General features: G+C 37.9%; 2 protein-coding genes and 1 long non-coding RNA gene across 12 annotated transcripts; 1 reads left to right on the top strand and 2 right to left on the bottom strand.

The window, feature by feature from the left end:
• Positions 1–701: 701 nt before the first annotated feature.
• Positions 702–63,195, bottom strand: LOC121872688 (sphingomyelin phosphodiesterase 4-like). 2 transcript variants are annotated; one of them, XM_042375676.1, is made up of 16 exons: positions 63,026–63,195; positions 48,571–48,873; positions 47,880–47,982; positions 46,106–46,322; positions 42,758–42,941; positions 40,792–40,902; positions 35,809–35,862; positions 28,735–28,853; positions 21,577–21,729; positions 20,366–20,546; positions 18,722–18,973; positions 9,586–9,846; positions 7,366–7,534; positions 5,718–5,857; positions 5,226–5,408; positions 702–3,648 (listed from the first exon to the last, which is right to left on the bottom strand). In XM_042375676.1, the coding sequence occupies exons 1-16, from the start codon at positions 63,062–63,064 to the stop codon at positions 3,409–3,411; spliced, it is 2,709 nt and encodes a 902-aa protein (XP_042231610.1). In that variant the 5' UTR covers positions 63,065–63,195; the 3' UTR covers positions 702–3,408. The 2 variants fall into 2 exon arrangements, with proteins under 2 accessions (XP_042231610.1, XP_042231611.1); XM_042375677.1 differs by lacking the exon at positions 35,809–35,862 and having other exon boundaries at positions 63,026–63,192.
• A 14,879-nt stretch (positions 63,196–78,074) lies between these two features.
• On the bottom strand, positions 78,075–129,100 carry LOC121872686. Of its 9 annotated transcripts, none has more exons than XM_042375672.1 (12): positions 129,065–129,100; positions 126,001–126,059; positions 116,430–116,570; positions 115,932–116,042; positions 114,061–114,309; positions 110,977–111,167; positions 103,499–103,692; positions 94,218–94,393; positions 91,153–91,296; positions 81,313–81,454; positions 79,647–79,777; positions 78,075–78,856 (listed from the first exon to the last, which is right to left on the bottom strand). In XM_042375672.1, exons 3-12 carry the CDS (start codon positions 116,523–116,525, stop codon positions 78,452–78,454), a joined length of 1,839 nt encoding a protein of 612 aa, XP_042231606.1. In that variant the 5' UTR covers positions 116,526–116,570; positions 126,001–126,059; positions 129,065–129,100; the 3' UTR covers positions 78,075–78,451. The 9 variants fall into 9 exon arrangements, with proteins under 9 accessions (XP_042231606.1, XP_042231603.1, XP_042231601.1 ...); XM_042375669.1 differs by lacking the exon at positions 129,065–129,100 and adding an exon at positions 128,410–128,682; XM_042375667.1 differs by lacking the exon at positions 129,065–129,100 and adding an exon at positions 127,733–127,789.
• Positions 129,101–130,319: 1,219 nt separating this feature from the next.
• Positions 130,320–135,461, top strand: LOC121872687. Its single transcript, XR_006090142.1, has 3 exons — positions 130,320–130,345; positions 131,101–131,213; positions 135,349–135,461. It is a non-coding gene; the product is annotated as an uncharacterized LOC121872687 (long non-coding RNA).
• The last annotated feature ends 8,718 nt before the right edge of the window (positions 135,462–144,179 follow it).

Genomic DNA, 144,179 nt, shown 5'->3' with positions numbered 1-144,179 from the left:
GGTGGATTAACGGATCCTTAGCCACTGTTTATGGGTTAATGAATAAAAAAAAATTCACATAATAGTGGATTAAATGCTTATAATTTTCATATTTCTTTATTAATAAAGTTACAGTAAATGCATAAAAGCATACAGTAAGATCTCATATTTCGCGCGATTTCATTTCACGTTTTTTAATTTCGCGAGCACCACCTAATATAACCAAGTCTTATATGTGGCGTAAAATATCGTAAATTTCGCGACATCCAGCCAGCTGAATGCTGGCCACCATCTTGAATGACGTCACAGCCCTCATACCATTTACAGTCATTTCAGCTACAATACGTGTTTTGTCAACGCGCATTAGGAACGCTGTTTGTAAAATGCAAAATTTTGCATACGAATGTTGGCTATTGCGTGATTCCATCCTCAATATTTTGATTCTATCCTCAACGTTTTAAGCGTGGCGCGGAGTTATGCAATGTTTACAGTTCAATTGATTCGTGTCTTTTGTTTGTGAAGTGTTTTTTGAAAGGTACTCTGTAAATTTTTTGCTTTTTGTTTTTTGCAAATTTAGCTGTTACCCATAAATACTGTTTGAAAAGAATAAGTAAAAAGAATGTTTCACAGTGAGGACTAATAACGGTTTACACCAGCGCTCTCTGTTTACATCACGTGATCAGTTGAATCATGCGGTTTCTGTCAATTACTCCGTGATTTTCACTATTTTCTCCAATTTTGTTGTGTTAACGATGAATACGGAAAGACAAGGTAAAAAGAATGTTTCCAAGAAGCGTTCTGGTGATCGAATTGCCGGTGGTGAACGTAAAAGAGGTTTACAAGAAAGCAACTATCGTGTTGTCTGGCTGTTATTGTGTACTTTTATGGGTGGTGCTACCACCTGTCGATTCAAGATAATGGCCTCTACCTCTACTGGGGGTCCTGCTGGTGGGGGTGGGACAGACCCACCTAAGTGGCCAAATAAGAAAAAGGAGAAGCAGGACTATCATAAAGGAGTTAAGTTTGCCAAGTACTCGATGCAGGATAAGCAGCGTGTGATTAAATTATTTGAGGAAGGCCTAAAAACTAGTTTCTGGAAAGCACAATCAAGTCAATAAAGGCAGAATTTGTATCATTTGTAGGTTATAAATGGGAAAATCAGAGGTTGATGTAGAGTGGCCAGTCTATATTGCTATTTTTCCCATTAGTTTATGTATTTGCATTTGGCATAATTTTTCCAGTCTATATTACTCCTGAAATACAAGACCTTACTGTACAGTATTTCAAGGCACATACCTAGTTTAGTTATACATATCATGCAGCAATGTAAATGGGTAATAAGAAATGAGACCACACTTGAGGGAAGGGTCCAGAATATAAGACCAACCAACCAACTGAAATATTTGGGTGTTACCACAGAGACCATTATAAATCAACTGCCAATAATTTTAAGTAGCACTAAACATAGGCATGTAAATAAAATATGGTTCAGGAACTAGTACAGGGTATGTACACCCATATTCATTCTCAATGTCAAGCATATTAATGTTAATCTCCTTTGTTTATGAATTGAAAGTTTAAAATGCCTTTTTTACCAATAATAATAGCAATCTGTAGTACATACAAACTCTCCTGGTCTCACCTAAGAACACACACACACTTGATTTAAGCATTTTTGGAATAACGCGTTTGTTCAATTAATACCAGTTCCTAATTTACACGCAACTATTTTTTAAATAACGTGGTTTAAATTTGCTGCGTACTCGCTTTTAAATTTGCCGCATATTCGCCTGGCAGCGGAGTCGCGTGTGATGGCTGGTGAGGTGCTTGTTAGTATTACTGTAAAGTCAGTCATATCAATATCAAAAATTTTAATATTATTATTTATAATAATAATCATTATAATAATGTAATAATAGATTATTACTACTAATGATGATGAAGATAATGATGATAATGAAGTACACAGTACTGTACAACAACTGTGATGGATTCCAGCTGTTTAGTATTTACAGCAAACTTACCTCTTTCTCAATTTATTTCAGCACTAATTGTTTGTGTGTTTATCACGTATCTTTTAATGTTAAACACTGTTTTCCCCATCGAGCTTGTCTGAAAAACATCCATCTGCCTCCTCTGGTGAGCCTACTGCTAAAAAGGCAAGAAAAACAATTGCAATGGAAGACAAGTTAGATGTGATCACTTGCCCGTACCCTCGCCTCAGTAGCCTCCTTCCTCAACCTTCCCCCTACCCCACCTTTGTCAAGCAGAAGTCGTCCATCATCAATGTATAAGTGTTATTTAAGATATATTTACTAATGTTTTTCTTTATTAACTGTTTTTTCTTTATGAATGAGTAAGGTAAAAGAATATTTATTGTAAGTTACCCTGTACGGTAGTATATGATGGTTCCCCTAACCTGTACCATTTACTTGAATTCTTATGGGAAAAATAGGTTTAATTTATAATTTTTTTTTAATTAAGTGGTGATTTTCAAGAACCTAACCCCCACGTAAAATGAGAGGTGGGTGCATGGTACAGTACTTCCATAATAGCAAGAATTTGGGAAGAGCTGGATCTAAAAATGAGTGTGTTTGTTCTCCCTTGGTGTTTCTGGGTAAGAGCATGCAGCTCACAAATTGGTTCAAAAGCCTAGTGATGAAAATTGAAGTTGTTCATTGTCTTATAAACACCCTCTCAGTTTAAGTTCTGAAACATTTGCAGAAGTTTGTGCCACTTGAGTTTTTGTATTTTTCTTGTGTTGTTCAATAAATCTCTGTCCATTGTACTTATTCTAAGACAATTAATAAAATCCAAAAACTATCAATAACAGTACATTCATGGGAAAAGTGGAGCTAAGATTTGCAAAGCTCCAGATCACAACTACTGCATAGTATTATACATCATCACCACCACATAATCTGTAGAAAGTTTAATTCATGTTACTAAAGCCTGACCTTTCATTTAATTAACTTTCCACATTACTATAACCAAATGGGGTTACACAGTACTTTATTTGCACCTTCATGCTACATAGTACTGTACATAGAACATATAAACATTGTGGGTAAAACTGTAGTTAGTTAACTATTGATACCTAACCAACCCATTCTATCTCCTGGTTAGTCACATACCCTGAATTAATAGACTGAGGTCAGCCTTGGCAAATTTAATATAATAAAGGATTAAAGACACTAACAGCGGTGCACTGAGGGATGTTGATGGACTAATAAACAGTATTAAAAGAAAAAACCTCATCAATCACATTCTCTCTAAATAATACAGTAAATAAGTCAGTTTCTTTTAACTTGAGAAAACTTTACTTGTATCCATTATCACATCCAGCAAAACCATATGCTGTTCTTTGTACTACTTTGTAATTGAACTACATCTAAGTTTATGGGTATAAAGTGCAACTGGGAGATTTTATCATAACTGTGATACGGAAAGAGCTGGTGACACACTATGCTGGTCTTGTTCCAGCTGATCTTGCTGTTGCTCTTCATGATCCTCCTCCTCTTCACATATTCTTGGCCTAACAACAAATCGGTGACAGATGTATGCAGGCACAGCAATAATAATAAAAATTGATATTAACATCTTGATAAAGAAGCTCCACAAGCCTAAAATGTAAAACACAACAGCAAATGCCAGCTCATATCCAATGGCCTGTAAGAAAAAAGAAAATGGTTATGTTATTAAGTTTATTCTTTAGTCTTGTCAATTTATTTATGATTAACCACTGTCAAATTCCATTTTATCCTTTGAGTTGTTTCCCATCTTACAAACTTTTATTATTCACTCTCATAACATTGTATATCTACTTACTCTTGATGTTTGGTGGGTATATAAACCAAGAAATGTGTGTATGTACCCTGGGTCAGTATGTACCCCAAGTGGGGCTGTAAACTGCCAGGACTACACATTGGTGTACTGTATAATTATGAGCGGACCACCAGAATTACAACCTGTCTCGTCTCCACCTCATTTGTTACTATAAAATTTCCTCTTGCTTTGACACAAATCCACACAACATTTGTTAAAGATGCCACCTGTTCAAAATACATATTCCCCCTTCTCCCCTTTATTTATTTATTTACTGTATATATTTACTTTTGCAATTTATACCCTTGTTAATTCTTAACTACTAAAACATATTTAATTTTAAGCCTTAGCATACACAAGAGTATGGTACAGTATTAGCTTTATAAAAACATTACACAAGCAAGACTCTGGTCAAATGACCATCTTGCTTATCTTAATTGACCCAGCTGTTCTCCTACCTTGGCTCCCAATACCTACACATATGTATTATTTTGTTACTTTAGCACTTGTTTCCTAGGAAAAACTCTTTAATCTTACATAAACTCGTCTCAAAATGCATCACATATTACCAGTTTGTAGTGAGAAAGTAAAAATTTCATGGAAACCCATCCTTGTACCCTCCCCCATGCTAACAAGTAAAAGGTACAGTACAGCTAATGCCCTGAGCAAGTCACTTAAGAGAAGTCCAATTACAGTAAAACCCCGCTTTACGCGGTTTCACTTTACGCGTTTCCACATTTACGCGGTACCCTGCCGAACACAGAATACTCACTTTACGCGGTGCATGTGTTCTTTTACGCGGAGAGCGGCGCGGGCAGGGTGCGCACAAGGTTGCCCAGTCATCAAAACAATACCGAGTTCTACACCCCCCAAAGCTGGCCCAAGTCAGTGATAATGATAGTGAGGATATGTACTTATATGGACTTAGAGGGGTTTGACAAAGAGGCCCTGCAAGCCTCTGTGGTGGATAGTGATACGATTGATACAAGTGATAAAAGTGAGGGCCAATAATCTGCCCTCTGCCTCGGAACCAACCCCCCATTCTCTTAATTATTAATTGTGTGTGCATACCATCATATTTTTACTACAATGTAGGTATTGTGTCTGAAAAAGTGGAGTTTGGGGGTCGGCTCGGTCTCTATTTCAATTAATCCCATATGTTATGTTGTTCACTTTACGCGTTTCTCGCTTTACGCGGGCCGCCACGGTTTCAATTGACCGCGTAAAGTGAGGGTTCACTGTACTTTATTCAAAGTTTCCCTTATTTCAATTCTTAACAAAACCTTATCAAGGGAATATACATGTAACTGCATACTACAATACAAAATGCAAGCACCTAAAATATATGAAGTTATTCTGCACTGGTTACCTTAATTTACAAGAAAAAAGAAGGAAAAGTTATAGCTTCTAATATATCTTACATGCTTGCTAGCTTGAAATCTCAAACTTATTCTTGGAGGCAGATGCTTGGCAACACGGGTGTGAGGTGAACCAGAGCTGTTCTTATGGTACTCATATACTGTTTCAGGAGCTTTGAGGATCAGCTTGGCAAAATATCCAACTATGTCTTCTCTGGAGTAAAGTCCAATCATATCTGTACCATACTGTAATGAACAGTTGAAGTTTTAATACAAACTATAAATGCTTCAACAAAAATATTCTCTTCAAGATTACTGAATAGATCCTTTCTCAAACTGTAATATATGCCTACCTTAAAGCAATCATTTCATATTCAAGACTTAACTACTTACAACACCACTTAAAGTTTAAAAAATAATTTTTGCATTTCCTCTAACAGCCTCAATAAAAATTAAATTATGTAGGTCAGGTTTTCTTATCTTGCCTGAAGGGGAAGTACTACCAGTACATGCAACATCACTATTATGAATGAAAAAACATGCATACAAACTTACTTTGGAGTTGATAAGCATAGTTAGTGAATATAGCCAACGCACAAGAAAGGGGATTTCAAAGGTACAAATGGGTTTTAGGTCTGGGTCCCCATCATATTTCAAATCTCGTCTGCACAGTCCTGATTTCAACTGGTAACGACCTAAAATGAGATCAAGAAATATTTCAAGATGTGTGGGTTAGCAGCTTCATATACTGTAAATATAGCTGACTAAAGGAGGAGCAGAAGTAATGGTAGTATTTTATTTTACTTAACTGTGAGGTCTTAATTTCCACTTTTTCATTTTATTTTACTGAAGAAAAGCTGTACCAATCTCAAGGACTCCTTCATACCTAATTACCATTTTGATATTTCAAGATGCCCTTCTTTGAAGAAAGAGAGAAAAAATGTAATGTAAAGTATTATACAGAGTAACTAAAAAAATAATATAGAGTAACTAAATATTTTATACATTTCTTAAAAAAAAAAATATATATATATATATATATATATATATATATATATATATATATATATATATATATATATATATATATATATATATATATATATATATATATATATATATATATATATATATATATAAACACAATAGCTGGTTAAGAAATTAAGAAAAGGATTCATGAAAAAATACTGTAATGTAAGCTGCCAACAGCTGTGTGGGTACCAACTTCACCTAACCTAAAAACTTTAAGAGTAGGTAATAGGCAGCTACCAAACAGGGAGGTACTACCGCCTGGGACGATATTGGAAGCATACTGTGTTGTCTATGGTAGACCCTACTGCCACATGGCATCGCGAAAATTGTGACCAATTGCAGGGTCTCAATTGTTTCTCTTAATATTGACAACACAACATACATAGTGTATATTGTTTCTCACTTTTGATTTTTTTTCATTTTGTATTTCTTTATGGTTCTTTATTATTATTATTATTATTATTATTATTATTATTATTATTATTATTATTATTATTATTATTATTATTAAATTTTTGCCCCCTAGGCCCCGATGTGGGTCAGTGACCTGTGCCTGGGTGGGCTAATCCCCGTAAAAAAAAAAAAAAAAGTTAGGTATGTTAGGTTAGGACTTGTTAGTTCTTGGGTGCCATTAACCCATTCAGTTCTCTTCAAAACAACCTGTTCTCTTTAAAACCGTATGGCAACCTTTCTAATTTGCATCTACTCCTCCTATACAAAGTATGTACAGTAATTGTTCAGTTTTATCCTGTACACTTCCTACACCCCCTCCCTTCTTTCATCATCAAACTTACATTTGGCACTCATATGTCCATCTATCCTCCTAAAATAGTACCCCAAGCCTCAAATCTTACCATTTCCACTTCACCTACTTCACTCTCATTTACATCAATCAACAATAAATTAAGGTGGGAGGAAGATATTTCTGAAAGTTTATTTACCACAGCAGTATACAGTACACTCTTTCTAGTGAAAAAAATCAGGGTAATTATTCTTTGGAAATTTGTCAAAATTTATCAGAATTATATACCAGAACAAAACATAAAAGAAAGCACATGTTTGTTTTGTTTTTTCCAATACCACTCAGTTCTGTTCCTAACTTTAAAAACCACTGTCAGGCAGTTTCTCTCACAACCACCTCAATCTATACTATCTAAAGTTAACCACCTACCATAATTAGTAAGCATTGGGCCACTTGGGGTGTTGGCACACTGAGGAGATGTGGGATCATCTGATGATTTAACCTGGTGATGCTGGTATGACGTATCTGACTGACTAGTGCCATGATGACCTGGACCAATACCACATAAGGTCTGTCCATACTCAAGTGGCTGAAGAATCTGAAAAGAAACACAATTCTTGAATATACATTTCAAACATCATATGTGTGGCTGTTTATTTTTATACCATTTATGTCACCATATACATTTAATAGACAAGTGATAAAAATTAGGCCAAAAAATAAGATACAGTACGAAAGAGAATGACTGAAATTTAAGAATCCTTTAATATAAGATAATGTACATTAACCCTTAAATGACTGCCATTATCAGTAGACGTTAGCTATAGGGATGGCAGCCATTACCAATGGACGTTTCATGTTCCTTGCACTGTATTTTTGCATATATGGGGATGGAGTTACAAATTACAGTATACTGTATCTATTACAAGTTTATGGTTTTAATAATGATATACAGTAATGAACATTCAGGGTGCTGTTAATTACTTTAGTTACAATTGGGCAACTGCAATCTACCCAATATCTTGCTAAGTAAGTACAAAATAATGTAGAACAGATTGTTTAAGAACTTAAATTTTTTTATTATTCTTCATATATTTTTAAAACATCTGGCTACAAGCCTTATTGATATGCCTTGGACACAGTAGCACTTCCTGTCACCCTATTCCCTTAGATATAACACCACCCACATTCCTGCCCAAACAACTGAATATGCATAGTCTTTACCTCCAACAGAAGGCCAAGGTGAGTTCTCTTGAATATGTATTTAATCTTCACATTGAATACATCACACAGACCATCTAGTGATGGCACTCACCATTGCCTACTCTACAAACTTAACTATTTGTCCAACTCACTGACCTCAAAGTCACTACCACAGTTTCATCATCACTGACTCCCTATCCTTGCTATTTTCTCTCAACACCTACAACTCAAAGTGCCACAATTCTCTCTCTACCCACACAAAATGTGTGCCTTGCTGACAAGGGTGTCAGACTGTTAGAATCAAGTTTCTGTATATACCCCATCACATAGGCCTCCATGAACATGACACAATTAATGCCCCAGTTAAACTTGACATCTTACAGATACACTAATGAATATAACTTATGGCTTCCAAACAAAACCCTTAAAGATGTAATTAGAAAAGGACTTTCAGATGAAATTATATCAAGCAGACAAATGCAAAGAGGCATTAGTCAATCCATTGTCTACCATTTTGTGATGTATCAAGAGAATCATTTGCATGAAGCAAGTTACAAAGTAAGGAGATCACAAGATACTGTCGCTACTAGACTAAGGCCAGGATATAAACAACTCTGGTAGCATACCACTTATGCAGATATGAATAATTCAAAATGTAAAAAATATGGCCAGATAAATGACCACACACTTGAAAACTATACTCGAGACCGCAAAAAAAAAAATAAGACCCACTTAGGGACAGGTCCAACCACGCTGAGTGTGCATGCCACAGCCCTTTACTGCTGATGGTAAGGTAAGCGATACATTAAGACAGTAGCCACATATAGATCCTGGTGGACAAAGTCAACTGTGCAAAGGTCTCAATAGACTATGTACTGAAACTTTCAGTTATATTCAATAACACAATAACCTGACCACTGTGGTCTGACATAGATCTTTTGTGACTTCTGTTCTGCAAACCTTTTGTTCTACTACTCGCATGATGAGTATAGGATGCAATGAACTAACAGCTCACTAAGGTAAAATTCAAAATTAAATTTAGTACTGTAGCACTGCACATTTGTTTTTTCTCCAAAATTATAAATGTCTGATATCCCTAGTCTGACATCAATAAAAAAAATTTAATAATGAAGTCCAAAATTGCAAGAGTTTATTGTACAGTATAGATCATATCTCAAATACTTGATAATTACCAACACTCCCTTCCAACTTTAACACATATCACTCAAACAAATACCAATGCATATGATATACAGGAAAAAAAGTGTTTGCTATGACCACAGCAACCCAAAAAAAAAAAAAATTATAAAACCGGGTATTCATTCTGGTGAAAGAGAGTAAATTATCATGTTAACAATGGATCTTTAACTAACTAACAAACAAATAAACAAACTCTCTCTCTCTCATATAACAATAAAAAACTGTACTGTATAAGAAAAAACTTACATTGAAGATCCCTGACAACTGTCTCTGGGCTGTTTCCAAATGAATAACAGTCTTCCTGATGTCATCTGTAGAAGTCTCATCTTCTGTGGGGGATGCTGCATCAAAGATGCCTTTGATGAGACTCGTGAACCAGCCTTCTTTTGTTACCTTGCCATTTGTGCCATTACTAATGCTTACTGTGCCTGCTGCTAAATGTTGCTGATGCTGCTCTCTGACTACTGCCTCATATGCTCTTCGTATATGCTTTAGCAATGATTCCACCTGAGAATAAAGAAAATATTGTAATGTAATCAGCATCATAGCTAATTGTATTCGCTTGTTAATACCCATTTACTGTATAGTACTCTAATAATATATTCAGCATCAGAAAATATGGTCACCACACACTTCAGCATACGGGTACTCCTCATTAATGATACATGTTTTACTCACATCCGTTCACTGTCCCTCTGCCTACACTTACAGTAGTTTTACTTGGTTCATGAAATTACCCATTTAATTCTCAAATATTGTTTCAGAAAAGCTTCATTTTACCTGATTACTCCATTATTCATTCACCTGTAACTGAATCACATTTCACAAACACACATCAGTGAGCTGTTCCACATCTTTAGGCAATTTGCTTTTGAGGAGCAGCTTATTATTTTTTTAATTACCTAAAATTTTATGGAATTTACCTATCATCTTAATCCTCCTGCATATCATGATGCAAATAATGTAATTAAACTTTAAAAAATTCCCCAAAAAAAAAATAGTTTTCAAGATAGTTGGATCATATTTTCATATGTCATAGACGACTGCATGACCTTGCAAGGTAAGGTTCCAGATAGTACCAAAGCGTGGGTGTAGTTCCACTGTCCTTCAGTTTCCACCTGTCAGCCGTGCTGGTAAGTCACGTTTGTTCCTTTATTTCCTCTCCCACTCTCCCCACAATTAGTCATATAAAAATTCCAAAGATACCGTGTGTGATAGAATATAATCTTATTCTCAGTCTTATTTTTTGTTTTCGACTTATGTTAAAACCAAAACAACAATTAAACATAAGTAAAAATCGGTAAGTATGTTAAAGAACATCATGCATCGGGCACAGTTGTGTGCAGTTTGCATATGAGGTTGCTTGTTTATCATTAATTTATACTAATATTATCTTCAAACGTTTAATCCCTTTCGGGTAATTAATCCAGTCGTATGTAACCGATGCTAAACATATTTCTTTCTAAAGACGCTGATTTCATGCAACACAAACTGCTGTTTTAGTTCGCTGTGGGATTAAACAGAATCATCGGTTTACTGCTACCTGTATATAGTGTGTATGTGTGTGTGTGTGTGTGTGTGTGTGTAAAAAAAACCAGTTGTATAAATGAAACAGTATTATTTATTTTACTTAATTAAATTATATATTTTACATTCCCTGTGAGGCATTGGAAATAGAAATCTATATATAATGTCTTATTTATTCATCTATTTATTTGTTTAAATTATATTTCATGAAATGGATACTACACAATTTTTATGAAATGAAAGACTTTCCAATGCGATCCTGTGATGAAACAGTTTAAAACAAAGTTTTTTGCGGGCAAACATTCAATAACCGAAAGAAATTTCATTTGAAATACTGTATATAATAAGCTAAGTCTACTCAGATGACAATCTTAATGGCAGTTGAAAGGTCTACAGAGATGCAATACATATGCTACCCCATTAGCTACACCTTCAGTACGAGATTTCACTAATTACAGGGTGTAATGTAATAATTTTTTATAATTACAGTAGAACGTCGATTTAAAGCGAATCTTTCCTATTTTGCGTGAGTCAATCTGGTGCATCAAATTTAAAATTTTGGGCCTAATGTTTCTCTGGGCACGCTACACTGTCCTAAGAGCAAAACTGTGCTGTACATGTACTCAAATTAATGTACTAAATGATTACTAAAATATGTGTCTAGTGCCAACTACATTATATTTAAATTAATCACTATCTTATAAGAATTCCAGCAATGTAAATTATATTCTCCTCGGTCACTTCTGTGGCATTTTAGAAGCAAAAAACTTAAACTCAAGCTAAAGGACAGAAATAAACAAATAAATACTTCACTAGACCTTTGGTGCCAACTGTCAAATATGTCACTGTCACTTCCCTCCCTGCCGCCACCCCCCCCCTCCAATCTTCCCAGCCAGGGTTTGGTGTTTTAGGCTTAAAGTTTTTATCTTATATAATGTCACAGACTAAAGTTAGAATATAATTTGTATTGCTGGAATCCTTGCAAGACAGCGAATAATTTTAATAAAAACGTCATATATTTTGCACAAGAGATAAAAATTCTTGCTCTTTGTATGTCTAATGCGAGCTATAGCATGTTTATATTCAAATTAATTCCTATCATATACGAATTCCAGCAATGTTAATTATATTCTCCCAGGTCAGTTCAGTGACATTTTATAAGAGAAAAACTTAGTCACACATAAGGACATAAATAAATAAGCACTAGACCTTGGCATCTACTGTCAAACATATCCCTCCCTACCCCCATCTTCCCAGCCAGTAGACAGACCATTTTGCATCCCTTAATTTTAGCTGTGTTGATTTATGAGTGTTTGTTTTAACATACTGTAATACAGTACTACAAAAAACAATGTTTTGTTTATTCTAGGAGATGGGCTGAGGTGCATCTGGGTAGACTCAGTCTTTTTAGTATTTTGTGTTTCTCTCAAGTACCAAACTAAATTATTCCATTGAAACAACACTTCGATTTAGTGCGAATTCGGTTTCAAGCGACCTCTCTTGGAACGAATCTCGCGTTATATCGACATTCTACTGTAATAAAAAAGGCAAGGGACCCCGTTGAAATCGACTTTCTTCACGAGCAAGTGTGTTTGAGTGTTAGAGCATTATTGTAAATTATGAAATAATTGTGAGGTAACATTGTAACATAGTTTGGTATTTTGGCTAGGATTTCTTCCCATTTCTTATTAATAAATGAAAAGAGAAAATATATACAAATACCTGTACAATTATTACAATAAACGTTTTCTAAGAATACATAAATATATTGTGAAAGGCATGACATGGACTTATTAAATATGAGATTATGAATTTATGAGATTGAAATATGAAAGATCAATTTCCTTGTCACAAGTGCCTTGAAGAGCCGATCGGACAGCTGTGATCGGACCATTACAAACAGTATTGTAGGAATTGTCTCCATCTCCCTCGATGATTTTTTCAGTGGTAGATATGGTAATTATTTCACATGCAATATATTTATAATTTATGATACTGTACTCTTTCAGAATAATTAAAAGTATAATGTTATGATTTGTTTGATTTAAATCATCCTGAGTACATACAGCATAAGTGAGAATATTAGAAGAGGATTCTTTTCTTTACATTTATTATACAATTTGACATACAGGTACTCTTCGACTTACGACCACCCGGACATACGATTGCTCCAGTCGTACCAAAATTTTTTCAAATTACGTATTTTCGAGTCCCGACGTAAGTGATTGCGCTGTGTACTGACAAAATTTTCATTTGTAATTCCCTTTAAAATAGCTGGCAAGCTTAAAAGTGAAAGTTCTGTGGTGCTGAGAAGAAAAAGAGACCCATTTTAGATTTTCTACGTATTATTTTCGCATTTTCGACTTACGACCTGGATTTGGGTCCCTAATCCCATCGTGAGTCGGGGACTGCCTGTATATTCATGAAAATTATATTTATTTCAGTTAACATAGAAAAAATTATTACTATCGATGTGCATTCAGTCGGTAACGTTGATTACATAGGAAAATAATTTATGACACATTAATATTTAGTCCAGCCATCCTTCATTCTCGATTACTTGCTGCAGCCTGTTGGGAACGGAGGCGACGTGATTGTGTATCAGTTGTGGTTTCCACCTCAACACCTCCCACTCACGGTGTGTATGCTCCTGTAGCTGCACCCTGGTTCTCTCTTCAGCTGGCTTCCACACGTTCACAATATTGGCCCAAATGTTCTCTATAGGGTTCATGTCACAACCCTTACTTGGCCAGTCTAAAACTTGCAAATTTCTTTGTTCTGCAAACCACCGCATTACAACCCGTGCAGCATGGATAGGACACCTATAATGCATGAAAATTATGCTTTCGGGAAACGGCAAAGCATATGCACGCACCAAGGGAAGCATAACTTTTTCGAGTACAGGTAGTCCCCGACTTGCGACTACCTCAACTTACGTCCATCGGTACTTATGACCTGCTTTGACCTTACGACCGCAGCAGTCGTGACCAAAAATATTGTCAAATGACGGGCCCATTTTCTATATCAAAACGTTTCCGTCCCGGGCGAGAGAGTAGCGTGGCTTGGGTCACCGCGTGGTTACACTCACTCAGTACAGCGCTTAGTTGGTGTTTGGCTATCGTATTCTATACTGATCGCGCTGTGAACTTTCATTAGTATCGTATTTAATTGACTTTATAATGACTGGAAAGCGTACAAGTGAGAGTGCTGGTGGTGCTCCAAAGAAAAGGAGACAGGCAATTACTTTTGAGATGAAAATGAAGATAATAATGCAGCACGAGAATGGTAAAACAGTAGCAACAATCTCACGCGACGTAGATTTCTCGTACTCAACCATATCCACTATTCTGAAGGACAAGGAACGTATTCGTGATGTAGTGAAAAGAACAACATCTATAAAGGGAACTATAATTTCGAAGAAAAGACAAGGTCCTATTCACGATTCACGATATGGAAAAATTATTGGTGATATGGATAGAAGACCAGATACAGAAGTGTGTACCCTTAAGCCTTCTAACCATACAGGCTAAAGCAAGAAGCCTGTTCCAAAGCCTGAAGGAGCAGGCAGGAGATGAATGTGATCAAACCTTTACAGGAAGTCATAGGTGGTTTGATAGATTTAAAAAACGCTACAGTCTACACAATGTTAAGGTGAGTGGAGAGGCAGCTAGTGCCGATGTTGGTGCTGCCGAAGCTTTTAAGGAGGAGTTAGATGAAGTGATTGTGAAAGGGAATTATTTGCCTGAGCAAATATTCAATGTGGATGAGACTGGATTACTGTGGAAGCGCATGCCTGAGCGGACATACATCCACAAAGAGGCGGCAACAATGCCAGGATTCAAGGCATTCAAGGACAGAATTACACTTCTGTTGGGGGGGAATGTTGCTGGTTTCAAGCTAAAGCCCTTCATGATCTATCATTCAGAGAACCCCAGGGCTTTTAAACATGTCAGCAAGCACACACTGCCAGTGTTTTATCGCAGTAACAAGAAAGCCTGGATGATCTTAGCACTGTTTGAGGATTGGTTCATGACTTGTTTCATTCCACGAGCCAAGGAGTATGGTCTGCAACAACGGATTCCATTCAAGATTTTTGCTGATTTTGGATAATGCTCCGGGACACCCACCACACCTGGATGTCATGCACCCTGATTTTAAGGTAGTGTACATTCCACCTAACACTACCTCTGTCATCCAACCCATGGATCAAGGTGCTATTGCTGCCTTTAAAGCGTATTATTTACGTACGACCTTCGCTCATGCTGTTACTGCTACTGAAGGTGAGAAAATGCTCAGAGAGTTTTGGAAGGCATACAATGTTTTGTCATGTATAAAGAACATTAGTGTAGCACGGGATCAGGTTACAAAACAGTGAATGAATGGAATATGGAAGAAAGTCCTGAAAAGATATGTGAACAGTTTTAGAGGATTTAATGACACTGAAGTTATTTCGGATATTAGTAACAAGATGGTGGAGTCAGGTAAACAGCTTCAGTTAGAAATTGATAATGAAGATGTTGAACAGTTGGTTGAAAGTGTAGCAGAAGAGCTCAGTAACGAGGATCTTATTGAACTAGATGCATAGAAAATTGCAGAGGAAGAAGAGACAAAATGTAGAAGAAGAACCTGCACCCCCCACAAAGTTTTCAGTGAAACAAATGGCAGAGGCATTTGTTACAAATAATAAAGGAATGCAAATGTTTGATGGCATGGATCAAAATTATGAGCGTTATGCCAAAGTTGACAGAATGATCCAAGATGCACTTGCTTGCTACAGAGAAATTTATAATGAAAAGAAAAAACAAACTGTGCAGTCTAAATTGGACATCTATTTTAAGAAGTCCCCCAGTGCTGTCTCCTCACGCCCCACCAGTGCTGCCTCCTCACTCCCTCAAGATGTTCCAATACCTTCAACCAGCAAGTTTCCACAGTCCATAAACCTGTCTGAAGAAAGTGACATTGATGACCCACCCAGCCCTGTCTCCTCCTCTGCTTCTTCCAGTTAATGTGGTCTCCGTGTATTATTAGAAAATTATGGGGCCCCGTGTGCATTCAGCTGACTACATTAAAAGTAAGTGCTCAGTCACACTGTATCCATTCCTCATTATTTATTACTTTTACTGTACTGTATTTCATTGTAGAATTTTCATTTTTTTTTTTTATCTATGTCGGACTTACGACCTGGATTTGGGTCCCTAACCCCGTCGTAAGTCGGGGAGCACCTGTATTTCTAAATACTGTTCATCTGTGAATCTTCCTTCTATGTCAGTCAGCTCTCCAACTCCGTGCAAATATATCATCCCCAAACATTGCAAGTCACATGGTCACTCCTTGCTTCCTCAGCTTCCTCATAAATATGTTGTCTAGCATATCGGGTGTTGTTCCTCCTCCAGCAATGCAACCTTCCGTGAGAGGTAGATGAGTAAGTTTTTTCGTCAGTGAATATTACTCTTCCCCAAAAATCTCGGCCTTCTTCAGCATACCATCGAGCAAACTGTAACCTGCCCTCGCGATGTCGCTCATTTAACTTCTCCTTAGTGGCGGGAGTTCTATGGTGAATGCCTCCTTCGTGAAGTCTTCGCCTGATTGTTAGAGGGGAAATATTTAATTGGAGATCCTCTCTTATTGAAACTGAAATCATGAAGGGGTTGTTGGCCTCAGCAAAATTTTGGATGGCTTTAACTTGTGCAGGTGTTGTTCTGCGCATCATTCCACTCCTGTGGTGGTCCTTTAAACTTCCCTCCTCTTCCCATCGCTTAATCCAATACAGTTGACCGAGAAATGCCCAATTCTTGGACAATTTCAGGGGTGAAAACCCAGCCTCCTTCATGCCAATTATTCTTCCACGTTCAGTGATTTTATGTGTGTAGTATTTCATGTTGGCAGGGGTCTTCTACAAATGAGGGAGTGGAAAGGTAGTCAGCACTGATAACACCTCTGTCTCCCTCACCTTCCCGCTAATAACGTCAGCATTATATTTATATTTTATTAGGCATTTATAAAAATAATTCAATGAATAAATAAATATGATAAAAATTTATAATACATCATATACATTTAAATATAGAATATTTTATTTTTTAAGACACCAGACTAAAAGTGACGTAATCGACAAGTGTGTGTGTGGTGGGGGAATAGTCACTCAACAAAAGATATACCATTTGCTGTTTACAATATTCAGAGTCTTGGAATGACAATGATATTGCTAGATAAAGGCCTGTAAAAGTATTAGGCATATGCTACCGCACTAATTCACACCATCAGACGGATGGTTCGTAAGATAAATTACCATCACCTTCATTTAAACAATGTCATTATTAAACACACACACACATCCTTGACCACCGTAGGGTCAAGACCTATTCAGGCACTGCTCCTGCTGAGCAGCGGACCCCCTTGGCCATGTTCAGCCGCATTCTTGAAGTCCCTCTCCCCGACCTATCCTCACCACCGGGATATCAACATAATCAAAAGTGACAATTTTGTTCCGGAAAGAAGTGGGATCAGGGATAAACAGTGTTTAAGCCAGTGAATTCAGCACTAGACAGTACCAACCAAAGAGAGCCGTGACCCACCACTGAGATAAGCACCCCTGGAAACCATCCTCTGACCAGACGGCGTTAATCTGTCCACCCTGGGAACAGCAGAGGGCCGGCTATGCACCCGACTACGAGATAACACAACAACACCGAGCAGAGAGAGAGTGAGGTACTGTGACACCATCCCACACCACACAGTGTCCCCATGACCAAGAGGTCCTTCATTTCAACACCCGAGGATGAGTCACTGCACCACGTGAACACCACACCACCCGGTGTCCCCATGACCATGTGAGGTCCTTCATATCAACACTTAAGTACAAGTTACAGCACCACGTGAACACCACACCACCCAATGTCTGCATGACCACGTGAGGTCCTTCCTATCAACACCCGAGGACAAGTTACTACACCACGAGAACACCACACCACCTGGTGTCTCCATGACCAGCCCAGGCCCAGACCATCAACTGTAAACTATAATAATTTGTATGTTCAATTTATGTTCCTTCTTCTTTCAGTAATGAAAGCTTTTGTTAAACAACCCATGTACCCCATGTCTTTGTATGAAATAAGCCATTTTTGTCCATTGTATCTTTTTCAATAAACCGTAAAAAAAAATATTTGCGCTCGCGCACGCATTCACGCACACACACACACACATACAATGGGTAGCAGTGAAGCGAAGATTCTGTTTAATCCCACAGCGAACTAAAACAGCAGTTTGTGTGGCATGAAATCAGTGTCATTAGAAAGAAATATGTTTACCATCAGTTACATACGACTGGATTAATTACCCGAAAGGGATTAAACGTTTGAAGATAATAATAGTATAGATTAATGATAAACAAGCAGCCTCATATGCAACCTGCACACAGCTGTGCCCGATGCATAATGTTCTTTAACATACTTACCGATTTTTACTTATGTTTAATTATCTAAACATAAATTCATATAGGTTGGCCCATTGCGGTATCCATTTTAAAGTCAAATTAGCAGTATACAGGTATACCAGCAGAAAAGTATAATATAATATGAGACAACAAAGCCCAACCATTAATTAAGCAACGGGTAACTAAGCAACCAATCACCGATCACTTTTACATTAATTTATAATTTTTACTACGTACTATAATAAACAAACGGCCTTGTGTTGCCAGCTGTCTCCAGCAGTGTTTGAAGAATCTTGAACGAGACTGTGCATGTGAGATGAAGGATTAATATTACATTGAGTTTGGAAACATTATCTTTTAAGAATAATGCTCAGGTTTAGTCATATTTTGAGAAATTTTAAAGAACATGTACATTTTTCTTACCATAGTAATGTTGCCAGAGCTAAACATAGGATGATAAGTGTGACTAGGGCCTTCCATTTCAACAATGTGCCCTCGGGCAACAGATGCAAGAGAGCGTGCTGGGAACTGGTCATTGTGGATTCCAGCAAATCCTCCATGGTGCCGCAAGGAATGAGAGGTTCCACCAAGTAAAGATCGATGCATAAAGTGTGGATCCTCAAGGGCTTCTTCTATTTCACGGACGAAGTTACTTAGGTTGGTCTGAGAGAAAACCTGTTGAGATAAAGTATCATGGTGTAATTATATAACTACAGGTACAATGAGTCCTATCACTAAAACGGACACCCTAAATGTATTGGACAAACCAAGGAGTTGTCCAATAGTTCATCACTGCACGAATACTAACTAGAAAAACCGTAATACTGTACTGTACTGTACTGTACTGTATGTAATAAAGAAAAAAGATGTTAAAAATTATACAAAATGTGAGCAATATACAGGTAGTTCTGCTATAACGCGATAATTGTGTTCTTGTAAAATATCGTGTTATAGAAAATCGCGTAATAGAAATAACAGGGCTTATGGAGAAAATAGGGTTAGGTGCAGATTACTCGAAATCGAAAAAAATTTAGTAGTTAGCCTAACACAAAGGATAGCACAGTCTAAATAAATGTTACATTCATATCTAATAATGAAATCATACAGTAAATGTAACACTTTACCTTGAAAAAATATGAATATAACTTGATGAGGGAGAAGGGTGATTTTGAGGTTGATAACACCGAGCTTCTCTTCAAGTGTTATATCCTTTCTTTTACGATCATCACCGGGAATTCTATCACCAGAACGCTTCTTGTTGATATTCTTCTTTACTATATTCACAGTTAATACTGTACCACAAAATTGGAGAAATAGTAAGCAAAAATCGCGTTATAGCAAACAAGCGTTCGCGTTATACAAATATCGTTCCTAATTCATAAATCGCGTTAGAGCAAATTCGCGTTATCAAAACACGCGTTATAGCAGAACTCACTGTACAGTAAAACCATTATCACACTTGTTACATACACTTTTATCCTATGAGCAATATTTTATGTTGCTCGGTTACATGCACACACAATCCTACATACAGAATCACATCTTCTAAATGCAAATGCAAAATGTGAGAGGATGAATACTGGATTATGATTGGGATACAGCATCCAAAGGCATTCTTAGAATGTTCCTCTGGCTCTACCAATGATGCAATCAGTATTGTAGGGTCTCTGTGTTTATGCTCCAGGTAATAAACTAAGAACCAAAGCCTATAGTATTATGACTCATGAACTAAATCATTATCTAAACTTTTGGAGACTTACTGAATGAAATTACTTAGTTTGTGTGTGCAAACAATAGGGCTAAGTGACAGGTTTTACAAGTTAATTATACTGTACATAGGAAACACAGTCTAATAAAGAATAGTGTGCAAGAAGAGTTATACACAGTAGTATACTGTATTCTTCTGTTGTAATGGCACAAAAATCTAACCTAACTCAACCCAACCTAACTTAATCTTAACTTAAAAATTTAACATTTAAATTTTCATCTTATCATAAGATAACTGATCCTTACATAACATAACTCGGACAGTGTAAGCACATAAAATCTACATACAGCATTACTAACCTTCGTAACTCTGAAAAGAATCTGGGCATTCTTTGGAGCTGATAAATCCAAGCGAAACAAGCGGCACATGAGGTGGTAGAAAAGTAGAGTGTAGAATAAGAGATTCTCAGCAATAAACCCTTGCCACTTTCCTTCCACAGAACGTTGTGACTCATATTCTGTGGCACCTTGTGCTGGACTTCTATAAACAAAGTATCATTTAATAGGAACAAAAAGTATTACTGGTTTTCATCTGACACACGAAAATGTGTGTGGGATAGTGCAAGTTCAAAACAGCCAGAAGTAGAATTGTACATGGTAGATATAAATATTTTATCATAGGAGAAAATTTTTCAACTAAATCTGAAAGTGCTATGAAGTTTGTTAATATTTTTTTTGTTTCTCCCCCAAATTCACTAATACAAAAAGTGCTTCGCCCAAACCCTTTTTGATAAAATGGAATTTTATTTTACTTACATTGTAACCCACAACCCACATAGCTGTTAATTCTCTTCCTATATGTTCTGTGCATAGATATCATATATGAATAGAATATATATATATATATATATATATATATATATATATATATATATATATATATATATATATATATATATATATATATATATATATATATATATATATATATATATATATATATATATATATATATATATATATATATATATATATATAGGTCACATATATATATATATATATATATAATATGATATATATATATATAGGTCCAGGGTTCGATACTATATATGTATACATATATATATATATGTTATATATATATATATATATATATATATATATATATATATATATATATATATATATATATATATATATATATATATATATATATATATATATATATATATATATATATATATATATATATAAAATAAATGACGAATTGGTTGTAAGTCGAAAAGGCAAAAATAATACATAGAAATTCTAAATTAGGTGTCTCTTTTTCTTTTCAGCACCACGAGAACTCTCACTTTTACGCTTGCCAGCCATTTTAAAGGGAATTATAAACAAAAATATTATCAGTACACAGTGCGATCATTAACGTCAGGACTAAAAAATACATATATGAAAAATATTTTATACAACCATGGCCGTCGTATGTCCGGGTTGTCGTAAGTCGAGGAGAGACTGTATATATAAAATGTTCTCTTGCGTGCCATATCTTAAACAATGACACTTTAACTAACCTGTTGGTTGGAGAGTAATCTATGTACCTCCATGGCTGCACATATGACAGCCACGTCTCTAAAACCAGTCTGAAGGAGGAGTCTAAGGGCCAATGACTGAAGGTGTGACGAAGGAACTGGTACAGACTCTTCCGGTACATATTCCACAAATTCCTAAAATGAAGAACAATCCAAGATTAGGTGTATTGATGTTGATGTTATAATATGTAACTGTACTTTCACAACTAAGAGAGGTGTGTGTGTGTGTGTAATAATAATAATAATAATAATAATAATAATAATAATAATAATAATAATAATAATAATAATTAACGGTTTATTGAAAGAGCATAGCAGCCGGAAGGCTGAAAACATAGTTACATAATTGGGGAATGGGTTTCGATTTACAAATACAGTGACCCCTCGTTTAACGAACGCCTCGGTTAACGAAATTTCGGTTAACGAACTGCCTTCCATAAGAATCTTCAATTCGGTTAACGAACAAAAATTCGGTTTACGAATTTCTTACGAACCGACCTCAACATGTTTTCGCTTGCACTGGCCGGGCAACCAGCTTTAGTATCAGTCCGCCAATACATTAATCGGTTCTAGGGCTTAAATTCCTAACTATTTTAGTAAATATCAAGAAGTTTATACTATTCAATAATTTTAAAAGTTTAATATTCAATTTTTTAGTCATTTTAACAATTATTGAACATAATTGAAGGTAAAGTGACTAGTTTAAAGCGCAGCATCCAGCCTCTTAACACAGCAAACAGGCGTTAGTCTCTCTGTTTTCACTGGAGGTAACATCTTGCTTGAGACTCTCTTCAACTAAACGCTTTTTTCTGTGTTTCCAAGCAAATTATTGGTCATTTTGAAATATATTTTACATATTGACAATATATAATGCAGTGCAGTGTTGATTTAAAGAAAATAATCTTGAAATACACCAAGAGAACTAAAATTTTATGGGTGAAATGGTGCCATGGGGTGACATCTCTTCCACCCCAATGCCTTCTCTTCTTCCTTCTCCTCCACCCCCATTGTAATTCCCATCATCATCATCATCATCATCCAGGAGCCTTCTACATACACACCTCAAAGTAAGTGAACTTTTCTACCATTTTTGTTGAATTTTGGAAATTTTCGGTGAGCTGGAACCAATTTCCCAAAAACCCATTGAAACAAAGGTTTCGGTTAACGAACGACCTTCTGGAACGGATTGAGTTCGTTAACCGAGGGGTCACTGTAATATACAAGTAACATAAGTAATACAAATAAGATATATAATAACTAGGTGGGGAAAAGCTCAAACTACAGGGCATTTCAACATAGTGACAGTGAATACAGTAGGATTTATTGTGTGTGTGTGTGTGTGTGTGTGTGTGTGTGTGTGTGTGTGTGTGTGTGTGTGTGTGTGTGTGTGTGTGCATGCGTGAATGTGTATGCATGCTTGCGTGTGCACGCTTTCAGCTACCACCGTTGTCTAGCCCTTGTGATGAACAGGGAAGCAACTTGCATAAGTCTTCCCCTGCCAGTACACAGCCTCCTCACCACCAAGATTCCTGCTGTGCCTCCTCGTGGCAACACACGGTAACTGGATGCCCTATGGGCCCAGGCTAGACCAGCAGGGGATCTCGGAGTAGCAGTGGGCCCCAGAAGGACGGCGCATAGGCCCACTGGCATATGAATACATCCTGGCGCCTACCAATCACTGCCCCGCTGCCTTGCAGATTAACCTTGGTAAGTATAAGGTTACAGGAGTAAACCCCAAACGAAAAATCTGCGGTGGAGCCCCGCATCAGGCACACTTGCTTACAGGACCCCAACGGCGGTATAGGCAGCAGAGGTGACCAACAAGGGGACCCAACGACTACACCGGCAGAAGAAGGCAATGCATGACAGACAGGCTACTAAGGCAAAACCCAACAAACTGGGCTATCAACAGTCCATTGCAACTCTCCCTCTCCCCAGTCGTTACAACACTTGCACCAATGGATCAGGAAAAGGGAGAGCCAAGATGTAGGGTTGCTGTCTGTGCTCCTGCCTCACCACATAAATCAACTCACGCACAGCCATCATCCAGCTCATCATCATCATCATCAAACCCTAATACCCCAAAAGTCCTATGGTGATGGACGAGTGGTGACAGGGACAGCCATAGATGACTGCCGGGAGTCTCTAGTCACAACTCTGCACATGGGCGGCACAGATATGATAGTCGTTTATGCATTGGGATCTAGGCAGCAGTGCAATCCAGTCCTGCCTGTACGACTAGGCAGCCCTTTCTAGGAGCCACTCTGTTCACCCCAAATGGGGAGGGGGCTCGAAAAGGTGCCCTAAACATAGCCTACCAGGAAACAAGGGAAACGTGACGTTCAGTCCTAAAACCCTTGTTGTGAGGGATCGGGCAAGTGGACACCGGCCCACTCACCCACCCGCTGTACCCCCCCCCAAGCCCCTCGAGAACCCCCTCCCCACTGAGGGGGAACCAGCCACTGTCACTATCACCTGAGGAGTTTTCCCCCCTGCCGGCCAACTCGAGTACTACATGTCTACCCTCTGTGGTGGAAACCAGCAACCCTCAAAACCAAGTGACAGGCACACCTCCCACTCAATCTGGGAATCACCCTCAACAGTACCGGTCATCTTAATTCTGTTGGTTGTAACACTTGTGAGTACGTTACCCCTCCACTATTATAACTTTCTAAGATCTTCCTTTTTCACACCTCAGTGATCCTGAGTTTTTACTGTTCCTTAATCAGTATCAATGTTCCTACAATGATGATGCTAGTGCCATTCCCTTAGATGTGCTAGATCGTATGTGTTACACCCCCTTTACCCATAGTGTCGACACAATACTCCCTCATATCGATCCTGATGCCTTTCAACAAAACTCACTGGGTTACACCAACCCCAATTGTAACTATTACTTACCTGACTCTCCCGAGTTTAGTTCTAGTCTCCTACTACCTCATTCCATCTCCTTGATTAGCCATAACATCAGCAGTATTCCCCTTCATCTAGATACTTTTTTAGATCAGTGTATATCTTCTATTGCCCACAAGTTTGATGTACTTGGGTTCTGTGAGACCAAACTCACTAACGATATTGAACATTTGTATAACATTCCTAATTATAATATACACTGCGTCAACACGTCACGACACAGTGGTGGTGTCGCCCTATGTGTTGATATCAAGTATAACACTTCTGTGAGAGATGATTTAAAGGTTCAGGAGAAGTTCATGGAGAGTGTTTTCACTGAATTACGTAACGACACATGAAATATCCTAGTAGGAGTAATCTACAGAAGACCCCACACTAGTGTAAAAAATTTTCTTGAAAAATTTTTGGAGCTTATCTCAATCAAAAGATCAAAGAGGAAACCTTGCTACATTACAGGAGATTTCAACCTTGATCTATTAAAATCAGAAACCGACACCTCAGTGTTAGACCTTCTTGCTACCTGTCATTCTAAGCTCTTCCTCAACACTATAACCAAACCACTAGTTACTGCCACCTCTGCCTCTGTGATAGATTATATCTGGACTAACGACACTCCTAACAATCTTGCAAGTGGAATTATTTATAACAATATCTCAGATCACTTCCCAGTTTTTGCCATGTATAAAATAGCCACAAGACCTGAAAGGTCTAGTAGAGTCTCAGTACAATACAGAGACTACTGCACCGACAACATGCTACTTTTTTAAAACAACCTAATGAATGCTAAGTGGGTTCTTGTCTATGCCTCCGACAACCCAACGTGAACAGCTGCAACTTCTCTTGCATCTTCAATGCTTGCTTTGATAAATGCTTCCCCCTCAAGACTAAGTCAGTGAAAACTGTATCCATTTCCAAACCCTATATCAAAAGTGAAATTAAGATAATGATAAAAGAAAAACACAAACTCCAAAGGAAATTTGCAAAAAGACCCATAACTTTCGGTGATGCTTACCAAAGTATCAGAAATAAAGTACAGGGGGGTGTAAGTCAAGTAATTAGAAATGCCAGACGTAGCTATTATACAAATAAACTCAAGTCAGCATCAGGCGACAGTAAGAAAACCTGGAGTCATAAATTCTATTCAGAACAGGAACACTCAGCCGTCGGCCCCCCACTCAGCCTTTATGATAAATGATTCAGTTGCAAAGGAACCCTCCCTCATTGCCAACCATTTCAATGAATATTTTATAAATGTTGGCAAAAATCTTGCAGAGAGCATCCCTGATCACCATGAGGAATTTAAAGACTACCTGCAAAACAGAGAGCAAAATGAGCTGTTCTTATCTCCTGTCACAGCAGATGAATTACTGGCCACCATAAAATTGTCTTAAGATGCAGCAGCAGGCGAAGACAATATACCAATGAGCATCATTAAGAAAGTAGCCCACTTATTACTACCTGTTCTCATACACATTTGTAACTCCTCCTTCACTAGTGGTGTTTCCGGATAAACTGAAAATTGCTAAAGTTCACCCAGCATATAAAAAATCTGGGGACAAAGGTTTCTTCAAGAATTACCACCCCATATCAGTCCTCCCAGCCTTGAGTAAGATACTGGAGAAGCTAGCATGTAGTAGACTAAATTCCTCAAACGTGAACAAAATACAAAATTCCTCGGAGTTATTGTTGATGAGAAACTTAACTGGAGAAACTACATACAAGCCATTCACAGTCAAGTCAATAAACAGTGCGGCATCATGTATCACACTCGACAGCCACTCACTCTCACAGCAATGAAAGAAATCTATCATGATCTTGTTTACCAACACCTGATACACAGTCACAAACTATGGGGGGCCTCTGGCTCTTCAAAAACCCAATCCCTGGTTACTGCACAAGAGAGTTGTACGGACCATGACCTGCTTGAAAAAAAAAAAAAACAGATCACACAAACGAAAAATTTGCTATATTGAAATTTTTAAAATTCGAAGATATTAACACCTACTGCTGTGCCCTCTTTGTTTACAAATCTATCAATCACTTGCTTGACAATAATTATTTCCAGTTCCGGAATAATCAGAGATACAACTTAAGGCACCCAGAGCTACTAAGACCACCCCCCCCCACCCCCATGCGCTCCTCTCAGTCCCAGACCTCCATAAAATATCACGGTGTGAAAGTATGGAACAACTTACCCCCACCCATCCGAGCAAAGTCTACGCTCCCTTCCTTTAAATCATCTCTTAAAAAATATCTATTGCCTAAGTATTGATATAGCTTGTAATACCTACTATATATACCTGCTCTTATTGTACCATCAAAACCATTTTATCAGAAATTATCATGTAAATAGATAAGAAATTACCATTGCAATAAATATATTTGCCAACTAGACACAATCCTGCCAACTCTGTCCTCTTGTTCAACTTTAATACTGTACAACCCATGTTGTACTGCTTCCCCATTATATTTATGTTTATCAATTCCAGTGTAACTTATGCATAATACTGTACTTGTATATAAATGTAAAAAAAATATACATATATAAAAAATAGAAAAATTTTAAAAATAAAATAAAATATATAAATAAAATAAATAAATATTGAGATGTTCTTATTGCCACCATGCTATGTGAACTATTCCAGATGATACTAAATGTTACATAATACTTCCTTGAGATAAATGTACAGTATATATCAGGTGCCTACAGGAGAGCTCAGGTTCTCAACTGGCTCAGCCATGTTAATATTATTATTATTATCCACTCTGTATCTGTGTTTTTCTGGCTAAATAAACTGTTTCAATTCAATTCAAAGAACCAACCTGACTGGGCAACCGCACCCAGTAAGGTCATCCTTATGCAGTCGAAAACACAATTATAATCACAGACCAAAACAAAAACAAACTATACAACCTCTTACTGTCACTGCATAGAATGTCAGGACCCTTCTGGCAAAGGAGTTGGCTAAACATAACATCAACATAACAGCCATTAATGGGTCCCGGCACCCAGACGAGGGTCGACTCACAAAAGGGGGTCTGGCTATACCTTCTTCTGGAAGGGTAGGCCTGCTGCAGAGAGAAACCGCATTTATGGAGTTGGATTTGCCATCCACCAACGCATCCTACACAGACTAATTGAAATGCCTGTTGGGATCAAGTGCCACATGATACTCTGAGTCCCACTGAATCACTCACGCCATGCCTTCTTCATCAGTGCATACGCCCCAACACTGGATGCAGAGCATGACATCAAGGAGGCCTTTTACACCGATCTTGACAGAATGCTAACCTCTATTACCAGAGAAAATAAAGCTGTGCTCCTTGGTGACTTCAGTGCCAGAGTTGGTAGAGATGCTGACATTTGGCAGGGAATCATAGGGAGAACTGGACGAGGCATGTGTAACACCAAATGGCCTACTCCTCCTCAGCAAGTGTGCTGCACACAACCTCACTATCATTAATACCTTGTTTAGGCAGGCCGACAAGTTCAAGGGTTCGTGGCAACACCCACGATCCAAACACTGGCATCTCATTGACTACATCATTGTCAGTGAAAGAGGTCGCTGAGACGTCCTCATCAACCGAGCAAGGCATGGCTCAGACCCATGACACACTGATCATCGGCTCATCAGAGCTCTCACTTCATGTCGCCCTAAAACGGCGAAGGCAGTAAGCCTCCACAAGAGATTTTAACACTAAGCATCTGGAAGATCCAGCGGTAGCACATGATTTCAGAGAGCAGCTCGAACATGGGCTGATAAACAACCCCACAACAAACAACCCAAATCCCAGTGCCGAATGGGGTATTCTCTACAGAGTCTATACTGTCATGACAAAAACCTGCAGAGAGACCCTCAGCCAGGTCGAGAGAATACACCAGTATTGGTTTGATGAAAATGACCGGGAAATCAATGTACTCATCGATGATAAACATGCTGCTTTAATTGATTGGCAGAACAACTCTCAGTCTGGGGGGCATGAACGAGTATGAGCATATGGGATACATTTCTTGAAAGGTGGATGTGGAGACATTCAAGAATGTGAAATGAAGCTGACCTTAGAAAGGTATAGTATAAAGACAATGAAGAATGTGTATTATGGACAAATATGTTTCTTGCAAGATGGATGAGAAGATAGTTAGGAATATGAAACTAGAACTGTTAAAGGATAAAGATCAATACACTGTAGGCAATATGGAATGGGAACTACACTGGGAATACTTACTTGCGCAAGTCGTCAAGTGGTGACGGCTGTGCTGACTTTCCACTATTTGCAAAGAAATGAAGGTGCTTGATGAGCATCCTCACAACCCTCACATGATCACTTGATGGCACAAACACCTCCTGAGTGTTATCAATAAAGTTCATTAATGAGGGAGTGAAGCACTTACTAAATATGATAATTACTTTCATAAAATAGTCAGAAAAATTTAATAAAATGAAATTGACAACACACTTAAAATGTGTAAATAATAGTCAAATTGAATGTTTACTAAATAGAACCTGTTCAAAGGTTTCAGAAGACATTGATAAATCATTGTATCCAAGTAGCAATATGTAAGATAAGCAATTTTCCATGAAAAGGGTGTCATGATTGAGCCAATAATCCTATCCATAAACATTATTGCAAAGAAACTAACAGTAATTAATTTATATGATATTAAAGTTTTATAAATTTATCTATATAGTAAATCATATAATACAGTATTAGAAAACTTTAAGTTTTTTGTTAAGTGATGTTAATCATAAAAATAACAAGGGGTGGCAGCAGATAAAGCTGAGTACAGTACACAGAAACAGCATACTTTTGCAAGCAAGTAATTGCTCTGAATGATTAAGATTCTAATTAACAATGTTTAATGTTTATAATGGTTAGGACACTTATGATATTTTGCGCATCACTAAATAATTAAAATAAGACAAAACAAGTGAATTTCATAATACAACAGTACATAAAATAAAAAAATTCCTATTGTTAGTAGTGCAAATCTATCCTACAGCAAGTCAAAAGTCATTCTGAAGCCATTTTTTTTAAGAAAGTTTTGTGGATGCAATGAGCGACTTTTCATCTCATTCACTCAAACGAGAAAATCAGCTTCGAAAGTTTTTAAAGAAATGCTGTGAAAGAGAATAATAAAGTATTTGTTAATATGAAATCCTAATTTACTATTTACTTCTGTTACCAGGAAACTTTATGTATTGATCATTACCAAAAGAATATTCATTATGAGAAGTAATGAAGTAAATAATGATGGCTGCACTACTTTGATAAATGTCTTCCACACCTAAAAAATTACAAAATTTGTTGGTTGGTCTCAGATGCTGATGGAGGTACAGTATTAGCATTGAACTATAAAACGGTCAAAAGAACAAACATTCTCCAAATCTTCTTCCTTTTTCATAATCAAACATAACTTGTCTTTGCCATCTTTACATTACATAACTTGTCTTTGCCATCTTTACATTACAAGGTCATTTAGTGCCATGCTGTACACTCACACACAACACTATCCTACGCACAATCTTATATTAGCTCTTGATTCAGGTCACCCTGCAGTAAAGTGACTTTTTTAGGTATTAACCCAAATCCATGGGGGGAGTAAGTTTCCAAAGTCATGTGTTCCAGGCATGGTCATAAAATGGAATTCCAGAAGCAACCTTCAATTGTGGCCAGTCACCCTTCACTAGGTGGCTTATATTTCAAAAGCCAATAATAAACTGGAAGGTGGTGGTAATATATGATGCAGCAGCTAATGTGACAATGTATCCCTGGAGGAAAGTTAACCCTAATCTTTAAACATATTCTAGAAGGAAACAATGATAAGCATCTTATCAACTTCCTAATACCAAAATATCCTCTAGCACATTCCCTTCAGCCCATAAAAGCATAAATGTGAGAGCTGAGTAGGAATTGCACTTTTGTATGACAGGATTGATGGACAAGATGCAAGTCCCCAAGCTCATTAGCTTGGGCAATGCACTTTGGTAGAGTTTAATTTAATGGCTTTGACAATCAAACTACACATAAGCCTTGGAATGTAAAATTTTTGCATTAATTAAATGATGATCAAAACTATTGATTCATTATGAGACAAGATTGCACCACAATGACAAGACACCATGAATGATGTAAAACATCTTTCAACTTACAGGCTGAGACTTGAATACACTCTAGTCTAAATTTAGAGAATTGGGAATCAATTTAAAACTCCTCCACAAGAAAAAATAAATAAAATAAAAAATTGACCTAACTAACTTTTCTCCAAAAAATTTTCAACTAAAATCAAAGGACTTTTTCCAGATACCAAGTAGCCTGTAAGGTGGGTCTCAAAGATCTTAAAAATAAATCAGAAATAATCCATTACTACTGGTGAAGAGAGCTCAACTGTAAATGCTGCTTTCTATGTTCTAGAGAGAAGAGGGGAAAAAAAGAAAAAAGCTAATGAATTAACTCCAATAAATAAATCTAAATGCCAATAACTTTGAATCAGATTCCAGCTTCTTTAATTTACTAAAGCATATCTGGGCAAATGTATAATGCCTCTTTGTCAAATTCATTAGCTATTCTACATTTCCAAAACACAGCTATGAGAAATTCCACTTTGATATTTTTCATCCACTATGTTCCAAACTGGGTAACTCTTCCTCCTTATCATCTGTTGTGTTTTATGATTGCTTTTCTCATCTCCCCTTTTCCAAGATATAGTCCCTCTATCTGTCTTGACCCCTGGCAGACAGATGTAGTAGGGTGGGTCACAATGTTCTGGACATATTCTAAACCTTTCCGATATAAATGTATTTTTCAAGGGCCCAATTCCAATTTTCCATGCTTTGCATTTGCTGGGCTTCTTTGTGGAGGCAAAACTCCCTTTCTTCATCTTCTCATTTAAAAGCAAATAATAATGGTTAGACAAACTGTATACTGCTCCTGTTGGTACATCCCTATCAATCTATTTACACATATATCTTCTGGCTATGAATGTGTAGTATACAATATAATAGTTCCCTAACTTCCACATATTTTACCTTAACTGTGCCTGAATGAATATATTCTCGGAAATAAATAGTAGTTTTGCTGAAACGTGATGTATTTCAATGTAAAATAGGATAAAATACATGACGAAAACAAAAGGATTTACCTAACCTCCCTATGTTCAAGAGATGTTACTCGTTTTTTTAATAGTTTTCGGTTAAAATACTGTTATATTACAATGATATTCTATTCATACTGTGCTTGATATAATGCATTCACGGAAATGTAATATTTTTGCTGAAATGACGTACGCATTACAGTGGAAAGTGGGATAAAATCGTGACGAAAACAATGACTCGCTTTCTTTCGTTCAAAAGATGTTACCGTAATCCCTTTTCGAATGGTTATCAGTTAAAAAAAATTTTTATTACAATAATATTCCCTCCTAACTGACTTGAATAAATACTTGAATGGAAATATACAATATTTTTGTTGAAACTACCCGCGTTTCAGTGTAAAGTGTCGTAATACTAAATGGTAAACAATTTCCCTTCGGCACTCGGTGTTTCAGGCACGGCGAGCCTCAGTTTATAGGACGTAGAGTGTTTTTGCTGAAGGTTTTGTTGTTCCATTACCCTCAAAAACTTGGGTCGACCTATAAATGAGGAATATCATAAATTTACGATTTCTTGGTCAAAAAATCAGGGTCACCTATAAACGAGGGAGGATTATAGACGAGTATACAGTAGTACCCCGATTTACGGATTTACGCGGTCAATTGAACCCACAGGGTACCGCGGAAAGTGAAAACCGAGTAAAGTGAACAACAGAACATATGGGATTAATTCCAATAGAGACTGACCCAACCCCCAAACTCCACTTTTTTCCGACACAATGCCTATGTTATAGTAAAAATAACATCTAAATTTTATGATGGTATGCTCACACAATTAATATTTAAGAGAAATACAGTCGCCAAGTTAATGTCCATTCAAATAATGGACTCAAATATCCCCCCCCCCCTCTTCCCAGCTCACTAGCTCCTACCTCTCTGAGAAATGATTGGGTGAAAACACTAGATTTTAGCGTTTAGTAATAAATAATACCTCAGACTAAAGTTAGGATAATATAATTGACATTTCTGGATTCCTTGCAGGTCAGGGAATATTTTGAATGTAAACTTCATATATTTTGCACAAAAGATAAAATATTTGCTTTGTGTAAACCAAATTATTTCATTAGATCTAAAATTTGTATGTCTAATGCAAAAACCATGATGTTTATATTCAAAATGATCATCATATTGTAAGAATTCCAGCAATGTAAATTATATTCTGGCTGGGTAATATGTATGAATTTTATGAGCTAAAACATATATCTTCAGTAAATAAACAGAAATATTCTTCAAGGACACTATCTGTCAATCAAAATACAGTACTCCTCCCTAGCTGGGTCCGTCCCTCCCTCTCCCCCACCCCCCACCTTCCCTCCCTACCAGAGAAGCTTTGGGAGAAAATAGTATATTTACATTTTTAGTAATAAATAATAACTCAGACTAAAGTTAGGAAAATATAATTGACAATTCTGGATTCCTTGCAGGTCAGGGAATATTTTGAATGTAAACTTCATATATTCTGCACAAAGGATAAAATATTTGCTTTGTATAAACCAAATTATTATATTAGATCTAAAATTTGTATGTCTAATGCAAAATCCAACATAAGAGATTCAAATGATCATCATATTGTAAGAATTCTGTTAATGTAAATTATATTCTGGTCGTAGCAATTTGCAGGCGAATTTTATGAGCTAAAAAAAAAAAAAAATTATACTTCACAGCGTGAGGAGGCGAGTAGATGCACCATGGAAAGTGAAAGTCAAAGTCCGTTCTGGCAAGGTAAATGGTAAAATGAAAAAATCGCGAAAGTGAAACTAAAAGTGAAACCGTAAAGCGGGTTAATACTGTATACTATAATCGTAATTTATTAGGCGTACATTTATACACAAAACATTAATAAGAAAAAACTCAACCCCCATATAAGTTATTGTATAGTACTGTATTAAATTTCTGGTTTTTTGTTGACATAGTATGGTAGCAATCAGTCCGGTGCCTGCCTGTCTCCATGTTGGTGTATTGGCATAACCCACACAAAATTATGAGAAGGAAAGGAGCTGTATATTTAATATAGAACAACTTTTTGTACAATATCTATGTGTATTTTGATGTATTATGTATGATGCTTAATATATATTAAAGTAGTTTTGGAACAGTTCATGGGTATGGCCTTGGAACCAAAATCACTATTACTATTTAATCAATTAAACTAAGTAATTCACGATTTGATAATTCACGCTGTCTTCGGTACTAAACACTCCACCATCATGATTAACAGATAATTTTCTTTTTCATTTTTGTCTCATAATGTCACTGATGGCATTATTGCTGTGTTGTACTCCATCACTGTAGCCACATCCCCCTAGCTCTTAATACCAGGCCGAGTTATGAGCTGTGTTATGGCTATCTTTCAACTCATAACTTTGGGTATATATATGTAACTTTCTTCATTTTTTTTATTATTATTCAATTACATGCACACACACTTTTCATACACGTAAAAAAAGTAAAAGAAATAATTATCATAAGGTCAAAAACATTTCTTCGTGTGTGAGAGTTAGAAGACTGAGCTTGGGGGGAGATGATATGTCCTACCTCAGCTAGAACATTTTCTATGACCCAAGCAGTTAGTAGGTGGCTGATAACCCTAGTGTTAGAGTTTAAAATCACTTTTGTAAATTATCCTTATTCTACCAGGTAATATATGTACAGAACCCATGGATAGTGTCAATACAAATTAGCACCATAAGCTCCTTTCCTTTTCATTTGAGAGCTGTGAAACACGTATAATATAAGCAAAAAAGCTTTCAGTTTTTTTTTCAATAAATGATCACCTCAATAATTCCTTGCACCTAGATAAAGAAGGAAGTACAGTATTATATAATCTTAAATTATTGTATAAAGAGATGGTTACTTTAATTCTTTTGAGTCATGATACCGGGTATGTACAAGGTTTTTCCAGTAACAAATGTTTGGTAAATTTGAACTATCATTTTACACAAATACTTCATAATTTGGACAGAAAAGAAAGATGTACAAAATTCTGCTTTTTACAATCACATTTCAATTCAATCACTAATTCAATATATACATCTGATAACAGTGCAATTTAGTAAATTAAGATCTAAAGACAGAAACACAGTGAGCAGGCGGCAATGAGATGTGGCTATAGATAAAAGGGCAGTAAACATAACTTATAAAGCCATTTTGTTAATTCTTGGCCGATATTTCTAGAGGGTGCTCCTGAAAAGACACTGCACACATGCAGAGCAGTGTACTGCAAAGGAAGTTAAACAATTAAATATTTGAAACCAATTATAAATAAGCAAACCTATATACAGCTGGAAAATTAATTTGGATATGGCGTATTATACACTTCAATGAAAATTCAAAAAATAAAAACAGTAACGTTTTTCAACATAAAGGCCATCTTTCCATAATCTAAACCCTCTCATTTTTTATATTTAAAAAAAATCTAATTTTTTTTTGTCTTGTTAGAAAAATTAATTACTGAGAGCAAAATGCATGCTGTAGTCAATCTACTGGTTTGAACATTAAGGTGATCCTGACTCTTGTACTTCAAACATCCCACTTACAACCTTATATTTAAATACTAGTCTGGGTTTATTGCCCAATCTTGCATGCAGACTTGGCTAATATGTTCTTCCAAATTATTTGTGGCTTCTCGGATCTGTAAACATAACCCAGGACAGTTGCTTAACCAGCTCCTTCGGTGATAGCCAGCATCCTACCAGTACCCAAAGACTGAGTTGGTGACAACAGTCAAATTACATTGTAGACTAAATTAAAGCACATTTGAAGCAGGTTGCAAGTGTGTTTGGAACCATTCAGGGCTCAAGAATTAAATTTTAGAAATCTAAAATTTAAAACTTCTTCCACACAGCTGAACCACCAGTCAACCCTGACAACTCAGATAATTATATATTTAAATCCTTAGAATATTGGTGGCTCCTAAGCCAAAGTGACAACTGTACAGTAGATCTTGTGTTTCATCATGTTAATAATGTTAGTGTTGTTAAATGTGGCAAACATTCCAACTACACCTGATGCACTCTTATTTTTTCTTTGCGTGCATGTTCTGTTGTTCAATGAACACAGAAGATTCAAGCTTGTGATTGATGGTTAGCTTGAATGGTCTCTGAATGTGGAAGTAGTTTTGAATTTTAAGCTCACATTTCCAAGCTACAAACCTCAAATTGTCTCCAAATCATGTGATGCTTGCTTTGAATCAGGTCTGATTCAACCTGTGATGAGAGGTCAACTACTGTCAACAATTAACAATCTTCTCAGAGGTGCATGATACAGCACATCTATCATTTACTACCAAGCCACAACAAAATGAGGAGTTGCACACTCAAATTATCTTTTTTAGTATTCCACAGCAAAATACTATACCTATGCAACAAACTAAAACTACCAACTTTATTGTCCATTCCTCTCTTTCAACATGCTCAAAAACACAATTTACTATTTCACCCCTCCCATCACTTGCTGTTTATCATAACAGAGAAATCACTGTCAATTCTTGCTTCTTGATGAGTTACAGGTATTGTCTATAAAAATATTTTGATCATTCTCACATTTAAACTCGAGAGTTGGCTGGGGCAGCATTCCTATATTTGCAATTCCACTACCTATATTATCTGAACTTGCAAGCAATTATCTCTCTAGTAAGAGAAGTAATTTACAGCTATAACAGTGAACACATCAGGTTCCCTCCTACTAACAGTATTCAAGATCAATTAATCAGATTTCCATTTCTACAGCAGATATACAACACTCACTGATAATTTAAGAAGCTTGCCATCTACTTCTCAATAAACTCCTATTGCTTAATAGAAGTTGGTATGGTATAGACCTTTTTTCTTTTCTCTCCTAACCTCATAAAATTCTTTAAATACAAATATTTATGACAAAATAAATGCAGTATAAGACAAAGATATATTATCATAAACTTTACTGCAAAAATAATGTTTCTTATGTTTTTGTATTGAAAGCTTTTGTCAATCAAGTGACCCACTCCCCAATTTCACCATATGTAACTTATCATCTCTGTTCATTGTATATTTTCAGCCTGCTATGCGTTATGTTATCTTCCACACACACACACACACACACACACACACACACACACACACACACACACACACACACACACACACACACACACACACACACACACACACACACACACACACACACACACACACACACACACACACACACACACACACACACACACACACACACACACACACACACACACACACACACACACACACACACACACACACACACACACACACACACACACACACACACACACACACACACACACACACACACACACACACACACACACACACACACACACACACACACACACACACACACACACACACACACACACACACACACACACACACACACACACACACACACACACACACACACACACACACACACACACACACACACACACACACACACACACACACACACACACACACACACACACACACACACACACACACACACACACACACACACACACACACACACACACACACACACACACACACACACACACACACACACACACACACACACACACACACACACACACACACACACACACACACACACACACACACACACACACACACACACACACACACACACACACACACACACACACACACACACACACACACACACACACACACACACACACACACACACACACACACACACACACACACACACACACACACACACACACACACACACACACACACACACACACACACACACACACACACACACACACACACACACACACACACACACACACACACACACACACACACACACACACACACACACACACACACACACACACACACACACACACACACACACACACACACACACACACACACACACACACACACACACACACACACACACACACACACACACACACACACACACACACACACACACACACACACACACACACACACACACACACACACACACACACACACACACACACACACACACACACACACACACACACACACACACACACACACACACACACACACACACACACACACACACACACACACACACACACACACACACACACACACACACACACACACACACACACACACACACACACACACACACACACACACACACACACACCATCCTGACCACCAAAGGGTCAAGACGTACCTGGCGCTCCCGGAGCAGTTAGGTCAACTGTTGGTTGGCCCATACCAACCCCTCCCTGAACCCTCCTCCCACCGGAATATCAACAAGTTCTCGCCAGAAGTTACTATTTCATTTAGGAAAGGAATGGAACCAGTGTTAAACAGAGGTGAACAGTGGTGAACAGTGCTTAAGTCAGTGAGAACAACTCAACAGTAACAGTCGTATTAACCTTCACACAGTGAGGTCCCAGGTACCCAGTGATAACGGCCGGAGACCCAACAACCAGCGATGTGTGTTAACCGTCGATAGGAAGGCCTGGGACCACACTCACTCATCATAACACCATCTGTGAGGGAATTAATTACACCACGGCCCCTCATAACACCATCTGTGAGGGAATTACTACACACGGAGGTACACCATCTGTGAGGGAATTACTACACCACGGGCCCCTCATAACACCATCTGTGAGGGACGTCATTATACATCACGTGAGGCCCCCATAACACCATCTGTGAGGGAATTACACATGTGAGGCCCTCATAACACCATCTGAGGGAATACTACACCATAGGTCCCTCCTAACACCATTCAGAGGGAATTACTACACCATGTGAGGCCCTCATAACACCATTAATCAGCGAGGGAATTCATTACACCACGCCAGGTCCTCATAACAACATCTGAGGGAACTACTACACCACGGAGTTCCCTCCTAACACCATCTGGGAGAGAGTTATTTGACACTACGAGTTTGTTGTTCAACACTCTACATTAATCTGTATCATCACTGTATGTTCTTTTACCTTTCTAATGAAGTTTTGTTAAACCACCAATGTATGTGTAATAAGTCATTTATGTCCAATGTATTTTCAGCCTTCGGCTGCAGAACTTTTTTCAATAAACTGCTAATTACATATTATTATTATTATTACACACACACACACTCACACTCACACACACACACACATATATAAAAGTTTCCCTGAACTGGAATATCCTTTACAGGAAATCCCTAAACCAAATTAATGTGTCATCACAATTTTCCCAAGTTTCCAGTTACTCGTGAATATATTCAGTTTGTCACGTTGATAACATGGATTTCTTTTCTGGTAGGATAATTACCTGGAGCCAGAGAATGTTGTCTGGGGCTTGAGGTATGCTAATACTGACAACTTCTCTCCTCTCACAGTGACCCACCAGTCTTCTTTTCATTCTTTTACCTTACAAGCTTTGATGAAATGCGTCTACCCTCTTTTTTTCTTATGCTCCAAGCAAAACAACTAGGCTAGTACAGTGGTCCCTCGGTTAACGAATAATTCATTCCACAGAGTCATTCATTAACCGAAAATTTCGTTAACCGAATCCATTGTTTCAGTGGAATACAAATATTAGTAATTGGTTCCAGCTCACAGAAAAGTACATACAAAGTAAAGCCAAAAATGCATAAAGTCAGAAACACTCCTAAAATTCCCCTAAATCGCCCTTAAATCATTATATATATACGTACATATACAGTACACTCTTACTCTTAAATCACTACTGTAATGTGATACAGGTGATTAACTTTATCTCTTGTGTAAAATATATGATCGCGATATCCAAATTATTCAATTGCCCAATAAGGATTCCAGCAATGAAAATTATATTCTCCTAACTTTAGTCTGTGATATTATATAAGATAAAAACTTAAAGCTCACTGTAACCACCAAACCCTTGCTGGTAGGGAGGGAGGGAGGGAGGGAGGGGTGACAGTGACATGTTTGACAGTTAGCGCCAAAGGTCTAGTGAAGAATTTATATTTTTATTTATGTCCTTTAGATTGAGTTTTTGTTTTTTGCTTATAAAATTTCATAGAAGTGACCGGGGAGAATATAATTTACATTACTGGAATTCTTATAAGATAGTGATTAATTTGAATGTAAACATGCCATAGTTTGCACTAGACTAAAATTTTAGTATTCATTTTGCACAAATATTAAAGCACACAATTTTCTTGATATTTACTCCACTGGAAACGAATGTAAACATAGAACAGATTACTGAATTGGCAGACTAGCCCATCAGCTGATGCTCACAACAAAACATGATGTTCGTAAGGATTTCGTTAATCGAATTTTTGTTCGTTAACCGAATTGAAGATTCTTATGGAAGGTAATTCGTTAACTGAAATTTCGTTAACCGAGGCGTTCGTTAACCGAGGGACCACTGTACATCAAATATGGTTACATTTAATGTGCTAGCCTAATTTTTTGGAGAAAAAGAGAGGAGAAAAAGTTGGAGAAATTGAAGGAAAAGTTAGAAATAATGCATAAACTGGTAGTGTACAGTTGTAGAAATGTGTTCCTACACCCCTGTGGTAACCCATGTCTCCAAACGGCCAACCTACATGACCTACAGCAAACCTATCCACCAATAACGTCTATCATTACATGACCAACACACATTCATTCATAAATAGTGATGCTACAACTGCAATGTTGCCGTTTCAAGACATGAGTTACCACAGGGGGGTGTAGAAACACATTTCCGCAACTGTACCACTGATTGGTGTTGACATATATGATGTTCTTTAAACATTTAAACTATAATAGACCACCACAACATCTAATATAATGGGTAAAAACTTTGACTGTGCTGTATCTTCCACTCAACTGTCAATGTATCAAGGAAGTAAAATATAAATGTGTAAAAGAAAATCCAGTGTATGAGGTTAACAATACTGTACAGCACTATGTTTCATTATCTTCTTAATTGATATTTCAGCATTTTTCTTGAATTCCCTAAGCTTTTGGTTAATACTCTGACAGCTGCATAAATAGAATCCAGAAAATCACATGAGTAATGGGAAAATATCCAATTTAGGGAAACTTTTACCTGGTATAGGAATGGGATATTAAATGCTTCAAAACCATATAGTGCAAATGTGTACTGAGCTGACAGCTCACCTGACCACTGTGTGGTGAAGACTGAGTGGAGGAAAGAATACGTCCTGGTGACCGTGTTGGTGGGGTAAGACACTGGTTCACCCACATCTCCATCACCACTTGTAGTAGTACCTGAACCAATTCATAACTCTTTTAGACTCCATTCTTGATATTAATGTTCAAAAAATATTACTATCTTCACATGTATATGGTTAAATATTATAAAATATATTTAAAGTGATCCAGTAAACTTTCAGGGGCACAGATTTTCATAACATTTTTGTTACCTAAAACCAATTTCCACTGAAAAGACTAAAATAAAAGCTTTCTACGCTTATAAATGAGTAGTGACAACGTTAAATTTATACTATCCTGTATTAACCCCCCCCCCCACACAAACACAAGAGACCCATTCCCCAATTATGTAACTGTATATTTTCAGCCTTCCGGCTCTTTCGACAAACTGTTCATATAATTACTTATTATTATTATTTTTATTACACACACACACACACACACACACACACACACACACAGAACACTCCAAAATTAGAAAGCTCTTCTGTTTTATCTTGGGCCTATGACTTCAGATACACTCAAAATTAATTTTTGTTCTTTTTCAGAAATTCAGATCTGTAACTTGGGTTAAGAGCAGACCACAGCAGTGTGCATCATAGTCAAGGAAATGAGCAATGAAGTTGGTATTTTTGGCACTTGGCATGGAAGAGTTGTCACCATCAACTTTCCCATTTGGTGAATGGAAATGAGACCTGGATTCATCACTGGGACCCTGAGTCAAAGATGGAATCCATACAATGGAAGCACCCAAATTCTTCATCTCCCAAGGAGTTAACAACCCAACCTCCTGTCATTAAGATTAGGGCCTCGATTTCCTAGAATGCAATTTTCTAAAGATGCGAAGGGGCTTCTGATGATTGATTACTTGCCTCATAAAACAGTAATTACAAGTGACTATTACGCTGACCTAAATTGAAAATTGCATGATGTCAACAGAGAAAAATGGGAGGATGTTGACTTTTGATGTGCTATTGCTCCACAACAATGTGGCGATCCATAAATCCTGTGCCACAGAAGTCTATTCACTCCGCAGTTATGACCAAGTCAACGACTCTCCTTACAGCCTAGATCTGGCCCTAAGTGACTGTAGTCTGTTTAAATAAATTAAATCCCACTTCTGAGGGCACCACTTTCAGGATGATAGCTGAAGGTAGTTACTGAGGTGTGGACTATTAAGCATTCAGAAGACTTCTATAAGACTGGTATATGGCATTTGAAGGCTAAATGGAATAAGTGTATTAAAATTGGGGGAGACTACAGTAAAATATAAAATATGAGTTGTGGATCCGTTTTTTTAATAAATACTCAGGTTTCAAAACTTTTTGACTACCCCTAATAATATACAACAACCTCCAGGGTAATTTCAAGTGAAAGAATTTTAAGTCCTAAAATACCTGACAAGAAAAATCTGCCGTAAAAGTCTCTTTAACAGAGCCTTGGCAAAAGCATATGTACAGTTATATGCTGCCCAAGACATACAGGGAGCCACAATAACATGAGTAAAATGCAGAAACAAGACTATATTGAACTGCCCCTGCAAGATAAAAACCCAGAGCACTCAGATGGCAAGCAAAGTCACTACAGTATCAACTGTACTGTACCACAAATGCAGTAGTTAAAAGGAAAATGAATATATATTGTACTGCTACTGATGGCCCAGTAACTTAATCCAAATTCCATCCTAGAGTACAACAGATAAATTTCACCAATGAATCTCATTATTTAAATTCCATCCTACAGTGCAGTACATCAGGTAGGTTTACATTAATTTTCATAACCTTTGAGTTGATGCACAACACAGTCACCCAGGAACAAAACTATTATTATTAATTGTTAATTTTTTCTGATATGTCAGAAAAAACTTTAACAATTAATAATAAAACTACTTATCTACATTATATTTTCATACCTGACTAGTCCAGATATTTAGTTGGGGATGAGGATTATGGGTAGCATGTAGTGGAGATGATGCATGTGCTCCACTTCCTTCAATGCCAGGGTAGCCATGAGGGGCTGGGGAACGTAATGGACGAGCAGCAATGGGGGACACCAGTGTACTCAAGTACAGTGTGTGACTGCCAGCACCACTACCCCTGTAATATTAATTCAATACTATTTGGTACTGGAGAAATTTTAATCTAATTACATCAAATATATGTCAAATGCATTTTAAACTCGGAGAATATTATGCAATCTTCCATGGATACTCAAGTATCTGTAATTGTACACAGTATCACCAAATACCTAAGTGTCATAACTGTAACACAATAATCCCTCGCCAATTACAGGTATACCATCTGTGGTTTTGAGAATCTGTTTTATATATTGTACATTGTTTCAGCAATCAAGGCATCCAGTTCTATGTATCAATGGGTTTCCATGGCCACTGCAAGAGATTTCTAGACTAAAGCCCCATGACCATCCCTATGACTCTGCTCTCAACAAACTCACAATGACTTCACTTATTTTTTACCCTGAAATATGGCCACATAGCATAAATCTAGTGGTGTGGGTCGTGCTACTCCAAAGAGGATAGGGAAACCAATGTCAATGAAACAGAAAGTGGAACTGCTTGATTGACTTGCGCATGGTGAAGGTGTAGCATCTATTAGCAGGCATTTTTATGTTAATGAGTCAATTGAGAGAACTAATTAGAAAGTGAAGGTACCATTAGGACTACAATGGTGGTAAACACATCAAAGAACAAAAAAGTGAGTTATTTACCGCATGCTCTTTTCCAAGAAAAAGAGAGAAATTATCTTTCTATGGATTGAGGATATGATAAAGAAAAGTAACTACAGTACCGGGTACCAAAAATTAGGTGCATCCATAATTCTCTTATGGAGAAATCACTCAGTACAGCTGGTACTTGCAACGGTTGGATTGAAAACTTTTACAAAAGAACCCACATGCACAACATGAAAACCATGGGAGAGGCAACATCAGCAGACTGTGTGGTCATGCAGCCCAGTGTGTTAATAAGAGGAGTGTTGAGGTCAGACATGCAGTATCAAAGACAACTGCTCTATTATACGCATATGTATATATATTTTTTGGGAGTAGTTTTTCTGTTACTTGCACAGTGCATTCTACAATATTTTCCTAGAAAAAATAAGTTCAGCATATAACTTGTAATTAGTTTTAATCTTGAGATATACATCACTGTACAGGTCTTCAGGTATGTCTCTCTGAGGTCACTTCCCCTAATACCTGACTTCCCATTTGAGACCACCCTTTATGACAATAGGAAACTTCTAAAATGTAATCCCCATTTTTGGTGAAGGATTACTGTATATAGGAGGCTGGAAACAACTATCAAAGAATTGCAAGTTAATTCAACGTATAAATGAAGCAGTTGTTTCACATTTTAATTGTAAACTACAAACACAAGATAATATTGTGGGTATCCCTGCAAACAGGGTACAGTAACTTAAGAAAAAGACACAATACTTGAAGGAGGAGGAGCAAGAAGCACACACAAAATGAAAAGTAAAAGTCCAAAAATCCGGATGCCAGAAATCCGGACCACCCGAGAATCCGGACTTTTCGAAAACTCAAACTTTTTTTTTTAATTTAACTGGCTTTTGTGTGTATGTGCGCATGCATGAGCGCCACAGCTGCACAGCGACAACAAGCGACCACGCGGTCGCCACTTTAAAACAAGCAATCAAACTAAACTGTGACAACGTATGTAATTTTGAGTCCTACTCTTTCCATTTACAGAGTACTGTACAAGCCCATAATAATGGCTCCTAAAGTAGATAAACTTCGTTGTGTGAAGAGAAAGAAGAACACGTTGAAATTGAGTGACAAACTTGAAATAATTAAGAAACTAGAACGAGGTGTGAGCAATACTGTTCTAATAGAAACATACGACATTGGAAAGTCCATAATTTATCATATAAAAAGGGCAAAGAATAAAATTCTAGAATTCACAGCTTTTTCTTTAAAACTGCTCGTTTTGATAACTGAAGCATGCTATATTTGCTAATGAATAAACTATCAAAATGTACCTGTTCATCTCTTCTTTATTCCTCGTTAAATTTGAATTTTAAAAGTACTACCTGAGAATCTGGAAAATCCGAAAAGACCCAATCCCCAAGCAGTCCGGATTTTTGGACTTTACTGTATATCTAGTCCTCTGTTGTTTCTAAATTTATCATTGATTATTCAGTTCCTTGTAACACATAATTTATATTTTTTTTTACTAATCATGACACATTTTCCCAAATATTCCTAACTGCCTCCTTATATGGTACAAAGAGAACCTATCTAAGTAGGTGTATGAAGAAAATACCAGCAGAGGTGGTGTGGTGTGTGAAGAAAGGTTATTTGTTGTTCTAGTTGTGTTTTGTCTGTGCAAGTTTTCAACAGTCTTCTGACATACATTACGGTAACAAAATATACCTTCATTGGTGAAGGAGCATACAAACTCTGACAGTGGTCATCTAGCTAAGAGGAGGACAAGTCTGAAGTCAGTACAGTAATGAGAAGAAAAAAAATAAGACCTCTTTTATGAATGTGAATCTGCTTCAAGTAAAAGAAGCTTTTTGAAGTGAAAGTCAACTGTCCTTCATATTAAGAAGGATCAAAAGAAGATTTTCTACAAAACATATTATAAGCACATCTCTTCCCAATGATAAGAGAAGTATCAAGTCTGCCAATTTAGACAGGAAATAAAAATCTTTGACACTAATAATTTTTCTTCAATCAACACAATAACCATACTCTCTCTTATCTTCAACTTGAGCTACTAGTCAACAAAGTAAACAGTATGTTAAAAATATCTTTATTTTCTCTAAGTGACAAGCTTCCTAAACTATTACAGATTTTGGTAAATTTTTTACCTACTGACCATTCAACCTCATCATCTACCAGCCATACCAGTACCTCCAAAATTTTCATTTTGGAAATGGCCAATTACTCTTTACTTCCCCTTTGTTAAGTCAAATTTATTTCTTTTGTTTGCTTCGTGACATATGTTCACTGCAGAACTTAAAGGAACAGATATTTTTTCTCCTAATACAAGATGGCCAAAATCTTGCAAATACACTCTCTCCTTCTATTTTTTGGTCCTTCAAGGTGAATGGCTAAGGTTTTAAGAGAATATTCTTCTTATGGAGTGAACAATGTACCGAGGATACAGATACATAAGGGCTACAACACAAAACACCAAAATGGTGCATTTCTTGCAATAAAATTAACCATAACAGAACCAAGCTCAAATGCTAAACATGGCATGACATGTATACAGTACCTTGGAGAGACAGGAGACAATACACCCCTGGGGGTCACAGGTGGACTTGGTGGACCAGGTGGTATGGAGCTGTCACATGGGAGGAATGTGCTGAGGTAGTCTTCTAACAAGCTGGGGTAGAGGGCGTCACCAGCAGTTGACCATGAAAGTGACCATCTGTGATTGCTCCCACTCACAAGGAAGTGTGCAAAATGAAATATATAAAATTCAAATGCATCTAAAACATGTAATTAAGGAAAACAATTGATCTACTTCATGAATCAAGTGCCCATCTTTAGGACAGATCACTATATCAATGAATTCATAAAACTTAAAGGTAACTGTACAGTGTACTTCTCTGACATTCATAAATTTCTCAACTGATAATCAGGGCATATTTTCATGTCGGTTTTGAATTCTTCCTGCAGACATGTGTTTAGTTCCGTGACACTTACTGTACTCTTTTTACCTTATATTTGACCAATGGTTTTTGGAAAAAGGCCTGTAAGTGATATTGCTGGTAATGTGGCCAAGCAGTTACGAGAATGCAGCAGTATGGATGTAAATTTGCAAGTATTAACATGTGTAGACGCAAGTGAGTGTGAGTGATATTTTTTATAGCTTAGGTTTGGCTGTGTCAACCAACAGAACCCTTCTCAAGAATGCAGACAAGCTAAGTGCATCTGACTAAGCCACCACTCCATTAAGAATGACGATCACAGCAGATTCAAGGAGCATTTTACTAAACATATGGAAAGTCAGGATTGATGGCTGACAGTGGTCACTCCAACTGAAAGTACTGGTAAGTACAGTACATAATTTTCAATTATAAAATGTTTTTAGACAATTACCATGTATATAGAGTCACAGTGGTACCTCGATTAACGAACACAATTGATTCCACAGAGTCGGTTGTTAACCGAAAATTTTGTTAATTGAATCTATTATTTCAATGGGATATTGGGTAATTGGTTCCAACTATCAGAAAAAGTATACATACAAAGTACTGTATACCGGTAATAGAATTAACAAAACATTAAATATAAACTAAATACTGTACTGTACTATACAGTATACTGTACAATAATAAATAAAAAAGATAGAATAATATATTTTAACTTACTTTGAGGTGTGTATGTCGTATTCCCGGCAGCTTTGTTTACATATCAAACAGCTGATTGTAGAGGCAGTCGATGATGACATGCCATATTCTTTACAGAGTGCATTGGTTCTAATGCCTACCTCAGGTTTCAATATTTCTGCACTGTATATTATCAATATGTTAACTAAATTTCAGAATGACCAATAATTTTAATTTAAAAAATGCAAAAATATTAAAGAGCACAACTTTCTTGATATTTACTCCACTGGAAACGAATGTAAACATAGAAACAATTACTGTATTGGCGGACTAGCTGATCAGCTGATGCTCACAACAAAACGTGTTTCTCGTAAGGTTGTCGTTAATCGAGGTTTTGTTCATTAATGGAACTGAAAATTCTTATGGGAGCTAATTCGTTAACCGAAATTTCGTTTATTGAAGAACCACTGTATTAGTAATGCTACAATATTACCAATATATTACTTAGGCATACATAAAGCAGTGCTGTGGGGAAATTACCTCAGTAAAAAGGTGAATCATTTAGAAAAACAAATAAAAATAAAAGATAGATTAATTGACACTTAAAAAGGGTTTCATATGTGGCATGAAACAGTTTCTAGCAGATTGTGCAGTGTGATACGATAATTGCTCTCTTTAATTAGAACAGATTAATCTGATATGCAAAAAGGATACTCAGCAAAATGTTGGTTGGAGTTTTGCCAAGACCTGGGTTTTGAACTTTGTTGACATAGAAAAGCCCTGGAGTCCCATCTTCTATCTCAGCACGAGATTTGACCTGATGCGGAAAATTTGTATCAGTAAAGTAACTTGTTTTGCTACAGAGACAAGAATTAAGAATTAACAATAAGACTATTATACAGTAATTCTGATGAGAAAGATGTAAAAAAGTGCAGTATAATGAACAACAAAGTGATATATGCCTTACCAAACCTTCAAAGGTACTGTATGTTGAAAAAAAAATTAACTTTGGAAATTTGGAAAATTTTTATTTCTAGCCATAACTTAAGATTTTTTTTATGTAAATCAATTTAAATTACATTTTGATCAATTGCAATATATATATATATATATATATATATATATATATATATATATATATATATATATATATATATATATATATATATATATATATATATATATATATATATATATATATATATATATATATATATATATATATATATATATATATATATATATATATATATATGGGATATATATATATATATATATATATATATATATATATATATATATATATATATATATATATATATATATATATATATATATATATATATATATATATATATATATATATATATATATATATACAGTATTTATTTTTAAAAATACTTACTGGAAGCCATGCCACTGGAAATTCGAACATGAGGAATGGGTCATTAGCTAGACGATATGTCAGCGACAACAAAGGGCCAGAAGCACTGAGGAATACTCGCAGCTGTTCAAACTCCCTGCTGAGAGCAGAATGTGTTATTGTTCTTAATCCCCATCCTACTTGACCACCTAAACCAAAGATGCTTTCCACCACTGAACGTAGGATAAAACTTGCATCCTTGCTGGTTGATTCATTCAAAATCCGACCAACTTCTTCACATCGGACTTGTAAAATTGGCTGACTAATAGCATTTTGTAGACGAATCTGCAATAAAATTGAAAAAATAAATAAATAAAAATAAATTTGGTTCAATAGGGTTTTATTTTTTATTGAATTAAACTAATGGGAGAAATAGGGAAGCATCTGTTCCCGAAATATTCTTACATACACTGTACGTATTCCCAAACTTAAAAGTTTCCTTACAAGAAATAAAGGTTTGCTCATATGTGATTATCCAGCCCATCTATAACTCACACAGGAGCCCATAGCACTTTTATCATCATAAAAAATTAATAATTAAATAATAATAATAAAAAGCAAAGCCTTGACCATAATGGGTATGGCTATGGACTCTGTAAACAAATGGTAGTGCATTCGCTTAACTGAAATATCCAGGTTTAAAATTACAATTTGTGCCCAGTGACTCTGGGTAAAAAAAGTCAAGAATACAATCTATTAATCTGTATACTGTAATTATAATAAAATCCATTGAAGAGCACCTCACACTGTATATTGATTCATTGACTTTGGTGATATTTTGTGAGCAATGTTTATGAACCTACAGCAAAAGACAGCTATCAAACAGGGAGGTACTACCACCTGAGAAGATATTGGAAGCATGTGTTGTCTAATGGTAGACCCTGCTGCCATATGGCATCACAAAAATTGTGACCAAGTCCCAGGTTGGTGATCTGACTTTCTGCCTCATCTACTCAATTGCAGGTTTTCAATTGTTTCTCTTACTTTGACAACACAACATACATATATTGTGTCTCACTATTGATCTTTTTCATTTTTGTATTTCTTTATGGTTCTTTATTTTTTTTATTATTATTATTATTATTATTATTATTATTATTATTATTATTATTATTACAGTATTATTATTATCAGTTATTATTGTTATTATTATTTTATTTACAATTTTGTATTTTTTATAATAAATTTTATTTACTATGAACTAATTATTATTATTATTGTTATTACATTTTTGTCCCCCAGGCCCCGATGTGGGTCAGTGACCTGTGCCTGGGTGGGCTGGTCCCTGTGAAGAAGAAAGAAAGAAAAAAAAATCAAATCAAATATTAAAACTATTTGCTGTAAGTACAGTACAGTATTAAAGAAAACAAGATGGGCTGTCTCCCGAGACATGTTGAAATCATAATGTGTGGAAGGTGGAGCCAAAATGGAAAAGTTGACGGTCGGAATTTTTTCGTTAGATGGCAGGTAATGGGTAAAGAAAACACTTAAATTCACTATGGTAATGATATTTTAAAATAAATTAGGTAAAAAAAAAAAGAAAGGGTTAAAGTTGCTAAAAGTCACGTGACCGCGCAAAGCTCTGTGATTGGTTGTGACGTCACTGGTTGGTGCGAGCCGCCCAGCCAGCTGTGGTGTATGTGTCATTACCAGCAGAAATACAGGATTTGTGGCCATATACAATGTTGATATATACAGGCATAGCTTATTTTTAGATTAAAATAAATTACTGCTCAAGTATCATCATGTGTATTTACTTGCTGGGTGCCAAAATTATACAAAAGACCGATAACTCCAACATGGAAGTTTTCATCACTCTTCTCTATTTCATGTTTGGAAAATGTAAGTTTTCGTCACTAATGTCTATATTTAATGTTGTGGAAGGACTAGGGACGACCATGGCCAGGGAATGGGCTCGAGATGATCAGATGACAGATGTAATTTAACGTGCTTCATAGCTGGATGGCGAAGTTCTTGATAATACTCTACTAACATAATGACATCTACTTTTGGTAAATTTTTTTCATCTGCCTTTATGAACCCTGGAAGTAGTTGTCCAACCTTCTCGGCTGATCAGCTATGTAAATAAATATTATTAGATAATTAATTGTGCTTTATTGTGCAACACAGTAATACTATATTGAATACATAAATATTACTACGCACATTAGGGGGCAGGGAAAAAACACTTTTATTTGAGTTGCAGGCTGCACTTTTCAGGCATCGTTTGTATGGCTGTAACAAACACCTGTGCAAAATTTCATGCCATTTCATGCATACTTACCCTGCCGCATCGCGAACGACTTTGTCAACTTTTAGTGTATACCAAAAATTAGGTGTCATTTAATGTTTTCCAGGATAATGATAAATTTTACATGGGTGACATCGATTTAATTCACATGTTATTTTACAGGTACACCGTATAGAAAATCATTACAAGTTCATATTGAAATTCTTTTTTGTGCGGAACCTTGGCATCATTTTCCTAGACAATAATCTTTGCCTAATATATCCATCTCTCGATTCGTATCCCGTCACTTCAGTGCAAGCTTCAGTCATCACTTTTATGCCTCTCTCGACCGCCTGAGTGCTGTTTGGCCACTTGGGCACCACTAATGGTGTCTCAAGAATGTCATTAACCTGTAGATTTGACAGTTAATCATGGAATGATAGTTTTTTGCTTGCCACTTTAGCTTCGGAGTCACCACCTTTCTCATGTTGACTACAGGAGGCACATCCTCATTCCCATCTCCATCTTTACCCTCCTCATCAGTATAGTTTAACAAATTCTCGTCAACAGCAGCATCAGAATCTTCCTCCTCCTCTTCAGATCTGCCAGTGCATTCTTCCTTTTGCTGATTCTCCTCTCTAATTTTTCTTATCATTGAGACAGCTTTTTCTCTAACAGTCATGTCCTCATCTGCACACATACCAAGAAGAAGTTGATCTGTGTGGGCGAAGTATGCATTTCTCTGGACAGCCTTCTTCACTATCGTCTCCTCCTCACTATTCAGGTGTTTCATATATAGCAGGGACTGGAATACGTTCCTTGAGCCGTGTGTTACGTAAGGGTGTATCTTGATGTAAAACCACATTGGAGCACTGAACTTTATTATTGTAATGACAATTCTTTTCAACTCATGGCTGGGTCTTGATGTTGCTACATACAGCCTGAGGATTCTACTCCATAAGGTGTTCCACCTTGACACACAGGGAGGACCTGGCTCAATAGCAGCCAAGTCATCTTCAACAACACCTGTGATAACTCCTTTACAAATCCTATACAGGTATTTCTGATCCCAGGACAGATCTTTCTCCACTTCATCATTAAACACAGGGAAATCAGGGAAACTGACTGGCTGGAAGGCGACAACTGGAAGCTCAGACAAAGACTCCTTGATCTGCTTTCCAATGGGACCACGCCAATGCTCAGGACCACTTGGTTTACCATCATAGTGATAAAAAACTGCGCGGAAAGGCAGCTCATTTCCGTGAAGCTGACATATGAAATAATGGAGCGGGTGACCAAGTAACATTTCAAGATGATGAATGACTCCATTTTCTGATCCTACATTTACATTGGTTCCATCACAACCAACACACACAGAAACCTAAATGAATAGTTTTGGCAATCTCTGCTTTCCGTGTCCAGTCTTAGGAGTCACATGTGAGATATTCGTACCAATGATCTTTCACCATCATCCTCCCGGAACTCATTTCAGTCTTCTCATTCTTTATCATCACCACAGTGGCGGTCTTCTTACCATCAAAATAAGTGACGTCAAATTATCGACTAGCCATCTCAATTTTCTTGCCTCTTAAATGTCCCGGTATTTTTTGTCTAGCATCCGCAGCTTATGGTCCAATAGCCTGACTCTTGTCATCCTTTGTGATAATGCCTTAGTCAGTTAAGGTGGCAGTAGCAATGGCAGCTCCAGCATAATCACTAATCAGTATATCGGTCTGGTGACGCCAATTATGGGAGAAATGAAATGAGAAAAGGCTGATAATCCAATATAGACATAGCACCATACTCATCTGCAACAAGACAACTTAAATGAAATAAGAGATATGAAAAAAGTTGATAAACACTGAACAGAACATTGCACCGCCACAGCGGCCTGTTTGGCTAATTACTGTAGGTAAATTTAAAATTTTCAGTAGAAAATCACGGCAGACTAAACCTCGACATATCAGCTTCAAATTTGGCATGGAGTCTTAGATATGTATAAGGAACAATGCCTGAAGAGTGCAACTTGAGCAAAATTTCTGCCCCTAACGCACATTAACTAATTCAATGGATATTAGCTGCCCCTACTACAAATTTCATTGTATTAACTTTCCAAACAATATTGGTATTATTTTGATTTTGGTCATCTGAGAACCAAAAGATTCTAACTATGGTATTAAGTACTTTAAAGTTTAAACAATACGACAAATTATAAGACAAATTATCTCTATGTTATTTCTTTCACAAAACATTTTTCGATCGCATAAGAAAATACAGATCATAGGTTAGGTTAGGTTAGGTTAGGGTATGAGGAGTTATAAGGTTAGCTTAACATACATCAGTAAGGTCGAAATTGTTCATAACAATAAACCATCAGAAAAAAAAACATAGTCTGCATGTCTAAGAACAGGGATGACCCAAACTTAAAATTTACCCAATACAGTACTGTATAGCCTACCTCGAATCTAAGCATCCAAATACTTATGGTAGTTAAAGTTAAATTTTACCCATTAATTAATACAAATGATGATATATCCCAGTGGTTCATCAGTGAATCATCAAAACAATAACAGCACGATGTTGTCATGTTTAGCTAGCATCAGGCATTATCAAAACAAAGTCCAGACAATGTCATTCTTCAAAATTTACCGTGTCTCAAGTACTGAAATGCCTCTGTAAATGCACGAAAAAAAGTAAGTCTGCAGGTGAGAGTACATGACAGCTGAGCTGGTGTGAACATGGGAGTTTATATGTCCAAAAAGAACATAAGAATGGAGGATACCAGCGGGCCTGTTGGCCCACACTAATCAGTCCATTTACACCCAACCCTATTGCTCATATATCATTCAACCTATGTTTGAAGCTGCTCTTCGACAAATTTCTTCACTTTGAAATATGGCTTGGATAAACACCCATAAACTTAACTGAATGTGGCATTTGGGGTCTAAAAGGGCCACCTTTGTACTACCTCGACTGCAGCTGTGAGTTTGATAGAGGTGATCTGTTGGGAAGCTGGTTCATTGCAAATGTAGCCCTGTTTAAGAAATAAACATCTGGAAATATGCGGACAACTTTTATTACAGTATATACCGTGTCCTCTCCGAGCGTGGCAGAGTGCATTTCTTGTGCTTTTGAGCCATCGCTGTCTTTAATACATATATTGGTGCAGAGTTGCCCTGGTCCTGGTTTGACAACATTTGTGTGCAACTGACAGCTCACTGCCTGGTAGCTGTGGTACAATTGGTGATGGGTGGTGCACAAACTGAAATTGTAATCAACGTTGATGCATGGTACATACGGTACTAAAATAGCAAACCTGGACACCAATGAAAACAACTGTTTACTCTACAGCACTTCCGTGTACTAAAAAGTAAATTACAGTCAGTTCTGCTACTTGGTAACATGTTGTGTGCCGATGTTATAGAAATTGGCGCAATAGAAATAACAGGCTTATGGAGAAAATAGGGTTAGGTGCAGATTAGCAATCGAAAATTTAGTAGTTGCCTAACACAAAGGGTAGCAGTCTAAATAAATGTTACATTCATATCTAATAATGAAATCATACAGTAAATGTAACACTTTGCATGAATATAAATTGATGTATGGGGAGAGGGTGATTTTGAGGTTGATAACATGAGCTTCTCTTCAGTGTTATAGCCTTTTCTTCGATCATCACCGGAATGGATCACAGAACACTTCTTGGAGATATTCTTCTTTACCATATTCCAGTTAATACCACAAAATTGGAGAAATAGTAAGCAAAAATCGTGTTACAGCAAACAAGCGTTCGCGTTTTAAATATCGTTCCTCTGTTATAATCGCGTTAGAGTCAATTCGCGTTGTCAAAACACAGCGTTAAAGCAGAACTCACTGATACCGGTAAAAAATCTCAAAGGTCATTTGAATGAAAGTAGACCAAAAAAATTGATTCTCTCTGAAAAGAGAATAACAATAATGTTAACAACAATACAGGTGCTCCTCTACTTGACGAGTTACGTTCCTGAGGCTTGTTTGTAAGTCCAACTTTACTCATATAGATACCTACACATATTGTAAAAAAATGAAAATATTGTGGATATTTAGTACAGTTATACCCTTTAATACAGCCTTAAAACCTGGCTCCTCTTCTCCTTGGGTAAGTGTTTTATTCTATCTGAAACTTTTTTCAAAATAATCCAGTCTCATCATTAAACACCTGTTTGGCAGGTAACCCCTCAGTGATGATGTTTGTATCTCTGAAAGTTTGTGTAAAGTAGAAGAATACCTGTATAGCAATAATAATAATACAGTAACAACAACAATAAAAATTAAAATAATTATACTGTCATACTGTGTGTGTGTGTGTGTGTGTGTGTGTGTGTGTATAATAATAATAATAATAATAATAATAATAATAATAATAATAATAATGTGTGTATAATAATAATTATTACGGTTTATTAAGATAACATGGCAGCCCGAAGGCTGAAAATACACAATGAACAGAGGTGATAAGTTACATATGGTGGAAGCGGGAAGTGGGTCACTTGATTGACAAAAGCTTTTACAAAAAATAAAACAGAGTCAACATATAGATTAACTATAGATCTGGTAATGTTTGAACTGGACTTGTAAACATTCTTGTGACCTCATGTTGGCTCCCACTGTCTGGATGGCCGTTAGTCATACCTGGGTGTTAACCAGCTACATCCACTACAGCTGCAGATCCACCACAACAGCTGCAGATCCACCACGTGGTCCGGGTAGGTCCTTCAGCTCAAACAGGGTGTTGACGTTTCTTGTTCCTCATGTGATGTAGTTAGGAATTCTTTGCTTCTCATCCAGTGTTGGTGGTGGTGAGTGTACGGTGGACAGGGTGTCTGGTCCGATCAGGCCAACATTAACCGCTAAGCACTGATTGTCACTAACAGTTGTTTCTTTTCTTTTAGAGTTGAAATTGTCACTTTTGTATATCACTTGTGGGTTCATGGTCAATCTTTGCACTGTACTGTTGGTGGGAGGATGTTGATAAATCCAGATGGGGAGGAGGAAATGGGGAAAGGGAGTGCCCGACAAACCAGGCTGGCAGCTGTCTCCATGGTCAAGAGACCACGGGCAGCGTAACGTCCTCACTCTATGAAGGCTGGACTGTGTGTGAGTGTGCTGTCAGTATTACAGATATACAGGCGACCTGTGGTGTAATGGTCAGCATGTATGGCGAGCTTACCTGGTTCGATCCCAGGGTAGGGTGAAACTATGAAGTTTCTATCGCATTGCCTCTGTCTACCCAGCAGTAATTGTGACCTGGATGTTATCGATTGCGGATCGTATTCGGGGTAATGGTTAGCCAGTGCAGTTGGCGGTTGTTTGGTCTTCTCGGATTATTCCTTGACACTGGGTCATGCAGCTACGTTAAATTAATTGTGTGGTTTTCGTGTTGGCAACAGCTTCTACACCTTAAAAATTCACACCTACTTGGCCCTTGGCGCCATCTGTTACGAGGGCAACCATTATTACAGATATACTTGACTAAGCCTCCTTCTGACACCATTTCATTTATTACAACCACCTAACAAAGCATTCATTTGATGGAACAAAAATATAATTATTGACCATTAACCCCTCACTGTAATGATTTAGCGGCTATCAGAATATTTGAGTACAGTAAACCTCTTGCTATTCATACTTCTTCTTGTGTAAGCAGATGGTGGCTAGTTTATGAGCCTGCTGCAGTGCAACGAGTCACCCCCATGTGCCCGCAGCTTCTCCTCACCCTTGTTTGCACTCAACCATTGCCTGCAATGCAGCATCTCTTACGTTGTGCTGAAAACTTTAGTGTTTCTGTGTGAAATGGCCCCAAAAAGACTGCCTAGTGTCAGTGCTAGTGGAGTGAAACATTGAGAGACCTCAAAGCCAAGAGGAAACAACTACCAATCACTATGTTTTCAATACCGACCTGACCTAACTTGGAGAAGGACGTGCCTCTGTGTGCTCGTGTTTAGTGACCATAGAAAATGGCCGCCGTGGGGCGCTGTGTTGTGGGGGAAGAGAGACGGTATGTGGGGAGAGACGACCCCCCGGCCACTCAGTTGAGTGAGCTGTAGCAGTTACGGAGAGAGATGGACGTTTTGAAAGGGAGAATGAAACCCTCAGGACTGAACTCCTTCAGGTGGGTGTCCTACTCAACAGGACACCTACAAAGGAGGGTCAGGAGGAGCAGGAGTGGAGAGTGGTTGTCTCCAAGCGGACTAGGGTCAGACTCCGGAAAGCTGACCAGGGTGTGGAGTGCCGTAACCCCTACCAAGTGTTGGAGGAAGCTGGTGAGGAAGAGAAGAGGCAGGATGGTGTGGTGGCAGGAGAGGAAGGGGCAGTTGGTCAAACCCTGCCCAGTGGTAAGGTCGTGGTAGTTGGGGACAGCCAGGTGAGGTTCTTAGATAGGACTTTTTGTGAAAGAGAAAGGAAACGTAGGACTAGGGTGTGTTTTCCTGGGGCTGGGATAGGGCATGTAGTGGAGAGGATGGATAGGGTCTTGTCAGGGGAGGGTACCAAGCCAGTACTGTATCTTAGTATTGGAGGCAACAACATAGAAATGGTTAGGAGTGAGAAACTTTTCAGGAGGTATGGGGAGATGCGAGGGAAGGTTAGAGATAAGGGAGGGATCCCGATAGTATGTGGTGTCTTGCCTAGAAGAGGAGTTGGCGATGAATGGCTGTCCAGGGCAATTGCTATAAATTGCCAACTGGAGAAACATTGTGCAAGCAATGGTTAGGCATTCAGGAGGATTTAAATAAACTGCAGAAGTGGTCAGAAAAATGGCAAATGAAATTCAACACCAGCAAGTGCAGCATACTTAATATTGGAAGAACAAATATCCTGTACTGTCAATGTATACAGCCTTAACAACACGAACTAAAGAAGTCGACTTGTGAAAGAGACTTAGGGGTACTCGTAAGCCAGGACCTTCAGCCTAGAAAACAGTGCGTTAATGTTCAAAATAAGGCAAACAGAGTATACAGTGGTCACCTCGATTAACGAACGGTCGAATTAACGAAATTTTGGTTAACGAATTAGCTCCCATAAGGATTTTCAGTTCGATTAACGAACAAAACTTCGATTAACGACAGCCTTACGAGAAGCAAGTTTTGTTGTGCGCATCAGCTGATCAGCCAATCCACCAATACAGTAATCAGTTCTATGTTTACATTCATTTCCAGTGGAGTAAATATCAAGAAAGTTGTGCACTTTAATATTTTTTGCATTTTTTATATTAAAATTATTAGTCATTTTAAAATTTAATTAACATATTGATAATATATGCAGCACAGGGAACTAGTTTTTTGTGCGCCCATCAGCCGCTTGACTCAGCCACTAGGAGTCAGTGTGGCTTTGTTGACAGTGGAGTGAACATCTATTTTGTTGGTATCTTGAATATTTTTGCATTTTTACATCAAAATTATTGATCATTATGAAATTTAATTAACATATTGATAATATATAGTGCAGTGCAGTGTTGATTTAAATCAAATAAACTTGAATTACACCTAGTGAACTTTAATTTTATTGGTGAAATGACGGCATCAAGAATCGGTCCCCTGAAAGGTGATTTCTCCTCCATCCCCACTTCCTTTTCTTCTCCCTTCTCCTCCACCCCCGCTTCTAATTCCCATCATCATCACCAACCAGGAACCTTCTACATACACACCTCAAAGTAAGTATACTTTACTGCATTTTTTTTTTACTTTGTATGTACTTTTCTGTGAGCTGGAACCAATTACCCAATATCCCATTGAAACAATGGATTCGGTTAACGAACGACTCTGTGGAACGAATTGTGTTCATTAACTGAGGGACCACTGTAGTTTGCATTTTTCATTAATTATGTGGTTTGGGAGGAAAAGAGGGTAAAAAGCCACACAAAAGATATGAAAAGGTCACACTTAGGAACACATCTATTATTATTGCTCTATTTTCATGGTAATTAATGATCCACGATACGATGATTCACCTTACACCGCAATATTGGAGGACATATTACTGTCGTTATTCGAGGCTTTACTGCACTAACATTAATAAAGAACCATAAATACAAAAATAAAAAGATCAACAGTAAGAAATAATATACAGTATGTATGTTGTGTTGTCAAAGTAAGAGAAACAATTAAGACCCTGCAATTGTGTGTAAATGAGACAGAAAGTCAGATCAGCAACCTGGGACTTGGTCACAAATTTTGTGATGCCATATGGCAGCAGGGTCTACCATTAGACAATACATTATGCCTCCAATATCTTCCCAGGTAGTAGTACCTCCCTATTTGATAGCTGCCTACTACAATATACTGCACTGTACAAAGTAAGTCATTGAATGAAATATTCCCCAACATACTGTACACACAAGACTACTATGGTCCAATCTTAGGTGGCCGGGGAAAAAGTGAGAATGTGAATTTGACACATTGATTGGACAGGCAGCCCATAACCTCCAGGTAATCCTCAGCTTTGAATGTTATAGATTCTTTAACTTTATAGATAGCCTGTTACAATATAGTAACTGGTAGCAGTTATTGGTGCAAAAAAAAATAAAACAATTTACATTTTAAAATTATTCCTAACTTCTTAATTCCCAAGAAGAATACAGTATGATAACCTATCCTATATTCTATTAACAAGAGTAAATATTGTAATATTGTACTTAAGTGTGCAAAAAACATACAAAAGTCCCCAAACCTACTGTATTGTATATAATAATCTCTTCATTTCAAACAAAATACACTACTGTATGTAAGTTTTGTACAGTTCCTGGAGCCAAAGTGATTTGTTATTTACCAGTAATGGAGGAGTCAGATCTTGAATACCATGGAGGTTGAACAACATGATTAAATTAAGAATTATACAGCACAATATACTTCTTGAGCACAGCCACAGGGTGCTGCATGCAATATGTGTACAGAATGTGGCATCTTTCTTCCTTGTCCTCTGTTGTGTTGCCAGATATAGTGTATCTTTTATATATAAAATACAGTATACAGATACAGTATACATAAAGAAGTGCTTACCCTTCTTACACAATTCAAAACTATAAAATTAGATATAGTGTAACACTAAACTACACAAAAATAAATCTATCACCAGAGATTTAGTAAAATAAAAATGCTCATAGGAGAGCAACACTGAAAGAGGTACACAAGCCATCAAGTTCCAGCCTGTTTGTTCCCACCAGTTCCCAGCAGGACAATGGTTCCTGGAGGCTTGCCCAAACCCAGCTAGGTTTTACTAACTACTTTGTCTCTTTCTGATATAGGCATATCTTACATACCAGTATCTTTACTTGTTAAATAAAGAATATTAAATACAGGTACTGTACAGTACAGTATACTTGGAATTCAAAGTGAAAATCAAATTAATAGTTGGTGCAAGCAATTACATTTGATATACAGTACAATTCTCCTCCCGGCGCCATTTTTGTTGTTTACCTCGCTGAATCCCTCTTCAAGAGACATTTCCTATAAGTGATGGTCAACGCTTCCACGAATTCATCCTTGCCATTGTTGATGTATATCAACCTCAATATTAAGTAAGTTGTTCAACACATTAATTAACATGATAATGCATTGAACCTAATAGAACCTGACCTAACATTCCCAACCTATAGATATGTTAGGTCAGGTTCTATTAAGTGCTATGCATTGTCATTTCCATTTTTGTGTTTAATATCATGATATTAGAGTGTAGAAAAAATTTAAACCAATTCGGACAATTCCTTCTGGTGGTAGCTGTTATCTACACTTTTACCCAAAAACACCGGAAATGCACACTGCTCAACAAAAAATCCATGGTTGTCCACTTGTAAAAATTTACCAATTGTCAATACAACTTACTGATATCAGAACTTAAAAGCCTAAAATTAGCTATATGACTAAAACAATAGCAATACCAAGGTTAAGTACATTTATTTGGTTGATTAGGTCAGGTTCTATATTAGATTCGAGTAAATGTTGCCTCTTTTAAAATACTAACTATAGAGATAAGAACGTATGTGGAAAATGAACGAAATCGAACAACTCTTTCTGATGGTAGTGCTGTTCTCAGATATTACCGAAAATATAAGGAAAACCATGAACAATGACAATAATATTTGGTTAATATATAGAATTAACCCACCAGGGCTGCATAGCACCGATGTGGCTGTATCATCTCACGTCCAGAAATGCCTAAAATTTCACCATATCATAGTAAGTTCTTTGTGTTTAATATACTGGGGAAGATAGGTAAGGTTAGGTAGGTTTGTTTGGCGAACGCTAGCCCCACAAGGGGTCACAGCTCAAGATTGAAGAAGCCGCAGGTCCAAAAAACTGTGGCTATTATTGCGTTTACACACCGTTCATTCCTACCACTAATCTATTATCACATTCGAATAGGACGTCTAATTATAAGAAAATTTTCATCTATTACATTACCGGCAGACATGTATAATAACGGAGATAGCATATCCAAAATTTTCTCTATTTTCTTCCATTAATCTTCCTCCATTATCGCCTGCCTCATCTCCAACACTGCGTGTCTCCTTCATAAATCATCACGCGCATGCGTTCCCGTACACGTCACGCAGCCAATCAAAAGCGTTTTTGCTTTTGGAACCAATTAAAATGATTTTGGGTTTAATTCGCAATATATTTGGCCCAATCAAATTTGAGTTTTATTTTGGGTCTCTCATATTTTGAAATTCAAGTTCAGTTCCGACCATGGAAGTCTGCGATGGGTGTCACTTAAAGTATATGGAGCTGATTGCAAGTTTTTGGAAAAAAAACGTAGAAACTATAGCATTTTCTCGATCGCATGGTGTTCTTCCGACCTCAGTAAAGTGTACCAAGAGCAAGACTGAATGTAAATATCACAAAGACCAACATATGTGGCGTTGGGTAAGAATCCCAGAATGCAACGACGAACAAGAACCAGGCCAATAAGGTAAGAAATATGTGATTCCATCATATGGTGAGAGTCAGTTAGGGTAGGTTAGGTTTGGTTTTTGTTTTTCTAGTGTTTTTGGTGTATTTTGCCATGATTTTTTTCGGAAAACGTCCAACGAAAAAAATTAGAAAAAAAAAAAACGCTAATTTCCGCCAGAAATGAAGGTCATATTCGGTCTAAACACACACAAATACACTAGAAAAATATATTTTTGACTTTCGAACAGAGAACGGTGTGACAATGCAAATTTACCAAACTGTGAGGGCAAACCTTTTCGGAGTGAGAGTTGTGAACTTTTGGAACAATCAACCAGAAAGTGTTGTGACGGCACCGAGTGTGAGCTCTTTCAAGACCAGACTTGACCAACACTGAAGCAGGTTCAGGTACATTCAGGAGCCGGTGCATGCCCAGTACTTGCCAACAGTGACCGATCGCCCAAGCGGCTAACGAGCCAATCAGTGGTGAAGAAGGTAATAATAATATTGAAAATCCGGCGTTTTTATAATTGTTCTCAATAAATTTTGCTCGCGGATTAGTTCTATATAATTACCTAATATTTATCATATTTAGTTATTTATTTCTTGATAAAGATGTTATCATCACAACCCCTGGAACCGACCACCTCACAGTAATGACTTACCGGGTAGCTTTATAAGGGAGCCACGAATTACCCAAAAGTACCCAAAAGTATAGCAAATAAGGTAAAATCTTAACAAATATCCGTCATACATACACAAAACATGTTTAACAATATTTTTAGTGTAATTTAGTAAAAATAATTTGTAAGCTGAAATAATAATCCGAAAAACTTTCAGTATTGGCTAACGCTAAATTCCAAAGAGTTGGTGAACAAGGGAGATAACTCAGATCCATCGTGATGCACTTCACTAACCTAACGAAAAGTAAATCCTACAGCTATGTTAAATACCCCAACGTAACAGAAACATCGGTAATTATATCTCCATTTTGGATAGATGACTCTTTGGACTTTAGTGTTTTTCGCGGTTTATTATAACATTACTTTGACTACATTTCAATGAAAACATTATTAATCAGGTTTTAATGATGTAAAACATATATTCGTTAAGATTTTACCCTGATTTAATATACTTTTGGGTAATTGGTTGGACCGGCTTTATAATACTGTCCATAACCAGCCTACTGCCATTAGTGGTAAACATATACATTAACCTGTATCAAACCATTCATATCTAATGATTGCAAACTATGTAGTGTTATGTATTATAAAGAATAAAAACTCACACTTAATGAGAGCGGTGTTGCTGCCATGTTTGTGTACATTTGAAGTGAAGCAATAAACAACTGATACCCGTCAGCCGCACCAGCAGGAGGCGGCCACACCAAGGTTACTCCAACAGTTCACAACTCTCATTCCAAATAGTTTTTGAAGAATTTGAATTGTGATAAAATAATTCAAGTTGAACAAGTTCATGGAGTGGGCAGTATTTACCCAATGGCCACAAGTGGCTCGTTAGCCGCTTGGACGGTATGCCCAAGCGGCTAACGAGCCGATCAATGACGAAGAGGATAAAAGTAAAAAGTATAAGGTTCCTCCCAGGACTTTTTTTTATCTTTTTTCTCGTTATCACTGGGGATAGATTGGAGACAAATCTCAAAAAAGGTCATTTTTAATCGGGGAACATCGAAAATTATTGCATACAGTATAATGTATTGTGAATTTATGACTTTCTGGTGTCATAAAATAACAGGTGGAAAAGTTTGCAAACAAAAACATAATGTACTGTGGGGTACGGTAGTTTGGTTCACACTCAGGATGGGATGGAGAAAGGAAACTCACAATGTGCTCTCTGTATACATGTTGTATTGGATGTACAATGCAGCTTGGTGCTGGGAAGGCAGCATGGTTACAAGCGTGATGTAGAGAGAGCTGGTTGGTGAGGGTGCTCAGAGGAGGACCAGCTTGTGGGTCGCCATGCTCGCCGGCGGGAGCGAGGACCGCCAGGCAGGCGGAGGAGGAGGAGGTGTTGCTGGCTGGTTGATGTAGGTAGAAAGAGAGAGATCACCACGAGGTCAGGTCTTAAATAGAGGGGGGTAGGCGTGGCTTAGTAGTTGACCCCCGTTCCGTGGGCAGCGCTGGTTGACCTAGACCACGAGGCACACACTGTGGAATTCGTGGGGTCGGCTACGCAGCGACAAACAGCGTTTGTAGGGGAGAAATCCACTACAATACTCCTTCCTTCCCTCCAGGCGGTGTAGGAGACTTGTTGTCTGCAGGGTTGCATAGCACATGTGAGACAGAACGGGCGGTGCATGCCACATGTGAGACAACGGCGATGGCGTGGCTGAGCCGGTCGCTAGAGACAACTGTCTAGATACACAATATCTGTGGGAGTAGAGAGGGAGAAAAAGGGTGTGTGGAGGCGATGAATGTTGTGCTTCCCTCACGGCAGGTACAGAGTCGTCAGATGTGTCTGCTGGGGTATGTGGGCTCGCACTCAGGAGCAGGGGCCGCGTCAGGAGAAGCGGCAGGGGGTACTGCTAGGCCGGGGCGGCGTCTCAGGCAGGGCGGGCGGTGCATGTGCTTCCCTCACGGCAGGTACAGAGTCGTCAGATGCACCTGCTGGGGTGTGAGGGCCTGGGTCAGGAGCAGGGGCTGTGTCAGCAAACGTGGATGAGGGCTCGTGACAGCAGCTGGGTCCACGACAGCAGCAGGGTGCAGGACATTAGCAGGGAGTACCTGAGGGAGAAAAGAGGGGTGTGTGGGTCCGCACTCAGGAGCAGGGGCCGCGTCAGGAGAAGCGGCACGGGGTACTGCTGGGCCGGGGCGGCGTCTGAGGCAGGATGGGTGTGTTGGGGTCGGTAGGACGTGGTGCTTGGGGCAGGAAGAGGAGCTGGTGTCTGCTTAGAGAAGCAGTGCTGCTCTAGGGTGTCTAACCTGCGGTGTAGAGACAGTAGCTGTAGAGCCGATGAGAGCTGCTTCTGGGTGGATAAGCCAGTCTTCCATGTTGCTTGAAGACTGGGAGAGTGATCTGTTTCTCCTCCATCCTGTGTGAGTGCGAATCTCCGGGGGTCACCATTTGTGGGTTTTTTTTGGATGTTTGGTTCACACTCAGGATGGGATGGAGAAAGGAAACTCACAATGTGCTCTCTGTATACATGTTATATTGGATGTACAATGCAGCTTGGTGCTGGGAAGTGGCAGCGTGGTTACAAGCGTGATGTAGAGAGAGCTGGTTGGTGAGAATGCTCAGAGGAGGACAGCTTGTGGGTCGCCATGCTCGCCGGCGGGAGCGAGGACCGCCAGGCAGGCGGAGGAGCAGGAGGTGTTGCTGGCTGGTTGGTGTAGGTAGAAAGAGAGAGATCACCACGAGGTCAGGTCTTAAATAGCGGGGGTAGGCGTGGCTTAGTAGTTGACCCCCGCTCCATGGGCGGCGCTGGTTGACCTAGACCACGAGGCATACACTGTGGAATTCGTGGGGTCGGCTACGCAGCGACAAACAGCATTTGTAGGGGAGAAATCCACTACAGTACAAATGATATATGCTAACATATTAGCATTGTATATACAAATAATTTCAGTTTGTACCATTATTCAGCATGCAACACGCTTAATTTTGTTTAATGAAAATAGATGTATTTCTCTAACTAATATAAATAAAATACTATTAACAGTTACTAAATATTGTTTTTGTGAAATCCTTAACCGACCGCCCAAGTGGCTAAAAGCAGATCAATGGCGAAGATGATAAAGAATGAAGTATAAAAAATTAACATATACTGTACTACATTTATGATCCATGCCTTAGGAATGTAAATCATGCTGATTTGTTAAATTAAAAAAAAATGGTTACAATTGGTACCCACATTATACTAAACATACATAAACTGTTAGGAACATCAGTTAGTGGCGTGTAGTGGATTCCCCAGCCTGGCGCCGCCCACGGAGCGGGGGTCAACTATCTACCCACGCCTACCGGTACTCCCGCCTTATAAGGCCTGACACCGCTGTGACCAGCCTCTTTTCTACACAATGCCACCAGCAAGCAACACCTCCTCCGCGCCAGCCTGGCAGCTGCCGCTCCCGCCAGCGACCTTGGCGTCCCTCAAGCCGCGTGTCCCTCCTCTGGGCACCCTCACCACCCAGCTCTCTCTACTCAAAGCTTATTACCATGCTACCTACCCAGCAACAAGCTGCATTGTACATCCAATACAATATGTACAGTGAGCACATTGTGAGTTTCCTTTCTCCATCCCATCCTGAGTGTGAACCAATATCTCATAACCCCACAGGCGTATGTTCATGGAAAGGGGGGGGGGGGCAGGCAAGTCTTATGAGTCTCAAAATAAGGCTATGTAAAAGGATACCCTTTTATTTTTCATTCACACTTTTTAGCAAGCATATTTTATTTACATAACGGTAAAATAAGCAGATAATACATTAGGTGTACTGTAGTGTACTGTACCTGTATGTGGCCAGTTGTCAAGTTTTTCTATGTTTGTCTATTTTCTCTTTGTTAGGCTCACAAACATACGTACATGTAGGAGATCTTGTGGGGTACAAGATATTAGTTCACACTCAGGATGGGTTGGAGAAAGGAAACTCACAATGTGCTCTCTGTATATATATTGTATTGGATGTACAATGCAGCTTGGTGCTAGGGAGTGGCAGCGTGAGTCCAAGCGTGATGTAGAGAGAGCTGGTTGGTGAGGGTGCTCAGAGGAGGTGTTGCTTGCTGCGGCTGTAGCTAGAAGAAGGGCATGTCACGGCCAGGTGAGGTCTTATATAGCGGGGGTAGGCGTGGCTTGATTGTAGACCTCCGCTTTGTTCGGGGGCACTGGTTACCTGACCTTACCCACGAGGTGTACGCTGGGGAATTCGCGGGGGTTGGCTAGTCAGCGACACGGCGTTTGTAGGGAAGGAATCCATTACAATCTCGCCCTAAGGATGGAGGTAAGAAGTGAAACTCACAATAGTGTTCTCCGTATATATATATATATATATATATATATATATATATATATATATATATATATATATATATATATATATATATATATATATATATATATATATATATATATATATATATATATATATATATTGTATGTACAGTGCAGTGCTAGGGAGTTGCTGTGTGGTGAGGAACTTGCCAAGAGGTTGTAGTGGATACTCTCCCCTACAACTGACAAGCCTAGCCGCATCCCATAGCAACGGAGTTCAGTCAAAGCCTAGTCGCCTAGAGCTGCGCCAAGTTTCTCTGACAAGTCTAGACAGGGGGGGGGGGTGGTCGACGGTCACATCCGGGTTTACTTCCGGTAGCTGAGTATATAAGCTCTCAGTCTCGCCATCGAAATTCATTCTACCCTACGTTCCTCCTCTGAGCAAGCTCCTCGCTGTCCAGCTCTCATTCTACTCCATGTTCCTGAACCGGCAAGACCTCTCAGCAAACTCCTCTTCCAAGCAGCAATTTCCCAGCATCAAACTGCACAGTACATTCAATATATTTAAATACAGAAAATGCATTGTGAGTTTCCTTTCTCCAACCCATCCTGAGTGTGAGACTACATCACGAAACCCCACAAGGTCTTGTTGTTTGAGGAGCTTGTTGAGAGGTCTTGTTGGTTCGGGGATTGATAAACGCCACAACCTCCGTCACTTCAGGCATATCACCGACCTCATCCGTGGTCTCAGCCACCCAAGTTTACGGGCCTCCCAGCGTCTCCTCACGTAACGTGTCGTTTCGCCCGGCATCAAGACTGACACTCGGAAATGGGCTGCCCAATGTTTGGCCTACCAGTCCTCTCTGATACACCGGCACACATGGGCTCCCTTAGAAACCTTTCCTGTGCTCAAAGGAAACTAACAGGTAGTGCAACTCGACATTGTGGGACCTCTTCCTTCATCTTGCAGGAACACCCACACCTTCACCTGCAACTCGACATTGTGGGACCTCTTCCTTCATCTTGCAGGAACACCCACACTTTCACCTGCATTGACCGTTACACCAGGCAGATAGAAGCCATTCCCATGTCTGATGCTACAGCAGAGTCAGCAGTCCGGCTTTCCTGCTTGGTTGGGTCTCCCGTTTCGGTCCTCCCACGACTGTCATCACCGACCAAGGAGTCCAGTTTGAGTCACAACTCTGGCATAGTCTCCTGCAGTTCCTCGGCACCATACTACTGCTTACCACCCTCAGTCCAACGGCAGGGTAAAGCGGTTTCATCGTCAGCTGAAGGACACCATGAAGGCACAGCACTACCCCTTCAGCTGGACGGATGCTCTACCCTTAGTGCTCCTTGGCATCCGCGCATCTCACAAAAAAGACATAGACTGCAGCCCAGCGGATCTCACCCTAGGTGAACCCCTTCGCCTACCTGGGGACTTCTCACTTACTCCTGACTTTGACCACTTCATTCCTGCTGTCCATCACGGCCTACTGCAAACACTATGACAGGGAGTTTCTGCATTCAAGGCAACTGGCCCACGCCAGCCTTCCCATCGCCCTGAACACATCCCTTCTGCACCTCCTTCACCAGTCTGCCCACCATTGCCACTTGCAGCACCACCTCATCCACAACATTTCTGGGTGCCCTCTTTTCATCCTCAGGTACCTGCTGCTCTTGGTCCTGCACCTGGCTCTGTGGACCCAGCCATCCCACCCAGCGCCCCCGAGTTCTTTGAACATGCCGCCAGAGAAGCACCACATTCCCCCAGCAAATCACGCCTGTGCCCCCTTCACCAGTCTGCCCACCATTGCCGCCTGCAGCACCAACTCGTCCACAACATTCCCGGGCGCCCTCTTTTCTTCCTCAGGTACCGTCTGCTCCTGACCCTGCACCTGATGAAGATCCTACATCCAGCCCTGTGGACCCAGACATCTCACTCAGCACCCCTGAGGACTTTGCACCTGTCGCGAGAGAAGCACCACCTCCTGCCGCTCAACCTTCTCATATCTACAACCCTCCTTCTCCCGATGCTTCTCCCACAGATTATGTGCCATTTGACGGATTTGTCACTCGTAGCGGCCGAGTGGTTCACGCCCCTGCTCGCCTTGCCTGCCGCGCCCGGAGGGGAGAGGGATTATTGTAGTGACTTATGCTCCCTACAACCGCTCAGCTGTCCTTGCCTCAGCCAATCAGCATCGCCGCTCACTTCGCACCTTGTTTCTTGATCCGGCAGAATCAAATAAATACCCCCCCTGCCTCACCGGGAAAGACAGACTACACCACGCTCTCAACCCGACAAGACCTCCTCACAAGAAGCTCCTCCACAGCAACTCTTCTACTACGCAGCAACTCCCTAGCATCTTACTGCATTGTACATACAATATACGTAGAGAAAACGCTATTGTGAGTTTCCTTCCTCACCTCCATCCTGAGTGCGAGATCTCCTTTATGTACGTATGTATGTGAGCCTAACAAAGAGAAAATTGACACACACAAAGAGAACTTAGAAGATAGGCCACATAAGCTAAGTTACAGTGTACAGGCAATTGTATTCATAGAAGTCAAAGGCTCCTCTGCAAAATATATATATACATGTTAAAAGAAAACACGTTTTTCTCTTCTAGGATTGTTGCAAAATTAAGTACTTGTCAATGGAGCTAATAGATAGATAGATAGATAGATAAACAGACAGATAGATAGATAGATAGATAGATAGAGAGAGAGAGAGAGAGAGAGAGAGTACTACTTGTGAAGAGAGAACAATACAAGCTTACTTGTGGAGAGAGTACAAAGTATCCTTTTCCATTTCTTTTATCCTCTTTGCCACTGATCGGCTCGTTAGCTGCTTGGGCGGTTGGTCATTTCACTGATACGCACTGTTGGCAGATACTCGGCATGCACTGACTTCTGAATATATCGGAACTTGCACCAGTGTTAGTCAAGTCTGGCCTTGAATGAGCTCACACTCAGTGGTCACAACATTCTCTGGTAGGTTTTTCCAAGAGTTCACAACTCTCACTCCGAAAAAATTGCCTTCACAGTTTTCTGGACTTGTGGCTTCTTCACCCTTGAGCTGTGATCCCTTGTGGGGTGAGCGTCTGCCCCACGAGGGGTCACTTTTGGACAATTTCAATCAACTGATAGTTTCTTGCATATCTAAGGGACACGACAGGATGATAGTAAAGTACAGTATTCCAAACTTTTGGAACAATCTGCCGGAGAGCGTTGTGACAGCACCGAGTGTGAGCTCATTCAACACCAGACTTGACCAACACTGGCGTAGGTACAGATACATTCTGGAACCAGTACAGCACTTGCCAACAGTACGTAAATGAGACATGACTGACCACCCAAACAGCTAAGAGGATAATGTAAAGTTAAGTAAAGTACTACTGTACTGTACAATATACTGGTATCAATGGTTCCCAAGCTAGGGCTAAATTATCCCATTGGGGTATTTTATACTTTTTTGGTGGGGTAATTGGGTACAGTACAGTACAATACTCTGTAAAAAATATAGGAAGTATGGAAGGTATTGTACAGTACTTCTAATTTAAGTACCACTTACATAAGTGTCTGGATATTTACATAAACTTTCTCCCAATTTTCACTCCTTGGTCCATGCCCGATTGGCCAACAGATTAAACCACCCCTGCTTTAATTATATATAAAACAGACAATCACACTCAGGGTAAGAATTAAAAATACAATAAAACTGTCAAAAATTTAATAGAAATAACAATATTGTAAAAGATTTAAAACAATTAAGAATTACCAATAACCACATATAAAAATATTAAAAATATCACAGCAACTTTATTTATTCAAATGCATAGTTTAAACTTTAAGAAAAATTATAAGATATATATACCGGTACTTTCACCATTAATTTTGTTAACACCAATAAAAAAAATCATACCAAAAGTTTCCTACAAGGCATATACAAATACACAATGCATAGATATGGTTTCATATATAATTTTAGATTATAATTTATATTCAGCACTCGATAACAATTACTGTACAATAAAGTACACTACATACCTGTACTGTATTTTCATATACAGTACATTGTATACAGTATGAGTTTATTTTTTACAATTTGCAATAAATACTGTACCTAATTCAGAATAAGCCCCTAAAATATCAAATTCCTATATCTTACAAAGGACTGGATGTTTTATCTTGAACCCCAAGAAACTGCTACAATAAATCCTTACAATCCTTACTGGAAAATGGCATATGTTAGTCCCTTCTTCAAAAAGGGTGATTAAGGTACAGCACTACTGCACTAGCATTACAACCCATCGAGTTTGACCAACATAATATGTAAAGAACTAGACGGCATTGTACATTATGCCATGATGGAACATCTACAACTGAACAACTTCATAAAGGAATTCAAGCACAGATTTATGCTTGGATACTCCTGCTTAAGCAATTACTGTACTGAAGGTTCTGGATGTGTGGAAATAGATTTTGAAGTGTGGTGGCAATACCTGTATTAACAATATGTGTACAGACCTTGACTTTGCCAAGACATTTGATAGCATACCTAATGAAAGGCTGAAAATTAATTGTGAGGGTATTGAATTTGGGGGGATGTCTTGGTATAGATTGGTGATTTTCTTCATGATTGCAAGAAGAGTGGTGATTAATGGCATAAAATTGTCTTATGCACCTGTGAGTCATGACACTTTGGGTGACACAGGGCAGTGTGTTAAGACTGTTGTTGTTCATTTGCTTTATAAATGATTTGGCAGATGCTATTCATTTCTCCTTACAAATGTTTGTGGATGATGCTAAGTTCTTCAGGGATATGAAGAACCAAATGGACTGCAAAGCCTTACAGGAAAATCTCTATCAGCTACAGGAGTGATCAAAGGAATAATTGTTAAAATTCAAGGTTATGAAATGAAAGAGGATGCACTTTGGTCATAAGAGTCGTAAGGAGGCATATCACAGAGTCAAACTTTAGCATCACACCAACCTTAATATTTAAGATGGATTTCAGTGACCCTATTAATGACAATTATCGCTGTTATTTTGGGCTGTAAGCAAGAAAGACAATGTTTGTGGACCCATCCAAGGCAATGTTTTGATTTTGTGCTAGTACTACAGGTACTGTACTAACAAAATGTAAACATCACTGTCAAATCAAGACTAGCACTGTATACATTATTATGCTTGACATTGTTTCAGTACTATGTCGATAAAATTTAGATACCAAAAATTTGTTGAACGTCCCGGTGATCCAATACTATGTCGTTTTGCGTCGTCACAGACTACTTTCTATGGCATATCACCCTCTCTTGTCTGGTTGCACTTCACTCTCTCGGCTCGGCACGCTACCCTCACTCGCGGAACATTACAGCGTTCCCAAGAGACGCCAAGCTAGTCTTTGTTACGACTTCACATCATTCGTGTGTGTGCTTAAGTGCTTTTGCCCTAAAACTATACTCTAACCATTCAAAATAGCTTCCAAGCACCCATCAAGTGCTACTGATGCTAGTGTAGTGAAGAGGCAACGTAAGACCATTACCCTTGCTACGAAAATCGATGTATTAACCCGATTTGAAAAAGAGGAATGTTCTGTGGACATAGCCGCTGTGCTTGGTCTAACCCCCACAACGGTGCGTACTATCCGAACCAACGCTGACAAGATTAAGGTTAGTGCTGGAAGTGGTTCTTCTCTGAGCGCTACTAAGACTCGTACTAGAAGCACTGTGATAGAGAAGGTGGAAAAGATGTTGGCTATGTGGATGGAGGACCAGAATCAACATAATGCGCATGTGAGTCTTATGGTTATCCAGCATAAGGCCAGATACTTGTTTGGCGACATAAAGGAAGAAGAGGGTGAAGGATCGAAGGAAGAGACCTTTACGGACAGCTGAGGATGGTTTCAACAATTTAAGCGTCGGTATTAACTTCCACAGCATTAAGATGACTGGTGAAGCTGCTAGTTCAGATACGGTTGCTACCGAGACATTCCTGCCAGAATTCAAACGGATTATCCAGGAAAGAGGCTACTCATCGAAGCAAGTCTTCCAGGTGGATGAGACTGGTCTCTTTTGGAAGAGGATGCCTGAGAGGACCTATATCTCCTAGGAGGAGAAAAGAAGGCCAGACTTTAAAGCGACAAAAGACTGTTTGACACTGCTGCGTGGCTTAAACGCTGCCGGTGACTTCAAGCTGAAGCCTATGCTGATTTCTCGCGCTGCCAACCCACGGGCCCTGAAAGGTTACTCAAAGGATCACCTTCCATGATCTACAAGGTACATAAGAAGGCATGGATGACCAGCGCCATATTTAGCCAGTGGTTAAATGTGTACGCCGTCCCTGCAATGAAGGAATACTGTTCCAACGAGAACCTGGACTTCAAAATTCTTCTGATCATTGACAATGCTCCAGCTCATCCTCCCAATCTTGACGACTTGCATGACAGTGTAAAAGTTGTATTCCTGCCTCCCAACACGACAGCACTGATGCAGCCTATGAACCAAGGGGTCATTGCCGCATTCAAGGCATATTATTTATGCCGTACCATGGCCCAGCTGCTCAAGGCTACAGACAGAGATAATAAACCTACGATCCGAGAATATTGGCGTGGCTTCAACATTCTTCATGCAATTGACAACATTGGCAAGGCATGGGAAGAGGTTTAAGAAAGTTGCCTGAATGGTGTGTGGCATAAATTGAGGCCCGAGTGTGTCAACAGTTTTACGGGATTCACAGACTTAGTCCCAGCTGTGAATAGGGATATCCTCAGCTTGGACAGACAGGCAGGCTTTGATGAGCTGGAATCAGAGGATATTGAGGACATCCTGGCATCCCATACAGAAGAGCTTACCAATGAAGATTTGCAACTGTTAACGGAACACAGTACCCTTGCAGACGACGACAATGAAGTAGAACCTCAACGAACGCTAACTTCCAAGAGGATGGCAGAATCATTCAACATGTTCCAGCAAGCAATGCAGATCCTTATAGATGACGACCAAACATAGAACATAGCTCAAAGGATCAACGCAGCATTGATGACAGTCTTGGTTGTTACACTGAGATGTATAAGGAGAAGCAGAAGAGTCGTACCAAGCAGTCAACACTGGATTCATTTTTTCGTTGCGGGACGGCAGAAGCAGCAGCAGCAGCATCTTCACAACAGCTGGCAGCCGAGGAGGAGCAAACAGCGGTGGAGGAGCAAACATCAACGGAGGAGCAAGCAACAGCGGAGGAACCTCAGTCAGAGCAGGAGGAGGAAGAGGCAGCCGCAGAGTCTCAGTGACTTACCACCCTCCTCCTCCGCTCCCGCTATACTCCTCCCCTCCTGCCATCCATCTCCTCCGCTTCAATACCCACCACACGCTCGCTCTACCACCTCCGCCCATCGGTGAGTACCAATACAAACTTAGAAGTTGGATATGGATGCATTATTTTATATAGAAATGACGATGATTTTCTATATATGTAATGTATTTCATGGGGCAAAGGGAGGCTCAGGAACGTAACTCCAGTACTTTATCTATTTCTTATGGGGATAATTAATCCGCTTAACTTTGTTTCGTATGATGTCGCGTTTTCAGGAACGTAACCCTGACTTTAAGCGAGGACTTACTGTAGATAGATAGATATAGACACACACACACACACTGTACAGTGGTCCCTCGATTAACAAACACAATTGGTTCCACAGAGTAGTTCGTTAACCGAAAATTTCGTTAACTGAATCTATTATTTCAATGGGATATTGGGTAATTGGTTCCAACTCACAGAAAAAGTACATACAAAGATACTGTATACCGGTAATAGAACTAACAAAACATTAAATACAGTACTGTACTGTACAGTATACAGTATAATAATAAATAAAAAACAATAGAATACTACATTTTAACTTACTTTGAGGTGTGTATGCCGTATTCCCGGCAGCTTTGTTTACATATCAAACAGCTGATTGTAGAGGCAGTCGATGATGACATGCCATATTCTTTACAGAGTGCATTGGTTCTAATGCCTCCTTCATGTTTCATAATAATTTCTGCACTGTATATTATCAATATGTGAACTAAATTTCAGAATGACCAATAATTTTAATGTAAAAATGCAAAAATATTCAAGAGACCAACAAACTGAATGTTCACTCCACTGTAAACAATGTTAAACTGGGAAGCGTTGTTGGGTGATTCAATCAGCTGATGCACACACAAAAACTGTTCCCTGTACTGTACATATTGTCAGTATGTTAACTAAATTAGAATGACCAATAATTTTAATATAAAAAATGCAAAAATATTCAAGAGCTAAACTTTCTTGATATTTACTCCACTGGAAACATAGAACCAATTACTGTATTGGCGGACTAGCCGATCAGCTGATGTGCACAACAAAGCGTGTTTCTCGTAAGGTTGTCGTTAATCGAAGTTTTGTTCGTTAATGGAACTGAAAATCCTTATGGGAGCTAACTCGTTAAGCTAAATTTCGTTAATTGGACCTTTCGTTAATCGAGGGACCACTGTATTTGGCCGCTTTCTGTGGTGGATATGACAGAGTGGAGACCTTATAGTAAATCTGAAAACATTCTTTAACATAATGTAAACTTGCACACTAAAACAATATACTCTATATAAATGTTCCATGTAATTGTTCATTAATGACTGATATTAAGGCACTCAGTTCATGCATTGCCAGAAATTGCAATCCTACACAAAATCTTTACTAAAAGTGTCCAAGTATGGTAAAAAGGCATAGAAGTCCTACAAATATTGAAGAACAATATTACATTATATAATTTCCAGCTAACAATTTAGTAGAGTTACTCATTAATGCACATCACGATAAAGATTTTAGGATAACATGACACCTTCTTTTACGTCCAGTAATATATATTGACGTATGCTCGATATGTGATTAGGTAAACCAAGCTGAGTGGTAGTGTTTTTGGTCTTTCAGCCCCAGTTCCTATTTTTTAAATGAAATTAGTTATGTTAATGCATCTCACGTTAGCAAGAACTTTTGTGGTCCATCATACTGTATGTGTTTACGAGCAACTCTACCGTAGTTAAGTTATACACCATTCAAAAAACAATATGTATACAGGTACTATACGGTAATTAGTAAGTGGTATATCAATGGGCTTTAGTTAAACATACAAGGAAATATTATAACACAAGAAGTAGAGCTAAAAAAAATCTTTTAATTTTGGGGGGTCAAAATCATGGTACAGCCATACTTAAGTGACCTAATGAAACTTTCCAGAACTCCACAAGAGTACATCTGAACACAAAACAGACTGCCTTAATATGTAAGTTAACCATTAAGAACAATGGAAAATACAAAATTACAAAAACAAAATGCCATGGAATTTGAAAAGCGGCCTTCAATTTATATGGTGAAAACTATCTACCAGGTAGGTAAACATCACATATAATAAATTTGAGCAAGTTGAACTTGAATTCTTTTGAGAAAAAATAAGTTGTATGCTCGAATCAAAAAAACTTGCTACTATTCCCTAAAATCAAAATTTTCACAAAAATAAACCTTGAAATGTTTCATATAATATATGAATGCTGTCAAACACTACACACTGCTTTATAGTACAGATTACACACAATTATGCAGGTGCTGTGATTAAGTAGATACTGTAGCTACAGTGCTTGCCTCCTGTCCTCAAGGTTGCCAAGTTGCTTTTATGTTAACTCCAGCCAACTCAGCTGTGAATGGGTACCTGACTTAAACTGGGAAGGGGACTGCTAGTCACACTGTTTCTTGTAAAGAGGCTTAATATTTAGCATAGAGTATTTGCAGAGCCCCTAATGGGCCACCAGGCCTATTGGTCCCACCTTTAGTACCTAATAAAAATATTGTATACTGTACTGGACTCAGCTGCTTTGTTGTTGCATACTCATGCAAAATGGGTGCTCACTCTAGCTAAGTAAATTAAATTAGCTAAAATGTGCACATTTTGTTGTTGGTACAGGGGTGGATCCAGGTATATAAAAAGGGGGGGGTGTAAGAAGTTGTGGGTCGGGGGAACAAAGACTGCACAGTGAGACCACTCAACAGAAAATTGTTTGAAATATGACCAATATCATGAGCAATTTGAGGTCATTTTGAAACCATGTGCACTTTTCATTAAGAGATATCCTGGGTATTTTCATTTCAGTCATGTAATGAATTTTAAGATTTAAAGTTTTTGAATTAGTAGTTTAGACCAGGGGTTCCCAAGCTTTTTCTAGCACGACCCTATCCAGTGTTGTCAACTATCCAGTGCGACCCCAAATCATTTCACTGGCAGACCCAAAGGACCCCAGCGACCCCATGACCTCTTTGCGACCCTACCTAATGAGCCTTCTGAACCTATTTGGGGTCGCGACCCCAGGTTTGGGAACCCCTGGTTTAGACAATTCTAAGACACTTTTCTTCTATAGCATTTCCGTCAGAAATTTTTATTTTTCAAGCATTTTAGCCAATAAAATTACCAAGAATATTACTTGTTCAAAGTGGCAGGCTTTGAAGTATAGGGAAAATGTGGGGTAAAGTAAAAAAAAAAAACACCAAACAAACCTTTGAAAACCTTACCTAATGTTTCCTCACGTGTAAAAATGTTAAGAATCACTTTTTAGTTTTTGGATCCCTCCGCATCTGAACACCGAAAACAACACCAACACATACACACTAAAAACCAAAAACACCATCACCTACTAAACTCCAAAAACATGAATAAGGTAAACTTTCTAGTTTTAAGATTTTTAAAGGTTAGAAAATGTTAGGTAAGGTTTTGAAAAGCTAGTTCAGTGTTTTTTTTTTTTATTTTACCCCTTTACCTCTACTTCAAAGCCTTGCCCACTTTAAACAAGGTACTGTATATTGTTGGTAATTTTATTGATTAAAAAAAAAATCTGAAGGAAATGCTAAAGAAGAAAATTGTCTTATAAACTACTGATTCCAAAACTTAAAATCAGCAACATGACAGAAACGATAATTTTACCATACTATAAAAAAACTGCCCGAGTACAATACTGCATTAATGAAAAGGTATTGGAGGTTTCTGATGAAAATGGGGAGGAGGGGGGGGGTCTGAACCCCCCTGGATCTGCCCCTGTGGTGTAGGAAGTAGGTTGTTGAGAATGTTTACCCTGGTTTGAAGTCACTGTCTCAGCAGATGAGGTTAACAGCACACACAAATACAGTAGTCACCATGGGAAGTCAGGATATATTGCACTGCCAATGCACTTCACATCGATGGTATATCTAAAAATACAGTACAATATATATATATACATATATATATATATATATATATATATATATATATATATATATATATATATATATATATATATATATATATATATATATATATATATATATATATATATATATATATATATATATATATACACACTCTGTCATGTCATAGAGTGGGTAAATTCACATGGGATATTCTTCTTTCCTGGTGTGGTGTACTCAAAATCTACTTCCCCCTATAGTAACCATCCTATTAAGTGTCCTGTACCAACAAATTCATTTAATTTTCTTGCATTTATGCTTAATGATGTAACATTCCCAGAAACCATGCTGTTTATCATTCATGTACAAAATTTAACTTAATAGATGAAAAAAGCATAGCCATTTTTCAAGTAAGTTCATGTGATTCTACATGACTGAAAAAAAGTACAATAACACTAACTACAATGATTCTCCTAAGCCTGATACTGTACCTTCAGTCAACTGCTTCACTATTGGACATACACTATGCATTTATGGCAACCCAAAGAGATCCAGTAACAAGTTGAGTTTGCAATTCATTAACCTAATATTTTCTTGAGGAAGCTGAAGCAACCAGTCTTGTGGCAGCTGTGAATAACCAAGCACAGCACCTAAGACACCACCTACAATACTTCCATGCACACTCACGCCATCACCCCCTCTCATTATAATATCACTGAGCTCTTCTTTGAAGCTGTAATTTTCCTTTTCCAAGACACTTATCAATAAACTTATAGAGGTCAATACATCACATCCTCGAAGACATTTTTTGTCCTTTATTAGAAATGCTGAGAGAAATTTATTCTTTTCTTTAGTGTCAGAGAACAACTCTCCCACTTTCTCCTTCAGTTCAATGAAGAGGTTGGTAAATGATGTAGCAGCATCAGCAACTTTGCCCTTAAAAATAAAGAATAATTAGTGTTACCACAAGAGGTACTGAATTATGATGACACATAAACAAACGTTATGTTAGGCTGTAATTCATGTCATGTTTATTGGGTGTGCCTGCCCGTATACAGTTATTTAGTGTTGAGATGGAGGCAGATGAGAGACCCAGAGTAGGTTGAAGTGTTGGGTTGTGCAAGGTGAGCTTGTTTGCGTATAATACGCCTGACACAGCGAGTTTGAAGTTGCCAACTTGATCACGTGGTGCCCAGCAGGGCACCGCCAGCCTCACTGTAGCTCTCCCCATCACACCACCAACACCTAACCTGTTTCTCCTGAAGACTTTCAACACGTAAGTTTAACTTGTATTTATTGTGTACACAGGTAGACTGTGTCCATTGCATCGTTTATCATTGTGACGACATGAAAATATGGCAAATTAAGTACTCATTGTAAGTGTTAAGATTAGACTAATTACATAGCTATGATTGTTATGTAAATATATATTGGATTAGACATTTATGTGATTTCCTATGTATGATTTATTTGAAATACTAAAATAAATTGTATTCAACAGGTTTGACCAAATTATAAAGTTCGAGTTTAACTTGACAAGTCTGATTATCCTTTAACCACCAGACTGGCAGTTACAATTAGTTTCAAAGTTTGTTCACAATAAAAGCAAATTATGATGATGACACTTCAACAAGAAAAACTCTTTTGGGTTATACATATCTCCTTTTCTCGTGTTAATTTATCAAAATTACCATCGAAGGTGAACATTTTGTTTATAATCTCTTACCTGAAGTATTGTGGCCATCAAGAGAGCTAAGAAAATGCAGGTTGCTTTTGCCATGGGGTCAGCATGAGTGGCTTTGCAAATTCTCTCTGCATTCATTTCAACTTCATGATCCACATAGAAGTTTGGTACCCCTGAAAAAAAAATTGAGTTGATTAAAACTCTCGGGAGCCAGCAGAAGACCAGATATCGTATCGCGGAGAAGATTTTTTCCCGAGCGCTATTCGTAGCCAAGATATTGTCAAATATTTATTCAAATGATGCCTTCCTATGTAAAAAAGGCTGGGAAATTATATGAAACCCCCCAAAAATACAAATAAATAAAATTATAAATAATGTAAAATCCATTTTAGTGAGTATAGGTGAAAAGTGAGAGTTTACTGTTCATTCCTCTTCATGCTGTACCCACATCATTGCATCAGTCAGTATAAAATGCACATGGCAAGAAAGAATAAATCATGAGGAAGATGATGGTGTAATTACAAAAATATAATGTAAAAAGTGACGGTGTTACAGAATAAAAAGGAAAAATAAGTGGTGGTTAGGCGTGCAGTCGCCGAAATGTTTATACACATTTTCTTCCTTGCTAGTTTTTTGTTGAAATCTTTCAAAAGTATTTTTTTTTAATGGCGGATTATTATTGTACACATGCTAAGGAAGAGAAAGACGAGTTAGAAGTTTCTGTGACAAAAATTTTAGTTTTGGCAATAATATTTCCACTTACCAATCAGACAAGGTAGGCCTTAGCACATGCACATCAATGGAGATGCCATTATGAATACGTATCAAATAAGCACTATACTGTATAGTTATTAAAATTCACCATACCCATATGCATGCCTCTACTGCACTACATTTCACTATCACTCATTAGTTTTCCAAACTAGGCCTACATATTACAACATGCCTTTGTGTAGTACTGTATATGCAACTGTATTGTGAGTAGCCATTTCACCAAAATCTCATAAATTCACAAATATTTCACATTTCATTATAAATACAGTATTTCAATACACATCACTTTACCAATTCATAAGAAAAAATATTGAGGATGTAATTGATAAATTACAGAGGGTCTTAATCTACCATTGTATGAAAATACTGAGAGAAGAAATCACTTAATTTTGGAAAAATCATAAAAATCATGAAAAAATTTAGGTAAAATTTTTTCTAAAAATAAGCCAAAGGTAGGCAGTATGAGAAGAAGGAAGTTTGTTACTCCATTTCACGATTAAGGGGGTTGAGGTCAGAGAAGTGGTTCTATGATTTGTTCCAGCACTGATTTGAGGTTAAAACTTACTTCATAAACTTGGATTGTCTGAACAGGTGGCTGTTTATGCAGCAATTGCACTGATTGGACAGGATAATGTCCCTTTCACCAGATGCTGATGGCCCCTGGATAAGGCAAGCTCTACCAAGAGGTTTTGTTTTGAAATTTTACAAGTCACTTTTCATATGACTTACAAGCCATTGGGCAATGAAATGGGAAAATTATTTATAAAAAAAAAAAAAAGTGAACAAAATTATTGCAAACTACATACTGCATATGACCAAAGGAAATTCTTCTGAAGGACGAAGGATAATTCACCTCTCCAAGGAACACTTCCAGGGACACAACTACCAATTGCTCTACTACCTTCATATTCAAAACATAACTAAAACAACAAACCTAAAACAAGAGCAGATGGAAGACATGAGTTATCACTGGGATTGAAAGTACATATCCCTCTTGATATTTCGTCTTTTGTCTGTTTGTAGATAGCTTGTGCAGCAGCATGAGGGTTAGCAGAGTAGCCTTCCACAGTTATCACCTGAAGCATGTTGCAAGAATAAGGTTTGTTTCAGATTTATGATATACAGTATAGTACAAGTCAATTGTTCATTTATTCATAAAACAATGTCCTAGAATTTTCATCACAGCAACATATAATAAAAATATTTTTATTTTTTATTTTTTTACGGGCATTAGTCCACCCGGGCCTAGGTCACCGACCCACATCAGGGCCGAGGGGGCAAAAATATGATAATGATAATGATAATGATAATGATAATGATAATAATGATAATAATAATAATAATAATAATAATAATAATAATAATAATAATAATAATAATAATAATAATAATTACGATAAATTAATAAAAAATAAAAATAAATTAATAATAATAATAAAAATAACCAAAAATAAATAAGAAAATGAAAAAAATAAATAAAGAGTGAGAAACAATATACAGTATCATGATCAGTATGTATGTTGTGATGTCAAAGTAAGAGAAATAATTGAGACCCTGCAATTGTGTGTAAATGAGGCAGAAAGTCAGATCAGCGACCTGGGACTTAGTCACAAATTTTGTGATGCCATCGTAATAAGTCATCTCCAGAACTTAATTAATACATATCCAACAAGATGCTTCTTGTAATACTGTATTAGTAAAATGATAAAAATTTCTAGTGTGATGAAGCCTTTCAATATTGTGTCAGGATTGTGGAGTTAATCAGGAAGAGCTAGCTACTACTAAATAATAAAGGTAAGGTTTTCATGATAGATGTATGTCACAACATGTTTGGATGGATAAAACACTTAAGTCAAATTTAGTTATTTTACACTTTTGTACACTACTCTAGGAAACTTTAAATTGACAAATACTGCAAAGCATATAATAAGATGAAAAGGTCTGTCACCATGACAGCTCTGCCAGGAAGAAATTACCATATTTTACTGCATATAAGACATACGGGCAAATAAGATGCACCTCCCATTTCAGCTTGGAATATTTAGGAAAAAAAAAAAATTTGTAATTTCTTCCACTGTAGTCATAGTTTTCTTAAAATAATATATACCAGTCAATGTGAGGAATAAAAAAAAAATACAGCATTGTACCGCCATTTGGCTGTTGGACGACGAAATACAGTCATGCGCCGGTTAACGTCCAACCGAACAACATCCGATCGCATATACGTCCATGCCCCCCCGCCACCCCCCCAAAAAAAAATTCCCTGACGCCTGCTGGACCACCACTCCACGACCCCCTAACGTAGACACGATAATCCTCCCCATACTGGCCAGATATTATATGTTAAAGGAATATCCTTCCTTCCTTAGGCATTTGCCTCCAGGTGTAATGTTAACCTACATCTACTAAGGATAAAATCTTTCACCTACAAATTGACAATAACACATTTGCTGTAATCAGACATATCTAGTTGCCTCAACAATTGCAACCCCAGTTGCAATTGGGGTTGCAATTTCAAATTCTGTGTCATTACTAAGAAATAACGAAGTCTCTGGTGCTCTGCACTCTAAGATTAAGAGAAAACGGACGACTCAGGCATCCTGAAGCGAGAGAAAACGGACTCCTATGACGGGGCACTCAAATAAACATACACATAGCTACATGTTTTGTGGACTACCCACTGTACAGTATCCTTTACATCACTTTGTAATAAACCTAGTCATGCCTATGTGTGTTTCTGATAATTACTATAACATTATATCTTTAGTGGGTCTGAATGAGAGCAGTTGTACAAACACAAGCACTCACACTGACAGACTTGACACGTTTTACCAACCATAAAGACAGTTGAAGCTTTAAACATCACTCACAGTGGATCTTGAATATTCCAACTGTAATCAGACATATCTAAGTTGCCCCAACAATTGCAACCCCAGTTGCAATATCAAATTCTGTGTCATTACTAAGGAATAACGAAGTCTCTGGTGCACTGCACTCTAAGATTAAGATAAAACGAACGACTCCGGCGTCCTGAAGTGAAAGAAAACGGACTCCTATGACGGGGCACTCAAATAAAGAGAGACATAGCTACATGTTTTGTGGACTACAGTATTAAGCGTACCCTTTTCATCAATTTGTAATAAACCTAGCCATGCCTATGTGTGTTTATGATATTTACCATAACATTATATATATATTTAATGGGTCTAAATGGTCGTAAAATGGGAAACTTGGGGTTGGGTGCCTGGAACCAATAAATCCCATAGGTTTCTGTAATTTCGGACAACATCCATTTCGGTTAACATCACGTTTCCAAGAACATATCTAGGACGTTAACCGGCGCATGACTGTATGTCGATCATTTCACTACACACGGGAGACAGATCAGAAGAGCCGAGATACCTCACTCCCCGTTAAACGTGAATAGTTAACACACAAAGAAAGTTTATTCCCCTTTTATGCTTTAGACCTTATGATAATAACTACCTGTATTATTATTATTATCTTTTTTTTTGCACATTGTGTGTGTAAAAAAAAGAGAAGTATATCAGCCCAAAAGTACATGTTGTAAAATAACCATAACAAAGCTCACAGCTTGGCCTGGAGTAGTAGGGAGAGGGCGAGGGGGATGATGCTATGGTGATGAGTCTTGTGTTACTATTAAAAATACTGTACAAAACTAATATAAAATAATGAAAAACAAGCCAAAAAAACAAAAACATGTAAGGAATATTACCACAGTTGTAAAATACTGACCGACATGGTTTGTCAAAAGGCTGAAGCAAACTCTGCTAACTCTTTAGCAACAGCCCCCCCGACACTACGCTCCCTCCATCTCAGCCTGTTACTTTTTTTTTGCACAATATGTATGAAGGATTGTGTGTGCATGTAAATGAGCATAAAAAAAAAGTTACATACAGTACAGTATATCTACCTAAAATTACAAGTTGAAAAATTACCACAACAGAACTCCCCCCTCAACCAGCTAACTCTGGCTGGAACAGAAAGAAATTTTCATTCCCTTTTTGTGTTTGATCTTATAATAATTATTTACTTTACTTGTTGTACAATATGTATGTAGGGTTCTGTGTGTACTTAACCGAGTAAAAAAATAATGAAGAAAATTACCTATACCTACCTACCCAAAATTATGAGTTGAAAAATAACCGTAACACCTCACAGCCCAGCCTTGTAGCCTGGTGGCTAAATGTTGCAGGTATGACATTAATAGAGAGTAAAGCTTGTAAGAATTCAGAAAAGGTTACTACAGGTTGTACCTCTCTAGTCCGGCATTCTGTGGTCCGGAAACTCCCGTGGTCCGGAACGATTTTAGTTTGTCCAATAGGTAGATAGGCAGCTTTTTTTTTTTTTTTTTTTACTTATCTGAATTATTATTATTATTACAGGAGTATTAAATTTTTGCCCCTCAGGCCCCAATGTGGGTCAGTGACCTATGCCCGGGTGGGCTAATCCCCTTAAAAAAAAAAAAAAAAAACAAAGCCGCGGGAAATTAAGGTTTGTTTACATCCGGCAGTTCGGCTGCTCTCTCTCTCTCTCTCTCTGCTTGTCTATACAGAGTACAACATTTAACCCTTCAATATATATGAGCAGTAAATAAGTGTTGCTTTCATATTCTTATGTAGAGTAATGACGATATATTTTCACATGTGCGCACTTACATACGAGCAGTCTCACTTTTTTTTTTACCATTAATGGTTAGCTACTTATATTGTTCCATTTATTAACATTAAATAACATTACAGGTACTTCAAGCAACCATATTCATTTTTTTACATTAATTTTACTACAGCTAAACTCAGGGTCTTATTTTCTTCAGTTTTATATGTAGAACCAATCAGTCACTGGTTTCGTAAGCTTTAACATAAACAATGCCGGCAGCCGTCTCGTCTCCTCTAATATTCCACGTATTATTAATAAATTGTATTGTTAATTTTGCACACACATACATTAATTCAATAAAAACAAATTCAGAAACATTAATTAAAATATATATGAACAGTAAATAAGTGTTGCTTTCATATTCTTATGTAAAGTAATGACGATATGTTTTCACGTGTGCACATGTGCACTTACATATGCGATCTCTCTTTTTTTCTTTACCATTATCGTTAGCTACTTCTATTGTTCCATTTATTAACATTAAATAACATTACTTAAAACAATCATATTAATTTTACTACAGCTACAACCAAGGTCTTATTTTCTTCAGTTTTATATGTAGAACCAGTCAGTCACTGGTTTTGTAATCAACGAAAACAATGCTGTGTCATTTCGTCGTGTGTTTTAATATTCTACGTATTATTAATGAATTGTATTGCTCATTTTGCACACATAAACATTAATTCAATAAAAAAGACATTCAGTAATAAACAATAATGAATCTTTTGTACATAAGAGAAATGACCCTGTTTACACTATTATGCACGTCGTCTGCACGTTGGCGGGCCGTTCAAACCCGTCAAAATTCAAGTTTCCGCCGTCAAAATTTTTATTTATTTATTTATTTTTGTGTGTTCCAATAAAATACATTAAGAATTAAAAACTCGCGGAATTTGAGAAGCTACTATACGACATTTAACCCTTCAATATGTCTTCAAAGAGACCATGACGCAGAGAAAGTGGTGCTAGTGCTTCCAGGCATAAGCACAAGTCACTATCTATCCAGGAAAAGGGTGAATTTCCATGGTCCGGCAATTTCCATGGTCCGGCACCGGTCAGGTCCCGAGGTTGCCGGACTAGAGAGGTACAACCTGTACTTAGTTCTGAAGAGTTGGGTGCCTGCAGTACAGATGCGAATCATCTCGGGTTATCCTTCGTAGTTATAAATTCCGCTTTTATATTTACAGCAATATTTACAATAATAATAATAAATAATAAATAAATGATATTCAAACAATATGACCAAAGACAGCTGACAAAGCCATGAATGGCTTGTTTCCAATAGTCCTTTTGCCAGCAGCATCTGGAATTCTTAGGGCCAGGCGGTCATCCATCCAAGTACTAACCAAACCCAATATTGCTTAACTTCACTGATTGGACAAGTAGGCAATAACATACAGTAAGTCCTCGCATAATGTCGTCCCGCTTAACGTTGTTTCGGTACTATGTCACTGAACTTTAGAGACCCAAAATTCGTTTAACGTCCCGGTGATCTGATACTACGTCGCTTTGCATCGTCACGGACTACTTTCTACGGCGCATCGCCCGCTCTTGTCTGGCCGGGCTACGTTCTCTCGGCTCGGCACACTGCCCTCATTCGTGGAACATCACAGCATCCCCAAGCAACGCCAAGCCAGTCTCTGTTACGATTTCACATCATTCGTGTGTACTTAAGTGCTTTTGCTCAAAAACTATACCCTAACCATTCGAAATGGCTTCCAAGCGCCCATCAAGTGCTACTGATGCTAGTGTAGTGAAGAGGCAACGTAAGACCATTACCCTTGCTACGAAAATCGATGTATTAACCCGATTTGAAAAAGAGGAATGTTCTGTGGACATAGCCGCTGTGCTTGGTCTAACCCCCACAACGGTGCGTACTATCCGAACGAACGCTGACAAGATAAAGGTTAGTGCTGGAAGTGGTTCTTCTCCGAGTGCTTCTAAGACGACTCATACTAGAAGCACTGTGATAGAGAAGGTGGAAAACATGTTGGCTATGTGGATGGAGGACCAGAATCAATGCAATGCGCCTGTGAGTCTTATGGTTATCCAGCATAAGGCCAGATCCTTGTTTGGCGACATAAAGGAAGAAGAGGGTGAAGGATCGAAGGAAGAGACCTTTACGACCAGCCGAGGATGGTTTCAACGATTTAAGCGTCGGTATAACTTCCACAATATTAAGATGACTGGTGAAGCTGCCAGTTCAGATATGGTTGCTGCCGAGACATTCCCGCCAACAACAGAGGAGGAGCAAACATCAACGGAGGAGAAGGAGCAGGCAGCAGCGGAGGAACCCCAGTCAGAGCAGGAGGAGGAGGAGGCAGCCACAGAGTCTCAGTTACTCACCACCCTCCTCCCCTCCCACCCTCCTCCGTTCCCACCCTCCTCCCCTCCCACCCTCCTCCGTTCCCACCCTCCTCCTCCGCTCCCGCCATCCTCCTCCTTCACTCCACTATCCACCACACACTCGCTCTACTCCCTCCGCCCATCGGTGAGTACCAATACAAACTTAGTACTGTAGTTCTATATTCTATAGAAATGGCACTTATTTTCTGTATATGTAACTTTTTTCATGTGGCAAAGGGAGGCTGGGGAACGTAACTCCTGTATTCTATCTATTTCTTGTGGGGAAAATTGATCCACTTAACACTGTTTTGCATAACGTCGTGTTTTCAGGAATGTAACCCTGACGTTAAGCGATGATGCCCTGTATTTTTAATTCTTGAATTAGCTTAAGTAGAATTTAGCCTACTGGAGACCACAACTTCACATAGAGGACACGGGCTTTTTTTTTTTTTTGCACTATTTTTCAGGCAATAAGTGAGCCTTATATGCCATAAAATACGGTACCTAAGCCAAAATCTTGCAGTCCTCAAGTTTTCCATTTGATCTTTCAACATACAGTATAGTCTCGATTTACGCGGATTTGGTTTACGCGTTTGGTCATTTACGCGGCACCTTGCCAGACCGACAATTTTTATTTACACGGTTCATTCCATCATTTACGCGGGAAGCGGCGCGGGCAGGGTGCGCACAAGGTCGCCCAGTCAACAAAACTTTACCGAGTTCTTCACCCGCCACCCACCACAGCCAGCCCAAGTCAGTGAGCAAGAGAGCAAGTGATGGTAGTGCTGGTTCAAATGCTTAACGAAAGTGTATAAGCTTAGCCGAGAAACTAGATGTGTTAAAACGATATGAAAAAAGTGAGAGGTCTGTGGATATTATATGGAGCAAGCAATGAACATATTTTCTGAAGTAGATCCATTAACAGAACGAAGCATTAAAATTAGCAGGGACGTGAAAAACGCATATGACCTCAACATAAAGATGTATTGTCATGATCGTAATGACAGCTAACCTGTTAAACTAATGATCCATATTACACTTACACGTCCACAAAACCTTCTGAGTCTCCCAGTGGAAATGTCCTCCGTGCTCTCTGTTTCTTTGATGGCATCATCGAGTTATCGTGTGTTTGTTGACCGAAGTTGTAAACTCTTTCTGCTACCGAGACCCTGTAAACCTTTTTTTTCACCTATGAATATCAGAGACTCTGAAAATCATAGTGAAATTGTGGAGGTTAACTAAGGAATTAATTGATATTCTGAAGGGAACCTTTTGAATCTGCTCCTCAGGTGTTGTAGCAAGGCGCTGCATGTTGGGACCTGTTGCCATCCAACCTTTTCTGATCAATTGAATTCTTGCTTTTGATAGCTTAGTCAGAGCATTGTTTGTGAAGATAATAGTAGGGAATGAAACTGAGACAATGAACCAGTCAGGCAGTCAGTAGCACTGCAGTTAAGGCGTCAGTTTCTTGTTATTACTAGTATTATGGATCGTTTTGTGACGAGGAGGAGTCTGTGGCCGGCAGCAGTGATTCTGCCGCTGCCGACCAGCACATGGACACGGAAGTTGAAGTGGCTGAGGCTGTTGACAGCCAGTCCACTGAGACTGAGGCCAGTGGCAGTGAGTAATTTTTTTTGTAATTTTGAAATAAAATGTTGATAATATTAACGTTTTTGTATCAATTATATTTTGTTTCACTTGTAAAACCCAAAATTTTTTATTTTAGTATTTGTCTGTTTATTTATTTATTTTAAAGTTGCGTGTTGCGGCTGCGGTTTTGCTTGCGACGAAACTTTTTGAAAAAGGTTGCGGTTGCGGCGCAAATACTAAAAAGACTGAGAGTCTACCCAGATGCACTTCAGCCCTTCTCCTAGAATAAACAAAACATTGTTTTTTGTAGTATTATGTTAAAACAAACACTCATAAATCAACACAGCTAAATTTAAGGGATAGGAAATGGTCTGTTTACTGGCTGGGAAGATGGGGGAAGGGAGGGAGGTGAGGTGATATGTTTGACAGTTGATGCCAAGGTCTAGTGCTTATTTATTTATCTGTCCTTAAGAGTGACTAAGTTTTTCTCTTATAAACTGTCACTGAACTGACCTGGGAGAATATTATTAACATTGCTGGAATTCTTATAAGATAATGATTGATTTGAATATAAACATGCTATAGCTCGCATTAGACATACAAAGAGCAAATTTTTTTTATCTCTTGGTCAAAATATATGACGTTTATATTCAAATTATTCGTGTCTTGCAAGGATATTCTCCTAACTTTAGTCTGTGACATTATATAAGATAAAAACTTTAAGCCTAAAACACCAAACCCTGGCTGGGAAGATAGGGGGGAGGGAGGGAAGTGGCAGTGACATATTTGACAGTTGGCACCAAAGGTCTAGTGAAGTATTTATTTGTTTATTTCTGTCCTTTAGCTTGAGTTTAAGTTTTTTGCTTATAAAATGTTACAGAAGTGACCGAGGAGAATATAAAATACATTGCTGGAATTCTTATAAGATAGTGATTAATTTGAATACAATCATGCTATAGTTTGCACTCGACAAAAATTTTAGTAATCATTTAGCACATTATTTTGAGTACATGTACAGTACAGCTTTGCCCTTAGGACAGTGTAGCATGCCCAGAGAAACACTAGGCGCAAAATTTTAAATATGATGCGCTAGATTGACTCGCGCAAAATTGAAACATTGTCCTTAATTGTGGGTGTCGCTTTAAATCAATCTTAGATCGATTCGTGTTAAAGCAACGTTCTACTGCAACAATAATAAATAATAATTAATAAAAATTAATAAAAAATTATAATAAATATTACATAAAAATATATTATAATATAATAATAACAATAATAGTACTGTAGTACTAAATAAATACACACACACAAAAAAAGATCAATAGTGAGAAACGATATATGTATGTTGTGTTGTCAATGGTAAGAAAACAATTGAACCCTGCAATTGTGTGTAAATGAGGCAGAAAGTCAGGTCAGCAACCTGGGACTTGGTCACAATTTTTGTGATGCCATATGGCAGTAGGGTCTACCATTAGACAACACATTATGCTTCCAATATCTTCCCAGGCAGTAGTACCTCCCTGTTTGACAGCTACCTACTACCTATATAGTTTGCATTTTTCATTAATTGTATTGTTTTGGGGGAAAAGGGGGTAAAAACCCACACAAAAGTTATGGAAAGGTCACACCAGGGAACGAATCTCATTATTATTGCATTATTTTAATAGTATTTAATGATTCACGATGCAATGATTCACCTTACACTGTAATATTGGAGGACACATTACCGTTGTTAATCGAGGCTTTACTGTATTCATAACAAAGGAATGTAACAAGCTACCAACCATCAATGATAATAACTGCTACAAGGAGCTGTACAAACAACAAAAGGAGAAAGTTGTACATCAGTCTCTGGACCAATTTTTTAAACATCCAACCCTAAATTATGAGGTAAGTACCGTATATATTATATTAAAATATTTATTTTAACTTAAAAAAATATAATCTAGGTATTTAATTAATATCATGGTGAGAAACTTTTTACCAGAAACTTCCCCAGGAATGAATCTTTATTTACATCATTAGGCCTATGGTCTACTTGTGTTCACTATATAGTTCAGTATGTTGTTTTATGTAATGTCACACTTTTCAGTAATTCATGCCTGGTGTATAGCCGGGTGTACCTGTATGCCTATTCACAAAAATTTGAGTAACAAACCTTTTTCATAAAAGGAGAGAGAAGGTAGCCAGGTGAAGGATCGAGGTCAGCATAGCCATGGACTCTCCACTGATCCAGCTGAGAGGCCAGCTCGAGCTCGTCCACAACTCCACCCCAGCGCATCAATGAATCTAGTGTTAATATCTGCCAAATAGAAAATGTAAATGCCTTTGAATAAATAATAAACAAGCTACTTGAAAGTAACTTTTCTTTTTGGTACTTTTACTCGAGTAACATTTCAATCAATCATCGTTACTCTTGATTCGTTACTTTTTTGGGGGGGCCTTTCATTAACCAGTTACTTTATTCTGAGCATTTCAGCAGTGAGTGGGTGATAATTCCACAGGCAATCAGAACTCAGTGAGCATGCTATATGTTTCCAACCAATCATCACTCACTAGTGAACACACACTGTGTTTCCTGCCAATCAAAGCAAAGCATCTCTTCCTGCCAAATACTGTATAATACCAATTTTACAGAATAGGTCGGGACCAAGCACATTATCTCAAATTGATTTTTCCTAAGAGTCAGTATAAATATAATAATTATGTATTGGTTATTAATTTGCATAATACTTTTTGAGTTTTACCTTTACAGTAATCTATTGGTTAGTAATATGGGTGTAAATTCTGCATAAAAAATTTCTATACAGTACAGTACCTGTATACAGTGAACCCTCACTTTACGCGGTCAATTGAACCCACGGAGGCCCACGTAAAGCGAAAAACGCGAAAAGTGAACTAAAGCGAGAAATGCGAAAAGTGAACAACATAACATAGGGGATTAATTGAAATAGAGACCAGGCCGACCCCCAAACTCCACTTTTTCCGACACAATACCTATGTTCTAGTAAAAATAACATCTTAATTTTATGATGGTACACGCACACAATTAATATTTAAGAGAAATAGAGAAATACATAGAGAAATACAGTCGCCAAGTTAATGTCCATTCAAATAATGGACTCGACTCCCTCCCCCTCTTCTCACACTCGCTGGCTCTTCCCTCTCTGAGAAATGTTTGGGGGAAAACACTAGATTTTAAGGAATAGTAATAAACAATACCTCAGACTAAAGTTAGGATAATATAATTGACATTGCTGGATTCCTTGTAAGACCAGGAATATTTTGAATATAAATGTCATATATTTTGCACAAAAGATAACATATTTACTCAGAGTAAACAAAATACTTACATTAGATCAAAAATTTGTATGTCGAATGCAAAATCTATGATGTTTATATTAAAAATGATCATCAAATTGTAAGAATTCCAGCAATGTAAATTATATTCTGGCCGAGTAATTTGCATGAATTTTATGAGCTAAAACAAATATCTTCAGTTAATAATAAAAAAAAAATATTCTTCACAACACTATCTGTCAATCAAAATACCCCACCTTGCCTCCCCCCCTCCTCACACTCACGCCAGCTAGGTCAGTCGGTCCCAGCCCTCCCCCCACCTTCCCTCCCTACCAGAGAACTGTTTGGGAGAAACCAAAATATTTACCTTTTTAGTAATAAATAATACCTCAGACTAAAGTTAGGATAATATAGTTCACATTGCTGGATTCCTTGCAAGACCAGGAATATTTTGAATATTCACGTCATATATTTTGCACAAAAGATAACATATTTGCTCTGAGTAAACAAAATACTTGCATTAGATCTAAAATTTGTATGTCTAATGCAAAATCTATGACGCTTATATTTAAATGATCATTAAATTGTAAGAATTCCAGCAATGTAAATTATATTCTGGCCGGGTAATTTGTATGAATTTTATGAGCTAAATAAAAAAATTATACTTCACCCGCGTATATGAGTAGATGCACCGTGTAAAGTGGGAATTCCGGTTCTGGCAGGGTACCGCGTAAATGTAGAAACGCGTAAAGCGAGGGTTCACTGTATGCCTTAAAATAAAATTATAACATTGTAATTACCATCTACAACTTGTATATTGACTTACAGTTTAACTTTGGAAGCTTAAATCATTCCCCCTAAAACCACGAACCGACCTCAACATGTTTTCGCTTACACTGGCCGGGCAACCAGCTTTAGTATCAGTCCGCCAATACATTAATCGGTTCTAGGGCTTAAATTCCTAACTATTTTAGTAAATATCAAGAAGTTTATACTATTCAATAATTTTAAAAGTTTAATATTCAATTTTTTAGTCATTTTAACAATTATTGAACATAATTGAAGGTATAGTGACTAGTTTAAAGCGCAGCATCCAGCCTCTTAACACAGCAAACAGGCGTTAGTGTCTCTGTTTTCACTGGAGGTAACATCTTGCTTGAGACTCTCTTCAACTAAACGCTTTTTTCTGTGTTTCCAAGCAAATTATTGGTCATTTTGAAATATATTTTACATATTGACAATATATAATGCAGTACAGTGTTGATTTAAAGAAAATAATCTTGAAATACACCAAGAGAACTAAAATTTTATGGGTGAAATGGTGCCATGGGGTGACTTCTCTTCCACCCCAATGCCTTCTCTTCTTCCTTCTCCTCCACCCCCATTGTAATTCCCATCATCATCATCATCATCATCCAGGAGCCTTCTACATACACACCTCAAAGTAAGTGAACTTTTCTACCATTTTTGTTGAATTTAGGAAATTTTCGGTGAGCTGGAACCAATTACCCAAAAACCCATTGAAACAATGGTTTCGGTTAACGAACTTTTCGGTTAACGAACGACCTTCTGGAACGGATTGAGTTCGTTAACCGAGGGGTTACTGTACAGTACTGCACAATATTTGAACCTTTAATTCCAGCTGAAATTCCTGGCAAATAACATTGGTGAACAGAATGATCCCACATTGTTGGTGGGCATCATTTTTAATCAGCTGTTTTAGTAGTCATATGAATTTAAATACAGATTGAATCACATGGCTGAATTTTTTTTTTTTAAATTACAATGGTGATGAAAGCATGATTAATTGCCTGCAGGAGTAATGTCCCACCCCTTGGTGGCCATTCCATACATGTGGCAATGTGGCAGTGTTAAACAATTAGAAATTGGATGAAAAAGGTAAAACTGTACTCACTTACTTACCATAATATCAGTGTTTGAAGACCAATCATGTGGAGGGAAATGGGTTCGAAGATAATCATAGATTCTAGTATCCAAGGAGAGATTTTCTGGGTCATAAAAGAAGATACACTCATCAACAGTAAGACCCTCAGTGTTCAGTGCCATAGCATCACCAATAGCCATTCCATACAGCAGTCCTAGAGTCAAAGGATGAGATTAATATACAGTACAGTACAAAATTAAATAAACTGTGTCTATACAGCATTAAATACAATATTGTGATATCCATCAAACAACTGTACTGTACTGTATATGCGCCGGTTAACGTCCAACCGAACAACGTCCGATCGCATATATGTCCGTGGCCCCCCCCCCTCCACCCCCCAAAAAATAAAAATCCGTGACACCTGCTGGACCACCACTCCACGACCCCCTGGCGGAGACACGATGATCCTCCCCATACTGGCCAGATATTATGTGTTAAAGGAATATGCTTCCTTCCTTAGGCTTTTTTTGCCTCCAGGTGTAATGTTAACCTACATCTATTGAGGATAAAATCTTTCACCTACAAATTGACAACACATTTGCTGTAATCAGACATATCTAGTTGCCTCAACAATTGCACCCCCAGTTGCAATTGGGGTTGCAATTTCAAATTCTGTAGCATTACTAAGAATAGTGTAGTCTCTAGTGCCCTCTAAGATTAAGAGAGAAAACGGAGGACTCAGGAGTCCTGATGTGAGAGAAAACGGACTCGTATGATGGGGGACCAAATAAAATAAGCATAGCTACATGTTTTGTGGACTACAGTATTGAGGTACCCTTTTCATCACTTTGTAATAAACTTAGCCATGCCTATGTGTGTTCATGATATTTACCATAACATTATATATATATATTTAGTGGAAATAAATGGTCGTAAAATGGGAAACTTGGGGTTGGGTCTTGGGTGCCTGGAACCAATTAGAATAAATCCCATAGGTTCTGTACTTTCATTATCAGCGGGGTCCCACTTAGGCGCGATAAGCAAGGGATGACTGTACTGTATATACTTGTGACACTGGCCAGTTGCTTGTGGTGTTATGGTACAGGGGTACCAAGATAACAGCACTAGGATCCCACTTCCTCTATCAAGGAATAAACAATTAAAATTTAAATTGAAAAAAAAAAAAAAAAAATTCAAATAATGGGACCTAGCGAACCTAAATGGACCTAGAGCGGGCACAGTCATGTATGCATCGCATATTCTTATAGATTGTGCGGCCAGGCGTACGTTACCTAGTGAGTTTAGTCAATATTGTACAGTAACAAGGGTCCTAAGTGCAAACCTGTATTGTACATGATACTAAATGATTCCGGTACTAAAATTGTTATGTCTATGGCAAATATAGCTTGTTTATACAGGTATTCAAATAAATTACTATCTTACAAGAATCCCTCCAATGTAAGTTATATTCACCCAGGTCGTTTGGGTGGCAAATTAAGAGAAGAGCTTAGTCACTCTTAAGTAATGATAAATAAACACGCAGGCAGGCCTTCAGCGCCAACTGTCAAATCTTATCTCAAATAAATAAACAAACAAATGCCAGACATTGTCACCTCACCCCCCCCCTTCTTCCCACCCTCCTTGTGTTCCCAGACAAAAGATTGGCGATTTCTTTATGTTTATTTTATATAATATCTCAGACTAAAGTTAGGATAATACAATTTGCATTGCTGAAATCCTTGCAAGACAGAGATTATTTTTGAATATAAGCGTCATATATTTTGCTCAAGATATAAAAAATGTAGTACATTAGTGTACAATACTGTAGTACATTTTATAAAAAGTTTTTCAACTGAATTTTTGGACAGATTTACATAAATTTCTTCATTTATTTTCATCCATTTACATGCACACACCATACTAAAAGAAACGTAAAAGAAATAAATGACCTTAGTGCAAAGCTGGAGTGCACATGTACTAATTTGATTACGGTACTAAAATTGTTATGTCTAGTGCGAATTACAACATGTTTATATTCAAATAAATCAGTATCTTACAAGAATCCCAGCAATGCTAATTATATTCTCCTAGGTCATATCACTACATTTTAAAATGAGAGAAGCTTAGTAGGACTGTTAAATAAACACACAGAGACCTTCAGCTCAAACTTATCACCTCAACCCTCCACGCCCCCCCAACCCCAACCCCTCGCTGGGTGGCTCCTGCCCCGCCAGTCCCTCCCAGCCAGGCTTAGGGTTGCATAGATCTTATATAATATCCTTTCAGACTAAAGTTTAGAGATTATAATCTGCATTGCTGAACTTGCAAGACATCCAATAATTCCATTGTAAAACGCTATGGTTGCCTGAAGAGATAAAAACTTTTGTACATTAGTGTACAGTATCATAGCACATTTTATAAAAAAAGTTTTTCTAAACTGTATTTTTGGGTAGATTTACATAGGATTTCTTCATTTATTTTCGTTCATCCATTTACATGCACACAATTCATAATAAAAAGAAACGTGTAATAGAAATAAATGACCTTAGTGCAAAGTTGAGTGCACATGTACTAATTCTGATTACGCACAAAAATTCGTTTTGTCTAGTGCAAAATTATAGCATGTTTATATTCAAATTAATCAGTATGCTACAAGAATCCCAGCAATGTTAATTATATTCACCCAGGTCATTTCACTGGCTTTTTATAAGAGGAGAAGCTTAAATACCAAGAACTGATACAAGAATTCTGGGCCAACTGTCAAATATACTGCCTCCTCCTCAGCCACTCCTGCACCCTCTCCCTCCCATCTGCTCGGCAAGTTGCTAACTTGTAAAACAGTGAATAATTTTAATATAAACGCTATGTATTTTAATAAGAGATAAAAAATTAATCACCTGTATCACATTACAGTAGTGATTTAAGAGCAAAGCGGTATATGTACGTATAGTATTCCACATACACGAAGTATGCTAAATACAAAGTTTATGTGATGGATCGGACAACGTCTATTTCGGGTTATTAACGTCCACGTTTCCAGAGAAGTATCTAGGACGTTAACCGGCGCATATTTACTATTTTTGCTGAAATGACGTACGTATTATAGTGGAAAATGGGATACAATCATGACGAAAACAATGACTTTCGCTTTCTTTCGTTGTTCAAAAGATTTTACTGTGATCGCTTTTCGAATGGTTTTCAGTTAAAAAACTGTTGTATTACAATAATATTCTATCCTATTCATTTGAATAAATACTACGATACCATATTTCTGAAGATTTTCATGAAAATCCATCAAAATAATTTTCCTTGTCATCATCTTCAGCACACACTTGCCAGTTTCAAGATTTTCCGTTTAAAATTTTAAGTTACTGAGTATTTCTTTTCCCAAATCGTTTTACAATATTGTAGGTAAAACAGTTTACTATTGTGCAAACCCCACAGAAAAAAAAATTAACAAATGGAGACACCAAAAATGTAAAAATAAAAAATGCTGTGTCTAACTTGCAACACTGTTGGTAGGGTCAGGTGGTTCTAACGGCATCCTGCCAGTACCCGGTAATCAAATTTATAACAGTGTCTAACCTCAATTACTGTAGTTTATCTGATGTAGGCAATATGAAGTAAAAAATACCAGTTAAAGTGAGAAATTGGAAGAGAATAAACAAGAAAGATGTTGTTGGGCTATTTTTGGTAGGGCTGAAGGAGACAGTACCAGCTGCTTGGTCTTTTTTGGCGGGAGAGTCATGCAAATATCCGTACTGGTATTTGTTTGGTGTCTTCTGTATTTTTAAAAATGAATACTTGTAAATTAAAAGTACCGTAACATTGTATTATATACAAACTTGTCATATTTCTGGAAAATAAGAAGCAAGAAAATAAGAATATACCGGTAAACACAATTTCAACGTACAGTCAACCCTCGTTAAAATGGACTAATAAGAAGGGAAGGGTGTCCGTTTTAGCCGATTGTCCGAATTAACCGATTTAGGGGTTAATATTGCATAATATTGCATTATACAGTCATGCGCCGGTTAACGTCCTAGATACGTGCTTGTGTTTGTACAACCGCTCTCATTCAGACCCACTAAAGATATAATGTTATGGTAATTATCAGAAACACACATAGGCATGACTAGGTTTATTACAAAGTGATGTAAAGGATACTGTACAGTGGGAAGTCCACAAAACATGTAGCTATGTGTATGTTTATTTGAGTGCCCCGTCATAGGAGTCCGTTTTCTCTCGCTTCAGGATGCCTGAGTCCTCCGTTTTCTCTTAATCTTAGAGTGCAGTGCACCAGAGACTTCGTTATTCCTTAGTAATGACACAGAATTTGAAATTGCAACCCCAATTACAACTGGGACAATCCCAGAACCAGAAATTTGATACGGACAGTCCCTCGCTTAGTTCAGATTTCGTCCGATTTATCCGAAATCCGGATTAAAGGGGTCCAAATTAACGAGGGTTGACTGTATGCTAAAATTAAAAGCTACTTTAGAAGGGCCGATGGAAAAACAAAGCCTCCACGACCAGGGCTCTGCCGTATCAGCTAGACGGTAAACGTGTTTTTTAATCTTTTCAGTTAAATAACTGTTACATCACAAGTGAATTAGGATAGAATATTATTGTAATACAACAGTTTTTTAACTGAAAACCATTCAAAAAGCAATTACGGTAACATCTTTTGAACGAAAGAAAGCGAAAGTCATTGTTTTCGTCACGATTTTATCCCACTTTCCACTGTAATACGTACGTCATTTCAGCAAAAATATTACATTTCCATATTCTCGGAAATAAATACCATAGTAGTTTTGCTGAAATGTGATGTATTTCAATGTAAATTAGGATAAACTACATGACGAAAACAAAAGACTTTACCTAACCTTCCGATGTTCAAGAGATGTTACTCGTTTTTTTAATAGTTTGCGATTAAAATACTGTTATATTAGTGATATTCTATTCATACTGTGCTTGATATAATATATTCACGAGGATCCATATATATTTTATTAGCCCAATAAAGCACGCGGACTTCTACATACAATCAACACCTCAACCCGCCAGGATTCGAACCCACGGCCCACAATCCTATGACTGTGACCGGTGAACGCTAACCGCTGCTTTATTGGGCTAATGAAATATATATGGATCCTCGTGTTTCGAAGCCGGATTTGGTAAAACGTTACTCTGACCACCTACGTGATACGGGTGGTCCCCATTAGAGGTTCACGGCGCCATAAGCTCGTTGAACAGGCTTTGTGTGAAATATAACAAAGTCTAGGACTGCTTTTAGTATCCTGGTGGTCCAGCGGTTAGCATTCCCCGGTCACAGTCATAGGATTGTGGGCCGTGGGTTCGAATCCTGGCGGGTTGAGGTGTTGATTATATATATATATATATATACAGTTGTACCCCACTTAACGCGGTCAATAGAACCCAGAGGGTCCCGTGTTAAGTGAAATCCGCGTTAAGTGAACAACAGAACATATGGGATTAATTCCAATAGAAACCGGCCCGACCCCCAAACTCCACTTTTTGAAGACACATAACTATGTTGTAGTAAAAATAACATCTTAATTTTATGATGGTACATGCACACAATTAATACTTAAGAGAAATAGAGAAATACAGTCGCCAAGTTAATGTCCATTCAAATAATGGACTCAACTCCCTCCCCCTCTCACACTACACTGCCGGCTCTTCCCTCTCTGAGAAATTTTTGGGGAAACCACTAAATTTTAATAAATAATACCTCAAACTAAAGTTAGGATAATACAATTGACATTGCTGGATTCCTTGTAAGACCAGGAATATTTTGAATATAAATGTCATATATTTTGCACAAAAGATAACATAGTTACTCAGAAAAAATTTGTTATCTAAAATTTGTATGTCTAATGCAAAATATATGATGTTTATATTCAAAATGATCACCAAATTATAAGAATTCCAGCAATGTAAATTATATTCTGGTCGGGAAATTTGTATGAATTTTATGAGCTAAAACAAATATCTTCAGTTAATAAAAAAAAAAATAATCTTCACGACACTATCTGTCAATCAAAGTACCCCACCTTGCCTCCCCCCTCTTCCAACGCGGGGTCAGTCCCAACCCTCCCCCCCACCCCCCACCAATCATCCCTTCAAGAGAAGAGTGGGTGAAAAATTTAGATTTTAACATTTTGTATTAAATAATACCTCAGATTAAAGTTAGGATAATATAATTGACATTGCTGGATTCCTTGTAAGACCAGGAATATTTTGAATATAAACGTCATATATTTTGCACAAAAGATAACATAGTTACTCAGAAAAATTTTTTTATCTAAAATTTGTATGTTTAATGCAAAATATATGATGTTTATATTCAAAATGATCATCAAATTATAAGAATTCCAGCAATGTAAATTATATTCACAACAATTGTGTATGAATTTTATGAGCTAAAACAGGCAGTCAGGCAGAGTTGGCGGGTGGGGCAAATCTAAAAAGCGTCTCGAGCGGACACTCACCGTGTATATGTGGAAAAAAAAAATCCGTGTTAAGTGAAAGTTCAGCTCTGGCGAGGCACCGCATATGAAAAGCGTTAAGTGAAACAGCGTTAGCGAAATAATACGCATGCGTATGTATGTATGTATGCATAAATATATATATATATATATATATATATATATATATATATATATATATATATATATATATATATATATATATATATATATATATATATATATATATATATATATATATATATATATATATATATATATATATATATATATATATATATATATATATATATATATATATATATATATATGTGTGTGTGTGTGTGTGTGTGTGTGCAAGTAAATCACTGTAGGTGAGCGTGATCTAGGTATATGCTGATAACCACACACACACACACACACACACACACAGAGTGGGGTATGCTATAACGAACGGATCCTACTACGAATATTCCTATAACGAACGGTTTTACCTATAAAATTGAGAATGCTATAACGAATGCAACTCCTACAACGAACGCGGATGAATACGGGACTATTTCGCCTGGCGCATGAATATTGTTGTACCACAACCCACAACAAGAGCGTCAGGCGCCATCTTTGTCTCATTGTGTAGCCAGTGCACCACTGTTATTGTTGAAATTTCGTCTTTTGATGTGGAAATAGCGTTACAGTGACCCCTCGTTTAACGAACACCTCAGTTAACGTAATTTCGATTAACGAACTGCCTTCCATAAGGATCTTCAATTCGGTTAACGAAAAAAAATTCGGTTAACGAAGTTCTTACGAACCGACCTCAACATGTTTTCACTTGCACTGACCGGGCAACCAGCTTTAGTATCAGTCCGCCAATACATTAATCGGTTCTAGGGCTTAAATTCCTTACTATTTTAGTAAAAATCAAGAAGTTTATACTATTCAATAATTTTAAAAGTTTAATATTCAATTTTTTAGTCATTTTAACAATTATTGAACATAATTGAAGGTAAAGTGACTAGTTTAATGCGCGGCATCCAGCCTCTTAACACAGCAAACAGGCGTTAGTCTCTCTCTGTTTTCACTGGAAGTAACATCTTGCTTGAGACTCTCTTCAACTAAATGCTTTTTTCTGTGTTTCCAAGCAAATTATTGGTCATTTTGAAATATATTTTACATATTGACAATATATAATGCAGTGCAGTGTTGATTTAAAGAAAATAATCTTGAATACACCAGAGAGCTAAAATTTTATGGGTGAAATGGCGCCATGGGGTGACTTCTCTTCCACCCCAATGCCTTCTCTTCTTCCTTCTCCTCCACCCCCATTCTAAATCCCATCATCATCATCATCATCCAGGAGCCTTCTACATACACACCTCAAAGTAAGTGAACTTTTCTACCATTTTTGTTGAATTTAGGAAATTTTCGGTGAGCTGGAACCAATTACCCAAAAACCCATTGAAACAATGGTTTAGATTAATGAACTTTTCGGTTAACGAACGACCTTCTGGAACGGATTGAGTTCGTTAACTGTATTTGTATAAATATTTTGTTATACAAGTGTACAATTGTGACAATGAATCGTCAAAAGTGAGTGAGAAAGCTAATAACCCTTGAAACTAAGAAAGAAATTATAAATAAACGTGAGAATGGAAGAAACATTGCGAAACTTAGTGATGAGTATGGGATGGCTAAATCGACTATATGTACGATTTTAAAGAATAAAGAGGAGTTGAAAACAGTGCAAGTGGCTAAGGGAAGCTCTAGACTTAGCAAAGCAAAGTGTAACCAATAATGCAGCGGGCCATACTGGAAAGTCCCATTTACACCCAACCCCTATTGCTCATATCTCCATCCAACCTATGTTTGAACCTGCTCTTTGTGGCACATTTCTTCACTTACAAAATGTTCATGACTTGACCATAAATAAACACCCTTAATACTTACCTGAACATGGCATTTGGGGTCTGAAGAGGCCATCCTTTCAACTACCTATGACTGCAGCCCAGCGGTGTTTGAAACTAGTGACGTCATTGCAAATGGCGGTTCTGTTTCTAGAGAAATAAACTTATCTCGACTATTATAGCAGGACTTTAAACTTTTATTACAAATTATATATACCATATCACTCTACGAACGTGGCAGAGTGTATTTCTTGTGTTTACCCAGAACCATCAACTCGTCCATTACCAATCAGCTCATTTCAAATTGCAAAACTGTACTGTTACTTAAGGACTCATCGACTGGTATGCAGGTATCATGATTCTTAGCACTAGGAGTAAAAGCGAGTCCCATAATTTAATTACCCCCCAAAAATCACAAAGTTTGTTTACAAAAGAATCTAATACTCCCACATCACTCAGTTGTGAACCAGAAGAGCAAAATATGCCCATATAAAACACCATCCAACTTAGTGTAACCGCCCAGTACTTTTACGTAAGTGTTTTAAAAACTGTGTGCCATTAGCTGTAACAAAGTTATAATTAAAAAAAAAATTCAGTAAAGTACAATAGCAGCACCTATCCTTCTCCACCTACTGTAGAGTACCGTACTTGGAAACCAGGTGTTGTCACTATGTCTGTAGCAGCAGGAACTGAGGTGGGCTGAGGCATGTACCTCATTGGTCTATTAAGACAACCATTAAATTAAGGGTTCAGAATTCTGCTTCAACTGGGTGAGGAACTGCTTGCAGCACAAACATTGTTCCTACAAATGAGGTAAAGTACTGTACTGTACACCAAAATGTAATTAATTTGTAATAAAAATGTCTCAAATACTGTATATATATGCCAGTACTTGATGTCCTATAACTGAATACAACTCACCAAGCAACATATTTTTGAGTTGGTCAGGCTTAAGGGTAGTTGCATTAACTGGTGGCATCAATGGACACTTGCGCTTATTTGTCCGAGATGTTCCCTGGGCCTGACGGTATTCCATGCTGGCAGATTCTGGGTTTGAGACGCTGGCCAGCACTTGTTGTCCTCTTACACGAACAAACACACTGGCTTTCACAGTACTAAAATAAAAATAAACTGAAACTACTGCTCCATGATTACTGTATAAGGGTTCTGTATTATTAAATGCAATGTTATCCAAAAGCATTGATCTCCCTATTGAATAAAGAAATCTTAAAACCAACACCAGGAGATAACATCAACTTAAAACAAAACAGTGTATTATATACTGTAATCACATGCCATGGACTTATAAAATGTGATAAATGTGAGGCTAACTGGTTCACAGTCATGAAATGCTGTACTGTACTGTTGAAACATAATGAACCTCTACTGAATAAAAAAAAAGTTCTATGTACTACCACTTGAGATTACATCACCAAAAATAATTCAGTTCTGTCCACAATAACACAGCATGTGTATCTCACAGATGAAAAATATAAACTGAGGTGTTATCAACACAATGTCTGTAAATGACTTAAACAAAACGAAAAATAATTTGTTATCAAGACTATCCCATGATACAGCTGTAATTGCACACCCAAACACAACACCGTACACGATGCACTCCTAAGAATAAAAGAAATAAAATTAAAAAGCAAAATAATTGAGGCACTGTTAATATTGCATTCAAAATGAAACAAAGAGCAAACAAAATACATAATATTGTAGAAAATATGTCCAAGCCCACAAAATATGCTGTATATGAGTGCAGCTTCCTAAAATTCAATCAAGTGCACACCAACAGGAACTGAGTTAGCTGTACGCTGAAACTGTGGGACAATGGATTGGTTGAAGGCAGCTGGCTGTGATACAGTGTTACCTTTTTTACTGATTTGCAACTTTCTTAATTTTTTACAGTTTTCTTTATTTTTCCATGATACACCTAAACACTGTTCAGTACATTTCTTGCTAGTGTTTGGTTAATAAATAAATCTTTTAAGCCTTGCTTGGTGAAATTCTTGGGCCTCCAGTCCCTAGACCCTTATTTTATATTAAACCATATAGTGTATATATTTTTATATCACTTCACAAACATTCTCATTCACTATGATGCAAATTAACCTGATGCTACTGTAGTTGGAATTAAAGTAAAGTAATTGTCCCACACTATACTGTATTAAATACCCACTTTTTTCAAACTTAGGAGCATAACTCCTCAATAATATTGTACAGTTGACCCTCGTTAATTCGGACCCCTCTAATCCGGATTTCGGATAATTCAGACGAAATTTGAAATAAGCGAGGGACTGTCCATATCAAATTTCTGGTTCTGGGATTGTCCAATAGATGGCGTGCGCGCGCCAGACCGCCAGTCATTGTTGACTTAGCGCCATATTCAAGTATCAGTGTTGTGTTGCCCCACAATTTTCGTTGATATTTCAGTGATTAGGCATCTTTCAGCCTTGTATTTTACATCATGTCTTCAAGGGGGAGTAATACGCTGAAGAGGAAGTATGTAACCCTTTCTGTGAACCAGAAACTGGAACTTATAAGGAAGTTAGAGGCTGGTGCTTCGGTGGCTGGAGTTTGTGACGAGTATGGTGTTAAAAAGCAAACAGTTTCGGACATATGCAAGGTTAAGGACAAACTCACTGCATTTTCTTTGAAATATAATGCAATATTATGCAATATTAAACCCTAAATCGGTTAATTCGGAAATCGGCTAAAATGGACACCCTTCCCCCCTATTAGTCCGAATTAACGAGGGTCGACTGTACTGTATATTCAATCAACCCTACAGTATATTTATTGAAGTGATAGCTAACATGCAGTGGAGGGCACGGTTCCGCTAATCCGCTAACTGCTAATTAGCGAAGCTAACTTCCTCGTTAGCGGATTAGCGTTTTCACTAACTTTGGAAACCATTAGCGGACCAAATAGCTTCCACTAAATTTAGTTCCGCTAACTTTAAGTCCGCTAACAAAATTTATACATGTTTATTCCTGTCTGTTGTAAGCGTGTGATGCCGCGACGAGTGTCTCCAACAGCCAGTCAGGCACGCTTGGCTGACTGCGTGTTAGTACGTGTAAACGTGACAAGACATGATTTGTCGACTCCGCGCTGCAGCAGCTGAGTGAATGGAATTTTTCGATTATAAAAGTTTAATACTTTTTTTTTACAGTAAATAAAGACTGTCAGTGTATGTTGAAAGAATCATAGAATGTAATTGTAACATAATGTATAATTTTATTTCTCATTTATTTGTTAATTTAATTAGGATTTTTTTGTGTCAATATATTTGGTTATGCTAAGTACTGCATAAGTTCATAACCAGGATGTCATCCAAGGTGTGAGCCAAACAAAATTTTCTAAAAACTTACTTTTCATTAAAGTTTAGAGTTTTCTGTTTATTTACATGACTAAGACCACCAATAAGTTATATAAAAATGCACTGGTATAATGTGTATGTGGTTGGTATTGCATATTTACATGAATAATGAATAAGGCCGATAGGTTGTATGAGAATGCAAATTAATTATTTGTGAAATTGTGTACAGTGTACACCTTGATAAGTTGATCATCATCTGATCTAGGCATGATGCTATTTGCTACCTATGCTATACAGTACTATAGTTTTTGGATTCGTTTAATACTTTCTGTCTTTTCGTACAGTAAATAAATATTATAAAGTGTATGTTGAAACTTGAATGTAAACTAATGTTTAATTTCATTTGTTCATTTAATTATTTGTGTACACCTTGATCATCATCTGATCTTGGCATGCTATACCTTTTTGGAAAGCTCTATGTCTAAGCTACAAGACAACATATGAAAATTTCAGCTCTCTAGGTCTGTTTTTAAGGGTTTTAGAGCAAAAAAACGAAGCTAAATTCATATAATAAAAGTTAGCGGTTAGCATTACCTAGCTTCCGCTAATTTTTTTAGCTGTTTAACATATCATAAAATACAATAGCACATATTTTATGTACAAAATATAGTTCCTTCCGCACTCAAACCATCCTCTGGGAAATGCGACTCAATTCAGCCAGGCAGCTACCCAGCTGACTCACAGACGCGTGTGTGTTTGTGTGTATGTCGTGATGTCATATCGAGAAGGAGGGAGGGAGTGTGGCTGGGTGAGGGGTGGTGAGTCGGTGATGCAGTTACAGCCCACTGCCTCCACACACACATTCACTCCACACATATACACCCATGCTCTTCATTTTTCTTATTTTATACAGTAGTTTTATAATATATTTTCTTAATTTCTAAGCCACATTAGAGTATTGTAATAAATTTTCCACGACTTTTATAGTTTCATTACATGTAACAATGGCAACATGCCATCTCATTCCCAGTTCCCCCCTTTCCCAGTGAGTCAAGTTATTGTTAAACTGAATGTTGACCTCAAACTAAATGAGAAACGGTGTAAAAATTTTTGTATAGCTACATTGAATCAACGCTAAACAAAGAATACCTGTACAGTAGAATGTCGATTTAAAGCGATTCAATTTAAGATTATTGATTTAAAGCGACACCCACACTTAAGGACAATGTTTTAATTTAAAGCGAATCTTTCCTATTTTGTGCGAGTCAATCTGGTGCATCATAATTAAAATTTTGCGCCTAATGTTACTCTGGGCACACTACACTGTCCTAAGGGCAAAGCTGTACTGTACATGTACTCAAAATAATGTACTAAACGATTACTAAAATCTTTGTCTAAATGCAAACTATAACATGATTATATTCAAATTACTCAATATCTTATAAGAATTCCAGCAATGTAAATTATATTCTCCCCGGTCACTTCTGTGACATTTTATAAGAAAAAACATGAACTCACTCTAAAGGACATAAATGAACAAATAAATACTTCACTAGACCTTCGGTGCCAACTGTCAAACATGTCACTTCCCTCTCCCCCTATCCCCCACCCCAATCTTCCTAGCCTGGGTTTGGGGTTTTTGGCTTAAAGTTTTTATCTTACATAATGTCACAGACTAAAGTTAGGAGAATAAAATTTGTATTGAGGGAATCCTTGCAAGACAGCGAATAATTTAAATATAAACGTCATATATTTTGCACAAGAGATAAAAATTTGTGCTCTTTGTAATAAAATTCTTAAATTAGAACTAAAATTTAAGTCACTCTTAAGGGCAGATAAATAAATAAGCACTAGACCTTGGTATCAACTGTCAAACATATCACCTCACCTCCCTCCCCCCCCCCCAATCTTCCCAGCCAGTAAACAGATCATTTTGCATCCCTTAATTTTAGCTGTGTTGATTTATGAGTGTTTGTTTTAACATAATACTACAAAAAACAATGTTTTGTTTATTCTAGGAGGTGGGCTGAGGTGCATCTGGGTAGACTCTTAGTCTTTTTAGTATTATGTGTTTCTCTCAAGTACCAAACTAAATTATTCCATTGAAACAACACTTCGATTTAGTGCGAATTCGGTTTAAAGCGACCTCTCTTGGAACCTATCTCGTGTTATAACGACGTTCTACTGGACATACCAAAGCTGTAACATTGCTATAAATACATACTCTTGAGTTTAAGGGAAAAGAATAGACATCAATAGATGTTCTTAATAGTAGACAAGGAGGAAGTACATATACAGTAGGGTATGCTGTAACGAACGGATTCTACTATGAATATTCCTATAACGAACGGTTTTACCCATAAAATTGATAATGCTATAACGAACGAAACTCCTACAACGAACGCGGATGAATACGGGACTATTTCGTCCTGCGCATGAATATCGTTGTACCGCGGCTCACAACAAGAGCGTCAGGCGCCATATTGGTTCATTGTGTAGTCAGTGCACCACTGAACTTGTTGAAATTTCGTCTTTTGATGTGGAAATTCGTGTCATTTTTATAACTATTTTGTTATACAAATGTACAATTGTAACAATGAATCGTCAAAAGCGAGTGAGAAAGCTAATAACCCTTGAAACTAAGAAAGAAATTATAAATAAACGTGAGAATGGAACAAGCATTGCGAAACTTAGTGATGGATATGGGATGGCTAAATCGACTATACTGTATGTACGATTTTGAAGAATAGAGAGGAGTTAAAAACTGTGCTAGTGGCTAAGGGAATCTCTAGATTTAGCAAAGCAAGGTGTAATGTGCTGAACAACACTAAGGTAAGATAAAGTACCGTATTTTTTACAATTTCCACAAATTTTTCAGTGTTAAGTGGTTGTATTTGGGGGCCTGGAACGGATTAATCCTATAACGAACGAGGTTCTAGAACCAATTAGATTCGTTATAGCATACCCCACTACAGCATGCCCTTAAAATTTGCGGGGGTTAGGTTCTCAAATGGCCGTGAATCGCCAAATCCGCAAATAACATTTGCTGACCAGGGGGGAGTGGGGGTACATTTTTTACTCGTGTGCAAAGAAATGTATATTCCCTTATGTGTTTGCCTTTAGGACAATAATTTCTTTTACTTACAGTATATTATATATTTGAGGCGTTGCATGGAGAAACTAGCACAAGCGCCACCCAGGCCACAATCATGTTTATGACTGCAAACGGTTCTTAAAACACCCTATTTTCATGAGGTGATGGATGAAGTACAAAAACGCCACTGATCATATGGTTAAATGTCCATAGACAAAAACCTAGCTCTGGTCCGTATCTCATGGAAGCGGCATTTTGACCATTTTATCATGGTGAATGTAGCACATCCGCCAAATTCTTTGTGTGAAACATACAGCCTTATGTCATAAGGCTGTAAGTGTGCTTGTGGGCTTGGAGTGGGGGTTTGGGGGTAAGAAGGGAGTTTTATGGTGGAAGCAGCCAATCAGCAAGCAGAACTGCATGCCGGGCAGGGCTGGTGGCGCACTTTTTTCAGTCCTTGTCTTGAGACTTGAGTGTGGAGGAAGTGCATCTCGTGCTAAGGGAGCGTGCTTTTCTTCATTAATATCGCTGTTTGCAGTTGTGTATTGTCACTACACAACAATGTCAAGTGACAGTGACTATGTTGATGATGTTGAGGCCCAGCCTGAACCCTCTACATCGATTGGAGGCTTCTTTCTCTTCAGTAATGTTTTATTCTCAGAAGCCACCTAGGGAGGCAGTGTCCCAGAGCCTGATGACAGTGAAGCCTCCCACAGTGGAAAAACAATTTAGGGTGTATTTTTATTATGATAATCATGATTGGAAAACAAAACATTTACCCGAGTTTTTATTACAAAAAAAAAAGGAAACATTATTTTTAGTTAGGTTGGGTTAAGTTAGGTGAGGTTAACAGTATCGTTGCAAAAAATTATTTGCATAATTTACAAACACTCAGCTTCATTTCAAAACAAACTGCAAGATTCTAACTAGAATATTTTCCGTGTTATCAACTTCTGAATGTTACAAACTTCGAACGCATTTCCTGACAAAAAATGAGAATGGTGCTTGTGCTAGTTTTTCCACGCAACGCCTCATATATACAATACAATACATATACAGTATACAATCAGAAGAAATGTATTATTGTGTAGACTTACATTTTTAATACATTTGTTTCTGATTATTTGTGAAAGGATTTTCCCATTATTATTTATTCGTATGTGTGTGTGTGTGTGTGTGTGTGTGTGTGTGTTTACACACACACACACATATATATACAATACAGGTAAAAGAAATTACTGCCTGTAGAACGAATGGCTCTCTTCTCTCATCTGTGAAAATGCCACCAACTTTAAAACTACTCTTAGGCGTTCTAGGGTACATGCAGGGTGTCATCCGCGAATAATCTTGGTTCGCGAATTAAAAATCCGTGAATTTTAAGGGATTGCTGTATTGCATATGTGTGTGTGTGTGTGTAGAGACACACACACACACAGACACACCAAAACACATACAAATAAATAATAATGGGAAAATCCTTTCACAAATAATCAGAAACAAATGTATTAAAAATATGAGAGTTTACCCTCAAGTCACCTTTGTGCTTTCTTATAACTTTAATAACAAAGCACGGAGTTGACTTGCGAGTAGACTCTCACATTCTTAATACATTTTGTTGTCTTGTTTCTGATTATTTGTGAGAGGACTTTCCCATTATTATTTATTTCTTTATTTCTATGTGTTTTGCATGTGTGACTACACAAACATACACATAAATACATAACAAACAATGTAAATAAAGTGCCTTGCATGTTCTTAATGATGTGGTGAGTATTGTTTACGTGTGTTGTAGGTAATAGTATTAGTGTAGGATTTTTTTTTTTTAGTGATATATGTGGGTGTTGGACTAACTGGGAACATATCCCAATGAACCCCATGTTATAATGATCCTGATTTACAAAATTTCAACCAGCAATGGGCTTTTCAGGAACGTATCCCATCATAACTAGGGGGATATCTGTACAGTACTGTATATGATACCTTGACTGCACAGCAGGTGGGTGTCTCTCTTTTAAAAAGTCCAGTGTAGTTTTGGATCCCATATCACAGATGGCCTGAGGTGGGTGTATGAGATCATTCCCTTGAGTGACCAAAATACACAGCTTTGGACACTCTACCAGACAGCCAGGAAGTGCTCGCAGCTGATTGTTGCTCACATTTAGTTTCTTCAACTGAAAATATGAAAATTAATACAATTGAGAAGCACAGTACAGTAGAACATATTGTTCTAAGGAAGTCATGAAATTTTGATGAACAGCAGGGTCAGAATTTCAAATAATCACCAAAACTATAATTGGTTACACTATTTGCAACATAACTGCAGTACAGTATGACAATGAAAATAACAAATTTATTAAGAAAATAAGTAAGCATATATACAGTAGTATGGTACTGTACTAGTAACAAAATGGCCTTATTTGAGCATATTTTTATTTTTACTAATGCATACTCTTTTTGTAAATTTGGGGTTTTTTCTCATAAATCAAAGTACAGTACTGTATGGGACAAACTGTTTTTCTTTTAACTTCGACTTTTTGTAAATCAACACCTCATAAACTGAGGTCTGCCTGTACTATACTGTACATACTGTAGCTATATAATTTAATGTATTTGGAGAAGGTACTACTGTAATGACCACGGTCGTACACGTAGGTTAACGTAAAATCAGACGATTCATATTACGCTCAATAGTCCACAAGACATGTAGCTATGCCTTCTTTATTGAGTCTCCCATCTGAGGCATCCGTTTTCTCATCGCTCCCAAGCTTAGGTGCCGTCCATTTTCTCTGACTTCCTGAAACCAACCTCTCTATAAAGTGAATCTGAATGTTAGAGAGAACACCATTGTTTTGAGTCAACTTAGAGATGTCTGATTACAGTTAAAGCATACAAGATCCTTTGTGAGTGATGTTGAAAGCTTTAACTGTCTTTATTATTAGTAACACTTGTTAAGTAAGTGAGTGTCGAGTTTGCCAGTACGAATGGCATCCCATGATATTGTCCCTGGGGATAGCCATGAATTTCCAATTGCTACTGAAGTTAGATTAATTTGTTGCCCAATGTAGTTTAGTTAGTGTCAGTTATCTATTTAAGAAAGCCATTAATCTCCTGAACTATTCTGTCAACCTGTATAATCTTCAAAATCTAACGTATCCCTGTGAATAGTTCCTTGTTCGCAGCCGTGCTGAGTTTGTAAAACTAATGTAAACAACGTGTGTGATTCCACTTTTTCCTGGCAAGCTCAATCTCTGATTAGATTATATGAATAGACGTAGGAAATTCGCCTGACCCGTGGCATTGAGTTTCATAGTTAAATGTACAGCAACTGAGTTGAATGTAATAATTTCTGTCGATGCGGGATTAGCCTTTCTGGCATGTGTTCCGCACAGGCCTGAGTTGCCAGTTAGCCATATATAAGCTCGTGCGCGAGGAGTAGTGTCACATCTCTGACGCTGCTCCATCATTATCTCAGGTATGTGTATGATTCTCCGCCTGCCATATTAAGTCAGTTTAACTTAGTGAATTTTGTGAATATCAGTGTTCATGTTGTAATAATGAAATTGTCATTTACCCAGTGAAAGAATAAATGTAACGTAGATATCGCCTGTCGTTGCTAGACAAAAGATTGTTTGTGATTGAGTTATTTTTGACATCTCTGACGCTGCTCCATCATTACCTCAGGCACAGTGTGTGTGTTAGCTGAATACCCAACAGTCACCGGGGGACCGGTAGCTGCACACCAGCTGGCTACCTTGCAGGATGTCGTTCATTGGGCACGATTAAATTGTGCGAGTCCGCACCCTGGGAACTAGGCCCAAACTCCCCCCGCAGTGTCGAAATACAACCAACCCTAACAGCGTTCTTCGTTTGTTGTGGTGACACCAGTGTGACAACCCTGGGGCCCTCCTTACAGTTATATGGGCCAAAGTATTATTGTTGCATGTGATTGGGGATAATTAGCAGAAATATAGTTATCCCATATTGAGTAGTGAACCCATAAATATTGATAGTACCAGTAAATATGTTATGTGAGTTGAGTACATCAACTGAAAGAAAAGTGCCATGTTGTTCATTCCGAAATAACCTGATGTTATAAGTTAATTTGGGATATTGTCAAGTGTGTCATAGAACCATCTGTATTGACAATGAAATAATATGATGATTGTTTAATGTTGTAACCAAGAACTGAAGATTTATTTTGCTACTTGTAAAAGCAGACCTGAGGGTCCAGTCCTATCTGAGCGTGTCAAATAACCATCTTAATTGTCAAAGAAATAATACAACAGGTGTTTAATGATGTAATAACTAATTGAAGATATATTTTATGAATGGTAAAGTAAGACTTAAGTGGACCAATCTTGTCTGAGTGAACTTAATTAATATCTTGTTCACTTCTTATGTTAAGAAATATTAAATTAGTAAACTACGAGTATCACCGCTCTATTCCTTCTACCCATTGGTTCTCAGAAAATAACTATTGTAACTAACGTGCCTAGACGCTCGCTAGCACGCTACCTAACAGTTCACTAAGATATGTTATATTCTTATAAAAGTCTGGGTGGTGGCAGGCTACCGTTGTAAGTACAAAAAGTGTTATAGCAAGAATGACATGGTTTCCCGGACTAATCCATGGTTTAGAATATACATAACTAGAACAGGATATAATTGGGAGAAAGTAAGGACATGAAATTCAGAAAATACAATAATATATCTGAAAGAAGAATTGAAGTAAAGAAAAGAATATTGACTTAGAAAATATAAGTAAAGAAATATAAGATATATATTTAGAGAGAGAAAGACATAGAATATGAAATTATTAAACTATATACACCAGAAAAGATTAATAGAAAATATAGATATAAAGAATTCAAGCATATAAGTATTGAAGAATAGTATAAGAAGAGAATAAAAAAGATGAAACAGGAGATAGAGGGAAAACAGACACTGACACTACTATGAAGGGAAGTTGTGGTCATGTATCTTGTAGCAAAAAAATTAAAGCCTTACAGTACAGTACACTACTCATATAAAAACCTAACACAATAAACTTCCACAGACACATACTATACTCACATTCTGAAGTTTTGAAACTGTTGTTGGAAGTTCCTTTAGATAGTTATTTGCCACATTGAGGGTGTGAAGCTGTGGCAAGCGGGTAAGAGCAGCAGGTAACATTTTCAACTTATTGTATGACAGGTCTAACACTCGTAGATGAAGAAGTAGATTGAAGGATGTTGGGAGATCACAGATCTGGTTGTGACTCACATTAAGACTCCGCAAATGAGGTACATGAATACTGAGCTCCACTGGAATCTGGATTATAAAGTAAAATTGTGATTAGAGGGATTCTATCTATCTATCTATACCATAATTATTTTCTTTATAATATTATAGTACCTGTACATTCCAACTATACACAATTCATCCTCATCTGCATTGTGTGTATCAAATTCTACAACCATTTTAAGAAAATGATTGATGGATACCATTGAGCCCTAGAAATATGGATTTAAAACACTATCCATTTTCAAAAAATTCTTGAAATTCTTGTTATATATTTTACAGGGGAATTGGGCTTTAGAGCACAGAATTACAAGATAATATTTTGTAAAGATACAAGTAGGTTTAGTTATAACCAACGAGAAGAAAACCGAGACATGAAAATAATATTACAGTACTTGTTGAATTTTATTTTTAAGTGCAGCATTTGAAAATGTATCCAGATGAAGAATATACTATACTGGGTAATCATACAAAAGACTGGCTCATGATATATGACGTTAGTGATAGAGAATATATAATTTGCTTGCAACAGATGTGATCGTCAATGTGAAAGATTCAAGAATACTGGGTTCCGGGTCCCTACAGCTCAAAGTACAGGTAGTGAAATCATGTCCACTCGGCAGAATACATGGAATTCTAATGAAAGCTTCGCTGAAATAAGAGTACAGCACTGTATATTCCTTGGATATAAAATATTATGTCATACTTGAATATTATCTGTTAATCCTAGATGATAAGAGCAACCACCATTACTTTCTCGGTCACACACAAGGTAAGGTAAATCATGAGATCAACATGGTAATCTGGGCTTAGGTCTGTGGACTGAACTTAATGAGCTGACACTGTTTCCCGTGGTAAGAAATATAGGGTAAATTGTAAAATGGAAGTTAGTCATTGAAAATGTTGGCCAGTGATTATGTAATGTCAGTGATTGACTTGCCTGCACCAATTGAAGCATATAAAATTAAAGTGTCTACAGTATTTGAGCCAACACTGAAAATTTTTAAAAAGTAATTCATATTAATATGTTTTTGTCAATACTGTATATTAAAAAAGAAAAAAAAAGAAAACATGATTAACCCTGAATTATTGAGAGTACAGTACAGGCCCCCCCCCCCAATTCACGGGGGTTAGGTTCTCAAAATGGCCATGAATCGCCAAATCCGCAAATAACATTTGCGGATGGGGGGGTGTTAAATTTTTATCTGTGTACAAAGAAATGTATATTCCCTTTATGTGTTTGCCCTAAGAACAATCATTTCTTTTACCTGTAGTATTGTATATTTGTGTGTGTGTGTGTGTGTGTAGACACACACACATACATATTTACAATACAGTATTGGTAAAGGAAATTACTGTCTCTAGAGCGAATGGCTCCCTGCCCAGCCGCAAAAATGTCAGCAAATTTAAAACTACCCACAGACATTCTCGGGTATATCCAAGGTGTCATCCGCGAATAACCGAGAACAGCCAAGTAAAAATGCACGAACTTGGGGGGGGGCTCCTGCATATTGTAATTATAAATAAACAACGGATGAAAAGCACCTGAAAAGTGTTTTAGAATACTGTACTGTAATTACATGATGAATTACAGCATACCATATTTCAAATAGTGATTCTGAGAAACTAAGATTCTAAATCCAGCTACTCACCTCATTGATGAAATTAAAACTTGCATTAACATTCTCGTACAAGGAGACATTGAAATACACCTCCCATGGAAGAGCAGACAAACAACCTTCAATAAACTCTCCAGATGTATGCTGGAAAAAGTCAGTAGCACAAGTAGTGACATACATAAAATGATATTAATGCTTATTATGAAAAAAATTTATTGGTGCAAATATCAAAAGCTAGGAAACATCCTGCAGTACATCATGCATATAATGTACTGTATATAGAGATTAAACAAGGCTTGGGGCTTTTGGGGGGAGGGTACTATCATAGTAAAACACGCATCAGTAAGAATGAACACAGTACTGTACAGTATATGCACACTCACTAGCATAATATTGTACTGTATAAGATTCCCATATGTAATTTACATTCATACCATAAACTAATATACTGTATATTGTACACAAATGTAAATTGAAGAACATCAAAGTAACCACAGAAATTTTTCAGTCAGTGGACCAGGTATGACTCACCTTTATATACTGACTAGGAGTAAGTTTACAAGACAGATCCAGGCTACGGTTGCCTTCTGACCCCTCGACAGCATCTTTAACAGTGGTGTTGCCCATAACCTCTGCTCTTCTATGATTCTGCTGCTGTATTTCTTTTCAACTCTAGTGCAACAACAGTAAATACAGCACATCAGTTTTTCTTGTTAATAAAAGAATAGCTATACTGTATTGGTAATTCTTAAGTATGTTTACTTCTAATAAATATTAAAAAAGATTAACCCACACCAAGCTGGAAGGAGGTTTAAAATACTTTATAATTTTCATATTTTGGCTAGGAACTAAATTTACAATGATGACGGTGATGATTGCATTACAATATACAGTACTTAATATACACATAAAAGTATGTTGCTCTGTAATATATGAGCTCTGGTAAGACTTTTCTACTTTATCTCTGGATTCAAATCACATTCTATTTAATAATGCAAATGAGGAGAATAAATTCCTCTACATGACACTTAGGAAGAGAAAATATGTACAGTGGAGACATTTTAAGATGAAGGATAAAAAAACTGTACAGTACTTAGGATTAAAGTTGATTCATTATGTATAACAAATACTTATACAGGTACAAGACAGCACTGTATTAAAAAATACAATGTTTATATTCATAAAAATTTTGAAAACTAAATACAGTAGTGCCATTAATGCCAAATGGTAAATTTACTCAAACAAAACATAACCTGTCCTAACTTAACTTACTTGAATTAACCTAACCTATCCTAACATAAGCTAAACAGTTTTACACATGCATATACAATACAGTACAGTACACAGTTTGGCAATATATACTGTACAGTAATATGAATCTTAAGGGACTCATAATATTCAGTCCAATATCTAAGAGCTAAGAAACAAGTTTTCTTCTACAAATTTTTCCTACAGTTGCTCAATCTAACAAGTGCTGTTGTAAGCTATTACAGTATCAAGTTTTTGGCTATTACTGTACAGTACAATAATTACCGAGTAGGTGAGTACAAAGACCAGATTAGGTTAGGTTATGTTAGGTTCTATTAATTATGGTTTTAATTCTACATTTTCCCTTTGCTTCGAAGCCCTGCTCACTTTTGGTGGGGTCAAGATTGACTGGGTAGGAAGGGTCATAACTCAGTATGTTACAACATGAACATGCATATCTCTTTTTGAATACGTCAAGAGTTCAAGTCCTGCTTGACCTGGACATATGTGAGAAAGGTGTTATCCAGTGTGATCCTACCAAACATCATAGGTTACATATGGGTGCTCCGGTTTCTTCTTGTAGTAAGAGTGGATAGACCAACTGCCCGAATGGATAATAAGCTGATAAGTGGTGGTAAAAAAAAAAAAAAAATTATATACAGTCATGCGCCAGTTAACGTCCTAGATAAGTTCTTGGAAACGTGACGTTAACCGAAATGGACGTTGTCCGATCATCACATAAACTTTTCATTTATACTTACGTGTATGTGGAATACTATATACGTACATATACACTTTTACTCTTAAATCACTACTGAAATGTGATACAGGTGATTAATTTCTATCTCTTGTGCAAAATACATGACGTTTATATTAAAATTATTCACTGTTTTACAAGGATTCCAGCAACGCTGGGCAGTTGGGGGAGAGGGAGGGAGGGAGCGAGTGAGGGGGCGTGGGGGGAGGGGAGGTAGTGCGTTTGACAGTTGGCACCGGCCCAAGGTCTAACGCGTGTACCTGTATATTTATCAGTTCTTAAGTGACTAAGCTTCTCTCTTATCAAAAGCCAGTGACATGACCTGGGTGAATATAATTAACATTGTTGGGATTCTTGTAAGATACTGATTAATTTGAATATAAACATGCTATAATTTGCACTAGACATAACAATTTTAGTACTGTAATCAAATTAGTACATGTGCACTCCAGCTTTGCACTAAGGTCATTTGTTTCTTTTACGTTTCTTTTAGTATGGTGTGTGCATGTAAATGAATGAAAAAAAATGAAGAAATTTATGTAAATCTACCCAAAAAATATAGAGAAAACATTTATATTATAACTAACTTTAGTCTGAGATATTATATAAAATAAACATATAGAAATCACCAACCTTTTATCTTGGAACACAAGGAGGGTGGGAAGACGGGGGGGGGGGGAGGTGACAGAATGTCTGGCATTTCTTTGTTTATTTATTTGAGATAAGATTTGACAGTTAGCGCTGAAGGCCTGCCTGCGTGTTTATTTATCATTACTTAAGAGTGACTAAGCTCTTCTCATAATTTGCCACCCAAACGAACTGGGTGAATATAACTTACATTGGAGGGATTCTTGTAAGAAAGTAATTTATTTGAATACCTGTATAACCAAGCTATATTTGCCATAGACATAACAATTTTAGTACCGTAATCATTTAGTACATGTACAATACAGGTTTGCACTTAGGTCCATTGTTATTGTACAATATTGACTAAATTCACTAGATAACGTACGCCTGGCCGCACAATCTATAAGAATACGCGATGCATACATGACTGTGCCCGCTCTAGGTCTATTTAGGTTCACTAGGTCCCATTATTTGAATGTTATTTATTTTTAATTTAAATTTTAATTGTTTATTCCTTGATAGAGGAAGCGAGATCCTAGTGCTGTCACTTGGTACCCCTGTACCATAACACCAGAAGCAACTGGCCAGTCACAAGTATATACAGTGGGGTATGCTATAACGAACGGATCCTACTACGAATATTCCTATAAAGAACGGTTTTACCTATAAAATTGAGAATGCTATAACGAACGAAACTCCTACAACGAACATTATTTAATTTATTTATTTATTTTTTTTTTAATTTATTGTTTTTTTATTACAAATGTTAATGATATTCTTTATTTCAGGGGTTCAGATGCATATTTATGCACTTTTTTACAATTTTTACAATTTTATATTATATTTTTCAGTGTTAAGTGGTTGTATTTGGGGGCCTGGAACGGATTAATCCTATAACGAACGAATGCTATAACGAACAAGGTTCTAGAACCAATTAGATTCGTTATAGCATACCCCACTGTACAGTACAGTACAGTCATCCCTTGGTTATCGCGCCTAATTGGGAGCCCGCCGATAACGAAAGTACAGAACCTATGGGATTTATTATAATTGGTTCCAGACACCCAAGAGCTAACCCCAAGTTTCCCATTTTACGACCATTTATACCCACTATATATATATATATATATATATATATATATATATATATATATATATATATATATATATATATATATATATATATATATATATATATATATATATATATATATATATATATATATAAATATAATGTTATGGTAAATATCATAAACACACATTATTACAAAGTGATGAAAAGGGTACGCTTAATACTGTAGTCCACAAAACATGTAGCTATGCTTTTTTTATTTGGTCCCCCATCATACGAGTCCGTTTTCTCTCACATCAGGACGCCTGAGTCCTCCGTTTTCTCTCTTAATCTTAGAGTGCACCAGAGACTTAGTTATTTTTAGTAATGCCAAAGAATTTGAAATTGCAACCCCAATTGCAGCTGGGGTTGCAATTGTTGAGGCAACTAGATATGTCTGATTACAGCAAATGTGTTATTGTCAATTTGTAGGTGAAAGATTTTATCCTCAATAGATGTAGGTTAACATTACACCTGCATGCAAATATTTAAAAAAAAGCCTAATCAAGGAAGCATATTCCTTTAACACATAATATCTGACCAGTATGGGAAGGATCGTGTCTCCGTCAAGGGGTCGTGGAGTGGTGGTCCAGCAGGCGTCACAGATTTTTTTGGGTGGAGGGGGGCAGACGTATATGCGATCGGACTTTGTTAACCGGCGCATGACTCTGTGTGTCATATATATATACACGTACCCCGCTTTACACGGCTTCGCTTTACGCGAATCTACATTTACGCGGTACCTCGCCAGAACCGGACTTTCATTTTACGCAGTGCATCCACTCACATACGCGTAGTGTCTGGCGCGATGCTATTTTTAGATTCGATGCTCCCGCCTTCTCCCGCTTGGGCAAGCCGCGCGGGTAAGTTGCGCAGTGGATGTCTCTGTTGCGTTATCGGTGACGTCATATCGGACTGTGATTGGGCCACGCATCCTTACCTCCCTCCGCCGCTAGCTGTGATTGGTTTAAAGTAAAATGACGTGCCCACCCGCGGGAGGGAGGAAAGACGACGCTTGACGTAGCCGCGTCAGTTGCATCCCTCCAGGCCACACCATATAAACCAGTATCCATTGTTCTGTAAAATGGCTTCCGCCGGACCATCGCCCCCAGAGAAAAACCTTGAATTACCTGGACCCAGCCGCCCTAAGCCAAAGAAGATAAGACGTTCCCTAAGCTACGAAGTAAAATACAAGATCATTCAAGAGTTGGAGACAGGAACACGTCAAGCTGATCTCGCGGTCCAGCATGGAGTCAACGAATCTACGATTCGTACTATTAAGAAGGATGCAGCCAAGGTCAACGAACACATGAGAATCACAAAGTCTGCATGTGCTTCAATGATCAAGTATTGCCAGAACAAGGTGCTGCTAAAGGTTGAAAATTTGCTGTGAGTTACTTGATTCGTGAGGTGCGATGCAACATGGCGGTGGACACGTGATCCGTTCAAGGGTACGCCCGTGAACTGTACGCAGCAGTGTCACGTAAGATGGGAATTGCAGAGCCCAAACCCTTCCATGCTTCCTCTGGTTGGCTGCAAGGGTTTAAGAAGAGAAACAAGATCAACAACATCAACATTGGTGGTGAAGAAGCGAGTGCTGACCGTGTGGCGGCTAGAGATTTTCCTCCGTTCTTACGTGAGGTTATGGAGGAAGGACGACCAGGTGTCCAACATGGACGAATCAGGTCTATTTTGAAAAAGCTGCTTACCAAGACCTTCGTTGTCCAGTCTGCCAGCAAGATTCAGGGCCGGAAGTTGCAGAAGTAGCGCATCACCGTCCTCTTTACCACCAATGCCTCCGGTACCTGTAAACTCAAGTTATCGTTGATTCACACAGCCCGCAAGCCGCACGCCTACAAGAACGTGAACATGAGCAAGATTAACGTCCACTGGCTGACCGCACGTAAGGCGTGGATGTTCTCTGCTCTGTCACTCTGCTGGTTTGATGACTGTTTCGTTCCCGACATGAAGAAATTCTGCGAGAAACAGAATGTTCCATTCAACATTCTATTGCTCCTTGACAACGCACCAAGACACTCGCCACTACTTATGGATCGTCACCCCAACGTAAAAGTGATTTTCCTTCCTCCCAACACTACGTCATTAATCCAGCCCATGGACCAGGAGTTGATATGCAATGTGAAAGATGCATACTCTGCAAAGAAGTTTAAGCTCCTGAACGACTGTACCAACACCAAGGATGAGTTGCGTAAGCTGGTTGACACCGATAGCGAGAGCAAAAGCGACGAGGACGAGGACAAGGAACAACAGGTGGTGAATCAAGAAGTTCTCGTCAAACAGTTTTGGAAAAAATTTAACGTCAAACAAGCTGTGGACTTCTTGGTGGAGGCATGGGATCAGCTATCTGTAGCTACGATTCGTCACGCATGGAGGCATGTGTTGCATGGTATCCCAGGTGAGAGGCGGAGTCAACCTGTGACTGGTGAGGTTCAGTCTGTTACAGTGGCATTGGACCTTGCAAGAGAAGCTGTGCACAGTATTACAGCTGAAGGCTTCTCTGAGACCACCAACGAAGACATCCTGGAAGTGATCAGAGATCCTGAAATGACTGCCGACGAGATGTTGGAAGATGATCATGTCAGTGAAGAGGCAGATGGTGCATCACCCCCAGAAGAACACAAGTTAACGCATAGTAATGTTAAGGGTGCCATCGAGTGTGCAGAAAAACTGAAGCTCTTCCTTTCCAACGACCATGACGATGACCGCTATGAAGTTTTCCATACCCGGCTGGTGCAGGCCATGGAGCCATACATCAAGGTGTATCAAGACAACATCAACACTAGCCGTCAAAAAAGCATTACCGAGTTCTTCGCCCGCAACCCACCACAGCCAGCCCGAGCCAGTGACAGTGAAGGTGACTTTGAGGGATTTGTCAGGGAGGCCCTGACAACTATGGTGGATAGTGATGGTGATTCACCTGAGGGACAGTAATCTGCCCTCTGCCTCGGAACCAGCCTCCATCCCCGTATGCCGACCCATCTCTTGTACTAACGTAAGTGTTAAACCTAAACTTTATTTTTCCTAACCTAACCTTTATTTTTCCTAACCTAACCTTACGTAAGTGTTAAACCCTTGATTTTTCCTAACCTAACATTAGGTAAATGTTAAACCTTTATTTTTTCTAACCTAACCTAACCTGACGTTAGGTTTTCGTTTTACGCGGTTTTTCACGGTTATTTCTGAGAACAGTACTACCACCCGAAGGAATTGCTAAATTTTATTAATTTTTTATACAGATACTGTATTCTTATCATTATAGTAAGTATTTTAGAAGAGACAACAACTTTGTATTTAAATGATATGTTTTTTTTCTCTATCTACAATCATAAATCACCTATAGTAGTGAGGGCATGAAGGATGAGGGAAATTGCAGGGTAAAACACAGTGAAAAAGCAATCATATGACACTAAAATGATGTCTCTACATGCTTTGTATGGGAAGAAAATGATTATTTACTGTAAATTCTCCTCCGAAAAACTAGCCTGGTCAGCGCATGTTGTTGTCTGCTCAGTTTGTTAAAACAGACCCACTATCATTGGTACCATATATCAAGATAAGTGCTTCTGCCTAATATGGCAGGGGGTGCCCCAGCTAAAAAGTTAGGTAAGTTTAAGTAGGTTTCTTTGGTTGGTTAGGTCAGGTTCTCTTAGGTTCTAGTAAATGTCACCTCTTTTAAAATACTTACTGTACTATAATATTAGATAAGAACATCTGGAAAAAATGAACAAAATCAAACAACTCCTTCTGGTGGTCGTGCTGTTCTCAGACATTACCCTTTTCATGCTAAAACTGTATGTTGGTGTTTGCAGAATAATTATTAAGATTACAAAAAAAAATTCTTACTATGTTTCCATTGGTGAGTTCTGATATAATCATTTCTTGTGCAAATGCTTCGTTTGGTAGATAATTTGGTACCTAGGCGCGTACTACTTTGTCTTCTCAGCGGTAAAGTGGCGGTGATGTCTCACCCTAGGATGTAAACAGCCAATTATATTGATGCTTTTCAAAACACACCACTGCTGTGAGTTGGATCAATGCCGATGCTCAGTGTATGCTTATAAGCCATTCAGTACAGGTGGCTCCTCTGACGTCCACAAAAAACAAAATTACACCAGTAATTACAGTTTCTTCTGTAGAGACTTTTCGTAAAATAGCAGATTCGGCTAATGCTAATGAATATACCGCCGATACGTTATTTGTTTTGCTGTTTACGGTATAGTTGTCAATATTAGCCAGTTAAATTAGGTTAGGTTAGGTTAATTGGCCAATATGAAGGACTTCACAGCCACTTCCTCCATCTCAGTAACAGTAAGTTCGCCCATGGCAGATGTTAAGTTATGCTAAGTTAGGTTAGGTTGGTTAAGGTTAGGTGAAGGTTAGGTTAAGTTAGATTAGGTTAGGATAAATTAGCTTTAACTTTTAAATAAAACACTTTTTAACACATTTGACATAACTACGACAGTGTCCACTATAAAACACAGTGAAATGGCAGCGTTTTTAAATTCGTTTTCCATGAAAAATCAGCGGCTGTGTAGTCATAAATAATTACCGGTTAGTTTAAGGTTAGGTTAGATTAAAATTTTAAATAAACAGTTTTTAACACATTTGCCAGTACAGGTATTACCTGTAGGTGTATGATCATTACAGTCATCCAACGAATTTTAGTATTTTAAGTTTTGGAATCAGTAGTTTAGACAATTCGAAGACTCGTTTCTTCAGTAGCAATTCTTCCACAAATGATTACTTTCCAAGAAAATCGCAATAAATTGTTGGAAGTCGTTGTATTTTTTCTAAGTTCTTGTTTATATTACCACCATCCAAGATATCTCCTGTGTGTTTGTTTGTTGGTTACTATGCTGCATTACGCATGTACTAGAGTCTGACACATGACCAATTGTTCTTTGGGCATTGATTGGTGGGTATGATTTTGGATCAACCAATTACAGCTCGGTATAGGCCCTCGCCGCTACCAGCTTGAATTTGAATTAATTCTAAGATGTCTAGCTTGTGCAATGGCTGTGATATGATTTACTGTACAGTACCGTACTTCCAAATCATAGCCAGATTTCACATAAATTATTAAGGTAAAGACGGAGAAGCATGGAAATTTCTACACGAACACGGTGTTTACCGGTACCTACGGAGGTTACTTGCGCGAAGTGTAACCATCCTTATACTGTAGATACAAAGCTGAAAAATACCTTTGGTACACCTGTGGATGACGAGGAGGACGACCCCGATGACCCCAACTCGGAGTCTTCTGAGTCTAATTAAGGTAAGCACACAGGTGGAAAGGTTAGGTTTGGGTTAGGTTTAGGGTTAGGTTAGATTAGGTTTTGGATGACTCTGACCTTCATTTCTATAAAAAATTACTACTCTTTGTAATTTTCCCCCACCCAAAACCCCTGGTCTCCCATTATCGTTGGATAAGGGGGGCTTAGCTCAAAAAGTAGTGATTTTGCGGTAGAAATGTAGGTCAGATTCGGGTTAATATTTAGCAGTTGCCACCAGCTAACTGAATAGTGAGTCATATATGGGGAGTTATTTTAACTTTTATTTTATAATGTTTGGCCAATCAGCGTTAAGTGTTGAAGGGACATCATAGTCTTGCGCTAATCAGCACAAGTCTCCATTCGTGGCCAGATGGAAGATGGCATCTGTGTGAGATGGATGTACAGTACATTGGCTGACTGGCGCATTATTCAGCGCATATTGGACAGTGAAGCAGCAGCTGTTGTCATTTTTAGGGATCACGGTGTTCTTGTTTCATCTGTAAAGTGTCCAAGATGTAATTCAGAGTGTTAGTACCGTGTAGATCACCCTGCATGGTACTGTGGTAAGAGATGGTCACAGACGGAGACACCACTTCCTCATCCAAGTCACATCACTCTATCCTCCTGTATCTCTCACTTAAGGTAAGTTTCTTACACACTAGTGGTTAAGTTTGGTTTGGCTTGGTTCAGTTAGGTTAGTTTTTTTTTTTTTTTTAGATCTTTGAGGTTTTTACATTGTTTGACCTTCCACATATTGGTAATTATTTGTTTTAGCACACCCTCGAATTTTTTCACGAGAGGTTTGATTTCTGATGTATTTTGATGTGTTTTGTTCAGATCTGATCTTCGTTTCCATGGGAATGCGTTGTTCAAGTCATCCTTTGATCAAAAACGGCTATTTTACATCCAAAACAAAGGTGAGATCTGAACAAAATACATACAAATACACCAGAAACCAAACATCTAGACCCCTAATTTTCACTAAATTAACCTACCTTAACCTAACCAAACCCCTGCGGGAAGCCCTAACCCCAGCAGAGTAGAAAACGCGTTATTTTTACTTACGTTAATGTGCTGCGTTGGGATGTTTATACATTTGGGCGTTCCTAACTTGTGCGATTTTTCTGAAAGAAACACATTTCTAAGAGGCTTCAAGGGTTGAGGAATGTACACATAAGGTAGAAACTGCCTAAAAGTAAGTGCCTCTATGTGATTTGCAGATGTGCTAAACCAAATAATAACCCACTTTTAATTTTCAATATCTCAACTACTACTCATTTCCGACGGCAATGAAGGTCATATTTGTATTTAACACAATGATTTACACAATAAAACCTCATTTTCAAGTCTATTAGGTGGTGGTAACTACTAAATATTTACATAGATTCGTTCAAAACACATCAAAAACCATTTTTTTTTTTTATTGGGCACCCCCCCTACATCCTTGTATAAGGTGAAGCGCAGAAGCGTTTATAGCGCCCAACAGGGAAGCATGCTAAGTTCATGCTTGCCTTATGTCTCACGAGTTAAGGGCGTAGAAGCCTGAAGAGTCAATGGTTTATGTCTAAGCAAGTTATTGGAAGCTCCAACAACTTGTCCCTGAATATGAAATCGCAACTTTCGACTTACAGCAGGTACCTACTTTGCTGCTAGGTGAGCAGGGACAAAGGGGACTAGGAAGAGTGTCCAAACAATTTCCGCCGGCCCGGGAATCGATCCCGTGACATCTTGCTTGCGAGGCAAGAACGGTACCGCTCTACCACCAGCTCCCCCAAAAACCATTTAAAAAACAGAATTTCAATTTCCAAATAGGTGGATGACAGAAACGACAATTTTACCCATTTGCCATACTTACGAGTGTCCACTATAAAGCAGTGAAATTGCGCCTTTTTTAAATCCGTTATCTATGAAAATTAACGGCTGTAAAGTCGTCAATAACTACGGCTGATTATTCTAAAGGTAAAGGTGTGGTTTAGCGCTAGCACCAGACGTTGTTTATTGATTTGGTTGAATTTTTTCCTACACAATAATAGCATGCTAATAAAAACAGAAATGGAAACAATACATAGAACCTAATAGAACCTGACCTAACATACCCATAGATTGGGTATGTTAGGTCAGGTTTTATTAGGTTCTGTGCATTATCGTGTTAATTTATGTGTTAAACTACTTACTTTAATATTGACGTTGATATACATCAGCAATGGCGAGGAGGAATTCGTGGAAACGTTGACCATCATTTATAAGAAACGTCTCTTGAAGAGGGATTCAGCGAGAAAAACAACAAAAGTGGCGCCGGGAAGAGGATTGTGGAGAGGGATAGAGTAAATAAAAAAAAAATAATAAAATATTTAAAATCATAATAGAAAATTGTCGTTTCTTTTAATATACTGTACTTAAAATCACCAAAACAATAAGAATACCAAAAATAAATAAAATCAACAAACAACCTCCATTTTTGTGCAAATTATGTTTCTGTTAAAAATTATATATTTTTTTCCCAAAACCGCGAATTTTCACAAAAAATTAAGGTCAAAACTACACTGGAAAACATAAAAAAAAAACATATTCTCATACCAAAACCCGAGAACAGCCAATGGACGAATATTTACCTTAAATATTCATAAACTTAAACTTCTCAAACCTGTAATTTAAACCAGATACTAGTGTGAGTATTAACATGCAAGGATCACAGTAAAGTAGACGTCATCATTATTGTACAAATAACGCTCTAAATGATGTAGAAATAACGCAATAGCTTCATAAATGCATACCTGCTACCCGAAAGTGATCTCACCTGTCACATTCTCACAACAGACTCACAGATGTTTCCAGCATGACACTCGTCCAATTAATAAGTAACTTGAAAGGCCATATAAATTTAGAAAAATGGGTAATTATAAATATGTCTGTACAAATATTTTAAAATAAAAAGAAATAGTTCACTTATATCTTTCTCACATAAATATTCTTAAGATATATAGTAAAAGCTGCTGATAGATTAGACTGTACTGATCTTGTTTACACCACAATGTAATGTTTACCATAAGAGACAAGTTAATTATCGTTATTTTAAACTACCTGGTATACCCTTTGTTTAGTCGTTGTCGTTGACGTTAAAATTTTATTACATCGTTTCATCACTTAAGGTCTTTAAACGCTATAATAAAGTTAGTGATCACACTATTCCATCAACAATTAAAATTGTCACAATTAGTAGCACCTGTGATTATGATAGTAATGGCAATATTTCATTTATAATAATAATAATAATAAAAAATAATATTAAATACTACTACTACTAATAAAAGTAATGAGTGGCCTAGCGTGTATGGGAGACTTTTTTCGTGACCCCCATAAGAAGTGTGTGGTGATTAAAGGCACAATTTGTCTTTACTTTTTTACTTTACTCTCTTCGCCACTGACAGGCTCCTTAGCCGCTTGGGTACTACTCGGTCGAGTGGACGTACATACCTGGAGCTGGCTGACGTCCACCTCACAAGGGGTCCAGAAAAACGTGGAGGCAAATTTTTTCGGAGTGACAGTTGTGAACTCTTGGAACAGCCTACCAGAGGATGCTGTGACGGCGCCGAGTGTGAGCTCATTCAAGGCCAGACTTAACCAATACTGGAACAGGTTCCAATATCTTCAGGACCCAGTGCATGCCCATTATCTGCCAACAGTGTTAATCAGAGATGTGAACAGCCGCGCAAGCGGCTAACGAGCCGATGAGTGACGAAGAGGATAAGAAAAGTAAGAGATTGGCCTCCCCACTAGGGGTCACAGCACAAGTTGAAGAAGCCACAAGTTAGGAAATTGTCAGGGCAAACTTTTTCGGAGTGAGAAATGTAAACTATTGGAACAACCTGCCAGAGAGTGTGCAGCAACACTATTGCAAGGATAGATACATTCAGGAATTTCAGGAGCCAGTGCATGAGCAGTACTTGCCAATAGTGAGCAGTGACCGACCGCCCAAGCGGCTAAACAGCCGATCAGTGGCGAAGAGGATAAGAGTATGAAGTGTGTGCTCATTCAAGTTACTTGACCAACACTGGCGCAGGTACAGATACATTTTGGAACCAGTACATGCCCACTACCAAACACTATATACTGTATCTTTGCCCATTACCTTGTCAACAGTGCGTAACAGACGTAATCGACCGGCCAACAGACCGATCAGTGGCTAAGAGAGTAAAATAAAAAAAATAACGCCCCCGGAAATCGCCAACCCGCCTCAAAACTAGCAAAAATTGGTGTGAAAACCGCCAATCTCGCTCCTTACCTGAGGAGCTCAATGGATTTTTCGAACTGGAATAAGTAAGCGGGCATGCAAATAAAAATGACCCCAAAAAATCAAAATAAGAAAAATTATATTAAAAAGCGGGATTGTCAAAGTCAATATGTCCCTAGAGTTGAGGGAAATTTATCCCAATTTTCCTTGAATGATCCTTATTATTTTCTTCTCTGAGGCGAAGGGCTAAACGCATCAGACACACACAGTATATATACAGTATATTACAAAGTGTGTAATTAGTCATTTCGTGAAATGACTAGTCATCTTGTGTAATGTAAAATAACTTAATCTAATTTTAACCTATCCAAACCCATTTCATCCTATTAAGACCTCACCAAACCTAGCCTAACTCATCCTAACATTAGATTGGTTAGGTTAGGCAAAACCAGTTTTGGTTTGGTTAAGTTAGGTATCCTAATGAAATCTACCTCGCCTAACCTAACCTATTCTAACCTGATCACGACTAAATTAATCTAATGTTCAGTTAAGTTATGTTAGGCTAGGCTTGATAAAGATTGTATACAATTGGTTTTTGCTAGATTAAATTAGATTAAAATTGTTTACATTACACAAGTTGACTAGTCATTACACGAAATGGCTGATTACACACTTCGACTGTAATATATATATATATATATATATATATATATATATATATATATATATATATATATATATATATATATATATATATATATATATATATATATACACTGTTTGTGTGTGTGTTTCTTTCATAGGCAATATTGAAGGGAATAGTCAAAGGAGAAACTCACCTTTACAGGATTACACAGTATAATACTATATAAGCATAGTTAAAAAAGTAGAGATAAAAAAAATCACTTAATAATAAAATCATGAAGAAACAAATATAATTGTATTTTTTGTTAAAGACTTATATTTTATTAAATAATAACGATAAGGGGAAAGGTTCTCAATTATGGTGGTGGTACACTACACCGTAGAGGGACGGACTGTGGCACACGGACACCATTTATCTTCGAGGACGAAACCGGTAGCTCGTTAGAAATGTTCGCTAACAGATTCGCCAGCGCTTCCAGGAGCCTTATGACTTCTGCCATCAGGAGAGGAGGAGATGGCGGTGTTCCTGGTGGTGTAAGTTGACATTAGATTGTATAGAAATACTAATGCTTCAGAAAGTTAAATCATACTACACCGTATCAGCTGATCGAGGTGGTGATGCTAATCATTAATATTTGCAGATCGGATAAAGTTATAACCAACCTAACATTTCTAACCTCCATTAGCTTAACCGTTAACCAACTTTAAGATATTGATTTGCACCTATATGGAAGTCGTTCAAAAAAAAATCTGAAAAAAATAATTTCAATCCAACCCAACCAAGTTCAACTTCAAATCCTAAAATTCCCTGCATGACCGAAACGATAATAATGCCTTTGAAACTATGTTTTTCCCATTTTTCTTATTTTTTGTGTTATGAAAGAATTTGACCATTTCTGGTGGAAATCAATAGTGTCTTGAGTTAAGCCCCCATCACTACTCAGAATCAATAGAGTTGCTATAGCATACCCTTCGGAAATTAAAAAAAAATTCGAGTATTTTAATCGAAAAAATTACCAACAATATTACTTGTTCAGCAAGTTTCTTTGGTTGGTTACCTCTGTGTCCTTGACATTTTCTCATATATGGGGATTTTCCAGAGAAAATGAAGGTCAGATTAAACAAAGCACTCCAAAAAACACCAGAATAAATATATTTCCTTGCAAAAAATGAAGGGGGAAGTTAAAATGAATCTTTACCAATATCAGGAAAGGAAGTTCTATCCTTTTTTTTAATTAAAGATTTAGTGCATTATGAAATTTCAACAGCATTGTATTTTTCTCCCACAGAACCTGCCCTTCCAGATCCAAAACAGATTCCGTTTGACTGTTCTGTTTGTGGCATTCTTTGGTTCTGGTCTGGCACTACCCTTCGTACTTGTTCGTCATCAGCTGCTCAAGAAGTGAGCACTGATTATCTTCTGTAAATACAGTGATTATATAAAGGTATGAACGCTACTGATTAATTATTGTACAGTAGTGTATATTTAAACAAACTCGCATAAAATTAAATTATTATTGTGTGTACACTTGCTCCAAAAAGTATCTTCACGATTTTGTGGGACAATGACAACAGACAAAAGATTTTGACAATTCTACCTAGACAATAGGAGTTGCTGTGTTCATTTTGACATTCTTGTTCAGTAGATCTGTAGGTAATGCTTCAATGTAATGTACTATACAGTAATCCCGTGTTTTTCGTGGGAATTACGTTCCTGAAACCCCCGCGAAAAGCCAAAACCGCGAATACTCTCTTTAGGAATCACTGTACCTGCGGCCACCAAACAGCTCCGCTGGGTCATGCACTTAACCACACCATGCCCTCCACTCACGGCCCAGTGGTCACACTGATCATTGATGCACTGTACCGGCATTTACTAACACCATTATTTGAAACTAATCATATTGTAGTATGATATTGGAAAGATGTAAACACAGTTATATACAAAGAAAATGTTTATTTACAAGTAAATAAAAGAAATTTATATTTCGCTGAGCTCGGCAACACCCGCATTGCCAGCCTCTCCTGGCGTCTGCCCGCCCTCACTCAGTCACGCCAGCCAGACAGTCCTCTTCCACCCACATTCCTCCACTTGAAGACTTGTATTCTGACAAAAGACACAAATGAACTGTCAGTCTTCACCACATTCCAAGCCATACCTCATACCACCTCTGAGCTTGTCCAAAAAAAAACTTTTTTTTTCTGTTAAGGTCATCACTATTCTTGATTTCTTGGTCACTTTAGTCTTTGCTAGTAATATTTGCCTTTGATAAGGCTGGCTTACGTCCCGGAGCCATGTGGAATGCACGTGGGAGGACAAACAGAAGAGGTAATCACAGTAGTGTTCACAGTACTGAGACTTCTCGGAGCAGCGGGTGTCTGAGGCGAGAAAGGTGGTGTCTGTTTGCCGCTTCGCACAGGGGAATATAAAAAATGGCGCAAAATTAATTTTTTTTTTAAACCACGTTAAAAAAAACGGCGAAAAACACGGGATTACTGTAGTTATAAAGATTGTTTGTGCATGAGGATTATCTAGGTTGTGGAAGAAATTTTTTCTCTGCTTTTGTATTCCATCACAATGGCATTTTCTATTAAATTGATTTAAAGAGAAAATGTGTGAAGAAAAAGTCCGATTGAATATACAATCCACACTTGGCTGCATCATCCAGTGACTGCACTTGCAGCCTTAAGTGCAGGTGTATGGAATTTCATTCGTGATAATCACAATAGTTGGTGCACTTTCCTATTGGTATAATTTTGTCAGTTGAGGAAACGAATCAATTTATTGATGACACTACAGTACTAACAGGTAAATCAAGTTTGAAGACCAAACATATGTCGATGAATCCTATTTAGTTTGATGTGCATTTTGTGGAAACATAAATGGCAGTGCTCATTGAAGTTGCTATAACTGCATTAGAGATATTATTGTGAAATACAACACACTTATGTTCAATTGCTTAAACAGAGTTGCTGCCAGGGTACAGTTAATGTTACAATGATGTACCCAAATTTGGTTACAAGTTTAAAAGATAATTGACACGCATATTTGAACATATGTTCCATGTGATTTTGATGGTTAGTGTGAATTCAGGTTTATATATGAGGAGCTCGGTATCAGAAGGGGGTGAAGCGACACCCTTGCCGAAATGCGTTTTTTGATGGATATTACTATTTTCACCCTTCCTCTACATGTTGACGTTGGATGTAACCCTCAAGCTAGAATAGAAATCTGGTAGAAAGTCCTTAAAAAATAAGGTATGATTTTGCTTCGGGCCTGGAGCTACATATCTGGCTGTGCGCTCAGTTCAAGAAAGTGGCAACATCCCATTCAGAGCAAGCGGAGCGCGAGCCAATGACAGCGCACCTCCCTCGGACCATACCCGCCAAGGCAGCCAATCACAATTGATTTCCCCTTGCTATGTCATAGCTCCTCGGCTTCCTCCTTAGTTTTGATGCTTATTTTTAGCATACAGACTGTGAGAAGGTAGAAGTGGACAGTGGTGAGACATGCATTGACCTTGATAGTGATGAAAGTGAGCCTGACCCAACGAATGCTAGTGAAAGTGAGCCCATAACTTGGTCTTATAATGAAACTGAACTGTTGCCAGCATCAATATTGAAGTGATAACCGTGGTAACATTATGAGATTATTCTTATTACCACCATGCTATTGTACTATTCCAGATACTAAAATTACATAATACTTCCTTGAGATAAATGTATAGTATATATCAGGTGCCTAAAAGAGAGCTCAGGTTCTCAACTGGCTCAGCATGTTAATATTGTTATTATTATCCATTCTGTATGTATTTTTCTGGCTAAATATACTGTCTCAATTCAAATAAAAAAAATAATCAGTGATTTAGTTGATGAAGAATCTGTGTGGGTATTTTTAGAGAGTGCAGAGAAAGACTTTGATCAGTATGTGATTATGACGAGGCCATTAAAATTATACGCACACCTCAGGATTTACGTAACTTCGAGTTGCTACGATCTTCAGGGATAATAAAACGAAGGAACTAAACAAAGTAAGATTGTAATACTGTCATAATACTGTTTTTACAAAAGATTATGCAAACTTTCTCTGCCTTTGTATTCGTATGTTAATTACGTTTGGGGGGGGGCGTTGTAGTGGTGTTTCCTTATTATTGCACACTATTATACTAAACAATATTATAAATCTTTGGCTAATAATAGGGACGGAAAGATAAATACTGATAGGCAAATGAGCTTTTTATTATTTAGTTTTTTTTTGGGGGGGGGGGTGTAAGACGAGTGCTGTTTTTTGGTGATCATTAACTTGTTTTACAGTATTAGCCCACAATTGTAAGAAAATTTTGCGGAAAAACACGATTATTGTTGGTTTGAAGCTCAGACAACTGTACATCACGGGTAGTTATTCTCATTTAACTCACGATAAAATAATAACTAATCACAGTACTAACTTATAGTTTGTTAGGAGATGGATTGAGCTGCACACTGAAATAAAAATGAACCCTCTAGCTTAAAAAATAAAAAAAAAGTTAATGTGGTTTGAATTTCAAAAAACTTTAAAAGCGTTTTTCTCCGCTTTTTTAATTTGGCTCTTCATCCCCTTCTGATGTGGAGTGCCTCGTATAGTAATGCATGTATTTCTGTGCATTCACCTATGAAGTGTGAGAGATCTACAGTATATGATGATGCTATTGAATTTGGAAGGTGTTATACTGTATGTGGAAATAGAGCCTACATTGAAGACTGCATCAACTGGTATGGACTCTATTGATGGAAGAAACAGTGAAATGTGTAAATAGTGCAATATCTGGTGTGAGTTGATTCCCATAAGCCTGGGAGTAGTCCCTGAGCCTATTAACAGAATATCTTTTAGAGTCTTTGGATAGGATTAGGGAATGTATGTACCAAGATCCCTCATCCCCATTTTGTATCTTTTAAGTTCATTATTTCTTGTTTGGAGTGTCAGGTGTCTAAACTAGTTCTTCCTCTATGATAAAACCAACATCCTATTTTTAAACTAATCTTAATTTCTGTAGAAAAACAGTTTTTTAAACCATTCCTTTCTAACTACAAAAATGGATCATTCACAAATACAGTACCATATTTCTTAGCTAGTTATAGACATACAAATATGTTATTTGAACAGAATTACATTGACTTGTGTGAAATTCACCATAATTTTATTGAAAAGCTTTTTGGTTAATCAAAAGAAAATGTGCACAGCACAAATTGCTGCATGACTGTCTTTTGTGTACAGTACAGGGCGTGTCGATTTTCTTGACCTGATGATGAAAGTTGTTGGAAATGGTCTACTACAGAAGTTTTTATTACTGGTTTTCACCAATTTGAAAAGTACTGTAGCCTCATATTTCGTATCCTACAGTTTTGAACCAACTCATATTGGCTACAAATTTCAGGTTATCATTATTGTTGGAACTGGTGGTTCATCTTTTTAATACTACGGATGGATCACTACCCTGACTGTTGAAACGGCCCAGCACATCATAAGTTTTTAACATTGTCATATTTTTTCTTTGCAGATAATGGCAGAATCAGAAACTAGGTTTGTACATCCAAAAAATGCAGGCTATGTAATGTGATGTAAATTTTTATTTAATATGCTTCAAATAAAAGAATAAAAATTCTCTTTATAGATATCAAGTATCATTATCCTTCTGTTAATGCAGTTTAGAGGTATGGTATTTTACTGTATATGGTACTGTACATAGTTTGACGCATCTATACTTTTGTAGTCTAAATTACTGTATCGTTTCATAGATATTTACTTATTTTAACATGGCATGTGTGTATTTTGTACCTTGTGAAAAAATGTTCTTTTCGTTTCATACATCCTTCTTTAATATTATTTCTTATAGGGAAATTACATTCACTTAATGGTACATACTTTTTCCAGATGCTTCTACCATGTTGAGTGAGGAGTAATTGTACCATATTGAATTCAGATGCTATAAAGTATGAAAAACAGATACAGTACTGTACTCTATATCGACAACATTATTAAACAATCATGACATTTTAAAACCGGATATGAATACACCCTCAGAGGCCAGGGTGAAGCATTTGTTTCTCAGTGGTAGGAGGAGTTAAGCTTTTAATTCTGAACTCTTGTTGCACCATAAGCACACTTTGATTATTTTCTGTTCCATCATCAATGCGAGTACTGTATGCTTAAACTGTGTTGTACTCTCATTGCGACTTTCGCTTTCACCACTTCTACAGTACTTGCCTTGGTGTTAAATTATGGAGCACTGCAAAAAAAAATAACTAAAAAGGCATCACAGTTTGCATTGTTTACAGCTTGGTCTAACCAGAACTGTTGATAAAGGACTTGGTTCATGTCAGGTAAGCGTGGCTTTACTGAAGAATTGACATGGTGCAGTATGTGATTATAGCATTTGTTAAGTAGACCAGGAATATGATGAATGTTGCTAACAGTTCAAGGTTCTTTCATTTGGCCTTAAAGTAGCTGCAATTATTTTCATGACTGGAGAGTAATATTGAAAATATTTGAGGAATTTTTATTTTTTTTTGTTTTAAGTATACAGGTGCTCCTCTACTTCTGAACGAGTTACGTTCCTGAGGCTTGTTTGTAAGTCCAACTTTACTCATATAGATACCAAACATGTTGTAAAAAAATTAAAAGGTTATGGATATTTAGTACAGCTATACCCTTTAATACAGCCTTAAAACCTGGCTCACTCTTCTCTTAGGTAATGTTTATTCTATCTGGAACTTTCTTCAAAATAATCCAGTCTCGTCCACATTAAACACCTGTTCTGACAGGTAACCCCCCTCAGTGATGATGTTTGCATCTCTGAAAGTTTTTAAGTTGAATGTTCTTAAGTAGAGGAGTACCTGTATGTACTTGAAAGAATGATTTTAGGTCCATCTCCGGTCTCAGTAAATTGGGAGTTAGTGATGCACCTGGGTCGTACCAAGGTAAGAAGGCTGTAAATCCTTGGTTAAGGACGTTCCGGTGACGGGCAATTCGAAGGGAATGATTGAAACCCGCCTATTGATGCATTCAATATTTATTGATGTATTCAAAACCTGCAGAGGAGAAGGCGTTCATCAATATTACATGGTGATCCATCTGATACATAATTAGTTACTCACACAATTTTATCTTAATTACAATTTATAAAACATAATGACAACACAAAGTTCATAGCTCTATTAATCTTAGTTACGCTTCATTCCGCATTGTCTCATTGCTCCAGATAAGGCAGAAACAAGTAGGCGTAATTAGTCAACAATATTTCAGTACTGAGGGGTATGTCATCAATTAGGCTGTACTTACAAGTGAGGATCAATGCAGATCAGTATGGCGTTCCAAGAGACAACAGTACAGTACTGCGTAAATTGTCCCAGCACAAATTCTCGGACAGGATTGTGAGTCGGTGTTCACCAGGGCGAGCAGAGGGCTGGTCTTCACAGCATCGGTAGAGAGGGCGATCTGCCTCATGGCGCGGTGGGCAGCACAGCCATCCGCCGAAGACAGTCCACTCGGCAGAACCAGGATTTGTCTGTAAACACTTCTATATCTGGCGAGGTCACAGGTCGAAAGATTTACTGTATTGGCAACACACGCCAGCACTGTAGCTGAAACCAGCGGCGTTAACAAAGGCGTATCATATGTCCCAATGGGATGAAGAAACTGCGAATGGAAAAAGGACCTGGGTGTGTATGTTGACAATGAACTGAAGTTCTTGGGCCATTGTGAGAAGGTGAATCGAGCAACTAAACTATTAGGCCTCGTAAGGTCGTTCAGATATTTTTTAGAGGGTCCGTCTCTCATAACGATCTTCAAGAGTAAGGTGCTTCACCACCTGGAATACTGTCACCCTGTCTGGTCCCTGAAATATGGTAGGGAATGTCAGTTGATTGAAAATGTCCAAAGGAGGGCCATCAGACTGGTGCCTGCACTTTGGCACCTCAGCTATCCAGAAAGAATAAAGCCTCGTCCACACGATCGAGCAATGCCTGGCAGGCTTTGCCCGTTTACTGGGCAAAGCCTGTGTGTTGTTGTACACATGGGGGTGGTTGGCGGCAGTCATAGTCGGGTGCCGGTAGCTAGTAGGTAGTCGGCAGTGGAAGGTGCGGTACGATCACCATGGTGTGTCGCAGGAATAATCGCCGGACAGTTAAAGCGAAGAGCATAGCGTTGTGTACTATAATAATTGCTGCTATGTGCAAAAAGAAGAACCAAATGCAGAAAAGGGAATGGTGCAAAGAGTGGTTAGGTCTAAGAAAAGTATTGGGAAGTCATGCCACGATTTTACGTGAACTGCAAGATGGACCTGAGCAAGACTTCACCAATTACACGAGAATGGACCCCAACACCATTTACAAACTTCTAGCGAAAGTGGAACCATATATAAAAAAACAGGATACCAATATGAGGGAGAGTATATCCAGAGGCTCGTCTAGAGGCAACACTCATATATCTTTCAACTGGATGCACCTACACCTCACTTCAGTATAGAACAAGGATATCAAAACAAAGTTTGTCTGGCATAATACCTGCAACTTGTCAAGCCATGTATGAAGTACTCAAGGAAGATTACTTGCAGGTGAGATTTGTAGTACATAAAAATTCATTGAATAATGTTAGAATTATGATATGCATAGACAGGAAGCTATGGGACTAGAGTGAGGAGGGCGGCAGGAACGAAGAACACACACGAATGTCCTCATTACATAATACAAAAACAATCTCCCCTTTACTGTCACGCCAATGATCTACATTGCTGCCATATCCGGCAGCAAACCACCAGACAGGCGGACCATGATTTCGCTCAACGACGGGCACGCGCACTCCGCTAGTTTGCCCGCCAATTTTGCCAGATAACCGGCATTTAGCTCGTGCCCGCCGGGCACTGCTCGATCGTGTGGACGGGCTTTAAGAGTTCCTGCAACTGCCTAGCTTATACTATAGATGGGCAAGGGGTAACCTAATTGACGTGCATTGTAACGACAACAGTCATACACGTCGGTTAACGCCAAAGTCAAATTATTCATATTACGCTCAATAGCCCACAAAACATGTATCTCTGCTTTTATTTTGAGGCCTCCATCTGAGGAGTCCGTTTTCTCATCACTTCAAGACACCTCAGTCCTCCGTTATCCCATTTTCTCTGACTTACTGAAACCAACCTCTCTATAAAATTAATTTGAATGTGAGAGAGAACACCCTTGTTTTGAGTCTACTTAGATATGTCTGTTTACAGTTGGAACAGTCAAGATCCATTGTGAGTGGTGTTGAGTGCTTCAACTGTCCTTAGTGCTAGTAAGGCGTGTCAAATAAGTGAGTGTCGAGTTTGCCAGCTAGAGTGGCGTATTTTATGTTGTCCGTGGGGATACCCATGAGTCTCTGATCGCTACTGAAGTTATATTATTTTGTCGCCCTGACATCAGAGAATCTGATGTTTATAGTTTAGTTAGTGTCAGTTGTTTATTTAAGAAAGTCATTAATCTCCTGAACAGTTCCTGTCAAACTCAAAATTCTCCAAGACTTAACGGCCATTTGACCTGGGATGTGGTTTGCGGTCAGGCCAATAGAGTTGCGAACGCATATATAACTCCATTTCACCTCTTTCCTGACAAACTCAATCTCTGATTAAATCATAAATATAGGTGTAGAAAATTAGCCTCAGCTGTGACACTGACGGTCACAGCTAGGTGTCCAACGACTACTTTGAATAGAGGGCCTATTGTTAGTAAAATTAGTCTTTCTAGTAGGAATATGCCCTCAGGCCCGTATATATGCCGGCGCGCGAAGAAAAATCACTCCCTCTGTGATTTCTCCTCCATGTCTCCAGGTATGTTCACGTGTGTTCCACGCCGCCATATTAATTCAGTTTAACTTAGTCAATTTTGTGAATATCAGTGTTCATGTTTTAACATGGTAACTTCCGTGCCAATTGAGTCGAGTAAAGTAAAGATCTAGCTATCGTCTGGACCGGTGCCAGACGTATGTTTTGTATAGTGAAGTTAAATATTCACTCCCTCTGTGATTTCTCCTCCACGTCTCCAGACGCTGTTGTGGGGGTTAGCAACACTCCTGAAGTTCGGGAGCCGCCTATGGGCACGATGTCTCTCGAAGGATATCTTTAAGGTGGCGAGATAGAATCCCAGGGCGAGATTCCTTGGCAGACGCCACAGCCCACCCCCATGAGTCAACCTTTCCCGGGCCAGGCGCTCCGAGCTAGCGAGCGAGCCTGTAAACAACTTTGGCCCACTGACTCCGTCGTATGATCATGGTCTATCTACTGTTCTTGGTTATATGTATGGAGCCGTATTAATATCCATGCTTGGGGATGACTAGCAGAAATATAGTCATCCCAGGTTAAGTATTGAACCACTGAATGAGAGTTCAAGGTACCAGGTTGTTCCTTGCGAACTAACAGGAGGTATTGTATGTTACTATAATTGTGGAGTTGTCCAGTGTGTTATGTATTCGTCGGTAGTGACCAGGAAAGGATACCTGAGAGTATGAAGTTATAACCAAGAATTGAGGAGGTAATTTGTTCCTTGTTAAAGTAAGACCTGCGGGTCCAGTGTTATTGACAGTGTGTAGTCATTTCTAAATCTTACTTGTCAAAGAAATAATACAACAGTTGTCTAATGAAGTAATGAGTAATAGTTGTTGAATGGTATAAGTACTTGGAGTTGTTTAATGGTATAATAAGTATTTGGAGGTGGTTAATGAGGTAATAAGTTCTTGAAGTGTTTGATGACTTAATAAGTTAATTGCAGTTCTGTTTAGCCTGAGTGAATCTAAGATGCATCTTATCCACTCACTGTGTTAATAAATATTGAATTAGTAATCTACGAGTATCACCACTCTACTCCTTCTAAACATTGGTTCCCAGAAAATAATACTTACTCATGTGCCTATACATCTACCACACTACCCAAAAACTTTCCAGGGGTTATGTTATCTTCTAACTCAAAAGTCTGGTGGTGGCAGCCTACTTGTAAGTATAATAAGTGCCCTGAGAATAACATGGTTCCCAGACTAACCCATGTATAAGAATAGACGTAAAACAGAGTATACTTTAGGAAGGTAAGAACATTGAAACGGAGTAAATATAATATACATGGAAGAAATGAAAGACTTGGAAAGTACAAGAAAAGAAAGATAAGACATGTATGTACAATGTACATAGTGACAGTTTGGCAAAAGTTTTCAAAATCTAATTGCTTGGGTTGGATTATTTGTCTATCAGCCACGCTAATTCCGAATATGTTTGAGTTTTTTACATCATTGCATTAGAAGGTTTGTGGATACTTTTGGGTTTGGCATGAAAAACGCGAAAAAACTGTAAATAATAAAGGGACTGGCAATGTAGCACAACCTGTTAAAATCAAGTTATTGAATTGGATTATTCAACTACTGTGTACACTGGTTCATATTATGCTATTGTTTTACAACTCATCTACCATGAGACCTCTGACCTTGAATCCCCTGAACTTTTCTTTTTTCTGTTCTCGTGACCTCTTCCTGACTCTCTCCACTTTCTTCCAGTTAGTCACTTTAGACTTGTCCCCTTCAGTTATGATGTTGTCTGCAGCTCTGATGGTGTTTGCGATGTGAGCCACTGCATCATTGGATACCTTGAACCTGTCAGCAGTTTCTCCGATCCTGTCCTCGGCTTCTTTCTCCCTTTTCCTTTTCTCTGATCTTGCTCTCCTGTCGACCATAGCCTTGAACTCATTGTCATTGACATCCTTATAATCACTATCTTCTTCCTGAGCACTGTCATCCACTGCCGACACTTTACACGACATCCTCTCCATCTCCTCCTTACTCTTTGACCTCATCTTCTCAGTTTTCCTCTCTTCCTCAGCCCTTTTCTTTGCCCTCTTCGCTTCCTTCTCCCTCTCTTCTTTCAGCTTGGCAGTCACAATTTTGTCAACGCCATCAATGCAGCCCTCCCTTCCCGGTTTCCTCTGGGCTGCCAGGAAGCTTTTCTCTCGTTCGTGCACTTTGCTGTCGTCTGCCACATCAAACAACTTCTCAGCTATATCCTCGAACCTCATCTTCAGCTTCCCGTTCTTCGTTTTCTTCCTTTTCTGTTTCTGTCCATTTCCCTTCATCATCATCGTCTCCCTCCGCATCCTCCACAGGTCGTGGACTCTCATTTTCACCCTGATTTCAGAGATAGTGGGGACAGTGGCCTTCCTATACACATCCAGTACCTTCTCAGTCACCTTGTTGGTGGCATCCATATAATCAAAAGCATTTGTTCTTCTCCTTAACCTCTCGTTTTCTGCTTCATAAGCCAGGGCACTTCCAACTTCCTTGTTCAGAGGCAACTTGTTAGATGGCAGAGGCATCCGAACCCCGAACACCTTATCGTTACCCTGGCGCAGCTGAGTGTTGCTAATCTTAGGACGACCCATCTTGGTGGCGGCCCTTTGAACTAACTGCAAAACAACACAGAAAAAACAACTTTCAGCACTTCAATATCACCACCTATTGAACAATATTTTATTCAAAAGTACGGACTGAGATTTTGTCCTTAACTGTCCAAGTCAAGCTACTTGGGCTGAATTCGTTGATCAGTCCTGGGACGAATATTACCAACGGCGTGAATAGATTCCGTGGAATAAATTCAGGGCATTCCCGTCCAGGGAGCCTCAACAAACTCTGTAAATATTGCCATTGGCCTGCCATTGGCACATATACGGAGTTTGGTAATGTTCCATGAGCGGGAATGTCCTGAATTCATTCCACGGAATCTATCCACGCCGTTGGTAATATTGGGCCCTGGTTTTCGAAATATACGTATGTGGTGACTTGCAGCAAAAATATCGGCATAATTTGTAGCGCATTGAGTTGTAAAACAATAGCATATTATGAACCAGTGTACACAGTAGTCGAATAATCCAATTCAATAACTTGATTTTAACAGGTTGTGCCACATTGCCAGTCCCTTTATTATTTACGGTTTTTTCGCGTTTTTCATGCCAAACCCAAAAGTATCCACAAACCTTCTAATGCAATGATGTAAAAAACTCAAACATATTCGGAATTAGCGTGGCCGATAGACAAATAATCCAACCCAAGCAATTAGATTTTGAAAACTTTTGCCAAACTGTCACTCCCTAATGTACATTGTGGAACTAACGACACAGCATAGGAATTATTAAATATATACATCATGAAAGTTTAATATAAAGAACATACATAACTGAGAAGAGAATTACTTGCATAAGAATGTAAAGTGTATTTATAAATAAAGAATGGAAGAATAATAACAGAAAATAATATCTGGATGGTAAATTATAAAAAAAGAAAACTCGGCCCGTCAGTATAAACATCTCAAAGGGCACTACTCAGTCGAGTGTTCATATCTGGAGATGGTGAACACTCGCCCCACAAGGGATCACAGCTCAAGGTAAAAGAAGCCACAAGTCAAGAAAACAGAGCAAACTCATTCAGTGTGTGAACTCTTGGAACAACCTGCCAGAGTGTTGTGATGTCACCGAGTGTGGGCTGTTTCAAGACCAGACTTGACCAACACTGGAGCCAGTGCATGCTCAGTACTTGCCACAGTGCATAAGTGAAACGTGACCGACTGCCCAAGCGGCTAACGAGCATATCAGTGGCGAAGAGGATAAAAGTAAAAGTACGTACATAACTTTGCTGGCAGGTTCCCCCCAATCTCTGGAAAGAACATTAACCAAGGGAACACTAGTCTCATTCTGTAAGACAGATTCCTACTAACTCGGAGGAACTTTTAGTGTTATTTTCTTGCTGAAAAGTAGAGTAAAGCAACATGGAGGGAGAAAAAAAATTACCATACACATAATGAAGACATACTGTATACAGCCGTGATGACTTTCATACAAAGTCAGTTATTACCTCTGAAGATTTCTTAAACTTTATGACTTAAGGCAGTTTTCAATAACCTACAGAAATTTTTTTGTTCCATTATGCCTCTCTCGTAGACAATGTAAAAGCAGAAGTTTTGTCCAAACACAAGTTGATGCTGTCATAATGGATCAAGATTAATTTTCTTGGACATTTTTGGGATAGACCCAGAGAGTGACCGATATGCAAAGTTCAATTACAGTCCAGTAGTGTACCGTACAAATAATTTTTATCTTAAACATCAATTCCTTGGAGAAGATTGGTCAGTATGTAAATGTCTTTGAATTGGTACATTTTTTGTTTCATAACCTGTCTCGTGCTACAAGAAATCAGGGATTTGGAAGTTCGAAAGGATATATACTATAGTGGTCCCTCGGTTAACGAACACAATTCGTTCCAGAAGGTCGTTCGTTAACCGAAACCATTGTTTCAATGGGATTTTGGGTAATTGGTTCCAGCTCACCGAAA

Source organism: Homarus americanus, unplaced genomic scaffold (genome assembly GCF_018991925.1).
Source record: "Homarus americanus isolate GMGI-L3 unplaced genomic scaffold, GMGI_Hamer_2.0 scaffold39155, whole genome shotgun sequence".
NCBI lineage: Eukaryota > Metazoa > Arthropoda > Malacostraca > Decapoda > Nephropidae > Homarus > Homarus americanus.
This window is presented reverse-complemented; position numbering and strand designations above follow the sequence as displayed.

Bases quoted from the DNA above. Each gene is read 5' to 3' on its own strand.
- LOC121872686 (XM_042375672.1), bottom strand. From the start codon at position 116,525: ATGGGCAACACCACTGTTAAAGATGCTGTCGAGGGGTCAGAAGGCAAC. The intron at 111,168-114,060 runs GTATGTGTCTGT...TCATATTTTCAG, and splicing joins AACTTCAGAATGTGAGTATA to TTGAAGAAACTAAATGTGAG. The intron at 78,857-79,646 runs GTAAGAGATTAT...TTTATTTTTAAG, and splicing joins TGATGGCCACAATACTTCAG to GGCAAAGTTGCTGATGCTGC.
- LOC121872688 (XM_042375676.1), bottom strand. From the start codon at position 63,064: ATGTACACAAACATGGCAGCAACACCGCTCTCATTAAGT. The intron at 9,847-18,721 runs GTAAGAAAAATG...CTTTATTCTCAG, and splicing joins GCTCTGGCAACATTACTATG to GTGGAATCATTGCTAAAGCA. The intron at 5,858-7,365 runs GTAGGTGGTTAA...ATCTCATTTTAG, and splicing joins CCCAATGCTTACTAATTATG to GTCGTTACCAGTTGAAATCA.